At 32.0% G+C, this 120,919-nt stretch overlaps 1 protein-coding gene across 1 annotated transcript; it reads left to right on the top strand.

Moving 5' to 3' along the window:
* Positions 1-17,564: 17,564 nt before the first annotated feature.
* On the top strand, positions 17,565-108,043 carry LOC108911691. Its single transcript, XM_018716682.1, has 16 exons — positions 17,565-17,774; positions 23,795-23,933; positions 24,464-24,517; positions 24,600-24,644; positions 24,722-24,892; positions 25,120-25,173; positions 27,980-28,108; positions 68,234-68,380; positions 71,826-71,954; positions 74,680-74,779; positions 78,692-78,888; positions 79,088-79,324; positions 88,441-88,636; positions 89,973-90,237; positions 103,396-103,632; positions 107,639-108,043. Exons 1-16 carry the CDS (start codon positions 17,565-17,567, stop codon positions 107,807-107,809), a joined length of 2,481 nt encoding a protein of 826 aa, XP_018572198.1. The 3' UTR covers positions 107,810-108,043.
* The last annotated feature ends 12,876 nt before the right edge of the window (positions 108,044-120,919 follow it).

A 120,919-nucleotide genomic window follows, 5' to 3' on the forward strand; every position in this document is an offset into this window, starting at 1 on the left:
AGAACCGAGGAAAAGCGCGTCACACTATGTACCTGTAAGTAGGTATATTTTCAAATTTTGAAGTCAATAAACTGATTAGGAACTTGTCTTAGTCGTATTGGTACGTACCTACTAACTGTGGTAAATTTACTAGCACTGTAAATTGGACAATAAATTTGAGCTAACAGAACTAGTTTCAATCTATTGGCCAATTTTTAGTGTCTTAAGGAGGTATATCAGGTTTACTAAAATGCACAGATGTACTTGAAATTTATATAGCGCATTACCTAGTGCTCCCTCTGTGTGCGTCATATTCTTTTGAAATTTTTTTGAATCTAGATTTTGAGATATTGTTGTTGAAAGTTGTTCATTTTAACATACATATAACGTATATGGCGAAGATGGACGGTGCGGCTCTTTTTTTGACCATAATTGAGAAAAAAATGTAGAAATTGTGAAACAAAACTTTTCCATAGATAGTACACAGTATTATCTTATTTTTGATGTAAACTAATGTAAGTTTTGTACATAGTACAGCTGTATTAATTAGAATTAGAAACCAATAATTGCATTTCTGTCTGACTTGAGGATTACTGTGGCAACGTCGCAATCAGCTGACAGCAAGGAGGGGATACATTTGAAAGATTTGATAAAAACGAAATTGATTTCAAACATACACATTTTTCCTAAATCCCAAGTACATTGTTATCAATAATAAATTATCCACAACAGATTATTTTTTGTAATGTTTTAAAAAAACTAAATTAATTAAAAAAGGCTAGGAAGCTGTGATATATTTATTGGAATAAAAAATACAGTTGATAAATCCTTTTAATATATTTAATGGTTTATAAAAACATCGTAATCCGTACCCAGCAATATTTAGGGTTACATAAAGTTTTTTTCACTTGATTAAATACTTGAGATAAAAGCATTTGTACAGAATAACAAAGGAACATAAATATTTCTCACCAAACTTTATATCTAAAAAATTAGTTATAGTTGCAAAACTTTTGCAACATTACTAAAATAGAGATGAAAAACACGAACAGTGAGTAATAATGTAATTGCTATCATAGAACCTTCAAAATGGCATCCAACATTTTCTTTGACTTGGACGAGAGATGGGCGCGAGTGTCATTAAATTAACATAATTATTTTCTCGTTGTTTTACCAGTTCACATGATTTACAGATTTTAAATAAATGAGACAAATCTTCGCGAGGATAATAGGATATATTTGCTATATATAATAATTATATTTTACATAGTTTACACACAATAGATTTTTCAACGCGTACGCATCTTTACCCGAATTTGACGCGCTATATCTCCGATGTCCGAGGTCTCTAGGTTCGCAGTGTGTACAACTGCACTCGATTATTAGCGCTGTTGCCACATCTACATAGTGTTTATGCGTTCATTAAATATAATTTAAAACTAAATATGATATTTTTATGTTGTTAATTTTCAATATGTATGTTATGTGCATATTGAGTAAATTTCTTTGCTATATAGATAATGTTTATCGCAAATAATTTCTATAGAATTTAATTTTTTCAAGTTGGTAGCGGGTTTTAGTCCCATAAGAAAAGCATAGGACCCCCCCTGCGATCCTCACTTCCCTCGGACCCCGATATACCTCCTTAAAGTATATTATAAGCTTATTTATAAATTTATTATGGAATATGGTTTGTTAATGCTGTCACCATGATCGATTTTTTACTTTAAACTTTACTCTACTTCAAGTTGGTAGCCTTAAATCTTATTCACAAATTGGTCAATTTATTTTAACGTAAAAAGAAAAGCAGATTGTGATACATTTTTTACCGACTTATTGGATAAAAAATTGGCGAATGTGAAATCTATTTATTATTTGTATACAAAGACGAAATCTATGGTTTCAAATTTGTTATTTTTGCTTTAACTATTTCTTTTGAATTTATGAAAAAAACCTTCCTTCCATTAAATCAGCTTTCATGTTGCGGTGATCATCCTGTATGGTTTTCTTTTTGCTGAACGTATCCTTAATACAAACTCTCCTCATACGAACGCTTATCTGGATCCACAAATTCTACGCTGAGGCAACAAGAGCTACTACATCTGAGCCTTTATCTGCATATGAACGTCTCCTATTTCCATTCGGAGCAATAACGGAGTCGTAAACGAGTGTAGTAGTCTTTGTGCTCGGACCTGGCGATGCGAACGAACTCTTAGCGCGAGCACGAAATGAATGCAAATACATCGAAGCAAAATTGTAGCAAAGTGGAAAGTTTGGGCCGGTTTTCTAGTTACCCGCACATGTGGAATTCCCATCAAATTAATTTTATGTAATTCTGTAGTTGCTCAAATATCTACGGCGTTCTGGGTTTCGGGCCTGAACGAGCCATCAAGTGGATTGGATTGAGATAATTGAATTTTTGTACAGTGTGGCATCTTACCAGTAAATGTCCAATAAATATCTAAAATAGCAGTTTTCGTGCCGTGAACGTAGCAAGCTCACAGATTTAATATACGTAGCAATTTTTTTATGGATGTGGAACTGAATTAGGGACATAAATTATAAATAAATAAAAATAAATGTACTGTGTGCGCAACAGTATCAGCCGAGAACATACACATGATTTATTTATTTTTTTATTTACTATCAATTAATTGATATGTTACGAAAAATTTCAATCATTTTTGAATATTTATTTTAATTACAATATCCAACGGGCAATCCCCATTTACAGGATAAGGTTACAAACTAAAAAAAAAGTAATAAAAATAGGTGAAAGAGATAAAAACTATTCTTAACCAAAATAAATAAAATAAATACCACAAAACATAATATCTAAAACAAACAGGGAACAGACATATAATATTAAAATGATATAATACAATACAAACAAATGCAAAAACATATTTATACAAACATAAAATTCAAAGGAACACTTTTTTAATTTGAGTAATACTGGAGCAGGGTATATCTATGCGAGATTCAATATTAGAATAACCAATAATCATTTGGTGAACCGGAGACGCTTTATATAAATTAGTACGATGATGTTTGATCGCGAAGAGGTGTAAATGTCGGGTATAAGTTCTAGGAATATGAAAATTGATCATTTGTAATATATCTTCACATATAATGTTATTATTCAAGATCTTGTATAAGAAAATAACAGAATTTAACTTGCGTCTTTGAGACTCATATTGAAACGCTTGAAAAATGCTTCCTGATGAAATCCTTGAGGAGGATACTGGCCATCAATAAAAAATGTAGCTGATTTAAAGAATCGGCGTTGAATTTTCTCAATAGATATTATGTGTGTAGCGTAGATAGGTGTCCAAACTACAGAGACATACTCAAGTTTAGATCTAACAAATGTATTAAATAACAAGCAAAAAGTATTAATTTTCATAAAATTGCACGTTTCGAACAATAAATCCCAAACTTTTGTAGGCATTCATTACCACAATTTCAATATGCTTGACAAAAGATAATTTAGGGTCAAAATATACGCCCAAATCTTTAACAAGGTCAGGTTGTTGAAGGGCAAACCCATTCAGACTATACTCATACTGAATCTGATCGCATCGTCGACTAAAAGTCATGACATTACATTTGGTAGAATTCAGAGGCAGCCTGTTAGCAATGCACCAAGAGTTAATTAAAGATTACGTTGAAGATTGATGGCATCAAATACATTATCAATTAGAGAAAATATTTTTATATCATCGGCTTATAACAAATAACGCACATTCAGCTGAGAAGTGATATCATTAATAAATAATGTAAACAACAAGGGACCAAGAATAGAACCTTGCGGAACACCTGAAGTCTGGGCAAATTCAGTAGATTTAACACCAGAAATTTGAACAAACTGAGTTCTGCCAGTGAAATATGAATTCATTAGTTCAAGTAAGTCTGACGATAGTCCAAAAGCGCTTAATTTATCTATTAATAGTCCATGGTCGAGACGGTTAAACGCCTTCGAAATATCTGTATAGACTACGTCTATTTGGCTTCCCCGATATATATCCTCGCTGATAAACTGAGTAATGCATACTAAATTCGTGACTGTCGACCGTCCTTCCATAAACCCATGCTGTTCAGGAAGTATAATATTTTTTAATTGAAAAGAGAGGACACGATGTATAGCAGTTTCAAAAACCTTACTGATGTTACACAGTATTGCAATAGGTCGATAATTAGCGATATTATTCTTACTTCCTTTTTTATATACGGGGCATATTCTTGAAATTTTCCATTGATCAGGGAATGTATGTGATGTCAGAATTAAGTTAAATATGGTGGAAAGAGGCTCTGAGAAGACGTTAGCACAGTCTCTAATCAAGAAAGCGGGTATTAAGTCCGGACCCATAGTCATTTTAGGCTTTAATTGTTTGATATAAAATAAAACATCATTGAGAGAAATAGAGTTATATGGAATAGTAAGTGCATTGTTATAGGAATCCTTGTCTTTATTGTAAATATTGTGAATATTGTGAATATTGTGAATATGTAATATGTAGATTCTTAGAGACATCTACGACTACCTGTAGGTGTCAATGACAAAAAAAATCAAATTTGACGAACATAAATTTTATTTATAACAACATAATATATTTTTTTCGATCTCGTAGAGAAAAAGAGTAATTTACCGACACGGAATATAGAAATTGATAAAATCAAAGTAGGCAGATCGTTTCTAAATCTGGTGCAAAAAATTAATTTTAATTATGTTTTTCTCAAATATACAGGGTGTTTCTGAAATAAGTGCGTTCCTTGAAAATACGATAGGGGGATTGTGATGTAACGAATCCCAGTTTTTAAGCATTCGCGAATGCGAATGCGATTGCGAACATCTGTTGTTGACATTCGCGAATGCGAATGCGAATACGAATATTCAGTTTTTAAATCTAGCGCCGTTTATCTATGATTCAAAATATGCCGCGCGCGACGCGCATAATATTTCCGGTGACAGCGGCGCTAGAGGCTAAAGAAATTTGCGTTGTTAAGTTGGTAGAATGGTATTTTTGTATGATTGGAATTTTGTTTTGTTTTCGCTACCGGCTCAGATGAGTTTGTAAATTGTGAGGTTAGACTGTTGTTAGTTATTTCTTAACATGAGTAAATCAACTTCTTGATTATAGAAAGATGTAATTGTTTTAAGTAAGTTTTGTAATTAAAAAGAAAATAAATGAATACTTTTTTGTTTAATTTACCTAATATTGTTTTCACATTCTGTATTTTTCTTTCACGTTTATATTCGCAAAATATTCAAAGATATTTGCGAATGCGAATGCGAATGCGAATATCATAAATCAAACGAATATTCGCGAATGAGAATGCGGATATTCGTTACATCACTAGGGTGTAGTATTGTCTTTTAGGGTAGAGGTATTAGCGATGTTAATTTCCAAGCAATGACAATACATTTTTCCTACTCAAACTAGCAAAACTTACATTATTGTAATGATAGAAAATAAAATTAGTCTTAAGTCGAACTGTCTTTTGATTAACATCGCTAATATCTCTACCCTAAAAGACAATACTACTTTGCGACCCTATTTTGTTTGATTTAAATTTCTAAACTAAATTCACTACAACCTGGAATCTTCTATTTGTCATCTTCTGAGATCCTGGAATCTTCTGATAATCCTGGCAGGGTTACCATGTCGTATTGTATTTTAGGGTAGAGATATTAGCTATGTTAATCAAAAGATAGTTTGACTTAAGACTAATTTTATATTCTATCATTACAATAATGTAAGTTTTGCTGAGTAGGAAAAGTGTATTGTCATTGCTCGGACGACCGGATCTAGGATCTTTGACCCGTCGCCTATTGCATTTATTGAAAAGTTAATGACAGTACAAGGGCACGAAAATGAGCAATTTTTATTCAGTAACTGATGGGCCAAAACATTACGTTTTAAATTGAAAAAAATCACACGAAGGATTAAACAAATTTAAAGCCGTCCCTGGTGCGGCAGCCAGCTGTATCTACCGCGCGCCACAGTGCGAAAGCGCTGATGGCGGTTTTGACGGTTTAAATTTTGTGTTCGAAAATGCTGAAATTTCGTTTAACAGTAACACAAAAATTAAACGAACAAACGAATACGAACTTACCAATAGACGATATGCTCCACAAAAATTGTTCAAAGTTGTTTCCATGTGCTAATAAACATGCTTCCAAACAACGGTCAAAATTGCATCACACCAATAAACATTTTATACGCCTAAGTTGCAGGTGCATAAGATGCACAGGGTCGGCTTAAATTTAGGCTTAATCTTCTTAATTAATTTTCTTGAAAACAGAGTGAGGCAATTAGACCATCAGTTGCTATCACCTTTTTCAAGAAACTCACTTATTTCAGAAACACCCTGTATATATAACATACCGGGCCAGTGAACAAATAAAACAAATTATGAAACGAGAATTAATAACCAGAAAGTTAAAAAGTTAAATCAATCAGAAAATTCAAATGCACATGAAATAAATGACCTAAAATAATATACGCACATGCAATTTTTTTAATTTTCCATCACAGCATGTAGTAACCAAAATGTCTATGTCAGAAAGATTAAATTGGCTTTTCAGTAAGCTAAGACTACATTGGTGTACTTTGCAGTAAATCTAAAAAATAAGGACAATACAAATTCGAAATTTTACTGACGGTGACATATCGTATTTGGATTTCTTCAAAACAGATAACAACCTTTATTAGAAGAAGTTCCAATTGAAACACTCCAGAACATGTGGTTTATGCATGATGGCGCCACAGCTCACTTTAGGCGAGAAGTTAGAGAATACCTCAATGAAACGTTCCCCAATAAATGGATAGGTCGTGGAGGGCCAAGAGCGTGGCCTGCTGGTTCCCCCGAACTTAATCCATTAGATTATTATGTGTTGGGGGGCACTTAAAAAACATAGTTTCCTTTCCCATTCCTGATGTACAGATTCTTCGTCAAAGAGTTGAAATGGACTGTCAGAAAATTCGAGATATGCCTGGTATTTTTGGACGAGTAAGAGAATCCATGAGAAATCGCATTGAAAATATATTGAAGTCGGGGGGCAACATTTCCAGAACCTTTTGTAATCTTGTTTGTTGTTTATTACTTCTTATTACCTACTCAATAAATTTTTTAAATTCCGAAGTCACTAGTGTTTTTTATTATTGTTAAAATAATGTGATATTTTAATATCATTTTCAATACAAAAGTCTTTTTTTTAATGCCTATTTGACCATTTTCGGTGGCTGAGCCAAAGCATACTTCATAAATGGTATTTACACAAAAGTTTTATTTACGGAAAAATGACAAGAGCTAGGGCAATTTTGTTTAAAATAAAAAGTGGATCACAAAAAAATATTAAAAAAATGTTTTTACCAGTGGCGTACCACAATTTTCTTCGAAAAACCTTACGCACGCCACTGAGTAACTTACAAAGTCAATCTTTTTTCTGTTACTAGGGGATTATGAAATTAAGCTACTGCTAAAATTTCGTTCCATTATCTTCTAATGTTAGACAGTTATTGGAGAAAAACTGAATTTTTTGAAATATTTTAGCGTCCTGTAGCTTAGAAAAGAAAACCCGTAGAGCATAACTTCATATGACAAAAATTTATTTTTTAAACTAAAAAATCCACCGTTTAATTTATCCTCAACCTTTACGTTACACCCTGTATAAAACTCTGAAAGTTTTCAATAAAGAAAGGAATTTAGAAAGCTAGTTCTAAGATTTGTAAAAAGTACTTAAAAGTTCATGTAAGACAAATAATTGCAAAAGTGTTAGTTAATATGTCAGTGTTAGTAATTATGTGTAGTGAGAGTAGCATAAACCGAATTCATAAAGAGGCAAAAAAACCTCATCGTAATTAGTAGTGTTGTACATCAACTTAAAGCTTATAAAATTGGGAAACATTGCGAGAAGAGAAATTTATATAAGGTCTTCCAGAAACCTCTAGAGTTAGTAGTGTTTGAGTGGATTTTCAGTTGAGTTGGAGCCGTGTAAAGTAAAACGTTGCTCTAAAACAAAATAAATCAGTAAATTTTCTTGTATTGGAAAATATCCTAAAAAAGCGATAAAATAATAGAAACAAAGTAAATCAAATACAAAAATAAACAAACAAGTTTACCCGAGACATCCAGTAGAACCCATAGAAGTTGGCAAAGATCGGACTGCAATATCAAGCAGTAAACAAAACAAATTGCAAGTAAGTAGGCAACTCATATCGTATAATTGTGAAGAGTGGGTCCTAGCTTTTTCTACATTGCCAGATAAGTGAATAATACAACGTACCTACAGAGTGGCACAAGATGGACCAGTGAATTGAAAATAATACCCAGTGGCTCAAACAACGATCAGGGAAAAGCTATATAATACACAGTGGCACAAACAAGAACCAGGGAAAAGCAATATACCCAGTGGCTCAAGAAACAGGAGGACAAAAATTAAAGATTAATATCAGTGATTTAAAATAAGAATTAATGTTTGTAAATTTAGTATAAGTTTTATCGACTCGTTTTTCGTTCGATGTGTGTCATGAAGTGGTAAATTGAGTTTGGGAAAGAGGAAAAAGTCAACAGGAGCCATAACGGGCGAAAACGGTGGCTGCTCGATGCCATTCGTTGAATTTTTGGTCAAACATTCATTCACAATTACGTACTATAGCTTTGTATAATAGTGCATTATCCTGGTGTAAAAGTCTCATAACGCCCAGATAATAGTGACTGTTTCTCCATCTGGAAGGAATTCCGTGTGGACAACACAAAGATAATCAAAGAAAACAGTCAACATGGCTTTAACGTGTTTTTTTTTTGGTTTCGGCTCATTAGAAAAGCTTCTTTCCAAAGCTTTTTGTCTCGTTTGCATGTCAAAATCGTAAACCCATGTCTCGTCACTCGTTATGATGCGTTGCATGAATGTAATCTGTTCAGACATGTCTCCAACAACATGTGTGCGATGCTCTTTTGGAACCTAAAACATCAACTAAAATGGTGCGAACTGATTCGTAAGGTATATTTAAAGCTATGCCAGCTCCCTCAAACTATAATGACGGTGTGCAAGTACCATTTCCTTTATCTTATCGATGTTTTCTTTAGTTCAAGACGTTGAAAGATGACCAGAACGTGGTAAATCATCAACAACTTCTCGACCATGTTTGACCATTCGTATATTAGAGTTTTCGATAAAACTGAATTACCGTACGTCTTCAACCAACATCTTCAACGATTTAACACAAGAAATCCCGTTAGTAGCATAAAATTTTTGGGAAACAAACTTCGCGTCAGAGTAGAGTACAGTGCTACCAATTTTCTATGAATAAAGAAATTTAAATCGACCACATGGAATTTTTCAATGACAAATTCTTGATACTTTTTTGATAGAATGTATGTTTATCTGCGGAAAATTTACCTTTGAGAGAAGTCTACGAGAATAAGCAAAACAAGTAAGTATTCCGAAGAATTTCCAAAAAGAACTCAATTCGTTTGTTACTACCACTGTGAAGATGATTTGGGGCCATTCTCTGCCAAAAATTAGTCTTAACTTTATTGCAAACTGTTTCTTCCTGAAGTATTTACCATTGTTCTAGCAACATGTCTGCATCTACTTCCATTATTTGAAACATCAACCGCAACAAGATGAAAAAAGAAAAAAGCTGATTGCAATTCTAACCTGACTTTTTTGAAAAAATGAGAATGCGTCTTATCAGAGTACGACAACCGTTAATACAATATTTTAGCAATAACATTTTCTTAAAGATCGCTATAATGAATAACAAAATTATTACAAATCTATAACTAAAAGTTAAAATGTAATAAATAGTCACCATCTACAAAAATTTTAAGCTGATTACTTCATTACAGTATAAACTTTCTGACAGCAAATTTGTATTTGTAATACTTATATTTATAATTTTTTATGACAATAATATAGTACATATCAGTAGTCAGTAGTCAACTAATTATAATAATAATGATATAAAAACCTTAGAGTGAAAGTGTTAATAGTAAATATTCCTAATATTTTTCTTATAATTGTCCCTTTTACATTTCACAGATAGCGTCATTGATTTTCCAACATGCAATCCTGGAAAATGTGTTTAATAGAAAGTAGGTTACAGAAAATACAGATACGTGTAGAGTTTATTCAGAAGATTGTAGAAAAAAGATAATTTTATTCCCCGAGGCATACAATTACTACAATACTTTATTGTTTCTTACTGTAATACATATTCATATTAAAACTTCCAAGCTCCGTTATAAGCAACGCTAACACATTCAGAAATAGATGGATTGTGTTGCCTTGCGGCTTAGCCTTTCAAAGAAGCCTCATTGTGAATAAGCATGCAAGAAATGCATTTTTAAATCCCCTAGCAGCATGAATTTATTTCCTCGGCGTACTTTCAAACGGAATGAGCGATTGTTTGCTAGAAGAAGAGGTTTTGTGAAAATAAAAGGGAAGTGTCTTATTCTGTAGACGGGAACAAAGGGTCGTTTTCGTCTTTTTCTTTGCGTCTTTGCGACGTACTCGCGGGAGGAGGGGGTGATATTAATTATTGGGCAATTTAATGCTGTCTGCAAAAGTTTTACAAATTGTGTAGATGTCTACTCCGCTTTTTTTTGTAGAAGTTATTATTGTCTGCAAGCCATTTTTCAGAACGTAAAGCGAGGACTTCTTTAGATATTTAAACGACTTCAGAATGGCTTATCCCAGGAGATTTTGAAATGATTTAAATTTGAATTAAGGACCTAAGATGTATTACGATAAATATGCCCATATTTATTCTGCATGTAGGAAAGTTTACATTGCTGGTTTCTTAAATAATAAAAAGAGCTGGCTGGCTCATTTCTGGTTGGTAACTTTGTAGCTATGTCACATTATCCTTTTTTTAGCACTTATACGAGTAGTTCCAATGCGGATAATACACGCATGCATGTTTTAGAAATATTGGAAGTAACATTTAATTAATATTAATTTCACGTGCCTTAATGGACAATATAATACATTTTTAAGGCTGTACTAAGAGAAACATTAGTTCACATTCAATCATTTCTGTTTGTCTTACACTAATCCTTGGTTTGAGTACTGCCTAGCGTATGTAATTTTATACTCCAGTAATTATGTGCTGTAAATTTTTAACTTTTAGCTGGAAAATTTTGCGGAAGTTTTGATATTAACGTGCCTAACTTGAACATTTCGCTTTTTACGGAGAGTGAAGTCGAGCTGTCAATTCGTAAGTTAAAAAACAAAATGACTTGTGGTCCTGATGGCTTCCCCATTTTTCTAATAAGAGACTGTGTCGCTAAGTTATCTCGCCCACTTGCTATAATTTTTAATCTTTCTCTTAAGCTTAATATATTTTCCGATCTATGGAAATCTGCCAGTGTCTGTCATATAATAAAGAATGGTGATTCTACTCATATAATTAATTATAGACCTATGACTTTACTTTGCAATTTCAGCAAAGTTTTCGAGATATCTTTGTATAACCGCATCTATCTATTCGTTCATTTGTTTCTATACACCAACATGGTTTTATGAATAAGTGCTCTACTAATGCGAACTTGATTTGTTTATCTCATATTATCGACCAGCAAGGGCAGGTAGATGTGGTGTACACTGATTTTTCGACAGAGTTGACCATAAGCTACTGTTGGTGAAGTTGGAGAGACGTGTTTTTTCTGCGTTGTTGATTATTCGCTTCCTATTTGTTAAATCGCACTCAATAATCACTCAATTCAACTCACTCAATTAAATGTAACATACATTTAATGGTTTCAAACTAACACTTACGTGTCAGGAGTTCCACAAGGCTCCAACCTAGGCCCATTGCTTTTTTCTATTTTTACCACTGATTTCTGCTCACTCATTACATGTGATAAGTTATTTTTCGCTGACGATTTGAAAATATTTTCGGTTATCGAATCAAAAGATGTTTGCAAATGAATTTGGAAAAATTAACTCACTGGTTCGTGCCAAATTACCTCAGTCTAAACATTTCCAAGTGTAAGACTGTTATATTCTCACGTAAATTCAATGTAATTATTTATGACTACCGAATTGACTCTGAAATTGTGACAGGAGTAGATGAAGTTAAAGGTCTGGGAGTGCTTTTCGACAATAAACTTAGTTTTTCCTCACATATTGAGATGACTGTCTCATCATCCATGAGGATGTTGGGTTTTATCTTTAGAATCGGTCAATAGTTCCGTGACAACAATGTTCTGATTAAACTGTTTCAATCATAGGTTCGTTCCAAATTGGAATACTGCTCGTTAGTGTGGAACCCCATCTATGTATGTTACATTAATATGATTGATAGAATACAGAAGAAGTCTTTGAAATTTTCAGCATTCCGCCTTGACAATAGATATCCAGAGAGGCGTTGTGAGTTCCACCTTGTATCTTTGTCGCCGGCGCCGCCATATTGTAATAAATTGGTAAAAAAAGAGATTTTGTAAGATGTCGTTACTCGTTGCTTTTACAGCAAAAATAGTTATGTAACAAATTAAATACCAGATTGCTACAAAATAAGTGTTCTAACCATTTTTCTCATAAAACCGACCCGTTTTGGATAGGAGACTAACAAAGGTCACCATTTAAAGTGCATTGAAAAGTAATACCCATTTCCACACCACCATGAGGTAGAGTATATAGTGCGTGTTTTTCTGTGTTTTCCCCAGTAGGCCTAATGAAAATGAAACTACAATAACTTTTGCTGAGGGACCAGATTTATAGATGTATTTGAGAGTTGAAGGCAACGAAGTTTGTGGGATCAATTCTTTTGGCGCAGTAGCTTTTTCTCTACTTTCTGTATCGATTTCATTATACGTCTTCATCATCATCGCTATCTTCCAATGCTTGAGGCATGTTATCACATCTATTGTCGCAGTTTGAGAAAATTATAGAACAAAGCTCTGCTTTCCTACATCCACATGCTCCCCGACATCCTTTCTTGCATTTACAAGAAGATAGTTTAATAATTTCTGGAGCAGGTGGTTGGATTGTAGTCAGAGAACAAGACCATTTTTGTCTTTCTTCCATCCTAGATTTTTCCTTACCAATCCATTGCTGTACTGATGATACGTTCTAAATCAATGTTGTCTCGCTACAGCTTCTATAGGAGGCAATGAAGGGATGTTAAATTTATTCATGTATGCTGATTTTATGAAGCATTGGTGCCTATAAGTGTTCAGAGGTATAAATTCCTTTTTATTATAGCCGTAAAGTCTGAGAAGAAAGTATTCTCCAGCTTTAGCTACATTTTCTTTGTCAGCATCATTTTCTTTAAATACTTTTATAACTTCGTGAAGATAGGTTTTTTTTTGCAAAGCAAGTCAATGGTCAACTGTTGCATGTGAGCGATAGGCTTAACACATTAAATGCGTATTACTTTACACGTTACGTAGTTGGTTTTCGTACGTGAAAACTGTTAGTTTTATGAAAAAAATGATAGAGAACCATTTTGTAGAGAAAACTGTGTAGTTTAATTTATTATAGGTAGAATAATTTTTGTTGTAAAGTCAATCAAAGGCAAGATGTATACAAAATTGTTTTCAGGTCACTTTTTTCTTTGAATAGAGGCGCCAGCGGCAAAGATACGAGGTGGCAAAATAAAAAATCGAAAAAAAAAGATAGAAAAGAACATATAATCACCAAATATCAAAACATCCGCAAATTTTTACTGGACTATTAGTGATAAATTGTAATCAGTTTAAAATCTTGAAAAGTATATATTTACGCGAATATTTAAATAGATATCATAGTACTTCAATAAGTTAAATATACTATTGCAGCAATTTCTTACAAATTTACAGTGTGTATTTTAAGAATATCTTTTATTACTATTTAAGATAGCGATTTAATAGTCAAATAATTGTGTTTTCTACCAATTTTTACAAATTCACTGTTAATTTATGTTCATTTAATATTAAAGCGCCATAAATTTATATTCAACATATTAAAAAAAATTTTTCATATGAAAAACAATTTTGCTACATTTTGAATTTTACGAATATATTGTATTACTATTTAAGATAGCAATTTAATAGTCAAATAATTGTGTTTTCTACGAAATTATACAAGTTCGCTGTTAATTTATGTTCTTTTAATATTAAAGCGCCATAAATTTATATTTAACATATTTAAAAAAATGTTTTATCAGGAATATATTTTTTTACTAAAGAAAATATTTAAAAATAGTAATAAGAATTTTTTCATACATATTGGGCATTGGCAAAAATATAAAGTTGATGGTAGAAACGAATCAAATCAGTTATATAAGATGGTCTTTTTAGTTTATCAAAATTAAAACATGACCTGTAGTAAAATAGGTGCAAAATAAAATAAATTAAGATATAGAAACTCTACCAAAATTGAAAAACTTCATAAGTTTAAAAATAACTTATGCATATTCCAAACACATACACTCATTCTAGATACAGAGAATAGTTTTGTTATAATGGCTGTAGGTACCTACCAATCTAAGTATAACAAATATGAAGGAAAACACAGTGTATTACTAATTCTTAAGAATTGTGATGTATGGTATACCTACAAACAAAAATATTTTTACTGTAAAATTTCCATTAAGTTGTTTTCTTGTAATATTAATTAAATAATTAATTATTAAATTAATTAATAATAAGATATGTAAGTCGTCATTTTATTAAATTTACAGTTTTTCTGCCTGTTATTTCATCACCGTCACGAAGTAAGTCCATGTACTAGCATAGTATTACAGGGTGCGGCGTGTATAATCTATAAAAATACTGTAATCTACCGCTTCCTAATGATATTTTTAATAGAAAAGTCTTATATGAAAAAGTTCTATTTTTGCGCTTTTTTTTCGTAAATTAAAGTTCAATTATGTATCAAAATATTTTCTCTTGAACGGTCTCCTGTCCGTGTGCTGTACGATGAGTTGCGTTCTGTAGAGAAACCGCGTATACAAATCGTCGTTGAATGATATAAAGATACTTATCAATTTTTGAGGAATTTTTCAATGCAAAAGTACAAACTAAGAAAAATAGATACCTACTAAAAAAATATATATTTTCTTATTATAATAATTAATAGTAATTAAATAATCTTAAATGCATTGTTGTTACTGCAAGAGTTCGCAAACAAAACCACATCCGTAAGCATCTGTAGTTGCCAACTGCGTGCACTAAACAAACTCCATTAAAATATGGAACAAAATGATATAAAATTTACCATTTTTAGAGAAAACGTTGAAATTGATCCCCATTAGCGCGGATACAGGCATGACACCGACGCATCCAATTTCGGGGAATATTTTCCCTAATTACAGGTATTCCATCCCCTAATTGTGTCAGCAGCTTCAACTATACGGTTTTGAAATTCTTCCACCGTAGCAATTGGAGTATTGTAAACCAATGACTACAATTTACTCCAATGATAAAAGTCCATTGGAGTTAGATCGGGTGGCCACGGCACGGGACCAAAGCGTCCAATCCATCGCCGAGGAAACATTTCATTCAAAAGTGTTGTTACTTCTCGAGTACTGTGTGGAGCCCCATCTTGAAGATAAATCATGCGTGCCCGAACTTGTAATGCCACACCGTCCAATAATCCAAACAACCTGTTCTCCAAAAACTCAGCATATGTTGGTAAATTTAGTCGTCCTTCAAAGAAATAGGGACCCACAAGTACATCGCTTATTATGCCAGCCCAAACATTTACCGAGAACCGATGTTGAAAATGAGTTTCCGTAATCGCGTGAGGCTTTTCATTGGCCTTTATGTGTATATTATGGAAATTCACTTCATCATGGGTAAATGTCGCCTCATGTGATACACAAACGTAAGCAGGAAAGTCTACTTTTCTTCGGCTGCACCATACACTACCACCATATCGACATGTTCGGAAATAGTAAATGCATTGTTTTCTCGGTTCATTGCAAAACTAGTTTATTCGAAATCTAAAAAATTAAGCAAAATGAGAAATAAGAATCTCGTTTTTAATGAAATCGGCAGGCTATTCTTATTTTTTACTTCTTTATAAAAATTACACTGTCACTATCGTGGAATTATAGAATAAAAACTTTTGTCTGGACTCTTCTACTTTTTAGCAATAATAATGGACAGTTTTCGAAAACTGATTTTTCCGCGTTCGACCTTTATTTTATACTTAACAAAATGGTCAAATTGACTTTAAGTATCTTAAATTATAGGTAATTTAATTGCCTGACGTAGAATAACAAATTTTCCAATAGGTCGTCTAGATTTTCATGGGCATTAAAAAAAGTGAAAAAATACGGAATTTTGCCACTTATTTTCGATATGTCTATTAATAATATTTTTACGTTCAAATTCTAATTCGACTGGACTAATAAATATTATTTTACTGAACGAGACAAAGTAATTTCTTTGCATTGGCGCATCCGGCAAAATATCGAAATATTTTAAAACCCAGGTGAAGTGACTCGGTGGGTTATGATGGCGCACTTCAATTTCTCTTAAGGACGTTTATTGGGTACGGAGGTACGTCTAAAGTCTGACGAAAGTTTCTGAAGATTCGCTAGTGACTAAAGTAGTAAGCCTTTAGATTTGGCAACGTTGCACGTGGCTGGCTTTGTTTGGATGCCTAAGCTTGAAATATACATCATATGTCACACCTGCGAATTTAAATAATACGCTACTTTGAGAACCGCGATGTTGCCGTTATCACGCATATGAAGGTTAAGTTAGTCAACGACAGCAGTTTGAAGGAGAATTATTATAAATTATGTATCTTACAAGTACCTAATCGATTTCTACGAGCTGTCATACGGTTCTTTAGATATCGGTATCCTATTTATACAAGTTGTTGTGGAAACTGTTCATCAATTGTTGCTCATTCTAAGTGGAAAGACCAAAAAAAATCTGTATTCTCATAAGAGATTTTCTTCATATTAATAAGCTTATATTAATTTTTTTATGAATATTTGTTCGTCAATTCCAAATCAGATAAACCTCCTTAATTTGAGGGGCAATTGGCAACGTTGCGCCACTTGCGATTATCAGCTTCACTTGAACGTATGTACGCACAGTGCATCGAGTCTGTTGGAACAAAAAAATTTAATTATATTTTTATTACATGCTTTCTATTATTCTATTATTCTATTCATCACGCCTTATTTATTTCCGTCATTAAGAGCTTATAATATTTAAAAGCCAAATTTCCTAAATATTTCACTTGCACTACTTTCTCTATGAATTAACTTGTCTCTATTCGTTTCCTAACCTTAGAATAAAGCTTAAATATTCAATTGTAAAGGAATACGTGCCTGAGCCATTTCTCCCAAGGTTTTTGGGAAAGATTTTGTTAGACATTTTGATAATAAATTATGTAAATCTGTTTTTAAATGCCAACCGAATATAAAAGGATAGGAACCTGCTCCAGGGCCATATGGTCTGAAGACACGCTATTTTCGGCGATGGAAGCTGTGAGATCTGGCAATATGGGAGTCAGCTAGATAATTTCAAGTACCTTGTACTACACTTCGACGAAGGTTAGCAACATGTAATACTAAGAAGAAGAGATTAGGTCCATCATCGGTTCTGGGAGATAAAAATATATTAGGAAAATGCCAAAAACGAGGATTTTCTCCAACAAGAAAAATAGTTCGTCGTTGGCATACCAGCTCGCCAAGCAGTTAGAAATCAAGCACACATTCAACAGCAATGTTGAAATGGCCGGAGAAGACTGGCTCAGATCATTCTTACGGCGAAATTCTGATTTGTCCGTTAAGAGGAGGCCCATCTTGAAGATAAAACATGCGTACCCGAACTTGTTTGTAATGCCACATCGTCCAATAATTCAAGCAACAAGTTCTCCAAAAAGTCGGCAGTCAGCGTGAGGATTTTAATCGGCCCATATGTGCATATTATGAAAATTCACTTCATCACGGGTAAATGTCGCCTCATCACACAAACATAAGTAGGAAAGTCTACTAGGTTGGCACATTGCCGTAAAAACCATCTGCAAAAACGCATTTGTTGATCACAATCCGGGGGTAAAATCTGTTGAACTGGTTGCAGACGATAGGGGTGCAACAGCTGGCGCCTTAAGATGCGATGTACGGTACGAGATGAGGTTCCTACTTGCTGTGCGAGTCGTCGAGTATTAATTGTGGGGTCTTTGTCAAGATTTTCCAACACTGCATCTTCAATATTAACGTTCACTTGCTGACCACGTCCTTCTCCTCGAGGAATAACACTTCGCGTATCTCGCAGCCGCTGAACGCACTGTAGGATTGTATTTGCACATGGGGGGTGACGATGGCCACAAGGCCATCGTTCCCGGTACAACCTAGTCGCCGCGAACGCATTTTCTCCGGCTGCACCATACACTAACACCATATAGACACGTTCGGAAATAGTAAATGCATTATTTTCTCGGTTCACTGTAAAACTAGTTTGTGCACAAACTAAAAAATTAAGCAAAGTAAGGTTAGTACGAAATAAGAATCTCATTTTTAATGTAATCGGCACGCTATTCTTATTTTTTACTTCTTTATAAAAATTACACTGTCACTATCGTGGAATTACAAAATAAGAACTTTTGTCTGGACTCTTTCACTCTCACTGATGGACGATTCTTAATATGTAATAATTAAGTGAATAATGAATTCAATACAAAGACAAAATCAGTTGTTTGCACAAATTTTTTGTCAATGTAACCTAACCTTCTTTTAGTATTACTGGTATTAGATTATACCGACTTAAATTATAAGGTTGCATCTCAGGTCGCATAAACACATTTCCAAAGTTTTTAATAAATAACACAGGGTCGGCCTTCATTTTCGTTGAATAAATGAACTTTAATTTACAAAAAAACGCGAAGATAGAACATTTTCGTATAAGACTTTTCTATTACAAATATCATCAGGAAGCTGTAGACTAATTTTTATAGATTATACACGCCACATTCCGTATAATAAAATTACAAATGGTAGTGTCAGGATGACTAAGATTAATATTAAATCTTGATATAAAAAAGAGGAAGTTAAAAAAAATAATTAAAGTAAAAAGGACAAGGGAAAGATAGTTGTTACACAGTTCGAATCTGTACAAGTGTTATTTTTATTTTATTAAATAAATTGATAGGTGTTAGAACAAATTTCCGTTTCCGTCACAATTAAATCGGATGGAAAATCCCACTATATAAAGACGCTGCGTCCGTTTTCCTAATTGTATCGCGTCGCATAACGATCCTTTTTGTAACCTGATGACTGGAAGAAAATCCAAAGAGGAGAGAAAAACAAAAGACCAATAAACTCCTTTGTAGACGTACCCGGTTTATTCGAATCTGCTGCGAGTTTCGCGAATGTTTCCGGATTTCCTGTAACTTATTTTAAACTATTAGGAGACTTTTTCACGCCCCCATGCGAGAAAATCTCCGGGGCACGTGAGAGAAAGCCAAATTGGGATAAGTTTGTTTCGTAAGATCGAAATGCTTTGTTATATCCAAAGTTACGTAAATAGGCTCCTCGAAATTGGGAAATGTCTAAGTGAAAAGTGTTTTTCACGTGGGAAACTTTCTCGTGTGGCTAATCTGCCCAAGGCCGATACAAAAGACTTCTTAAAAAAAGTTGATAGGAAAATAACTTCGAAATACCTACCGGCTATGTGGATGAATGTATCTAAATAATTGAAATAAAAATATAAAATACAAGGAAAAAAAATAAAAAAACAAACAGGAAACCAAAATAAAGAAATCAATTTTATGGACGATTCGTTGCTGCTTTGTACAGGACGTTTCAAATTGCTATCCCGGAAAACAAAACTTTCGGATTTCCATTTTGTCGTTTTCCGCGTTTTGGATTTTCTTCGTGGCATATGCAATTAGATTATTATTGGGATATTTCGTCTTTCAGCAACCATCATCAACTTATGTTTTTTTAAAACGAACCTTTCACAGTTTTACACCATCTAAAATTAATTCGCGTTCATAAAAATTAAGTTGATAAAGATGACGAAATGTCTTGTTAAAGATCTAATTTCCAGAAAATAGACATTAATTTTTCATACGTTGTTGTGTAAATTGTACAGGGTGTCCCAAACTCGACGCCCCAATGATATTACATAGTGTACGAAAAATGTTACTAAAAATTTGAAGTATGTAGTTTAAGCGGCATGGATTGAAGTGCATTTTGCACCAAAAATTAAAGTTTTAGATATTTCGAAAATTATATTAATGACGTCGTGAAATATATTTTTCCAGCAACATACCTGTATTTTTCCATGTTTACAAAGAACATATTTTTCCGATAAACTTTTATCTAAAAAATTTTTCTTTAACTATTTTTATTAAAAAGTAGTAAAAACAATAATATAATTAGATCGTCACTAACATTAGTCATAACTTGATCGGACATTCTCTGGAAAACAATTATTAATCGAGTTACATTATTATGTTTACTTGTCATCAAAGTGTTAAAAGAGTATTGCTTAACGCTTCCAAGTGTTTACAGAGAGGGTAGTTATATCGATTATTTGTAACAACGCTATCACACACAAAAAGAGTTGATATTCTTTTAATTTATGGAGAATCCCATAAAAATTCTAGAAGAGCTGTTCACGTCCTAGACCACAAAGTGTTTGTCAGGCTATAAAGAAACCTACGACAAAATGAAAATGCATTTTCGATTCGAAAGAGAAAATCAATAAGAAAAAGGGTTAAAGATGACTATACTACTGCACAAGTGGTACGATATTTTGAGAACCACCTGCTAAACTTAATAGGGCAAGCTAGTCACGAGTTAAATTTGAAAACATCTTCGATTCACCGGATATTAAAAGTTAATGGTTACCACAATTTTAAAATACATAACTTGGAATATTTATCTGAAATTAATCTAGAAAGAAGATTGAGTTTCCTTACACAAATCACGGTAGCTGCTGAAATTTCTGATCGACGAATTCATCGTATTCTTTGAACAGATGAAAGCCGTTTTGTAAGTAATGGTTTACCAAATAAAAAAGTGAACATTATTGGTCCATTGAGAATCCACACTTTGTTCATCCTGTATAATATCAAGGATATTTTAGTGTATGTAAATGTGTGGTGTGGTGTCATTGGATGTCATCTGATAGGACCACACTTTTATGAAGGTGTGTTGAGTAGTATAGAATACTTGAGTTTCTTACAAGAAAAACTCCCAGCACTTCTCGAAAACATCCCTTTACAGTTGCGAAGGAGTTTGTGGTTCCAGCACGATGCAGCCTCAGCTCAGAAAGCGTTTATTGTGTAGGATTATTTAAATACTGTTTTCGAGGAACAATGGATTAGAATAAATGGACCCATAAAATGGCCCGGAAAATCTCCCGACTTGACTCCTTTGGACTTTTTTTACGGGGTTTCCTTAAGAATCAAATCTGTAAAAGTATGTCACGTACCTGTGAAGAGCTTACTCCTAAAATGCTGAGGAAAGCAATTATAAGTTAGGCGTCGGTTAGATTTATGATTAGCTACAGGGCACATAGAAAATATGTTATAATAATTTTGGTTATACAGTGTGGATACAAATTGTGGAATATTGCTTATATTTCTTAAAATATTCGTCATTCAAAAACATGTTTTAATAAAAGTGTTAGGGGAAATTTTTTGATATCAAGCAATTTTTCGTAGCACAGAAAATGTGGTTGAAAAGGTAACCGACTTAATTTTTTTAAACGGCAACATATACTTTTTTGTGAAAATTAATACATTGGATCTTCCTAAATACGATACAATACAATTTTAATAGGGTCACATAAGAAAAAAATACAGTAAATTCAATTTTTATAATTTTATTTTATGTCCTAAGTAAGGAGTCAAAAAATCAAAAGATCAACGCTTTAAGCTAATCTTAATAGGATAAATGAAAAAATGGAACGGATGTGAACTAATTCATTAAATGTTCAAAATGACGGCCATTATTGTTCAGGCACATTCTTAGTCTCTTTAAAAACGAATCACTCAAGTGAAATCGGGTGACCTTGCTGGCCATTTAATGGCACCTCCGCGACCTATCCACCTTGCAGGAAACATTTCGTTTAGATATTCTCTTACGGCCCTTCCATAATGTGGAGGGGCTCCATCTTGCTGAAACCACATTTGATGAATTGGACCTAGGGCCTCCAAAGCAGGTACAATTTGTTCTCTCAACAAATTAAGATATTTGTCGGCAGTTTGGTTCCCATCAATACCTGTCCAGACATTAATTTTTTCTGGTCACTGGGTTCGAGTTTCTCGAATCCAGTAAGGATTTTCCTGACACCAATATCAGTAATTTTGTTTATTATAAAATCCATGAAGCATAAAAGTGGCTTCATTGGTGAACACAATCTTTTTGCCACATTTTAAAGCCATGTTAAATTTATCTAACATAGTGTTACAAAATTCAACACGTTTTGCAAAATCATTTTACACAAGTTCTTGAACGAGCTGCATCTTGTATGGATTAAACTTTTCCTTGTGGAGCTGTTTCAACACAGAACGGTGTGAAATGGCTTGCACCCTACCAACTACCCGACTGGACAAATGTGGGTTCTCTTATATTGACAGAAGCACATTTAAAGTAGTATCGTCATCAGTAGCTGTTTTTGGCCGCCCTGTATGTAGTTTGTCTTTAACGCTTCCCGTCTCGTTAAAATTTTTTTAACAATTTGGAAACACAAGATTTTGTTATTTGAGGTCTGTTTGGATGAAGTTCGTTAAAGAACTCGCATACTTCCCGCTGTGTCCTTTTCCTGTCACCATATCCCACCATCATTAAAACCTGTATTCTTTCCGTTTCACTTAATTCAAGCGCCATTATAACTTACTAAGTACTTAAGTACACAGAAAATTGAGTAAAAAAGTACGTTTACTGCAACAATGCACACAATTACAAACAACTGACAGCTAGTGACAGTTTCACATTGTTCTGATTTTGTCATGGCTAACTTGATGTTAATAATTATTTTGATAAACTGTCAAAAGCATAATAGAGAACTTAAATTTACTGTATTTTTTTCCTATGTGACCCCATTAAAATTGTATTGTATCGTATTTAGGAAGGTCCAATGTATTAATTTTCTCCAAAAAGGTATATGGTGCCGTTTAAAAAAATTAAGTCGGTTACCTTGGAAACCACATTTTTTGTGCTATGAAAGATTGCTTGATATCACTAAACAGGAAATAATTTCCCCTAACACTTTTATTAAAACATGTTTTTGATATGACGAATATTTTAAGAAATATAACCAATACTCCACAATTTGTATCCACACTGCGTACGTAAAATACTTCTTGTTTTTGTTCTACTTTTATTGTTTTGTTTTCTTCGTGATTAATTAAAGACATGTTTAGTATTTAAATATGTATTAGATATTACTATTTTAAGGCAACTTGCATCATTAACAGTATCATAGCAAGCCCTGTATGAAAGCTTTCAACGGCCTCCTACTATTAACAAAGCAGTAAATTCTAAAATAATTATTATACATCGTTTGTAATAATAATAATAATTATTTTTACTTCTGATCATAACTTTTTAATGAAAATAGATAGAGAAAATTTTTTTAAATAAAGGTTTATCGGAAAAAATATGTTCTTTTTAAATATGGAAAAATACAGGTATGTGGAAAAAAATATATTTCATGACGTCATCAATAGAATTTTCGAAATATCTGAAACTTTAATTTTTGGTGCAAAATGCATTTCAGTAACATTTTTCATTACCCTGTAATATCATTGGGGCGTAGAGTTCGGGACACCCTGTACAGAAATGTAGTTTCTCATTTCTAAGTATATATTTTATAAATATTTTATAGATCTACCTTGTTTCAGGAAAAAGCTCTGGAAGGTTACTGCCAAAAAGTGCAGGAATTCTGTCCGAAGGCACCGGGACCTCAAGGACCTCAAGGACCTAAGGGTGATCCTGGAGTCCCTGGACTTAGAGGATTTCCCGGAATACCTGGAGACATGGGTTTGTTTATATATTAAAACATTTAAATACATAGTTTTTTGGTAATTATTTGTTATGGTTTCGTTTGTCTTAGACTGTATCTTTTGTTACTAAACGTTATGCCCAGATAGTGAACTTTTTTCATACTGTTTAAAACTAGGTATGCAGATCTTTCAGTTATGAATTAATTATGTATTCCAGAAATATTTTTTTAGTCCCCCTTTCTGTTCACTTTGGGTATTTAATTAATTTGAAAAATTTTAAATATGAATTAAACTGATTTGTGCTCTAAAAGAATCAGACAACTTTTGTTTTATGGGATTATTTTTACCTAAATAAATTTTAAAAAGCAGATATGACATGAAATGACATAGTTGCGTCACTATATGACATGAAAAAATGATACAGTGGGTTATTACAACCCCTGATCCAGAGCTAATTTAATAAATTTTTAAAATTTTATAAATTCGTGAAATACCCAAACAAATTACGATTTGTGTTTATATTTTTATTGCTTAATAAACATTTTTTCTTTATTTTTTTCTGAACAGGTAATAGAGGTTTTACTGGTTTGCCTGGTTTACCTGGTTTAAAGGGGGCCAAAGGTCAGTTATTTTTTATTTAATAATTTTTTTAATTTTAATTTAGTTATTTTTTATTTTCTTTAGAGATTATTTATTATTTTAGGAGACAAAGGTGCTCAAGGTCCAAAAGGACACGATGGTGTGGCAGGTTGGTTTTATGACGACTATGTTTGACATTCTATATTTCTAATACCTATATAGTCCTTGATAATGGACTGTTTTTAGGCACTCCTGGATTACCGGGAGAAAAGGGAGAACAAGGACGAGCAGGATTAGATGGGAGAGATGGCATACCAGGCGAACCTGGTCTTTACGGTATGCCAGGAAGGAATGGTCACGATGGTCTACCCGGAAAAGATGGAGTCCCAGGAAGAAATGGCAAAGATGGAATTAATGGTAAGTGTGAAGTAAATCCGAAATTTAACCACATACCCTAATTAATTATGACAAATGAAAGAGAAGTGAAGAGAAGACAGAATGAAAGAATTCATATTAAGGAAATTTGACTATCACCTTATATAAGCAATTTCGAATCAGATGATAATTTTTTTCTTTGTAAAATTTGCATTGTTGTAGGTTAATAATAATGTAGGTGGTTATTATCTTTTTAATTCATTTTGCAGGTATGAAAGGCGACAGAGGTCCTCCTGGACCTCAAGGACCTGTTGGACCAAAAGGTGAGTTTGTATATTGTTTTTATTAGTCTTCGAAATTCTTTCGGACATTCCAGAGGAGTATCTGAAAGTTATTAATGTGTCTTGCGCCGTAAAATATAATTTATTACAGCACACTTAAATTTAACAATATTTAATGGAAAATCTGCAATCAGTGCTGAGAACTTTTCTAATGATCATATATGTCTACATCTCTTATTCCCTATAAAAATATTTCCAATCCCAATCATTATTAAAAGTATCTAAAAGTAAATTATAGGATCAATAAATAATAATTAACAAAGCATATGTAGGGTTTTAATCGCCAAACCTAGGGTTTAGTCACTTGAATATTGTGGCAGTATATTTTAATTATTATTAAAATTAAAAAAACCGAAGTGAGACCATATCTTATTTCAAATTCTCATTTGGTGATGTGTATATCAATCCTCATTGTTAATGTTAGTGCAACATAGTAGGTATTGAATATCTAGTAACGTAAAAATATCTATGCTTTATTAGTGGCTCATTATTTATTACATGTTGAAATATGTATATATTGTCGTGTCTGCCCAGATATTGCAAAACAACTCCTTTGTTTCACATTTAACTTGTTTTATCTTGATTACGTTGTTCTTTGATTTCTTGTGCTCACTTTATGTCATACGCCTGTAAGAGCTTTGTTGAATTTACTAACATTTTCACCCATGATTATTATTATTGTTATTATTGTTGTTGTTCTCCCGAAATCTCAACTTTAGCTGGATAGCCTCCCGTATTATGGGACTCCAGTACCTTACCTATGATTATTATTATTGTTGTTGTTCCCCTGAAATCTCAACTATAGCTGGATTGCCTCCCGTATGGGACTCCAGTACCTTCCCTATTATTATTGCTATTATTATTATTATTGTTGTTGTTGTTGTTATTATTGTTACTAAAACCTCTTCAGTTTTACTTGGAAGTGTGTATGTCTAATTTGAGTGAGATGACATTTAGTGAGAAATTAAATAAGTCCAGTTTTAATTATCATTAGCAAAGGTTCTTAATGTATGCCTTTGGTTAGCGGTTGTTTTGTATTTATATTTGGGTGGTAAGAGCAACGATCGTGGGTTTCTCTGCCATGCTCTTTCCCCGCAGGAGCTCTAGGTGAGCCTGGCACTCTCATTTTATGTTAAATGGTTGTTAATGTTTTTGTTGTTCTTTCTATTTGTCACATGTTTAATTTGAATTGTATGTAAATAAAGGTTAGGTGTATTTACTCTGCTTTTGTTTTATATAATTAAACCATACATCCCCTCTACAAAGTTAGTAGCCAGCGCCTTCCGGTGAAAAAAAATAAATACACACAACGTAGGGATTCCTTATGACGATCACATGTTTTTGGCCACAACGACGTTTACTTATTTTTTGTCGAACCTAGGGTTGTTATACTACAAGACCAACTTTTACGAAATAGAAACGGGCAAATAGAGTATTTTCTTATACAATACTTACTTAGAATATTAATCAACTAAATCTGAACCAGGACTCCAAATACTGGATCTTATTTATTATATTTAGTTATAAAGGGTGTCCCGCATAAGAACCAACACAGGCAGGTGCATGTAGGGATGTCCAAAATATTGTAATTAACCAAACTTACCTATATACAAAGTTGCACCCGTGAGGAGTTATTAGCCCCCAAAGTGGGGCCATAAATTTCGAAAAAAAGTTAATGTCTCTGCAACACTTTGGTACATGATTTAGGTTTATTACTGGTCTTCTTAGACTATGATTTAAAGTTAATTGAAGCACTACAAGGTGTTCATTGTGCATGACTCACCCCTAAAATTATACCTAACTTTTTTTTATAGACCGAACTGAAAAATATTAATATTAATACACAGCAGAACTTAATTCTCATTTTTTTTACTCTTGTTAAATTTTAAAAAACTATGGTTTTCAAGAAAAATCGTATTAACTGACACAAGATTTTAACAGTATTGATTAGAAAATAATCAAAAAGTCAGTAGTAGGCAATGAATTTATCTTTCAAACTTGTCAGTTAGTAATAAAATTATTTTATTTCAACCTCTGATTGCTGTTGGGGTACTACAACTACCTAGGTACTTGTTTTCTTTTTATGGAATTAGGAGAAAAGTGAAGTAAAATTTATTTGGCCAATTGTCAAATTTGAAAGATAAAACCTACTACTATTTTTTAATTCGGTCAATGAAAAAATGTACTACTTCAATTAACTTTAAATTATAGTCAAAGAAGACCAGTAATAAACCTAAATTATGTACCAAATTTGGTTCTTCTACGGTAAAGTGTTGCAGATATTAATTTTTTTCGAAATTTAGGGCCCCACTTTGTGGGCTAATAACTCCTCAGGGGTGAAACTTTGTATATACCTAGGTAAGTTTGGTTAAATTACAATATTTTGGACACCCCTACATGCACCTGCCCTGTGTCGGTGCTTATGCGGGACACCTTGTGTAACATCTTGCAAATTTCAACTTGTCTCCAATACAGGTGACTTCCTATGAAATGTGAATTGGGTGGAAAGGAAAATAATGCAGCACACTGACCAAAAAAGAAAACTAAATAAAGAGTTTGGAAATATTCACTTAGATTTAGGTAGATATATAATAAATATGAATTTTTTAGAGTATCTTAGAGTTATATTGGAGTGAAATTTAACTTATTGGGTTTACTTAGTACTTTTAATGTATTCTTTCATACCTATTAGTTTAGTTATTAACAAAGATCTTTCAGCAAGCCTATGTCACAAATGTCTACAATACCTACACAACTTTCAAGAATCTAGTTTCTGTTTTCTTAATAGGATTGACTGGTCCCAGGGGAAGACCAGGAAAACCTGGAACCCACGGAACACCAGGAATTCCTGGAATTACAGCCTGGAAAACCATGGATAAACACAATGTTACTTACCTCGTGCCACCATCAATTGCTGGTGAGTTTTTCTTTAGCACAATACTGAACATTTTTGTATCAGTGTTACATTATGATTATTTGCATTCATTTTCAAGAATAGTGGACACATGGAAATTGAAAAGCTGGTAAAAGTCGCCTTTTCTTTTAAATTTGTAATTTTGTGAAACCATTTTAACTAAATTTTCCACAACAAGAAAACTTTAAACTTACCATACAATTACCATAATCTCCATACAAGAAGTTAGTAATTCTATCAGGTAATTTATTTGTAATTGGAAGTTAATTAAGAAAAAAGAGAAAAAAGCAAACCTATAAAACAGCAACATTTGTTGTTGAATGTTGAAAAATATTTCTAAAGAATTATGTAAAAGTAATTGTAAGGAACGTATTTGTATAAGAAAAATAGACTGAGAAGTAATAAGTTTGAAGATGAGAGTGAAGCTGCGAATAACCGAAACTCAAATTTTGGTTTTGATCGAAAAAAATCAATCAAGTTGTAGAAATACACTTTTAAATAATTTTCTAAAAATAAGTTTTTATTCTAAACGTCATTCCAGAACATTCTGCAACCTTAATTTTTGTTTTAGTGCTTAAAATTAATAATAATTAAAATTATTAAACCTTATTGAGAACCTTTGAAATCGCCTCTGATTTTTGTAGTAAACAGAAAAACTCCTAGTTTAATTTAATAATCACTAATCAGTTCTACTTTAGTTTTCATTACAGAAACAAATGTTCAAGTGAAAATATTTATTTAGGAATTTAATTTATGTTTTCTTTTTGTGAAAGGACCTGTGATGTACGTATTAATAGATATGAATAAACACATTAAATCATTACTCAATACAGTTCCAATGAACTAATGCACATTGTGGTAACGTATAGAAATACTGATGGAAAACTGAGAGTTAGCAACACATTTTCAAATAAGCTTTCAACATTTGTAAACAGAATCAAAGCTGTCAGTGGAGTCAGCGGTTCCAAAAATATTATTATTGATCAACGTGGCAAGTCAGTTGTTATTAAAAAAATATTCTATTTGTAAAAGATATTGTTACGGTTTTCAAAAATATTAATATATAAACATTTACAAATAATTAAATTATGTCTTTATAATTACTTATTAATTATTTTATCAATTGCAATATACTCAATTCATTTCAAAATTAATTATCAATTACTATTATTAATGTATATATTCATAACTTTTTATATTACTTTGTTTATAACATAATATAATAGTTTCAAATAGATGACCAGGGTATAGTGAAACGGTTCAATTTACTCTGTATCAAAACGAATAAATCTAAGTCACGTGACCATTGTCTTAAAATTCCATATTCCATAGGTCAGTTCTTTCTTTTAAATCTCAACCGTTGAAGGGATCACTTCGTAGCTTCATTAACTCATCGAAAGATATTATTAACAATTGTGTAACTTTTGGAACGTTAATCAACGTGGAAGTTGGATTTCGTTAATAATATTTATATAAGGTTTATCCTGTAAGCAGCTGTGCTGGATTTTATTTCACCAGGAGAAGTGATAGATATTTGTAGTAAATTAGAGAATAATAGAGACTTAATTAGAGCTTCGAGTGCAAGCAGTAGTAAAGTAGTTGAACCAAACCTAGAATATCAAACGGAGGCCAAACGGAAAGTAAAATTAGATAACCTAGAAATGAATTAACCTTCTACTTTGAAACAAAATAAAAATCAGACTAGTACCAGATAGAGCAGACTAGATGCACATAGACAAGACCGTTACAGTAGTAAAGGTACAGTAAATCACCAAACTTTAGTCAAAATCGTAACCACGAAAGAAGTTTTTCTCATAATCGCCACAACAGTTATAATAGATATAGACATGACAGTTTTGACAGGCATAAAAGAGGTGGTTCGGTAAAATTTAATAATTCTGGGACACGATATAACACAAATGAATTTAATAAGGATCAAAATAGGCGTACTAACAGTAATCCGCATAATCGGTATAATAGTCACACACGTCAATTGGAAAGAAGTATTTCAAGGAACAGACAATTAAATAATTTAAATAGTGAATTTAAAAATAATGATATAACATGTTATCGTTGTAAAGGTAAAAATCACTTAGCAAAAAATTGTACACTGAGAAAATGTTATAGTTGTGGATTAATAGGTTTTACAAAAAGTACATGTCCTAAATGTAGTTCGGGAAACGCCAACAGAAATCAATATTAGGTCGGGATTTGATGTCATATTGCCAACCGACATATGATTTAAATGATTTATGTACTGTAGATTAAATTAATTACTTTAATAGTCACAACAAACCAATTTTAAATTACATATTAAGTCAAGTCAATGGAAATGTGTCCATATATTACAGTATCTGTCTATGAATTAAAAATTAAATCTCTTTTAGATTCTGGTGCAAATAAAATGTTTTTGAATTCTGATACATACGAGTATGTATTATTAAATAATTTGGGTCATAAAATAAAATATTTAAATAATGTTAAGTGTTCAGTGGCAAATGGTGAATTTTTGGAATGTTTGGGTTTTGTAACACTTCCAATTAGATTAAGAGTGCTGCCTTTCCAGCTATAATATTTATTGACTTCTGACTAGTAGAGTTGTAGAGGCTGAAATAGCGTAGCAATATTTCTGTCAATCCAGTATTCGTATCTCGATTTATTTAATCTTCAAATATCTATTTCAACTTTGTATAAGCCTATAAATGTACAGGGTGATTCACAACTTATCCAAAAAAAATTGGAAATAGATGCGGCATGAGAAATGGAGTCAATATTGTAAAAAAAAATATTGTAAAATCCTTATAGTTTCTGAGAAAAAATTATTGAAGGTATAGCACATTAAACCCACTACATATACAACTGTAGTCTCTAGCGTCATTCGCAATACGCGTGGAGAGCCATGTGACTCCTAATACTGAAATCCGTCGTTGCGGTAGTTTTTACCTGTTTTCTGTGGTATTTACATCAGTTTTTTAGTAGTTAGTGTCAAAAATGGCTTGCGTGTATAGCAACTCAGAGTTGATGGATATCGTTTTAATTTATGGTGAAGCAACACAACATTTGTATTATGGTGAAGTATTTGTGTTATGGTGAAGCAAGACATCATTTGTGTTAGTTCGTAGAAAGTGAGTAAGACGGACCCAAATGTGTTTACACGTGAGTGGATAAAATTTTGAACAATTGCTGTTGCAGCATCGGGTATGTCAAATGATTTTATTATTTAAAAACACAAATTAATTTTATTAATAATTAATAAAGGCAAAAGCATTTGAATTTGCCGATATAAAATAGGTGCGATAAAATTCTATTTACATATTTCTTTCCTTGCGAAAGTTTTTGTCCGTTTTCATCACGCCGCCATACCGGTCGCATTGTGCGAGGTCAGGTTTTACAGTGGACCAGTTTCCAGTGCCGTGCAGAAGTGTATTTTTAAATCAATTTCGAACTGACCTTACAAAATTGTAAGGGTCCCCTGTACATCCAGAATTTTTTTTTGGATAAGTTCTGAATCACCCTGTATATATAAAAATAAAACTTTTGTCATAGTTATACACATAATTAAACATTATATACATATAAAAAATTGAACCAGTTTATTGTTGTCTTATACGTATAAAATAGTATACCTACCTACAAGTATATAGAAACTATAACTAATTCAAAAGTCCGTAACTTTTGATTAACTGAAGTAAATTTGAATAGATAGCATGGGCATTGTTTTAATTTAATTTATTATTAGAGTTATCCCGAAGAAAAAGGAACATAAATAAGTGGTACATACATTCATGGAATAATCCGTCTGCCATCGTCCACAGGAGATCCTGTCATTATTAATAGGAACATACTAGTTTTAAAAAAATGGATAGCATGACAGTAGGCGGGATATGTACATAATATATGTGAAAATTGCACAATCATGCATTTAAGCCAATTTAAATAAAATAAATAAATATTTTGGTTTCGCAAACATACATAAATATATACATGATATTAAATACGTTTCCAGTAAAAATGAGTATATGGCATATACAAATCAATACATAATTTAAAAATACTGCGGTTGAATAATATTATACAGTTTGTTGTATGAGTTTTATGCACAAAACAATATGCGTAAGTAGAAAATATGTATAACGATTCTTTTCCCTGCAGATATACACAATAAGCTTATAGTTTAATGTAGTGCTGGCACCTGAAATCGGTTTTTTGGATAGTCGGTTAACCGGTTTCGGATTATTCGGATTTTTATGAAATCCGAAAACCGGTTATTCGGTTATTCGATTCTTCAAATATCCGATTATTCAAATAACCGATTCCTACTTCCTTTGGATCTACTTCCTTTTTTTTTAGACATCGATTTGTCCGATTGCAATTGACCTTTTTTTTGGATATCGATTTCTTCGTAAACAAATTTGATTTCCAGATTTTTGTAAACACCTTTTTTTTAGACAATTTCTCCGGGTCTGTCTTTGTAAAGCACCGATTTTCAGTATCCGGTTTTGGCGACTCAAGTAACGGGTTATTCGAATAACCGGTTTTAGCAACTATTCGACTAACCGGTTTTATCTGAAATCGGTTTTTACGGAACCCGGTTAACCGGTTTCACTTTTTTCCGGTGTTTGCCAGCACTAGTTTAATGCACTCAATATGAATACATCAATAGAAAACCGTTTAATAATATTTTTTGGAACCACTGTTCTACGTGTTCGAAACGTTTTGCTCATGATGTTACGAATCAAGTTTCAAGTGAACGAATTCGTACGTTGTCTTTATTTGTTGTGCATTTTAGTGTTTACGTTTTTTCGTTCTTTGACGTTTTTTACAACATAAAAACAAATTTCTTTTTATTTGTTGTACAGAGTGTTTACAAACTAGAAGATTATTTTCCAGGAAAATTCAGTTTTGTTATACTAAGCAAATCATGGCACAAAGATGCATATTGACCTTATTTAATAAAAAAGTGCGAACATGTTATGAACTGTTGTTTGCTCGATGTTGCCACATCCACCATGTTGCCATATCCTCCGTTAACACATAAGTTCGCAGAATTAAATGAAAGTATCCTGCCGTTATCTAATATTCTGCAATGCAGCTGTGTAGTAATTGTTCCTATATCCTTCGCATACAATACTAAATTATACAGGGTGATTCACAACTTATCCAAAAAATTAGGGAATAGATGCGGCATGAGAAATGGAGTCAATATTGTAAAAAAAATTTTTGTAAAATCCTTATAGTTTCCGAGAAAAAAATTATTAAAGTTGTAGTGCTTTCAACCATTACATAGCTGGACAACTGTAGTCTCTAGCGTCATTCGTAATACGCATGGATGTTTACAATAGCTTTTTAGTGAATCAAGAAAACATTTGTATTATGGTGAAGCATTTGTGTTATGGTGAAACAAGACAGCATTTGTGTTAGTTCATAGAAACTGAATAGACGGACCCAAATGTGTTTACACGTCGGTGGACAAAATTTTGAACACTTGTTGTAACATCAGGTATGTCAAATTATTTTATTATTTAAAACCACAAATGAATTTGAACAAAATCAATTGAGTTTGCTGACATAAAATAGGTGCTATAAAATTCTATTTATTCTTTTCCTTGCGAAATTCTTTCAAGTTTTTGCCCGTCTTTATCATTGTCACCGTGACGGTCGTATTGCGCCAGGTCAGGTTTTACAGTGGACCAGTTTCCAGTGCCGTGCAGAAGTGTATTTTTAAATCATTTTCGAACTGCCCTTTTTGATTTTTTACTTTACAAAATTGTATTTGTAAGAGTCCCCTGTACATCTAGAATTGTTTTTGGATAAGTTCTGAATCACCCTGTATACATATCCTTAGCAGTAAAACTCTAAAGGATTTAAATCTGCAAGACGGGAATGCCATTGAACCAGACAACCGCATCCATTAAATATTCTTGTATACTGTGAGAGTAATGAGGTGGAATCCCATCATGTAAATACATAACATTATTCCCTGACGTACATCGAGAGGTACCATCTCGACAAAAATTGGTAAATTATTTTTAAAAATTTCAGGTAATGCTGTTCAGCATCACTGTTTAGCAACAAAAAAGATTTTATTAAAGCATTAGCTTACAATTTTAGCTCAAACGTTAAGGATTCCACACACACAGTTTGTGGAGAAAAAAAACGGTACGGTTTTACCGACGTGCAAAATCTGTTTCGATAGATTTTCTGTCCGTACGGACATGAGTGTACATTCCTAGATTGTAGTGTGTGTGCTGTTCGTTCCATTTACAATTAGAATGTGCCACATACCCACACAGTGATAAATTCTTATCTGATTATTAATTTGTTAAAAAATTTTCCGACCGGCGGCATATGAAAAATAATATAAATCTTACGAAAAATCAGTAAATGAAACAAGTGGACAAAAATTTGTCTAGAGAAATGATTTTAACAATTCCAACTAAATCGCTTAGTCCATCCGCAAATAATGATATCAGTCTCCTGGATCTACCATTATTGGCTTAATTAAATGATATGAGAAAACTATTTTTTCCTCAAAAGCCAATTCTTGTACCATTTTGTACGATTTATTTTCCTTTCCCTTCTCACTGTCAGGAATCACTTTCCAGATCGCATTATTCGTGGGTTTAATTTAAAATGTGCTGATAGTTCGTAGTGTGTGAACAAAAAAAAATCGAATATTCCGGGTTCGAGCTATTTGGTCTGTACTGTCCCGTTTGCACGAATGGAACGAAGTCTGTGGGGCCCTTTAGACGAGATGTTAGACAAAATTTTACAAGATACTGGTCGGTTGTGCATAAATTCTGATTACGGTATCGTTTTGAGCTGGTCAAAATACGTCGGAAATATGTCAAATATTATGTAGAGCAAAGTCAGTTTTGGACTATCATTGAGCAATTTTGGGTCCGTTTTCACCCTAGGTATAGATATGTCGTGATATAGACCAGGAAAATAAGCTGGGAAATGACCATTTCGCGACTTTTTGTTTCGGCAAGCTCAATTTATCACTATAGATGCTAAATATTATGTACAATAACATATTAGTTTCCACAGTCATAAAAATGGGGGGATTGTTTATAGGGTGGTTAATTGTATCATTTTTATGTAAATTCACGTTTTTCGCTTATAACTTTTTTCCGTTTATTTCCACGAGAAAAGTAAAGTATTTTTTTTTTTCGTCTTCAAAAGACCTACAAAACTATGGTAAAAAAAATCGTATTGAGCTGATCAAAATACGTCGGAAATAATATATCAGATATTATGTAGAGCAAAATTAATTTTGGACTATGAATTTCTTGGTCCGTTTTCACCCTAAATATAAATTTTACAAGATTCTGGGCAGTGCTGCATAAATTCTAACTACGGTAACATTTTTAGCCCATCAAAATGCGTCGGACAGACGTTTTGGTTTGGACTTTTTTGTGTGCCTGATATTCTATTAATTAAAATGGACAATCGTAAATATTAGGAGCTACACTTTGACTTAGAGTGTACTTTATAGATTATTGGCATCAAAATGAGTCTACGGAGTCTACATTTTCGGACTCGAGTTTTTTTTTGTGTCGGTGTAATTTTTCGTATTTTTTAGTAGTTATTATTTGTATTATTAAAATATTTGTTTTTACTATAAATTATACTTAGTTTAGCAGCTGTTATAGTTTTCTTGGGTTAACCTGTCGTGCGGTTAGCAGGTTGTTGTGCACTTAGGTTAACCTGTAGCGGGGGTAGCGCTTGCAGGTTATTATGCTTGTAGATTATATGGTCGCGGGTTACAGCATATCATGCCGACAGTTCAGATGTAAATCGAAAATTTTGCACTTTTAGGTTAGAAAATTTCAGAATCCTTGAGTGCTTAACAAATTTTGAGGTTGGATTCGGATTCGGCGACACAAAAAACATAGGAAAGTATATCATTCGCTATCCGAAGAACATTTTTCAAATTTGATACCGCTGTTTTGAAATCGATAAAGTACTAAACTCCATTTAATGATTTCTTCAAGAAAAACAATTGTTTTTCAAATTTGAAAACGTCGATTTGAACGGTAAGAGTTCTACTTTTAGATGACATGATTCGTTTTCAGAAAAAAAAAATTCTCGATATGAGGTCAAATATAGCAAAAAATGGCGTTTTCGCACTTTTAGGTTAGGATATCTCGGAAGAGTGACGTGATGAGCAATTCTGATTTGGATTATACGCAAAAAATTACCGGAAATGACCCTCAGCTGCTCTAGAACAAACACAACCACTTTTTTGCATATCTGTGTTATTTTTATGTTTATATTCTATTTAATTGAAAAATAATGTTTTGCAATAATCTCTATTAATTGGTTTCTATAGAATTCCTATTGCAATCCACACGTAAGTTATTTTATAATTCATTAGGTAATAAAACAACCATACGTTATTTTAGAATATTGTTATAAAGAACACCTATCCAAATTTAAAATATTGATGTCTTATTAAAAAATATCTTATTTTCTGTTCCTATGCATTTTTTTATGAGGTAAATTTTTAACAAATGACTTTAGCAAGGTATATCTCTCATTAAATATTCAAATCTCTAAACACCCTGTATATGTATCTAAAGATAATGATATAATATTTCGATATTTTCTATTATCTATTTTGTACTATTGTTTAATCCTTTCTTCTTGCGATGTTAAAAATTAAGAGAATTATGAATAATTATTAAAAAAGAATTTTTTCATTGTGTAGTGAAAAATAAAATAAATTTTTTTCATTCCAACTGAATGACTGAATCACGAGTAGGTATATGAAGCATTAATTATTTTTTTTATATAGAACTATCCGAAATACAAAAAAGAACAGTCAGTGATGGGCCAATACTTTCTTTATATCATGAAAAGGGACTCATACATACGTACAAATATTTTTATTACAAACCGAAATCTGTGTGTTTAAAAGCCATTAGGTGATGCAAATGTTTTGTCGAATTCGACCGTTCGATTGCTGCGACATTCGCCATTACCTCAAAACGACTAATGACAGTATTTAGTTACTTTGCTGGCGCGTTCGTCCTCGTAAATCGTTCTTTGATCTTTCGCGTCAGCTAATTGTGAAAAACGTAAAAAAGCGGTAGTTAATGTACTCTACTTTGGGATGTTTTATGGTTAACTGGTCTGTAAAGAGAAAAAATTGTATTTACATTTACTACTTAGTCGTCTTTAATGTACGCTTTGAAAAGAGCATCTTCTTGAGTAACGTGACGTGATTAAATTTTGACAAATGAAAGGTTAAAAGTATGAACTGAAGGTGGAAGGCAAAGCATTTACGTTACTCTAAAATTCTTCAAGTAAAAAAGAAAATATAAATATCTAAAGCTGCTTGATTTAGCGAACATTTTTTTGTTGTTTATACTTTATACTTGGTTCTTGTATTAAATAAAATATCCCAATATTTTTGCATATCTTAATTCACCATCAAACTTATTGTTATTTCACATTTAAAAAGAAATCACATTTACATTGCTTTACAAATTTAAATTGTACTTTATATCTAGAATTAAAATTTAATATAGAATATTAGATTACATTATTCAATATTTAACAGTTAATTGTAATCCTATTAATTTTAAGAATTTTAGTCTGTTTCATAAAAAGTTGTACTTTGTAGTAGCAGTAAAAACATGTAACGAGGATTATTAGTTTGGCGTTGAATTTTGAGTGACTAAGGTTTTAACAAAAAAATGACACAAAATTGTTAGAGAAACTAAAATATGTGAGAATTATAAGAAACTGTATAAAAATTATTACAATAATTGTTAATATTATGCATTTCTGTGTACGGGAAACAACTAATTGTGTACAGCATATAACGTGTAGTTTGGAAACACAACTAATGCGTTACTTACAATTAATTTGGGTTAAAAATTAATTTTAGTGCCTATTAGTTTACTGTATTAGTAGATTTTAGTTACCAATATGACACACAGTTTAGCAAACTAGGCACTCAAAAGTTATTCGTTGTTATCAATATTAGATTTATTTAGCTAACAAATAGTTTTATTATTTCAACACAAGTGCTTGTGGACTCGTTTTTACTTAAAATTGTAACAATTTACAATTTTTTTTTTACAATGTAGCCCAAAGAAGTTCTTAAAATGTTTGTACAAACGTCGCATATAATTTATTGAAAAACTAATCAGATCAGTCATTCAGATCGAAAGGAAAGTAGTGCAGGAGAATTACACATTGGCATGGCTGTTGCTTGACGTAGATTAGATATTAGTAACAATCGGTCGAAAATAATATAAACAATGAAAATATAAGGTTGCGCCAAGAAAAAAAGTTGTGCTATTCGCAGAAAAAATTAAAAACTGCAAAAATACTCAAAAATCACGTGTTTTTCCTAACATTTTCCAATATAACTTCTTAAATATGCAGTTTACAGAAAAAACTATTACTGCTGAAATTGTTTGTTATGAAATTTGCTATAAGACACAATTGTTTTGAGACCTGCGTATTCAATATTTTTGTTGCTAGAAAGCCAAAACAGCGTAAGAAAGTGATGAAAATCGAGGTAATTTTGAAGCGTTCAACTGATAGGTAAGAAATTGTCCAATTCTACTATAAATGTACATGTAAGTACTTTAAAGGATTACAAAACGAAATTCCAAAACCCGATCGAAATCGGTCTGATAGTTTTGGTATGAGACAATTTGTTACTAAATTTCAGCGCGAAATGTCGTTATTTTTTTGCGTCAGTGCTGGGGTTAAAGTTAGGCATTTTAATTGGCGCTGATTTTTTTACACATACTTGGACTCTTTAACTATCATATAGAATCGTTATAATATTAATTTTCTTTTTTTTAATAATTTTTGGAGCGATTTTAAAAATTCGAAAAATTTTAACTTTATAAACAAATACTTTCGTGAAGCCGTTTTGCGGGTTGGAATATATACCAAAGTACTAAAAAATAGTTCTCGGAAAGACGCTTAACTTGAAAAAAAGAACGTTCAAATCGGTCACATAAGTTCCGAGATATCAAGTGTCAAAGTCAACAAGCGTTAGCTGCAAAACTATGCATAATGTAACAACAACAAAAATTGAATTTGGTAGGTTTTTTAAGAACTTTTCGTATGTGCTTTTATAAATATTATCGCACGTGTGCTTTTTATATGAAAATTCAATGAATATCGCCAAACCGACCATTTGAGCCGCAAANTTGTTGTTACATTATGCATAGTTTTGCAGCTAACGCTTGTTGACTTTGACACTTGATATCTCGGAACTTATGTGACCGATTTGAACGTTCTTTTTTTCAAGTTAAGCGTCTTTCCGAGAACTATTTTTTAGTACTTTGGTATATATTCCAACCCGCAAAACGGCTTCACGAAAGTATTTGTTTATAAAGTTAAAATTTTTCGAATTTTTAAAATCGCTCCAAAAATTATTAAAAAAAAGAAAATTAATATTATAACGATTCTATATGATAGTTAAAGAGTCCAAGTATGTGTAAAAAAATCAGCGCCAATTAAAATGCCTAACTTTAACCCCAGCACTGACGCAAAAAAATAACGACATTTCGCGCTGAAATTTAGTAACAAATTGTCTCATACCAAAACTATCAGACCGATTTCGATCGGGTTTTGGAATTTCGTTTTGTAATCCTTTAAAGTACTTACATGTACATTTATAGTAGAATTGGACAATTTCTTACCTATCAGTTGAACGCTTCAAAATTACCTCGATTTTCATCACTTTCTTACGCTGTTTTGGCTTTCTAGCAACAAAAATATTGAATACGCAGGTCTCAAAACAATTGTGTCTTATAGCAAATTTCATAACAAACAATTTCAGCAGTAATAGTTTTTTCTGTAAACTGCATATTTAAGAAGTTATATTGGAAAATGTTAGGAAAAACACGTGTTTTTTGAGTATTTTTGCAGTTTTTAATTTTTTCTGCGAATAGCACAACTTTTTTTCTTGGCGCAACCTTATATTTTCATTGTTTATATTATTTTCGACCGATTTTTACTAATATTTAATCTACGTCAAGCAACAGCCATATCTCGAAGGTTTTGAGCTTAATTCTCTTGGACTAAAGGCAATTCTGCACAACTAGATGAAGTACTTTATGCTGTATGGACTTTACTATTCTGTTCCTATATGTAGTTTTTGAGGTACTCCTATTTTCTCTTTCTGAAGTATTCCGAATATCAACATTATTTTGTAGAAAAGGCAGTACGCTAGGCCTTCATTGTTGACCATCTTTCGATATGAAAATAGAAAATTTTTTGCTTTTCGAAATTAAGCGTCCAAATTTCAGAGCACAAGAGATATTTGAAATTGGTTGTAATTAAGCAGAAACTGTTGGTTATAATAATAAAAAAATGCTGTAGTATGTCGAAAACCGTATGGTATAGGTAATTCTGCGTTTTTTGATGAAATTTGTCCATTTTAAAATTTTACGAATCGTTATTTATGTGTAGTTTTAAAAATTTATTCTTGAGCTGTCCTCTATATCTTAAAAATGAAGATTATAATTTAAGTTTATTAATTAAAGATAAATTAAAAGTAAAAATAGTTATTTGGCGAGAATTAAAATAGCAATAATATACAGGGTGATTCAGAACTTATCCAAAAAAAAATTTGGATGTACAGGGGACAAAAAGGGCAGTTCGAAAATGATTTAAAAATACACTTCTGCACGGCACTGGAAACTGGTCCACTGTAAAACCTGACCCCGCACAATGCGACCGGCACGGCGACAAAGTGTGAAAAAAACGGACAAAAACGTGAAAGAATTTCGCAAGGAAAGAAATAAATATAGCACCTATTTTATATCAGCAAATTCAACTGCTTTTGCCGCTATTGTTATTATTAATTAATAAAAATTAATATGTGGTTTTAAATAATAAAATAATTTGACATACCTATGTTACTTACAACTCAAAATTTTGTCCACCGACCACCGACGTGTAAATACATTTGGGCCCATCTTACTCAGTTTCTACGAACTAACACAAATGTTGTCTTGTTTCACCATATATTAAAACGATATCCTTCAACTCCATGTTGCTATACATGCAAGCCATTTTTGACACTAACTACTAAAAAACTATTGCCAAACACTATAGCACCGACGATTATAAAATCGGATTTCAGTATTCGGAGTCGCTGAGGGCACGTGGCATTCCACGCGTATTACGAATGACGCTGAAGACTACAGTTCTGTTGTCCAGCTATGTACTGGTTGAAAGTACTACAAATTGAATAATTTTTTTCTCGGAAACTATAAGGATTTTACAAAATTTCTTTTTTACGACATTCACTTCATTTCTCATGTCGCATCTATTCCCAAATTTTGTTGGATAAGTTGTGAATCCCTGTATAGTGTTTTAAGTACAGTGTTATATTCAACTAAAACATATTTTGGTAAATAAACATACATTGTTTTATGGAGTTAAAGTATCAAAAATATTTTTTCTATTTTGTTGGGTTCCGCAATTAGTTACCGATGCTTTACGCTGTATGTAGAAGGAAAAATAATTAATAATTTGAAATTGAAAAACTTTGTTCTATGTACTTTACTGTTTTTAAACATTACGACGTAATACTGACGTTACGTCACAACCATAAGTTCTCTACAATTCAAATGTAAAATATTCACCCGTCATGGTACGTTTGACAAATGGGTCTAAAAAATCCTTTCTCAATATCATAATTAAAATTCCTATTGTTGTATATTGCGGAACTTGACAAGATATTGGAATTCCTCAATTCACAGATTCAGATACAAATTTGGTATAATGAATGCTATCTACTAGCAAAGATTAGATGACTGAATTCCTCTAAATAATTAGTTTCCAGTGACGTGGCAGAGGGTTCTATTTATCTACATTCTTTAATAATAATTTTCCATGCCGATGTTAATATTCCAGTAAATGTGTTTTCTTAAAATTAACCGTCTGTTGCATTTTGTAGAGTGTAACAGCGATATTGCCACAAAACTTCAGTGTAGATTGTTTCGTTAAAACAATGTATTGTTTCTTTTTTATTTTTCATAAAACTCTTCCTAAGAGTTCTACGATCCATCTAACATGAGTGCGAAAGTTTTTGAATATACAATTGACGTTTAAATTGGAAAGAGTTTCAGAGATTTCATGTCTTGGGAAAATGATATCTGACCTCTAACAGATTTGGATAGACCATATCCAAATAAATTGTTTGTATATGTATGCCCATAAAATGCACTTACAGTAGCATCTACATTTCAATCCATTAGAGATCATTGTATTTTCGCTTCTAAATAGGTGCATTATAAATTATAAAGTACAGTTTCAATTTATTATATAAGGAGATTACTGATTGGTCATATCTATCTCATTTTAAAAATACACATACTGTGCTGAACGAATTTTATGATACACTACATTTTACTGCTTCACAATAATGTACCTATAAAGAATGAATCTTATGGACATTAATCGGTTAGGTTTGACAGCATTATTAAGAAATTCAAATAAAAAGTAAATTGAGGTATTGACATAAATCTACAAATAACGTTGATGATTATAGTTATTTTAAAATAAGAACTGATCTAATCTTGAATTAGTTTGATCTCCAATTGAAAGTGATCTGTTCCCAAATGCTTAAAAAAATTTGGTCTCGTGTTAATTCAAGACATGGTTCTACCTAAATTCCATCCTATATGAGTCACAATATTTTTGATATTGTCAAATATCAGGTACAATAGCACTTTATATTCTCTTAATTATATTATTGAAGATATCATAATAGTGTTCTTAAGGAAATGAAACATGATTTTTAATGATAAAATATATTATTTTTCAATGTCTGTAATTTCGTGACGAATAATTAATATCTTCGTACCAATAAAGATTTATGAGTGGTCATTCAACAACCTCAAATCTTGTTGAAAAAACTACGTTATATACAGATTTTTATAATACATTCGATCGGTTTGATCAATCTTTGTTTAAATCTTATTTCAGCAAGAGATACCAGTTTGTATAGTTCAAGGGTTGCCCATGGGTAAATTCCAGGGCCAGCTTTGTTTGCTGTTTTTATAAATAATCTAACTGAATTCAATTGAATTACTTTCTATTACTGACCACTTTAAGTTGTGTTTGGAAGTTAAATTATCTACTGATTATCTTATAGGTACTAAAAAATAATCTTGACAAATTAAATAGTTGGTGTTCAAACTCGATTAGAAACTTTTTGGACAAATATAATATTTTATCAAAAAAATAGTATTGTTTCAGGGAAACTAAATCTACTGAAGATGCAATAGCAGAAGTCACAAGTATTTAAATATAATAGCCTAGATTAAAGTAAAGTTGCTATTGTCTTTGTGGATTTAGCGAAGGCTTTGGACACAGTATCTCATGACAAATTATTAGAAGTTTTGGAAAATATCGGATTTAGAGAGACTGCTTTAAAGCTCATGAATACATGAATGCATGAATACATAATAGACAGCAATGTATGGCTAACGGTAATATTATAATATGCTAACGGTAATATGACCAGTTCTAATAAAACTGATGAGTGTGGAGTACCTTAGGGTACAGTATTGGGTGCAGTGCTATTTAATATTTATATAAATAATCTCTTTAAACTTAATACGAAAGTTAATATTGTTGCTTTTGCAGAAGATAATATTCTACAGCGTTCAAACTTGGGCTCAAATAAACAACTTGAAAGAGATTTTTCAATAATTATAGAATGGTAATCCATTCTATAATTATTGAAAAATCTCTAGCAGGTAGCAGGTTATTGTCTATAAATTATGACAAATCATTTTACGTACCTTATACCTAATACCAGAATACTCTACGGAAATATAATACAAATACTGTTACAATAAGTCACCAACACGTAACAATTTTATATAAAAATAAAATAAAATACTTGGGTATAATATATAGACAGCCACTTACGATGGAATTATCAAGCTGATTAGGAATAGGACATAGGAAAGTTCAAATTTTACAAAAGTATTTTTAGTTAACCACAGTTTAAAATTATATTTTATGCTTTAGTGCAAACCCATCTGACCAATGGTATATTGACTTGAGGTGGTATAACTGACAGTTACCTATTTAAGAAAAATCAATACTGCGCAAAAAACGGGTCATAAAAAATTACACTTATCCAAATTATACTTTATTTTCAGAATCCAGAAGACATTTTAAAACTAAGATAAATGCAATTCTTGAAGCTAAATTATTTTTAATTAAAAAAAAATGTGAAAATCGAATTAATTATATTTTTTCACTCTATGAATGACATAAAGAAATGTTCCTTCAAGAATTGTTATAAGTAAATATCGTATTATAAGCATTGTTAATAGTGAAGGTGATTAAATTATTAAATTCAACCTTTGCCTAATTACATGCCACAAATTGATAAAGAAATTAGTCAAATAATTGACTTTCATTTACGATTTGCTGCCGACAATGCTCCTAACTTGTCATGGAATTTAAATTTTAACTCTTTAATCAAAAATTCAAGAGGCACTAAAGTTTACGTTGGAAGTCTAAAGAAGATTTTCTTTGACGTCAATTTTTTTGATAACTTAAACCTCTCTAACATTCCCTAATTAAATGGGAAGAATTTATTCAATCTCTACTTGTGAGTATCTCCTATCAGAGAACTGCACTTGGAACTGTATTGAACTTGTAGTATATAACTTCAGTGGTTCTTACGTAATTAGTTTTACGTTCCTCTTTGAAGAATAATTTTAGGATGTTTTCTTTGAATAGAAAAATGACGTCTGAAAGATTATCGTAACGTTGCTGTTACAATTTTACACCCTATAATAATTTTCTACTTTAAATATTTTCCTTTCGCGTGTCCTCTTAGATCCTCAATTTTAAAATAAGGACATTGCTTTCGTCTGTTCCTACTGTCGCGTGTGCCATTAAATTCAAAACGGAAACGAGTTATTGACAATTACAAGACGGCGTAGCTTGGCAGAGACATCCCGATATGGGATTTTTATTGATCATATAATTCTTCATATTTTGTAGAAAATGTTCGCAGATAGTAAAATAAATATGATTAATTTTCACCCTGGTGAACTTATTCAATTGATGTTACAATTTAAAATTATATTTAATTTTTTTCGGCTCAATAAATTAATATTTTCTTTATTAATCCTCACATGTACAGGGTATCTTACTGAAAATGATTACACCGCTAGTTTTGTATTTCTGAGTTGTATATAAGGTCCTTTGAGAGCCTTCAACACTATGTTTCAATAAAAGGAAAACAACTTCTTCACCCAAGTGGATTAGTTCCATCTTTTGAAAAAAATGCATTGAACAAAAATTTAAAGAATTGTAAAGGTGAGTACTCTTTAAGTAGATCAATGTTTTTAATATATTTTAATTTAATGTAAGAAAACAAAGGGTATTTCATTAAAAGAAAAAAACATGACTAATCTAGAAATCGCGTATACATTGTTTCTTTGAAGCTCTTAAAAAACTTTTACTTAATTTCAAATAAATTAAAAAACTCTTCCTAAAAGATCATCAAATGAAATTAAACAATGTCATTTAATATCAAATATCTAGGTACGTAAAATATATCTAATCTCATAGGCAAGTCTTTTCACTGATATTGCGGGAAACAACTACTCTGCGTGCTATAAGTCCCGACCAACATTATCATTATACCAGCAGTATCTAGTAAACCACTAATAATAAATAATTATCTAAAATTGAAGTTAAAAATGATATATCTAAATACACTCCCAAACAAAAATATTGCATATTTAAGTTTGTCATTATTTTTATTTTATTTTATTTTTTCCTTTAACAATTTTTGTGCTTTTTATTGCTAGATAACCTGCACTCACGTGCACGTAAAAGTACGAGTATACGGATTTATTTCAGATAAAAAGGTGTTAAGAATATATCTGGGTTGACATATAGTTAGTTTAAGCTTTATACTTTTATTTTGCAGATAACGTAACACAATTCAATTTGTATATTACATTTTATACAAGTTCAAATGAATATTGTTATTATTGTGTAGCTGTTTTTGTGTTTCTTAATACTTGTGATGTTATTCAGCTGCGGTTAAATGAAGTGTTCGGAGCATATAAGTATAACATGACAAAATATCTCAATGAAAGCAATTTGTATTACACTGGAATCACCGCATTACTTAAAAGGTGTTATAGAAAAATTGAAGATACATTTTTTAATGAAATGTCGAAAATGCAAATTTTAAGCTAGTAGGTATCAGCTGAAATACACGAATCGTTTCAAATCTATTATTCTTTTAATTCAAGCATTAATAGAGTTAAATCAATTAATGTAACGAACAGGGCGCTCTCCTTCTAGAAGCCCTTCCAGAAGTACTTTTGTACTTACTGTAGTTACTTACTCTAGTTCATGTTAGAAGGATGTTGTTGTATTATCAGTCCCGAGACAATTCACCACACTTTCCATTCGGAAATGCAAAGTCGAAAAAAACCGTCTCAAGTCAAATCCATCCCCGCTGAAGTCAATGACGACGTCCCAAAGGACTTACAGCCTCAGCGCGGCGGGAAAATTGTAACTTTCACCTATCTTTCTAAAATTCCCTTGTCGCGTTCAAAACCGCTCCGAGCAGCCATAAAACGTCCTTTCTATGTTAGACGATGTTGATGGCGCGGGAAAGAGGAAAATATCGCTTCACTTTCCAAATTTCCTGCAGTCGCATCCAAGAAGCACTCTATGCAGTCCAAACTACTCTGATGCTGCAGTCCACATCCCCGACAGTTCAATTTGAGGGCCGCGAAGCCAAAATCAGGTCCAAACACAACACCCTATACATCACTTAAATGGACTACTTAGAAGAATGTCACAATTTTAAGATACCAAAAACGTAGGACGCAGGGTCCAGGAAGCTGCACTAAAACGAAACCCACAAGAGAGACGCACGTAGAAGCCGCTTTGGTTGAGATCGAACATCAACCCTGGATATCGGCATTTCAGTAAACAGGGATGGATGCCTGGCCAGTGCTTGCAAAACGATCAAAATTTTTACAACTATTCTATATGCAAATATCTATAATCACTATCGTCAAACATAATTGTAACATGCTCAAAAAGTCAACAATGAAGCATAAAATTGTAAAAATTTTACATCTGAGTTATATTTTCTTATAAAAAATAGTCGCACCAGCTTAAAGCTCACACAGCTCTTCAAGCTGCCCGCCTGGGTCAGTCCTACCTACGGCGTAGACAAAGGGTACCTAGCTCTTAAGCTGCCAAAGACAACAGTTCTAAAGCTGCCATACAGTAGCCCTCCTACGATTGGAAATAGCTCTACAAGCGCTCTACGAAGGCCTCAAATAACTATTAGAAACTAAAGTGCTTATTAAAATCAGTGCAAAAAGCTATACAGTCAGTCGAAAAACAAAAACTTGAAGAAGAACTTGATTAGAGCGTGGACTATTATCTTGAAGCCAACTACGACGGGCCGAAAGATAATAAGATTGGCAAATCTAAGAAATTAATTGAGATTCGCAGATAGCTGGACAGTTTAAACTAGTTATTCCGCGACATGTTGCACAACGTGGGGCCTTGTCGCTCAATAAGTCAATGCCCAATCTTTTAGTTCCACAACAGCTCGAAAACAAATTTTACATAAGAGATTATCATGTTATCCCCATATGTTATACAGTACTAGCAACCCGACCCGGCTTCGCATGGGTAAATATAAATTAGCCTATGTTACTCCGAGGAGATGTAGCTTTCGGTAAAATTGGTTGAGTACCTAGTTTTTGAGTTAAATCGTAACAAACAAAAAATCAGTCATCTTTCATCTAATGCGACCCTAATATTAATTTTAAAATAATTCACGATATATCTATATACCTAAAGACAACAAACGAACTCAAAACTAAAAATGCAAAACCTTTAAATTGAAAACAATATAGGTAACTACCAACAATGTGAAAACAAAACGAATTAAATTAAAGTACTTATGTTCAGGACTATCAATTTTAATTAATAAGTAAGTAGTTAGGTATCTTACTACCTAAAGAAAACAAACACGAAACAAAAATGTGACCTTATCGAACGCAATTATAACTTTCCAACAACACCCAGAAAGAAAACACAGTCGTCATTCGCTCCAAGTCAGTTTATTAAAGGATCACGCGCGCGTTATCGTTCGGCTTATTAGCTAAACAGTAGGCAAGACGGTGCGGGGGGAGGGTCGGCGATCGCATCAAGCGAAGCGAGGCGCTTGGATTTTATTCTCGCGTCCGTAATTTTTTTTGCGATTACTACTAGCTATTCATTTAAATTATATGGTGTAAAAGAGTAAAATAATGTGCATGAAATGCTTAAAGCTTCTAACTTATTTAAAATGATAAGGATTAATACTGTATTTGTGTAAATAGCTTTTACACTACCGCTTTATAATTGCCAATTTTTTAAAGTATTAAAATGGATATAGGTAGTATGTTATCTTTAACATATAGACATATGCCATCGCGGTATTTCTGTAGGCATATATAAGATACACAATTCCACCATACATTGATACACTACATAAACTTTCGGACCCCCCCGGATCATATCTGTCCTGCCGGTAGATTGTTGTACGTTCGATTAATAAAAGTGGCCAATTTGTTTTTTTAGAATGCATAGGTATTTCGAGACAAGTTTTCAAATAAGTTCTATAACAATGATATGACTCTATGCAGCTTCTACCATTCTCCTTCCCGACTTTGATGTAGGTTGAACTATTTTTCCTTTTCCCAGAAATATGAAGTCTAATTTTTATTTTTGTCACTAATACAGTATAAAATAGATTAAAATAAGTAGCTTTCATATAAGCGGTGGATTGCAGATTTAAATAACTTTTATTTGAAAATATTTACATCCACAAATAACACTAATGTGACAGACAGGAAGTAACGAAGTTAAAAGTTTCATTTTATTAAATTCAAAACCCGATTTGCATTAATGTAACTTTAAAAACTATATTAAATTTGATTGGAACTATTGAACTCAATAGTGTTGCATAATTATAAAAAGTTCCAATTTATTTGATTTATTTTAATCATCACGCAGAGAAATATTCTGGGTTGCCAGGGGAAATAAGGATAAATGTAAATCATAAGATCAAATTAAAGTGTCTGATTCAGTTCAAAATTTGACAGTTTGGACAAGGATAAATATAAGCCATAAAAATAATAAAGCAACATAATTGAAAGCAAAGAAAATTAATACAAAATAATACAATTTTCTGATTTGATGACACTTTGGGCGCAATCTCAATCTCTTTTTTGAAGATATTTTGGATTATGTATATTTACAGCATTATTTTAAATTTTTGAGCAGTACCCAGTATAAACTAGAAAAGATTTTTATATTTTTTGTTCGATAAATTTTAAAATTATTTGAACCATTCAGAATTCGAATTCGCTACGCCACTGACAAGAACGATAAACCCTTTGCGGATCCTATTTGGGGATTGCCATTAATTGAAACAGCTATCCAGTTCTTGTGAGCACGTACACTTGATTATCCAGACATCATATGCGGTTTTCTTCAGTTAACCATCACAGGTGCTTGTGACAACCCCGCCGGCGGCGGCTGTTAGGTGTTTGTTCGCACACTTGATTTATGACGCGTGTCTTTATAAAGTAGTTTGCGCGGTGGCTGCGCCTGTTACGTTAGGTCGAACGGGGGTTGCATAAGCTAGTGGGTGTTTATCGGTTTGGATCAGCGGTTCCAAACATCTGTTGTTGGGAGTTGGAGACTTATGAGAGGAGAGATTTTCTATGTGGGTGAGATATATCATACAAATGATGTTACATAAGAGTAACTAAATAAGAGGTTTTTTTTCTGTCTTCTGCCGGCAGCAGTGGCAGAGTACGCCATCTGTAGCTGATGTGTACGACACACACAGACCATAAAATAATTAAGGAAATTGCATGGGAAAACACAATTAGAGTAACCTCTAATTCTACTATCTAATATATGTCGCTGCGTCATAATGGTGGTAAATTTAAATGTAATAAAATACACAGAATAAAAAGTATTTCATAAGTATATAGTAGATCACAAAACAGCTACTAATAGTTGAAGTTAACAATTAAAATTAACGTGAACCATTAACAGCTATTCCATGACCCATTACTTCTGAAACTCTTTAATTATGTTTTAACACTTTACGGGATGTACATTTTTTACTTTGTTGTCTTTAAGAGACTGAAATTGCCAAGACTGAATTTCTTCCAACATATCATTCCAAAATGTAATATGTGCTGATTTCTTAGTAATAGATGACTTTAAAAAACTGCAATTATTTAGCTGAATGATACGAGAATTTAAACTATCAAAAAGATCATTAATATCATTCGCAAACTGCTGTATGAATAGCCTCAGCAGGTTTGCCACTAGTGGGATTACTCACCATTGTCTCAACTTCATGAGCTACAGGTGCACTTAATGTTTGTGCTGGAATTTTTACTTTCACTTTAACATTACTACGATTTAATTCGAAATAATGGTCATGTATCTTTCGTAAACCTTGGAAGCGTCTAGATTTATCAATTTCATAACATTTTACTATGTGGCTGAATTTTGCTGTTTTATTATGCGAAAATTTAATACTATTGTTATATAAAGCATTTCTGGTCTTTTTAAGCAAATGAGGAACGTCAAAAATGGGAATAATTTCCTCGCCATTAACAAAGTGGATTTGTTTGATGACTCAGAAACTAACTGTCAGATAGCTGATCAGTTAGTGAAACCTTGATCACAAACTGTACAAATTATTTTTAATCCACAACACTGCAATGCTGAAATTATTTCAGTTAACAAAATTTGTAGGTCCTTTGTTTTTATAACATCTTTTGTGAAATAATTCACGATAGGTTGCTTCCAATGTTTACTAATATCTTGTACCAAAAACACTAGAGCATGATTTGCTACATCATTTAGTCTACCCAGGGACCCAAGATCGACATATCCCGTTACTTGATCTCTACAAGTGTCGTAATTTAGACCAACAGACAGAGCTATTTAATCAAATACTAAACAACAAATTTTATCTCTTGTAATCATTTTACTAACATGTTCTGATAATTTACGTAACAATTTTTCATTTATCCCAACATTTAAAGGTATTTGGCCTAAATATTTCCTTAGGAAGATTTAGAGGGCAGCACAAAACATTTTTGTAAAAACCTGTAGCACCTTGACCCACGTTTGTAAATCGCTAAACCAAGTGCTTTATTTTCTGAATTATAGATAGGTAATTTTTTTCACAATTTTTAATTTGACTCAATAAATTTTACTCCTACTGGATCAAGATGTCGACTTAATTTTGCAAATAAATTAGAATAGGTGATACTACAAACATGAGCCAAATTACTTTTACATTTTAATAGTTTCCTTTTTAATTTCAAAATCTGAATTTTCTGTTGACAATCTAAATACATTTTTTTATGTTTATCTGAATGTTGAGATATTCTCTTAACATTCAGTTTTAAAAAATGTTCTTTGTTTAATATTTGACTGAAACGATTGACAAAATGAGGTATCAAGCTTCATTCAACTTGCTATCAGTAATCTCAGTAATGGCCCTGGTGCTCGCAGTAGCGCTTGTAGGAAATAACAATTTTAAATATATGTATTTCGGTTTTTTAAAAGGTGAAGGTGAAAAATCATCCGAAATTGAAGTTTGGCAGCTCGTACTCTGAAAATTCTGTAATGATACGTTAACAAATTGTTTTGCTAAATATTGTATACTATCCGAGGATTCCAAGGTGATATTATTACAATTAATACGTATATGAACTTGTAATTGATCTTAAAAATAATGTCGGCACGGCATTTCTGATGAGACTATTCCTATCACTGCTTTTAAAACATTTTAACTCAAAATGGTATTCACAAAAATAATGATCTGTGTTTGTCGGAGCAAAGTCTGATTTACATAATTTTCTAACTGATTCTATCCACAGTAATTGTCTGTCTTTTGTAATTTTGAAAAAACTTTTATTTCTATAGGACGCATTACAGACATTCATATAGTAAGTGCTTTTGCAATTTGGAGCACAACATTTACGTGTAGTTCTACCAGTAGGTAAACTCATTTTGAATAAAAAAAAAAGAATAAAAATACAGTAAGGCAGTTCAGATGACTAATTCAAAAAATCCCTTATTACATTAATCTAAAACAAAACAAATTTATTAATGCACAAAACGCGGCAACCTACCTGAACTGAAGATAAACTATTACCTCAAACCTCCAACATTCTACGTTGATTGAAATATTTCAGTCAACGTATTCTATTTCTGTTGATTGAAAGCTTGGAAATACAGATTCGATCTGTGATTTCTGTTTAACAATTTCCATAAAGGACAATGTTTTGCTACAACAACGTGAGATGGCCTCAGTGAATGCATGTTCGATCCGCCCTATCCAATAAAAGCCTCTTACTTAGTTACTCTTATGTGATGTTATACTTTAAATGTCATTGTTACTCAATACCTACTGGCACAAATCATTACTATGAACCTTCTGGCAGAGAGCAACCTACTAATCTAACTACTGATGTAGGTACTATGTACTAAATATTGCGAATGTATATAATGCTAGTGGGGCTTTAGTCCACACAGATGTTTGCTGTTCTTTTTTGTAGTTCTTCTTTGAAACCATTGATCGAAGGAAAAACTGAATCGAATCAAAACATTTGCCATTTAATTTTCCGTTTTCTAAATTAAATTCATTCAATTTTCAACAACGTTTCCATGGGGGTTATGAAAAATGTGTCCAATGTTAGTATGTTTTATATTAATCAAGTATGAGCTTATCAAGTGGTTTTTGATACAAAAATTTGTTATATTATTAAAATGCTGGAAAATAGCAAGAGTAAAAATTTTGATAGCAACTACGTCTAATGATAGAGTATATTCATAAAAAAAGAGAATGATTATCAGCAAGTTGGTCCTGATTGAATTATATTTCAAGAATATGTTTTTATTTATCTATGTATTGAGAGGAGGTTTTGATAATACAGGATACGTAGATGTGTCGCGTCTATAATTAAAAATGTTATTAGTTGAAAAAATGTTTTCATCTCTTTGTGGACCCATAACTTATTAAGGAATTTTCATCCAAGCTACCCTTGAAGTATCGCCCATTCGTTTGCAGACAGTATATATGTACATTAAACTTTTAACAATAGGATTCTTCTGTAACTATGTAACTGTAAAGTTTATAAAAAAATGGTTTTAATAAAAGTTGTCTGGAATCATGTGGGATATGTAAAAAAATATTTTTGGCAGGGTGTTCCATTTCACGTGGGTGCTACATAACTTTGTTATTTTAAATGGAACATCCTGTATATTATTGCATCTTTGAATTCCTTGGTTAATATTAGGTAGAGTTTATTAAATGTTCATGGTGTTTAAAACTTACCGTTTTCGAGATGTTCAGTTGTTTTTGAAAAAAATCACGATTTCAGCTCTCTAAATGAGGCTAGATAGCCTCTTAATCGTAAGAGTTAGAAACCTGTAATTTTCACAGTTCGTTTTGGCATAAATTACTCTGTCTTGTCATCTGTAAGGAAAACGTTTACGTTATTCAGACTCGGAAATACAGACACCTACATTTAATAATTTTACGAGTTGAAAAACTTTTCAAATGGAATGACCCATATTAATTGTCATAGGTGAATGCAAAATCGAATGCCCTTTCGACTGATATAAGATTGTCCATACTTATATCTAACAGTTTTCCAGAAAAATCAGGTTATTTTCTAAAGTTCGAAGAAGTAGCTATATAATATCTGTTTTACATTGACAATTTATTGATGAATTAATTCATGAAGTCGCTTCATCAAGAAATTGGACAAGTGTAATGCACCAAATCAGCTGTCAAATAACTTCATCAAGTTCTTGACGAATTAGAGCATGTTCTAATTTTCGTCAATTTCTTCGTGAAGTTCGGAAGTACCAACCCAACAGATTTCCAGCCTCAGATCAGTAATGAGGTTATGTTATTGGAATATGTAAATAATTGTGCTAGTTTTGCATTGTTTTTACTGATTTGTTATTTACAAAAACTAATATTTATATATGTGTCAGAACGGTACCGCTGTTGTATCACTACAATTATGAGTGGAAAGGTGACATTTTTGAAATTTATTTGCTTCTTTGATTCATTGGTAGAACTGATTCATGCGTCAAAAAACTTGATAAAGTCTGTAGCAGTGTAAAACGACACTGTTTACCAATAAATTCGTGAATTAATTCATGAAGAACTTCGTCAATTTATTCATGAATAAATTGTCATTGTAAAAGGGCTATAACAGAGTTTGCATTCTAATACAAGAATTATAAAAAATCTAACCTCAAAGAAGTTTTTCTAAAATAATATAGTGAGATAGCAGCTGGCGCATCTAGCTGATAGTCATACTTGTGCCAGAGCTTTTTAAAATTGATACTGATAAAATATGGCTAAAATTTAATTCATTTAAAAAAATCACATTTGTTGCCTTGTTATAACAAAAGACAATGGTCTGTCTATCTATAGGAGAAAATCGTCTTATTTTTTTTATGATACTCTGAATTTTTTCTGTAACATGCTTTATGAAAATGAATTGAATGGTGAAAATTTTAGTTCTGCGTGTCCTTTATTTTAAGTAAAACTGTACTCTTTACTAATGTTCAAAATTTGAACACATTAAGTAACTGTGCCATTTTCGTATCTTCTGGAAAGGTATATTTATTTGTCCACTGTGGTATAATTGTCTATCATAATCACACTGCTTCGAATACTGGAAATATACAACGTGGTAAAAAAGTTCTGCATAAAATTCATATTTTCGTTAAACAATTTTTTTTTCGAAAAACGGTGAGACCCATCGATTTTTATTTGATCCACCTTGTTATGTGGAAAATTTTTTTTTCGATAATCCACTTACGGCAGCGATGACATAATTTTTTTTTTTAAATGACAACGCATATTTTTTTCGTTCGAAATTGATGACAGTGATAATTATCTAAACAACGGTGTGAAAATTTCGATGTCTTACATAACAATTTTTTTTAGAAAAATGCACCTTAAGTTCTTATAAGTGATAATTGTCTACTTACACTATTAATGGCTCCGAAAAGGACAAAGTTGACAAAATTACATTTCAAACGAGTAAAATTACACTAATGTTTGTGTAAGTCTAGCGAAATTGTTCGAATTGCCCACCCTGTACCATTTGGCATTGTCCTAAGCGTGTGTAAACGCCGTCTACACTTCGTTCAAGCATTCCCGGGTCGATTTGATTTATTTCAAAACGAATACGGTTTTTAAGTTCTTCCAAATCACCTGGTCTGTTTGTGTACACACGCGATTTCAAATAGCCCCACAAAAAAAGTCTAGAGGTGTTAAATCTGGCGAACGCGGAGGCCACTCGATTGTTCCGCGTCGCCCGATCCACCGGCCAGTAAACGTGTTAATCAAGTACTTGTACTCCATAATGGGGCGGTGCACCATCCTGCTGAAACCAAATTCTCTCCTCAGGAATATCAGGATCCTCGTTGTTCAGGAATAACTCTGCTAAGCTTGGGACCAAATCGAACCGCAGGAAATCCAAATAGCGAACAGCAGTTAAATTTTCCTCAAAAAAAATACGGGCCTAAAGTACGACGCCCTATTATTCCCGCCCAAACGTTCACCTTTCGGGGGTGCTGATGATCTACTTCTTGCACGCAGTGCGGGTTTTCCTGATACCAATACCGGCAGTTTTGTCGATGCACCGATCCATTAAGATAAAAAGTAGCCTCGTCAGAAAAAATTATGTTCTTGAGGAAGTCGGGGTCTCCGTTACATCGATGCATTAAATCTTCACAAAAGTGGAGACGGCGGTCTGGGTCGTCCTCAGTCAATGCATGTATCAAGTGACCCTTATAGGGGTGAAATTTCTCTTTTTTGAGAAAGTTCACCACAGTTACATGTGAAATATCATTGTTCAATGCAATCGACCTTGTACTAGAATGAGGGTTGTCCTGGAGCTCCACCAGGATATTCAATCTAGTTTCATCATCTACTCTAGGACGACCCGCACGAGGAGCATCTTTCACACTACCAGTTTCCTCAAACCTTGCCAGTACCCTACTAACCGTAGATTGCGTAATTGGTGGTCTGTCAGGGTACGTTGCATTAAATAATTGGCAAGCTTCTTGATGGGTTCGTAACTTATCGCCGAAACCAATCATCCTCAAAATATCAATTCTTTCGCGTTCACTAAGTTTTGCCATTTCGAATTAAACGATTTCACCAAAGAATGTTAAATCGGTACTGATTTTTAGTCTTCAATATTTCAGGTAATCTACTCCTTTCAAGTAAACATTTCTTTGGATCTTTTTTTTTTGGGAAATTTATCGGCAAACTCGAAGACAAAAAGTCGACCTTAATTTGCTACATACTATTTGGATTTTGTGCGGTTGAACTTGGTTCTAAATTTTGCAGTTTAATCAGGATCCTGACAATATCTGATGAATAATTCCGCAAATATTACATAACACCAGTTGCAACTTAAGTTATCTGAAATGCTTTCTGCCGAATAAATTTTTTTCTAAGGCATTTGATCCGTAAACAGCAAATTATTGCATTCAAGAACTTAAGGTGCATTTTTCTAAAAAAAATTGTTATGTAAGACATCGAAATTTTCACACCGTTGTTTAGATAATTATCACTGTCATCAATTTCGAACGAAAAAAATATGCGTTGTCATTTAAAAAAAAATTATGTCATCGCTGCCGTAAGTGGATTATCGAAAAAAAAATTTTTCCACATAACAAGGTGCCCTGGATCAAATAAAAATCGACGGGTCTCACCGTTTTTCGAAAAAAAAATTGTTTAACGAAAATATGAATTTTATACAGAACTTTTTTATAACGATGTATTTGCAAATAGCTCTACTATGATTTTTCATGGTTTTCCAAAGAGGAGTCCGTTATATTTTATTTCTCGATAAAAATGCATTAGGCACTTTACCATCTTCATATTTAGCATGTATTATTATTATCGTTGTTCATTCATTTATGTATTAGTAGGCACCACTTGCCACATTGTTTGTAAGAGTTTTTTCAATATAAATAAACAAGTACAGTCCACTCAACCTAGCATCATTGCTACACATATTCACAACAATTGTATTTCATAGAGTATTATGGTTATCAAACCATGTTTTGTCTATATGTCCGGTTTACATTGACCGATTTTCCTCAAATGGTCACTCTTTAAATCATGACAAGATGCTTTTTTATTCATTTAAATTTGACAGACATAACTGAAGTCCCCTCCACAACATACCACAGCTAACTTCTGTATCATCTGTTTGAACTTTTCTGAGAAAATTATCCAAAGTTTATATGCTCTTAATACGTCTTATAAATTAATTAAGAGATTGTTCCAAGTAAGGTAAGGTCCCCACCTGAGCATTAAACCCATTAGCTATTTTTTTTATGATAAACCTAATCCAGGTCGATGCAATTAGTCGTTGTCTATGTGAATTTACTTTTAATTATTGGTATATGTCACAAAAATAAAGCACCATTTTTCATTTTGCGAAATGTCTAAATTGTAAGACGATGACAGTTAAATATATTGGAATAAGCGGGAATATTTACCAACAGACAGCGTGACAGCTGACACTTCAGGGCTATTACAAACCGCAGCGCTACATGAAAGTAGTACGCAATTTTCGTACAAAAGAACTAGTCATTTCGAGAAGCTCTATACAGCGTATTCTCACGAAAGATTTGCATCTTCATGCTTACAAAGTTCAATTGACTCAAGAACTGAAGGCTGTTGACCACGTAAGTATAGCGAAAATATTTCGTTGAATGGATTATCTTCGGTGATATGGCTCATTTTCATATTGATTTTTTTTTTTCATTAATTATAGCATTAGGGTCCAGAAAATCCTCGACTGATTGTTCCATTCAATTCTTCTTCAAAAATGGGGGCAGTCAGACAATAACGGTTAATGGCGTTCGCTATCGCGACATCTAGTTTTTTATACCTAAATTGCAAGATATGTATGTAAATGGTATTTGGTTTCAACAAGACGATGCCACACGTTACAGAGTCTGAGAAACAATTCAATTCCTGGTCGTGTAATTTCCCGTATTGATGATCAGAATTGATCAACATACCAAGGTTTTTTGAATGTTTATGCTAACAGCCCACGACCACTCACGCCTTGAATGAGGAAACTGAGCACTGTATCAAGTAAATTCAGCCACATTTATGCAAAACGGTCATGGAAAATTTCGACAAAAGAGTGCGTTTGTGGCAGCAAAACCTTGGATGCCATTTATCCGATATGCTATTCCATACATAACCCTATAACCTATCTTATCCTTATCATCCTTACACAAAAATTACAATTTTTAATTAAAAACCAGTTTTTTTATAAATATTACTTTTTGCGTGAATTTTGGGACATACTTTGTATGTTATATTGTCACGTCTGGGGGTTTGTTGTACACTCAGCTCCAAGAGTGAGAGGTTGCGAGAGTAAGAGTCTACAAAATTACTAGAAAGAAGAAGGTCTTACTCTAATGGGCCATCTTATAAGGGCGAGTCATGCCCAGAGTCCACTAACGACCCTGAGTATCGAGTATCCACTTCCGATATTAAAGAACGACTGCATGCTTCACTTGCACTCGCTTCCCCCGATCCTTCCTGTTTTTTCCGTACTCTACTGAAATGTCAAAATGGCAAGGAAAGTGGTGCAAGTTGCTTTTACCTTAGTCATCAAAAGCCGAGAAAGAAGCAGTCCCAGTTTAACTGTTCAATTTGTTAATAATGCAAAATTGCTACTTTATATGGCGAAATTGTTTCGTATTCATAGTTAGGGAATATTAGACAATAACCTGCTTCTTTCTCTAAGACAGATTTTATAATCTTGACAACATTATTACACGATCGTGAAAAATAAACAAAAATTTTCCATTTTCCAAAATACTTCGTCTCTTTACAAGTTCCTGGTTGGGAAAATTAAAATAATTGAACGTAGACAATAAAATAGCAATATATGTGAAAGTGCCTCATGAATGCGACCAGTGGATGACTTATCTAAGATCTTAATATGGTAGTGAACGCTACGGAAAAATTTTAGAGTATACTAGTATAGATATACGCGATTCTTTTTCTGTACACCATCGTATAAGATTAGATAATAATTTTACAATACTCTTGACTCTTAAAAACCTTTACATACTTTTCTGAATTAATATGTAGTTAATACGTTTGTTGGCATTTCGTGATGAATGAAAATTTCAAGGACACACACTAAGTTAGTGATTAAGATAAAAGAAAATATAATAATTAAAAAGTTTGAACTGGTTCGTCTTGAATAATAGACTAGCCTACATTTTCAATATTGCTTGGTGACGTTTTATTAATCATTCTCAATTCTTTCTCTTAAATTGTAAAGTAATCAAATCCCTTATCAAATTCCAATTCATGTGATATATGCAAAGTCCACAGGATCAGGAGTCTTTTGTTGGCGGAATAAATCAGAATTTACGGTTCCGAATCTTTGCCTACTTCGATGCATGAAATCTGTGTTTGGCACCGATGAATTATCACCTCGCGCATGTTTTATTTATTAGACTGAGTACAGGGTTTGGTGCTTCGCGGAAAATTTTACGCTGCATGCGCTAAAAACAAATAGTGTGATGCATCCATCTCTGCCAATTAGCTGATAATGTTGACGAATTCGGTGTCTGGATGTCATTTGTTTAAAATGTTATGATTTGGTATTTATGACAGAGACTGGAAAGATGGAAGTATTGAATAATTCGGAAATAATTTTATTGAATAGTGTAATTATACAGGGTGTAAGGGAATTGACTGCAAGATAGAGACTCGTGTCAGGTTGTTAATTTTAACCTTAATCTACCAATATGACTACTTCGCTACGTCATTTAATAGATTAAATCAAAAAATAAAGTGAACGCAAACGCAGTATTATAGATAAAAAACTTATCGCATTTTGTGCCATCAGAAATCCATTTCTTCTTAACCCGAAGAACAACCAGACAAGTTGAGTGGCACCATACGTAGATACTACGTTATTGGCTGGCACATATTTAGGTATTTCTTTCAACCAGTAGCACTTCCTCCAAAAAGTTATAATGAATGTCACCTGTAAGTTTTTGTGGTAACACACCTGTAGGTATATAGGTCTATCGAAATTTCAAACCAAACATTAATAGAACACTTATGTCTGCTGTACAAAATGTGGGGTTTCTTCTGCCCAAGTGTATGTGTTATGGATGTTTAAGAACACGTTAGGATATTTTCATAAATGTCCTTTTATTTGGTAGAAATGTTTGAGGAAAACTATCTTACATATACGACGATCCTTTCCATGAATTAATAACATATCAAGGTATTCACTGTTACTGAAATGATGAGTTCATTATTTTTATAGACCAAATATAAAACGAAAAAGTAACAGTTAAACGGGATAATTAGAATTTCAACCTACTTTCTCAATTAGGACTATCAACTGTCAGATTCACCTGTTATCTAACTGATTGTAGGCGGTTATGTCAAAACTCTGTGACTAGAGCACTTCATATGAATGTACTTTATGAATCAGCTAATTCATGAGCGGAAAGAAACTCAATGTTTTCCTCATTGAAACTGTTTAAAATATCGCTTAATTTTTAAGAATTGTTCAATCTGTTACTTGTTAGGATAAATCAATCCCCTCATACCTTAGTGTAGGTATCTAATTCACTTTTCTGGAACTACCTTTAGGTATAAGATCTCGGTTATTTTAAACTGAAACAATTTGCCATTCTAGTACGAACTAATCATCTGCAGGGAGATTATTCTGATACAACCAAATTTGATTTAGTCACAGGCGTATGATTCTAAAATTAAAAAAGAGTAGTTGTTAAGAATAATTTGTGATTATTTTGATTAACATAGAGGTATCCAAACATTTAGTTTTTTTTTTACTTTAGGGTACCTAACTATTGATTTAAGAACTAACAAAGTTAGACAAGTTTTCCATTTTACTTTTTATTTTATGTTCAAATTCTCGACAATTTTTTTAATCGACAAGAAAAACAATGTAGGAACCTATGCGATTCTAATATTTGCACATTTATTGAAAATAGTCTCAATAAGTACTTAATAAACTATAATATTACTGAGTCGTCTCAGTGGCGGTGAAGCAATTGCAGAGATACTGGAGATACCAGCAGACCACTACGGAACGTCTCGGAGGATCATTATTGTTTGAGGAGTGGTTCAGTTCGTAGCGGTTTTAGAACCAACGAGAACCGAAATGAACATCAGGGCGGACCAGGGGTTTTAATAGCGGATCCGCCCTCACACAGGCTAACCCGAAAACAACAAGGATAAGGAAATGAAAGGCAATTCTGTAACCAGCTGCGATCAGGTTTTTGGGACGGCATAACTACACGAAAAACCATCCTATTTTAAATATCAGCACGGATTGTGAAAGCCTTAAAACAATTGAAATTTTATATATTTTTGTATGTGTAACTATACCAAGAATCATTGAAGTAAATAGCTGTTTTGCTACATACATTTGTTTTTCTTTCCTTATCAGCTGGGTGCACATCTAAGTCCCCAGAGATGCAATGTCATATGACATATTATTATGTCGTATCAGTAATCTAGTAACTTCAATATTTAGATCAGGGCTGAATAACTAAATTTCCCGAATTTTTACTACTTGTAGCTTAATTACCATGAATTACTAACAGTCGATTGCGGCAAGGCCGACCGGGATATTTGATGCGACTCTTCCGCGACATTAGAAAGCGGCTCCAACCGAACTTCGGCTTATTCCGTCTCTCAAGCCTCAAGCGAGGATTTGAGCTGCCAACATTTTAGCAGCGTCATTGTGATCCGACGCTGATGATTTGCTCCTGTTTTAGTATTATTTGGATTTGAATGCGACACTACAATATAATAAAACTAAACTGTTAAATAATATTTTATATTCATCACATCGGCTTTTCATAAAAAAATGAATTTAGTTGTCTTTCGGTGACTCTTTCTACAACTCTGCAGTATTTAAGGCGGATCCTCCGCTGCATTCAATTCCGCAGTAAAAAACTCAGTATAGACAGTATATATAGATCAGGGCCGATCTGTCGAAATATCCCACTTCTTGGATGTAAGAGGGGGCAACCTAATTTATGCTGGAATACCTTCAGTACAACTCACATAATAAAAGTGTAGATTCCTAGACCTGGGTGAGGTCCGGAACATTTTCAAAATTGCAAAAATGTTTAAAAAGTTAAAAAAATACTTATATCTTGGAACCTATGCATTTTGGAAGAATATTGAAAAGGAAAAAAAAGTTTTAGAATTGAATTTTGCACAATATACCGCAAGTTAAAAATGTTTAAACTTATTACCGATGTTGCAAAATAGCTTATAATTAGTGATTACATTTATCAATTTGTAATTTAGTGTTTTTCAAAAATTATAATTTTAAAGGACTCGGAAAGACGATTCTTTAAAAAAAAGTTAAATTCCGTTTATTAGTTCTCGAGATATACCTAAGCGGTCGAAGTTTATCGACATTTACCGTTAATTTATAAACAATTTAGCAATAATCTTTGATCCAGTGGCTTCGTTTTTCCGAGTTTTAAGCTGGAAAAAATTGTCATATACATAAGTTAGCGGAACATAGATAAATCAGCGGAAAAGCTATCGCTCGCACGCACGAAAAGTGACTCAAAATGGGAAAATTGCGGGAGAGGACTTTCTCTCCGAGACTGAATTCGGAGGCTCAAAATGCGGAGGTACGAAAAAATTGCATTATCTCGGCTTCTAGTGGACCAATTTCAATCTTTTTTTTTAATCCGATGTATCGCGAGCCAAGGAATTCGAATATTTCAATGCCAACTGTCTAATTTGCACATATTTTTATTATTTATGCATTAAATATACTGTATATTTTACTCTATGCTATTGCATTTTTTCAATAAAAAAAATTGTTTACGTATATATTTCAACACTCTGAATATGAATATATTTAGTTATAATTATTACAATTATTTAAATAATTTTTGGTTAGTTTACCAAAATTAGAATGCTCTCGGAGAAATTAAAATATTTTAAAAAAATTATTAAAAAAACTTGATTATTTTGCCTGGTGTGGGTACGGGGGGGCCCTTGGTACTTTGCGTGTGTAACTTTTTCATCTTTGACTTTTTAACAAATTGAACAGCAAATTCCGTTTTCCCGAACTGTTTTACGTTAAAAAGGTACTCTTGTTTCAAATCGTTATCTTTAACGGTTTCTGAGAAAATCGCTCTTGAATTAATCCCACTTTGGTCAATTTCATAGTAATTTAAACAAAAAATTTTTTTGTTTAAATTTAATCTAACTTTACTAAAAAAATAATAATAAAAAATTAAATTAAATAAAAATTAATCCTTTAAATGGAAAAGAGAGGAAATGAGCGATTTTCTCAGAAACCGTTAAAGATAACGATTTGAAACAAGAGTACCTTTTTAACGTAAAACAGTTCGGGAAAACGGAAATTGCTGTCCAATTTGTTAAAAAGTCAAAGATGAAAAAGTTACACACGCAAAGTACCAAGGGCCCCCCGTACCCACCCCAATGGACCTTGTGGAAATAAATGGATTAGTCCATCAAATTGTTCATCAAAATTTAGCTGTGTATACCAAATTTCATTCATTTATCACAACGCGATTGAGAGATATTGCAAAAAAAATGATTTCCATTCCTCCCTCTTCAATGGGTCCCTGTGCCCTTAGGAAACATTTCCGGACCCATGTTCATATGAACTTTTTTACTTAGTTTTGATCATAGAATCACCCTGTTCAGGGTTGGCAGCTAATTATGAGACACTCTGTATTGTCATATTTGATTTTATCAGATTTTGATAGTCATTTGGTTTTTTTCTAATATTTCGATTGCATTAATGCAATATAGTTATTTTAAATGTCATTTTCCAGAAAATAGACGCTACCAAAAGTTCTAGGTAAAACGTGTGAATAAAATTGGAAAATGAGTGAAAATTTTAGTGACAGTGATATAGAGATGGAAGTATGGGGTCCACAGTGAACTTAATGTTAGAAGTGCAGCAATAGGTGTAAGTAGTGATTTGTTGCTAGAAAAATCGAAGAGAATGTACTCAATTTATGGTGTGAATAAATAAAGCTGTTAAAATAATAGAAAATGTTTTATTGGTATATTTCAAAGAAAAAGCTGACTGCAAAAAAGTATCACATTGTGGGCAAATTATTCCATGTTAAAGGCTATTCTTACAATAAAGGAAAACATTGACATTTCAAACTTTTTTAAACTAACAGCATTCTTAAAACAGAAAAATAATGGTTGTAAACACAAAAAATGAATGAACTGTGCAATAAGGTTATTGATGATTTAGACATCCGAGATATTATTGTAATAAATATTCCTAATTCAAAGAATTGAACATCTAGGAAGTTTGTTATTGTTGAGCCACACCGGATTAATGTTGTTAAGAAATACCTAGCTAACAGGCCGACTGAAATTAGAAAACTTTTTATTTTATACCGAAGAGGTAACCATATTAAACAAAATATTGGACACAATACTATTATTAAAGTACCATGGAACAATATTTGAAATAAAGTCCTAAGTGTTGTACTGGCCATTCTTTAAGGCGCAGTTCTGCAACACTTCTGACAGAAAATGGAGGAGGCTTACTAAGCTTAAAAAGGCACGGTGGGTGGAAGTCGGCTACAGTGGCTGAAGGATATATTAAGGAATCAATAAATGACAAGAAGAGAATTGCTAAATTAGTACAAAAACCTACCTTATCCAATGAAAATTTAAGTATATCTTCCACTTTCTTTGCACGTCAAGATGCTGTCCTAAAAAACTTCCAGGCTACTGGTTGATTTATTGATGTGTCAATGAATGTTCACAAAATACGAAAAATATTCAGAATACAGAAGTAAATACAGTACGTCCCAGAAGTAACGCAAAAAATTCGTATTTTATTTTGTGTTGAGTTTTCACAAAAACGCTAAAACACGTCAATTAGTAAATCGGAATTGTCGTTTTGTCACGTTGGTTAAACCTTTTTTGAGCTATGTTTCATAAACCTATGACGTCATCGACATTTTTTTTAAATAGCACTACCTAATTTTTTAAGCGTAAATGGATAGCCCTTTTGAAGGGCAATGCCTCGATATAGGGTTTGGTCTACTTTACTTTGACAGGTGCGAAAAAAAGCTAACGATTGGAATGAACATGGTTTGAATTAATAACAAAAGTAGGTATCACAAACTTATTCGCGAACAGTGCTATAGCAAAAAATGTGTTTTGGTTGATTGTAGGCACATGTTTTTATGTAGATTGGGTAGGTACACCCGATCACAGGGGCTATGTAGGCATTGTTCTGAAGACGACAGTTAGCGAATGCAATAGTGCCTCATATCATTGTGACAGTTACAAATACCATAACTTTACATTACGATGGTGTTGTGTTTAAATGAGAAACAAAGAACTGAAATCCTAATTATGGTTGGATACGGAGATAGGATCCGTAGTTATGATGAAGTATGTCAATTATTCAATGCCAAGTATCCAGAACAACCAATACCTCCGTCTACAGTATGCAGATTAGTACCCAAATTTGAAGACGCTGGCCATGTTAGAAATCTGTCTAGATCTAGAAGGCCAACGACAGTGATAGAAAATGATAGGCAAAATGTTATGTTTAGCTGTCACTGAAAATCCACACACTGCCATTCGTCGTATCGCCGAAAACGCCAACATATCAATACATAAAAACGTACCTACAATCAACCAAAACACAAAACATCCCCAAATTTCCATTTTTTACTGTGGCACTGTTCTCGCATCAGTTTATGATACCTACTTTTGTTGTTATTTTAAACCATGTCCATTCCAGTCATTGGCTTTTTTTTCGCTCCTGTCAAAGTAAAGTAGGCCAAACCCTATATCGACGTATTTCCCTTCAAAAGGACTATCCATTTATGCTTAAAAAATTAGGTAGTGCTATTTAAAAAAAATGTCGATGACGTCATAGGTTTATGAAACATAGCGCAAAAAAGGTTTAAGCAACGTGACAAAATGACAATTCCTATTTACTAATTGACGTGTTTTAGCGTTTTTGTGAAAATGCAACACAAAATAAAATAATTTTTTGCGTTACTTCTGGGACACACTGTATACCTGTTACAAATGTTAGTTCTACAGGAAATGCAGTAATACACACGATTTGTCATAACTGTACAATTAACTATAATTATTTCAAATAATTTTTTATAATTTCTATCATCCCACTTACCAGTGTAGAATTTTCGAGTTTATTTTTTTACCTAGAATTAAGGTAATAAGAGTTTCTGTTCGGTTCATTAAAAATACGGAAAATTTTTCATTATTTACCTAGGCGTTTTTTCAATTTCATTATTTACTTGGGGAGAGAAACATTACTTCTCATAAACGGAATGAAGTAAATACGCGCCTCAGGATATAAAAATGCTCGGTAAATAATAGCTCACTTCTCAATCTAATTGTAAGTATATAACGTACTATTTATTGTTGTAGCATGAGGTTATAAACATTATTAAGATATTTGAAATTTTTTTTCACGTAGCGTTTACAAAAAATGATTAATAAGTTTAAAAGTTGTATGTAACGCTCAACGCTGCACAGTTGATCTTTTGTTTGTAAATGCCACAATGAGATAGACGTTCTCAACAAGATTTTTATTAAAAGATCGTATACAGGGTGTTTCAGAAAGACCTTCCGTAAATACAGGGGGTGAAGTACGACAAAAAATACGAATTTTTTGTATTATGAACTATATGTCTATCTCCTCTTGTTTTCGAGATACAGAGCAACAAAATAAAAATTTTTAAATTTAATTTTTACGAAAATTTCCAAACGGTGCGAAATATTTTTATGAAATTTGGTATTCCGGGGTTTTTACGGATGCCAAATACGCTGGTCTATTTATTTTTTGTATATTTCATAGAGGGCGCTAGTTATGCTACATTCCTATTACATTTTAGGTTCAAATTTTTTTAGGGTTAGGTATTTTACCATTCGGGCTCCAATTTCTAATGTACAATTATATTTTATAAAATGTACTCTTGTTAAAACTAGTGACTTTTCTCAAAGTAGGCTTATGTCAAAACTTATTGATAGATCTCATAAACAACGCATACATTCTTGGTAATATTTTAAACTCTAATTAACTTTATATCAAAATTTTAGTGACTGTAATTAGTTATTACTAACTACAGTCACTAACAATCACAAAAATTTTGAAATAAGGTTAATTGGAGTTTAAAATATTACTAAGAATGTATGCGTTGTTTATGAGACATCCATCAATAAGTTTTGACATAAGCCTACTTTGAGGAAAGTCACTTATTTTATACACTGTAATATTGTAAGAGTTTAATTAAAAGTATTTTTTCTCGAAAACCGTCCACATTAGGAAGTTCTAACTAGAGTACATTATTTTTAGAAAACAAAATTGTACATTAGAAATTGGAGCCCGAATGGTGAAAAACCTAACCTTAAAAAAATTAGAACTTAAAATGTAATAGAAATGTAGCATAACTAGCGCCCTCTATGAAATATCCAAAAAAGTAATTAGACCAGCGTATTTGGCATCCTTAAAAACCCCGGAATACCAAATTTCATAAAAATATTTTCCACCTTTTGGAAACTTTCGTAAAAATTCTATTTAAAAAAAAATTATTTTGTCGCTCTGTATCTCGAAAATAAGAGAAGTTCATAAGACAAAAAATTCTTGTTTTTTGTGTTCTATCACCCCTGTATTTACAGGAGGTCTTTCTGAAACACCCTGTATATTTTCACCAAATTTATTTTCCAACATTTCATTTTATTTTCTTTATGCAACAAAAAATCTAAAAATTACATGTTCTACATGGTAAACTATATCGTTGATTAAAATACACGCGCGCATTTAATATTGATATGTTAAATAATAACTAGAAGCTTTGTGAAGTCGCTGGTTCATTATTTCTAGTACATAATTACTTCAATGGCCATCAATTTTAGCAGCTAACTAACAACGGAGCTTTTCCTTCTAGGTGCCCACACAGGTCCTATGGGACCGATAGTAGTGAATGAAGAGGACAATGTGCGGTTGCACTGCTCAGCCACGGGTAAACCAACTCCGCAGATCACCTGGCAGAGGGTCGACAACAAACCCATTCATAGAGGTGGAGCTTGGCACGGTAAAAATATTGATCGTTTCCATAAATTTTCATAAATTGACGCAAAAAAGTTCGAATATTTGGGAGGATTTTAAATATTTTACTAGTGCCTACTATTGAGTGATCACCACGCACCAAATCAGTGGGAAATAGGTCTCCGTCGAACTGACTGAAATTGTTGGACGTTGTAGCTTTTGACCTCCTGAACAAAAGTTCCCATGATGATAAAGTCCACAAATGGCTAGTTTGCAAGATAAACAAGTCCTTTGATTGGTAAGAGACGCTTGTTTGTAAAAGAAGCTCTAAGTGAAAGTTGTTGGGTTTGGGGTGAGGTATCTTAACGTGACCTTCACTTTGACCCGTGGTCAAGGTTAAAGGTCATATGTAGGTTAACTCAGAATTATCCATATGGGATATTTTTCTTTTTTATTGATGCAGCTTTTGACCTTCTGAATAAAAGTTCTCCAAGTCATGAAATCTAGAAACGGTGAAAACTTTACCACACGAATAACGCGACCTCGAGTGAAGGTGTGAAGGGAGAAGAATGACAGTGCATCAGTGATCCTGCTCGAAGCAACTTTTCGAAGTAGGCGCAATCAACAGTTGGGGGAAAACAGTCTTGCTACCTAAACTATTTTTTGCATGGCGTTATTATTTGCTCTTTGAATTTAATCAATTTTGCTGTGTATTTCTTTTATAATTTTTTAATATTGTTAAACGAGATGACCTTCGATGTAACTTAAATTGTGCATAATTTGATTGCACGCCAATTTTATGTAATCTGGTTAATTGAGCACTGAGTTAAGCTTTTCACTTAATGGTTTAAAGTAAATAATTAAATATTTATAGCACTAAACATTTGTGCGTTCATTGTTCATTACGTTAATCGCATATCAATGTTTTATTGATCCAAACAATTGAAAATCTATTGCTTATGACGTATTTTATTATATTTTGATTACATTCCTGAATAACACAGTTAAAATAAGAAATCAATATTTCTTTCTCTAAGGGTGTCTATTGCTTATGACTGTTTGTATAAAACGGAGCTTTGTGAAAGATTTCTTTCGCAAATACACTTTTCCTACTCATCAACTAACTTACTGTCAGTCTCAAAAGTAACTTAGCATGACATTTCCTTCTTTTGAAAACTAGCAATTCCTGGATTTCATGACCTCGAGAACTTTTTTGCGGAGACAAAAAGCTGCAGCAGCTTCAGAAAAAGAACAATGAATAATTCTAAGTTGATCGTCAAATGATATTGATCAAGGATCAAAGTCAAGGTCAAGGAATCTTATTCCAAACCCAGCAACTTTCATATAGGACTTATTTTACAAAGAGGCGTCGTCTATCAATCATCAAGTCTCAAACATGAATTCGCAAGATCTTTGATCATCTGTATCTCGAAAACTAGCCATTTTTGGACTTTATGACCTAAAGAACATTTGTTGAGGCCAAAAGCTACAATATACTACAACTTCAGCGAGTTGACGAGATCCATTTTCCATTGATTTGGTGCATGGTTCTTTGAAATTATTATTTTTTTTAACCAGTAATCAGTTTTACTTTTGTATAGTAATTAATTTCCCTTTTGTTTGAAGACGCATTTAGTATTCACAATTAAGTAAATTTGATAAAGAAAAATTAATGCTCATCATATTCATTTGATAGTACTCGCTAGTAAACTACTAATTTGTAAGAAAAATAAGAAATAGTTACTGCATTTAGGTGTACGTAACTCATTTGCCCTTAGTAGAGTAAACTAGGGAGTGATGGCCGATTCGGAGAGATGGTTAGTAAAAAATATTCACTGGATGTTTAATTACATGGATAAAAATTCATGTAACTCAAATCAACTGTAATTCAACGCTTTTGTGAATAAATATTAGTCAGAGGTTGCTCTAAAGTCGACAGTAAATACCGTCAAAAATGAAAATTATTCAGTTAATAAAACTAAAACAAAATTGTAACAAGAAATATCTATGGTCGCGAAGAATCATATTTACTTTTCGCACCACAAAACGAAACAAAACTTGTTTTCAATATTAGAACTACGCAAACCTAAGGAGTTTCTCTAGCAGTTAAAAACGTGCGTAGTCGTATTTTTGCAGAGTAATTGGAAATAAACCAGACGCAGTTTTGAGAAGATTCGAGGGACTATCGCGAGCTTAATACATACTTCCAACTTTCAAAAAAGATTTTGGAAGACAATAATTTGTTAAATAAACCCAGTTCTGTTTCCAAAACGAATGAAAAGCAGGGTTTGAAGGTGGATTGTTTCCAGGTCTATATTGTTTATATTACAAGAATCGGCATATATAATGTTCTTAGAATGGATGAAAATTAATTTTTTGCTAATAAAATTGACTGGAAAAGTTTTCTTCCTTTAAGATGGACATCCTACTCACTGTAAATCTAGAGAAATATTGAAATTTGCTGCTAAAAATGAAATAATTCGCATATCTTTGCTCAATCCCATCTCGAATTATTTGCGAGTAACGTTTAAATCACTAAAAAAAACAGTTTTACGAAAGTTACAGAGTTTGGTTCAAACAACACTGTAACCATTGTGCTACATTTTTGAGAATTACTTAATCAAACTTAGGTAAAAATTGTTTCATTTGATAATGCAATAATTGGGTTTCAAGCTACCAATGTCATTCCATCAACGAGGAGAGCTATACCAGGTTATGCATTTCTGCGAAAATCTAACGGAATACTTCCACTTTCACTGTTTCCTAACATATCATCGTCTGTTCAAATATTTCCTATGAACATTCGCCAATACCCTATCATACATGTACACCTAAAGAGCATCTTCCTTCGAAACTATTGCAAGACATTTCTCCACTTTATAAAAAAACAATTGAAGTTCGCAAGCGTAAAATGAAGGAAGAAGAGCAACACGTGTCGTTAAATCCAGTAATGAAAACGAATATCTCATACAACAATACAGATACAGTTAAGACTGAGACCCGTTTGGATAACTGCAGTGGATGTGGAGAAAATTATTATGACAAAGAGTACTATATTTGTGCCTACTAAGTACACAAAACTTGTAATGACGACGAAAACGACGACATTTTTGCGGACAAAAGAAGAAATAAAACAAAAGAGGTTTCAAAATTAACTGTAGTCATCTGAATTCTCTTTATATGGGCGAGACTGCCAGACATACTAGGGAATTGGCCAGTGACATATAACAGAATAATAATATTTACATTATATTTTTGTTGTCAAAGACCTAATTTATTTTGTTAATAATAAAGAGAATTTATTAAAGTTATTGTTGAAGTTTAAATTAAGCTTTTTAGTTGGAAGCATTAGAAAAAAGTTAAGGCCATCACCCCTGGGTTTACTCTATATATAAGGAGATCCGGTTTATAATTGGCAAAATTAAATAAACAGTGCAATCAGTCAAGTTCAAATCTGCAAATATTTCAGCAACTTTTGTTTGATTTTTCAGATGTCCAAATCCCTGGTAATAGTCTGAATATTACTTTGGTCCATAGGGACTATATGGGTGAATATATGTGCATAGCTGATAATGGAGTACCTCCACAGGCCAATCAGACATTTATTTTGGAGGTATACTGTAAGTAATACGTAGTCATTTCAAGTTATTTAATTCAGTCAATAAATAAGAACAATGAGAGCACTTTAAATAAAGATTCAGACTGTCATTTGAATGTCAAATTATTCTTAATTGTATAAGCGCATACGCAAAAGTAATGCGTAATGGATAGGTAATATTTTTTTCGGAAAAAGGAACCAATTGGGCACATCTGTTTTTAATTATAATTATATTGTCTGTCTATATAAACTATTTTTCGTTTTTTTATATTATTTTCATTTATTTGTTTTATTAAAACTGTCTATTTTTGTAATGATTTCATAAATGAATACGACTTTACGCGCAACTTTTTAAATGGAAAATGGTTATTTTAATATATAATATATATTTAAATAAATATAGTAGAGAGTCTCTGTATTGTGACTAACACAACTAATAGTTTGAAGACAAAACTGTGGTTGGTGAATGATATTTATTGTCAAAGCATTAATTTTGTTAGTTTTTGTGTTTGTCTATGAAAAATACAATGCTATTTATTAATTTATTCTAGGAGTAACTTAGAAATAGATTTTAAAGAACAACATAATTTTTCTAAAGCTGACATGATATTAAAAAAAATGGCTATTCTTTTGAAGCAAAAATGGTGGGTGTGCCGTATTCTTTCGAGTACCTTGCCGGTAAACGAAATAACTATTTATTAAATTACTGAAAATCCGTATAAACGTTCTACCTTCTAAACTCGAACAATTAAAAAAAAATCTGAACAAAAAGGTACAATATATAGTTGAAAATTTGTTTGAGCATGTCTTTCCAGAACAAAATTAAAACAAATCAGTTTTCATTTAAAGTCTGTTAGAGTAACATTTTATTGAATTTCTAGTTTTCGATTACGCATTATATATTTTTGTTTTGTTTAGTTGAAATACTTACCTACCTTCGTTATTTGATAAAATATATAGTTGGTAAGAAGAAAATTCTTATAGAAAATCAACATATATTAGCCATTTAAGAGTTACTTGTTTTTTGTCACTAAAAATGTACAGAAAAAAATGCTAAAAAACGTATAACAGACTACAAACAAGTAATGTGACATAAAGTTCTTTAACTCCTTACTGAAAATAAGCTACATATACATATTTCACTATTCAATGTTGTTGTGGTCACAGCAAAGTTATGTAGTGGCACACCGTTTAATCTTCATGTAAGTTTTGAAACAGATACTGTGGAATGGTCTACAGAACTTGTGTCATACAATTCTTGATATCATAAGGATCATTAAAATACCATTCATTAGACATTTCCTTCGCTATCGTTACCAGAAGAAAGTCTTGAGGAATTAAGCTGAACAAATAGCTTATTTTGTTTTAAATCTGGTAATTATTTACTCCTACTAAAATCTTATAAATTATTATTATGTCATATAATTATTATATGATCAGGAAACGAATGCAATTTGATGGCATAAGCATAAGCCTACTCCTTACGATAGAAAATTTTAAGCATATTTAAAAAGAAACCTCCTTCATTTTGTTATATTTTTTATAGAGCCATTCTGATATCTCGGTTATTTTAAATCGAAATACTTTGGCATTTTAAATTTTTTGGCATTTTAATATGAAATTGTTACTTGCAAAGTGATTATTTTGGTACAACCAAATTTGATTTTGGTCATAGGCGTCTGGTTCTAAAAAAAATAATAGTGAACTCTTAAAAAATTTGTAATAGCGATTTTTTTATCTAAAAGTTTTTATATTCTAATTTTGCTCATCCCTAGAAGCCCCTCTGTATTTCAAAGAACTCAAGATATGAGCAACCACATATTTTGTTTCAAAGATAAGCTTTTTCTTTTACTTTTGTTTTATATGAAGTTACCAAATTCTCGAGAAATCTTTTTTAATCTTAAAAAAAAAGAAAATGAATAGAAAGGTTTAAAAATGCATAGAAAAAAGAAGTTGCTTAATTGAAATAGAGAAAATTATTTAGTTATTTAATGTTATATTTATTTGTTAGTTCCTTTGCCATGTACTTTTTGTTTTAAATATTTTCAATAAATGTGAAAGTCTTCGAGAATATTTCTTATCAAATAAATATAAAAATTGCTCCAGAATTGAATACCCTTATAAAAAAGTAGGTGAAGGTGAAGCTTATCCAACTTTAATAGTTTTTAAGTTAAAACCCTATTACGAACTCTTTTAAATACATTTCATTCAAGTTTGGTGGATACGGAATTCCATATAAAAAAAGTCGCTAATATATTTTTTAGGAAAACCCAGCTCATGTTTAATTTTACGACCGGATGCTTATGATAAAATCAAATTTAGTTATATGAGAACAATGGCTTTGCAGGTAAATATTTCGCATTAATATTTCAAAACGTTTCAATTTCAAATAAGGTAATATAAGTGTGGCTTCATGAAAAGTAAAACACAATGAATACAAAGAGAGTACTTAGAACGTTATTACAGCAAGATTCGTCAATGACGCAATTACGTTCAGAATGTTGAGATGTTAGATTCCTGTTTGACAAAAATACTTTGTATCGTTTTTAATGAAAAGCCTAGTGCTAATTTAACTTAAACCAGCCTCGTATGCGATTGTGTCGAGCAAACTGAAAAACAATTCTGATAATGGACAACACTGTCGCGGTTTAAAGAAACAGTATTTGCTATCTTTTCCTGGGGAGCGACAAGCAAAGTAAAACGTCGTTTTTTCAACAAAACTAATCGATCATTCTGCCTGGTTGCAGTCCCCCCGACCATCCGGATCGCAAATCAGATGGTCGGCGTCGTCAACGGATCAACGACGGTGCTGGAGTGCGACACGGAGGCGTTCCCCGATCCAGTTAGGTGAGTCGATTCGATAAGTTTTCCTGAGCAATTTTTTTAAGGAGAAACTGAAACGAACGTAAAATAAGTTATTATAGTATAATATCCAATGCTAATGTTTCATTGTATATAGGGTGTAACTTTGAAAGGGGGAAAGGCTACCTTTGACGTTTAGAAACACGTATCAATAGTTTCTTTTTTCAAATTACGTCGTGAAAACAAAAATTTTTATTTAATTTAAATATTTTTAAACCTTATTTTAATAATTTTCCTACCCCGCCACTAAGCAAACTAGTGTAATCTCAAACAACGGCGCTTGTTAGTCGCAGCGTATGTACTATTGACAATTGGGCTAAACATTGTTCTCAAATCTTATAATTTAAAGAAAATATTATTAAAAAGCAAATTTCACGTGACCCACGTGAGGTTCTGCTCTTTGGGATAATCCATCTGATATCCTCTTGTAGCTGAATCAAAAAAGAGAGGAACCTTTTTTTAAACAATTCCTAAACGCATCCTTCAAATACTGGCAGTGAAACACAGTTTTTGATCAACTACTCAATTAAAATTGATATTGGTATAATGTAATTCCCTCATAGTAACTACGTACCTATATACAAAAATTGATTTTTTTACAGATCTAGAATTTCTAATAAAAATATTGGATCATCTTAACTTTTCTCATAGAATGTGCTGTTCGCATTGCGTCCGTATAGTCCAGGAAATATAGAGCTGGACGCGACTTTTTGTTTCGGCAAGCTGAATTTATCACTATAAATGATAAATAATATTATGTTCAATAACATATTAGTTAGTTTCCACAGTCATAAAAATGGGGGGGGGGAAGATTGTTTACAGTGTACAGTTAATTATACTGGGTGTAACGTAAAGGTTGGGAATAAATTAATCGGTGGATTTTTTGGTTTCAAAAATAAATTTTTCTCATATGAAGTTATGCTCTACGGGTTTTATTTTCCAAGCTACAGGGCGCTAACAAGTTTCAAAAAATTTAGTTTTTCTCCAATAATTTTCGAACATTATAAGATAATGGAACGAAATTTTAACCTTGGCTTAATTTGATAATCCCCTAGTGACAGGAAAAAGATTGACATTGTAAGTTACTCAGTGGCGTGCGTACGGATTGTTCCGTAAGGTTTTTTGAAGAAAATTGTGGTACGCTGCTGGTAAAAACATTTTTTTAATATTTTTTATTTTAAACAAAATTATCCTCTTGCGTTTTATTCCTTATTTTTCTGTAAATAAAACTTGTGTAAATACCATTTTTTCTTCCAATGTTAGCAACATTGGAAAAGAAAATAACAAAAACATTATGAAGTATGCTTTGACTCAGCTACCGAACATGGACAAATAGGCATTGAAAAAAGACTTTTGCATTGAAAATGATATTAAAAAAAACTAAATTTTTTGAAAATTTTTAGCGCCCTGTAGCTTGGAAAAGAAAACCCGTAGAGCATAATATATGACAAATATTTATTTTTTTTTTTAAATAAAAAATCAACCGTTTAATTTATTCCCAACCTTTACGTTACACCCTGTATAATTTTTACTTAATTCACGTTTTTCGGTTATAACTTTTTTCCGTTCATTTCCACGAGAAAATAGTAAAGTACTTTTTTTTTGTCTTCAAAAGATCTACAAAACTAGCAGGAACAGAAGTAGTTTATTTATGACTTTTGAATTAAACATTTATAAACTGCGTTATTATTACCAGAACGTTTTGGTATCGCATCCTCTCATTCCTCATCACTGTCTAATAACTCACACGAAATCTGGAATCGTTACGTTGAATAGTTTACAAGTTATGGCCTTATAAACAACTTAACTAATTATTAGTCTGAACGATAACGAGAATCTTCCACAATCGCACTGATTTTTTTCAAGGTAGTTTTCATAATAATACGTTGAAATTTATATACATTTTTTTTAATTTCAAATTTGCAACCTGGAATTGACTATGAATATTATCGTCATTTTCTTCGGACTCGCTGTCAATCGCTTCCCCCACCCTTCTGCCGCGCCACGGCTCGCCGAAAATCAAGCGACCCACTGACTTTTGACAATATTTCTTATGCACTTAACATACTTCCACAAATAAAATATTTTTACCTGGGAAAGTACTCGGGTTGCCAGTTGTGACAGTATTCTTTTTTGCCGCTACCAACCTAATTTGTTTAACAATAGGCCGTTAAGTTTGACAGTCTGTAACTCCGTTGTTTTTCAACAAATCTTGACTATTTTCTTTTTAACTTAAAGCTCTTTTCATAAGCTTTCCGAATATGTAATAATATATAGGTAACTATATCACGCTCGTGCGTCGTATATTTCATTTTGCAACTAAGGCTAAAAAATAAAAAAAATCCAGGTTGCAAATTTGAAATTTAAAAAAATGATAGATTTCAACGTATTATTATGAAATCTATCATGATACAAATCAGTGCGATTGTGGAAGATCCTAGGGATCGTTAAGACTAATAATTAGTTAATTTATTTATAAGGCCATAACTTGTAAACTATTCAACTTACCGATTCCAGATTTCGTGTGAGTTATTAGACAGTGATAAGGAATGAGAGGATGCAATGCCAAAACGTTCTGGTAATAATAACGCAGTTTATAGTCATAAATAAACTTCTTCTGTTTATAACTTTTGATGTAATCAATAGTTTTTGTAGTTCGAGGGCTAGTTTTGTAGATTTTTTTAAGACGAAAAAAAGTCATTACTGTTTTCTCGTGGAAATGAACGGAAAAAAGTTATAAGCGAGAAAAGTGAATTTAAATATTATACAATTAACCACCCTGTAAACAATATTTCCCCCATTTTTATGATAATATTTAGCAACTATAAATTCAGCTTGCCGAAACAAAAAGTCGTGAAATGGTCATTTCCCAGCTTATTTTCCTGGTCTACGAAAATCATGACAATACAGCGTTATGAAAGGAACAACGGTGAAAATTACCATACTTAAAAGATTCACTCTATACCTTTATTGCTTTCACTCAAACCGATTTTTTTATTACAGTGTACAAAACGTGAAAAGTGAAATTTTGATATCTGTAATGGATTGCAAGTATAAACTTATTTTAGTTTTTTTCTGAAATACATTTAATACTTTCCAGAATTCAGATCTAAAATACAATTTGCATTTCTTATTGTTCTAAAATATAATTGTTACTTTCCAAAATACATATAACTAATATGAAATTTAAATTACGCTTTCTGAAATACCATTAACTAATCTGAAATACAATTGACGCATTCTGAAATATATTTGGAGAGAGTATAGTTAGTTTTTGTTCAAATGTTTAATTTTACATGTTCAACTGGTCCAAAATGCTCAGTCTTAAAAATATTAATCTTGTTTTTTTAAATCAGTTCTGAAAGTTTGCCATAACATCGCTGTTATGCTCTATATTTCTTCCTCGATTTAAAACATTATTATGGGCAATTTGAATGAAACGAGAATAACAAAGTGTTATCTAAATACTTACTCTAGTAAATCTTATATTTCTATACCCATAATTTTAATTTTTGGAATTTATTGAAGATATTTCGAAACTCTAAAAGAGTCTACTTTTCGAATAAAATTAATAAAACTTTATGCTTAAAAATACAATTGTAAATTAAATGTTTTACAGAATTTAAAAACATAGAAACCCTTTATTTAATTTTCAGTCTACATTAAAATAGTCGGTACTACTTGAAATTTTTCATTTCATCATTTTACAAGTTTCCTTCCTACCAAGCATTTCTATATTCGTCTGACTCTATTTTAATTGTTGACCATCAACATAATTATCATCACCATCACCACCATCATAATAGTTATTATTATCATCATGATCTTAATCAATATTTTCTTCGTCATCATCCCTTTTGATGTCATCATCAATCACAAACATGGTTATTTTCTCAGATATTGGGAGCGATCGGACGGTCGTCTTTTAGAAAACGGCGATAAATATCGAATAGACAATTTGCTGGAGAAGGATGGTTACAAGGCTCGGATGCAATTGAACATCACCAGAGTGAATGCGATGGACATGCGGTATTTATACTATTGCATTGCCAAAAACGAACTGCAGAAGACCAGAGGAGAATTCACTCTTTTCGGTAAGTTTTTAACTACTAGCAACAGATTATTCATGCTTTTTATAATATCTGCTTGTAGCCTACTTCAAATAATAAACAAGTGCACATTTAGTGAGAGTTAAATTGAAATGTATTTTATCTGAATTTCTATATATTCACAACCACGCTAGAAACAAGTTACGCCACTGGCTGTGATAGTTTACACCATTTTTGTTTTCAGAAATTGATCCTCGGATGCCCCCACCCCGTGGTGGCGGCGAGCAGGTGAAGGAGAAAATCTTCGGTGCTTTGCCGCCCATCAAGAAGTCTCCAGACGATCTGTGCCCACCCATCCGATGCCCCGACTGCGACAACAAATGCACCACCGGGGTATCACTGATCGATCTCATCAGTAAGTGGGACGTTCGGCAGTATAATGAGGATCAGACATATAGAGGCATTGGCGACAGGAATAAGGGTGAGTTACTCATTATATGTCATAAAAGTAATCATGGATGTACAAGGATAATGAGCATTCACCAAGGTAATTAGGAATAAAATAGAATACTTACCGTTTTAAGTATTGAAATATAAATATGAGCTGAACAAAATCAAAATGATTAAGATGAATATAAAAAATAAAATAATACAATTAAACTTGCATGATTTTTAGTAAAAAGTCTTATAATGTTTAAAAAATTCGACTATTCGATTGAGTCAAATATTTATTGTATAGGTTTTTTATTGCTTAGTAAAATCATATTTGTAACTTCAATTGTTTATGAGATATATGCAGTCAAAGACTGAATAATACCAAGAAAAGCTTCATTTTTCATAAACAAATTCATGTAACATACTATCTACAATAGCTACAAACTTGGTCGAAAGCTCAAAGATGAATTAATATTCTACAATGTTGTCTACAATATTCCACAACTGTATATTTAATAGTTTAAAAGTTATAGCCGTTTATAAATAGACAAATCGCATGGCCGCTCTAAAAAATTCTATAAAAAATAGAAAAAACATTTTTTGACAAAAAATTAGGTATGTATGATTGGTTTTGTTATTTTTTTTCTATCTAAAACAATAATAGCACTTTTGACGATTGACTAGATATAACAAATTGTATAGTAAATAAACAAATAAATTTTCAACAAAAAAAAAGACTAATCTTCTGGAAAATTGCAAATTATAAATTTAGACAAAGAAAAGAATTTTAATATTGTTTTTGTATTATTTAAATAACCATAAAATAAAAAAAAACGATTACAAACATTTAAAAATAAAAAAAAAATCATAAAGAATCAAATGCAAAAAACTGTTCTTTTGAAAAAATATGTGATTATAGCATTTGTTTATAAAAATTATTTAAGCAAATGTAATTACTAAAAAATTTTTAGTCAATTTTTTTTTTGTCACTTTCTAACATAAAAACAGTGCCAACAGTATTTCCCCTTAAAACATATTTTGACAACTTTTTATTAATGTTTAATTTTTTGTTAACTAAGAAAATTAATAACACTAATGAGTTATAACTATTAAAGATATCGCAATGTGATCTCATTAAGTATAGTTGTCAAAAGGTCTCCACGAAGCTGAATAATAATAGCAGCTTTTTTTTTAAACAATTATCCGAATTTGATTGCTAACGTGAACTCTAAAATTTTTGAATGAAAAATGTTTTTCTCAACGGAATATTTTTTATTCAAGTCTAAATAATACGATAATTTTTTAAAAATTTTTATTAATATTTAATATCATTCATTTTTTATGTCTTATATCGCTATTGCGGTGCAGTACGTGCATTGCTTTCGACGCTAAAAGCCCTATTTTCAGCAATAAATTGAAGTTATAAACAATGAAATAGAGATTCGGTAGGTGGGACATTTTTATAGGATCCTTTTTCAGATCGACGCTAACTAACACATATATTTTGAGTTATTTTCAAAAAACCGAACCCAGTTTTTTTAAATCTTTATTTGTTTATAACCTTTGTAATTGTTTATGTGCGAATACGATTTTTAAACACATTTTTGTACAAGTCATCCCGAATCGAATGAATCCTCAATTATCCTGTAACTCGAGTTATCAGTATTTTTTACGATTTTGAAGATGTTAAGTAGACTAGTTAGAACGAAACAGCTGTCGCATGTTGTGCGTGTTGAATTTTGCAATTAATTTCAAAATCAAAGTGCACCGGATTCTAACTTTATTAAGTTTTAAATATGTAGATACCACTATTCTTTGAAAAGCAATAAGTCACTTTTAAAATAATTGAATACGAGTTTTTAATATTATATTCAATTAATTATTCAGTTCGTAGTACGTTTGTAGTACCACATATCTAACCCATATGCGACACTCCTTTGATAAGGCACAGATGCCGTCGTTGACCTTGTCCATTTAAACTGGATGCTAAACGTTGCCAGATTGGACAATAAAAATTGATATCTGAAAAAAGTGTTACCAATTCGAAATATTGAATGAACATGAACATAAAATGCTTACACCTACATTTATCACAATTTTCACTTAATTGATAAAGTGTCTGTCTAACCGGGATGATAAATTAGATAACTAATATATTAAAATAAAATTGCTAAGTGTTCGCATCATTAATTTTTTGTTGAAATAAAATACCTAATAACAAATTATACACATGTTTAATTTTACATTTTTTATATTAGGAGTTTTACTAACATTTTTATTAATAGATTTTATGTGGTAGTAAATTCGCAGAATTACAAGTTACTTTATTAAATAGTCCAAAGAAAAATTTGGACAGGGATGTTGAACTGGAGGTACATCTTTACAAAAATTACAAATGGTGTTTTCTGGGTAGTTACAAATACAATTAGCAATCAAATTTGTTATCTAACTGAATAATGAATATAGAAAATATGTCAATTTAACTTCCAAAAGGTATTACACTAGTTATGTAAATTTGAAATCGTTTTATCCATGCATTATTAATTCTGGGTGTCCACATTTTTCTATCGACATCTAAAAGAACAATTTATATTATAAAAATTTAATATTTAAACAATTTTTATAAGCAATTTAAGATTACCTATATAAAAAGTAATAATCATACAATTGTTCTTCTTTAGGAAACCGAAAAAATGTATATTTTTATTTTCTTTCTTGCATTTCCGATACTGATTTAGACATTATTTGTAACTGCAAAAAATTGTTAATAAAAACGCCAAAGTTTTAAAAATAAATAACTATAAATCCACTGTAAACCACTTTTTAAAACACTTCAATACAGCTAACGGCAACAATGTTTACAAAATGCCCAAAATGGCTATTATATGATTTATACATAACGTCACTAACATAAACCACACGGAGATAAAACATGTAGGTATGGAAGTATTCGGGCTTCATCGGTAATGTATTTAATTCGCACATAAAAACCGTTCATACGTAGCATCATTTTATGGGCAAAATAATCAAACACTCTATTTTACTCTACAAAATTTATATATCCTTAAAGTTTTGTATTTCATATTTATTCTGTTTAATGCCGAAATAATAGTAAATCTGAAAATATCATCTTACGTTGTCATACAGCTGTTCTGTTGGGAAATACGCATGCGTTCAGTCCCTTTAACTTGGATGTATCTCCATTCGTGTTGCACAAAGTAGCTCTATCTCTCTAAGTGTTGCATATGGGTTAGATATGTGGTAGTACTACAAACCAAATAATTAATACTAAAAACTCATATTATTCAATTATAAAATAGTGAAAATGTTAACAATATTAAAGTTAAGTTAGCGACCGAACAGTACCTACGGTAAGTCAAGATTCACTCTCGATGTACGTCAGCGGTCAGGAGCGGTCCGAAAAGGGGTTGAAATAATGATTTGAAAATGCTTTTTTTTTAATCGGGTATTCGTATTTTACTAATTTTTTCCTATCTTCCCTTAAAATTAATGACATTATGACTAAATCACCCTGTATAGTAAATATAATCAAATGAATCAAAAATACACAAAATATACAAAATTTTCAATACCAAAAATCTAGGTGTACATTGAATTACACTACACTAATACCTAGTAAACGACCAGTAATAAATAAATTATCCAAAATAAAAACTGAAAATTATATGTATAACATAATTAATATTAAAACACATCCCGATAGATTGTAATTGTTAAATAATACATTTAAAGAAACATTCTGTATTTTTGTTTTCCTGTTATCATCCTTGAAAAAGACTAATCGCAAAAATAATAGCTGCTGTGAAGATCTTTTTATTTCCACATTTTACTTGGAATTGTCTCATCAGTCAGCTTCTATTCTGATATACATAAAAAATATTAACAGAAAAAAACTTAAAACTTTTAGAAAAATGAGAATGAAAAGTAAACTCTTACAAAGTGTTCGATAGTGAAGAAAGGGAAATTTCCCACTGAAAATAAATCGTCAGATTAAAGAAACCAACTGGAATGCAATGAAGTAACTTACATTAACAATGACGTTTTCCTCTTTTGTGGTAACATTTACCTACTGTTATTACAAGATCCTATAACTTAATTATTGATTCCTAAAGAATATTTAATTACCAATTTCGTCGCTTGAGAATTAATACTTTCCGTTCGTCGATAAATTACAATTTGATTTTCTTGTATAAAGAATAACTATTAATTTTTCGGAATAAGTAGGTTTCTGAATGAGATACATTTTCTAATTAAATTTTAATTAAATTCTGTAATTAATTTCCAAATTCAATTAGCATTAAAATAATTATTGCGAAATAAATTTGTAATATAGCAGCGCATAAATTCTTAAAAGTAAAGAAGTTAGAAAAATATATCATTCCTCGACTGAATATTCAGAACCTGACGCTACCAAAAGAGCTGAAATTCCCCATAATTTCTTTATTCGTCAACTGTGAGGTGTTTTAATTCGCCGAGGATTTCCTTCTACCCATTTCAATAAGCAATTCCGAGATCGTGACCGGACTACTAACCAGTTACAAACGACCATTCTAGGTAACTAAAGAAGGGATTTTTTGTCGTTTTAATTACTTTTTAGTGTGCTGGAGCCGTTGAATTATTATTATTAGTTTAGCAGGCAGTCGTTTAGACGAAGGGAAAACTTCTGCTTTGTTTTTCTCAAGGAACGCTCTTCCATATTATTTTCAGTGATTTTTCGGATACTAAATGTGAATGAATATCGACCGTGCCATAATATGATAATATGTTATCATACTCCAGTCGAATTAGATCATAAAACCTGAAAACTTGAAAAAATTATTAATAGACATTCTATTGCACTTTGTGACGGGAAAGGGTATGTAGAATGATGATAACATCAAAAAAGTAACTAGAAAGAAGTGACGCTAAGTTGGCAAATTGCAAATAAATATCAAATTTATGTTTTTTCGCTTTTTTTACTGCCCACGAAAATCTAGACAACCTATCGGAATATTTTTTATTTTATGTTGTAGCCAATTAAATTACCTACAATTTAAGGTATTTAGAGTCATTTTTCATTAACTTGTTAACTGTAAAATAATGCTTGAATACGGATATATCAGTTTCCGAAAATTGCGATATTCTTGAACCAAATTTGAGCCGTTCAAGTAAAAAATCTCGCGTACGACGAGAGCGACGTTCACGCTTATACGCGGGCCTGGCGCTCCTGTGTGTAGGCGTGTGCAGGCCGTTCATTAACTTTTACTGCTGCTAGTGCGTTTATTACATGAACAATCAATGTAAAACTTTCTGAAAATAAAAGTTTAACTCTTTCTTTAATTGTTTCTAAAATGCCGGTTCGGTACATCCAATAGTTAATTAACAATTAATGTTACATAAAAAAGCTGTCTTGGACACAAAGAGGCGTACATGATTTCCCTTTTTTTAATTGCTGTAAAAATAAGTTCTATTTAATGCAAAAAGAGCGAATTCCCCAGCGACTTTTGCTTGATCCTGGGACAATTTGTTTATAACGCCGTTTTGAAATCAATCCCAAAATTAATCGTTAGGTACATGTAGATGTGTTGTCTAAAGAAACCCGAATCATTTTGGATAATTCTGACCTTTTGTGCTTTCCAGTATCTATCTATTTGTCTAGTAGATTTGTTATTGTACAAAATTAAAAAATCTGCTAGCCGATGTGTCTTTGATTTCCTCGTATTAAGAAGTGTTTACCAAAGAGAGAATTTCAGATGTGCAAAATCCTTACGTTTGTTCAGAATGTTAAAGATGTACCTGCTAATCCTGATATCTCCCTAAATCTTATCTTCTCTACAACAGCATTTCATTTGCCTTCTTCCGCAAGACAACAGCGTCCAAGTTTCGTTCACTTGAATTTTCTTTAGTCTTGAGTTCCAGTATGTTCGTTATGAACCTCAAAGTCTGTTTTACGGTACCGCAAGGAATACCAAATGCTGATAGTCTCACTGCTTTGTTGTTTTCCAGTTCAATTAGCAATTCCAAACAAATTTATATCACACATTTTTTTTTTAATCTAAGGCCTTTATTCTAGTATCTATTCTACTATACGTTGATATACTTACATGTGTAGTCCCAATAATAATTTTTCTATCAAACGCGAGCTTATAACATAACGAAAATTTAAGCTTGAATGATTCAGAAAAGACTCTAAGGTTATAACTTGTTTACCACCTGGGCCTCAATCTCATCACTTTAGCACCTGTTATGCTGTCTATTTTGGAGACATCCGTAAACCATTCTAGGTTTCATGTTTCCTGTGTATATCGATACCCATTCTGCCTGATTTGTTATTCGATTGTTGAAAGGTTTAGAGAAGTTTATAATCATTCTATCTGATCTTTACTATACGTTACTATAAAAAACTTATCGACGTGTATGTACATTTAGTCACCAGGTTTTATCTAGGTACTGACTCACGCTTAAAGCTCACTTCGTTTGGTCTACTATTTTTTTTTCGGATACACATTCCAGTTAAACCCAGTCGTCTTGCTGGGTTTTCCATCTATTGGGAGTTGTTGGTGATACTATTATTGTCTTTTCCGGATTGACCAACAGTATTTTCTTACTACACCATTCATTTGCTACATCTAGCTCTCTTTAAATGAGTTCTTACACAACGTTGTTCTGGTTTTCCCCTACTAGAAGAAGTAAATAGTCTAACCCTGGTAATAAAACCGTTGCGGACAGCTACGACTTTCCATGCACTGTGTTGATTTACCAACTTAACCCTAACTATGCCTATACCAGGTGAAAATAAATTAATTTATTCAGCAGGAAACAAACACAAATACAATAATATGATCTTCTGACTGTTTTCGCGGTTTGGGATTGACAAATAACGTAATTGTAAAAGTGGAACTTTTGGTACATGTTCTTAATCTCAGAATCTGCGACACATCTAACGCTGTTAAATGAAGTTCCTCGCAAATATTGTAAACAGCTAATTATTTTTATCAACTCATGAATATCTGTCTCAAAAACAGCGGAAACATTATGAAAAATCTCCATATAATTTTACAAGAAATTTTATGTAGATTTCTGTTAGGGGCCATCCATTAATTACGTCACACGAATTTTAGGACTTTTGAACCCCTCCCCCCGTCCTTGTCACAGGTTGTCATATTTTTATAATCCCCCCCCATCCTGATGTGACGTCACACATTTTTTAAATTTAGGCATGTATTTAAACATAATCGAGAGAAAACAGCTATTTTCATTTTTTACATTTTTTATTACTTAAATAATCTAATAAAATCAACATAAAGTCCAATATTTCAGATAGCGAGAATGCTAAATTCTTAATAAATATAGATCAAGTTCGTAGATTTTTATAGTTTTTTATTCACATCTAAATTTCGCGTTTTAGTATTTTAAATTTTAACATGTGACGTCACAAAACTTTTGACCCCCTGCCCCTTGTCACACATTGTCACATTTCGGTGATACCCTCCTTCCTCATTTACGTGTGACGTAATTTATGGATGACCCCTTATGTAAAAGACATAAATGATGTATTTTCAAGTAAAAACTTCTATATACAGGGTGTTAAAAAGAGGTAATAGTATGAACCAAAATAAGCAGAAATGTCTTAATAAACATGGGTCCGCAAAGTAACGGTTGCGGAGATATGGACCACTATTTGTTTTTCAAACATTTTATTTTATTAGGAATAAACCGACAAAGGAAGCTTTTAACAAACAGAAAACAAAGTTACAGAAGATGTTCAAAGTGACCTCCGTCCATTTCCAAGCAGGCACGACATCTTCGTCTCAACGATATTCGAATTCTTTCGAAAACACCCTCCTTGGTTTGGATTTCTTGACACTTTTGATTAATCCGTAGCTGCAGCTCTTCCAGGCTATTTACAGGAGTACCATACACTAATGTCTTCAAATATCCCCAAACAAAGAAATCTACAGGGTTCAGATCAGGCGATCTTGGAGGCCATAAAACAGGTCCGGCCCTTCCTACCCATCTATGTGGAAAAGTTTGGTGTAAATGCTCTCTAACGGCCATGGAAAAATGAGCTGGAGCACCATCATGCTGGAACCACATTTGTTGCCTCTGATTCAAAGGAATGTCTTCCAAAAACTCATACAGTGTGTTCTGCAGAAAGTTGAGGTAAGCAGCGCCTGTTAATCGGTTTGGTAATACAACAGGACCTAGAAACCTGTCACCTACAATACCCATCCAAATGTTTAATGAAAAACGTGCCTGATGTCCAGATTCTATTAGAGTATGAGGATTTTCGTCGGCCCAAATATGCGTATTGTGAAAATTAAACACTCCATTTCTTGTGAACCCGGCCTCATCAGTAAAAAGAATGTTTGCAAGAAAACGAGGGTCTTCAGCATCATGACGTAGAAACCAGCGGCAAAAAACCAAACGTGCTTGATGATCATTTATTGGATTTAAGGCCTGTACTCGTTGCACATGGTATGGATAAAGCAGTTGCTCGTGAAGGATTCTCCAAACAAGAGGACCACTAATTCCTACCTCGGCTGATATTTTCCGCACACTCGTACCTGGATTCTGCTCTACCAGTGCTAGAATTTCTTCTTCTGCTCTAGGACCTTGGTCTTCCGGATAAATGGCATTGTTTGCTTAAGGAACCGGTATCACGCAATCTTTGGTGAATTCTTCCAAACATGCGTTGTGAAGGAATCTGGCGATTTGGATAAGCGTCAACATAAAGACGTCGCTTCGGTGGCGTTCCCATTAGCACGACCATATATGAAATGCATGTCTGTTAATTCTGCGTTAGAGTAACCAGCCATAGCGAAAGAAAACTTGTGCACTGAGAACAACTGTCAAATACGTACTGTTTATTTCACTAAACATCAACCAACTATTATAAGAAAATACACAACGTTTTTGCAAAATAAAAAAAGTGGCTAAAAAACATAAAACATTCAATATCTCTGCAACCGTTACTTTGCGGACCCATGTTTATTGAGACTTCTGCTTATTTTGGTTCATACTATTACCTCCTTAAATATTTTACAGTCTTTTTTTAACACCCTGTATGTTGTCTGTTTGTATATTGATATTTCCTCACTTTAATTAAAAGATAATCTTCAAGAAAGACAGTATAGACTGTTAATGTTAATTATCTTTAAGAATGTGTCCTCTACGCCGTTGGAAAACCGGTGTACCTCCGGTACACAGACTACACTTATGGTTCTTGGATGCGGGACCCTGCTAGCGCGCCTAATGAGAAGGAACACGAGAAGTTTTGGGTTACCTATGAGAACCAATCCAACGTACTCTTCGAATACGACAATAAGACAATGTTTAGGAGTGACACGTCTAACAAGTAAGTAGAAATGTTTTATTTGGCAATAGCTAATATTCGAAATTGGATGTCGAACGTCGAAATTCAACATAAAATCTCTGGAAATTAGTTCAGTTTCATAGTCGTTTAGTCCGTTACTGTCTGATTGAGAAAAACATATATATATATACCGTGTGTAATAGCGCACTGCTATACTGAAGCTGATTCCTTCATCAGACAAAAAAATATATAAGAGTAACATTTTTCCCAAAATAATTCCGAAATATTTTATAATCTTTCAAAGACTGAATGAGGACAGTTTTTGATGAATTACTCAAGAACCTTTGAAAATTTACACTTCAAATTTGATACAGTGTTAAAATAAGAACAAAATTTCCTTGGTGTCAGAATTAGGAGGGTTCTGAGGTTCTGAACTCTAAAAAGACAAATTATTTGGTTAAAGAAAATATATTTTCAGATATGGATGGAAGTTTTAAATATATTTTGCTATAATAATGATTTTACTTATATTTTTCAAGAGTCAGGGGAACTATCTACAGAAATTTGGAATCTGTTCGTCTAACTAGTTTCCACCAAATAAATGTAAACTTACATTTTCGTCCATGTTTTGCTACTCCAGAACATTTCTTGCTAAAAACGCTTCTAAAATTGCAATAGCTTTTGGATTTTTAACTATAAAAACCGCATTCTGCAAACGAAATTCAAGAGATGCAACAGTTTTACTTGAAAATCATCTTTAAATTTCTGAAAATATATTTCTATCTTCAGATAACTTTTGGGAGCCCTTTTCAATTTCCACGCCGAATAAAACTGGAGGTCTATGTCCTCTACTCTTTCAAGAGTTGAAAGACTTTTGTTCTTTTAGCAATTATTTTAGGTAAAACTGCTACACTTACTCCTTTGTTTGCTTTGACGAAAGGAATATAATATATAAGTCCTTAAAGTTTGTCGCAACGTCGCTACTACACCCTGTACATGATGTACGTCATGAATAAACTATGTTTCTGTAAAAGATCTGTTGATCCAACTGTCGTTTTATTCGGTCTAGTTTCTTCAGGTTTTTCTGAAGTATTTAATTTTATCTTTTTGCACATGATACTACTTAATATTCACTAAATACTAATTGAAATTTTATCTCTTCAAATAAACTTTTTTGATTTCATTGGTTTATAAAATATACTTCGAAATGTTTAATACCCATTCGCATAAACAAAATATTTTCTTTATAACAATATTTCGCAGATCACTCTGAAATTTTTAATCTATCTCATAATAAAATAAAATTTGTTTCTGAGAAATAAATGTATATTTCCATTTACTTCAAATTTAAATGTTTTATTTCTATTTATACCTTTAGAAATTATCATTTGGATCATCCTTTCGGGGGCAACAGTCACGTGATATACAAGGGAGCCTTTTTCTATAATGTCAAGGATACCAGCAGAATAATAAAGTTTCACTTGAAAAATTTGAGCATGGTGTCGCTGGACTTACCCACCAACAACACTAAATTGTCTAGACTATACTCTGGGCAGTATAATTATATGGACTTCAGTGTGGATGACAATGGATTATGGGTTATTTTTGCTGTTCCTAATTCAAACAATACAGCTGTGATGAAGGTACGTATGTAATGTTTAGCATTCGCCTGAAGGTTTCAAACATAGCACTGTTATTATAGCTGCATAGAATACTGAAATGTGAGAACTATAAGAGTATAGTATTTTTCAGTAATAAAACAATCGAAAATGTGAAAAGTGAAATCCAAAATTTTTGTGCAAAATTATATTGGCATGTCACACAAGCAGTACATTTACTTCGATCGTACATTCTCTCTTCTCTCCGTGACCTATTGATGTGACGTAAATAAAATAATAGGTACATTCGTCATCATGACAATGAACTGATAAGAAAAATTGAAAAAGGCCGAGGGGCAGAAAAATATTCTAAAAACTTTTGTTAAAACAATTTTTAAAGATAAACAAGTATGTAGTTTAGAAAACAGCGATACTCCAGATTTTTTATTCACTATATGTACACAGCATTCAAAATTTACATGTGTAGATATCAAAAAGATAGTCCCGCATGCCAAATTTAACGTTTAAGTTTAACGCTACCATTCTCTGAATTCTTAAATAGTCAGAAACGGGTTGGATGTTATTTGTTTTGATTTAAAAATGTCATTTGACTAAATTGATCACTTATTTTTCTTCTTCCTCTTCTTCATATGGTTAAGTTTAAACCTACTCAGCAAGTAGCTTTATCCTTTTAACAAAGTCCAAAAGTTTCTTTGCCCACATTTCTCTCAGCTCCTTAGGTTCCAAAAAGGGTTTACCCAGAAGTGTCATTCTACAACTGTCTACAAGCTTTATCTTATATAGATGCTATAGATGCTTCCTAAAGAGGCAGTGTCCAGTTCTAAGTCGTCACTTTCCTGAGCCAAGTTTTATTTAAGCTCAGCAACTCATTTGTTTTTTCCTGCAAAGGATATTTCATAAGTTCCTTCGCATGGTCTCGAGGCCCAGTATTTTCTATATTCTAACTCAGTTAATTTGCCCAGAGCCCGCTGACCACACTAGGAAATAGTTCAATCAGTACTCGTAAACACTCCCACACAAGTTTTAACTTATCTTGTGTGTGTGTGTCTGAATTGCTGCTTGACTTTCACAGAATATGTATGATGCAGTTGTTTATAACCTTTATGTACCTACATTCTGTATTATACATGCCATTATCGATAAAATTTCTGCTTAAAATTCAGTACGAAACCTACTCAGACTATAGCTTATAGTCCTTATATCCCTTCACCCGCCCTCCTTGTCATTTTGGAGCCATCTTTAAACCATACCAGGCTCCATCTTTGCAGGGTTTAACATTTTTCTTCCCATTTGCTCTGATCCTGTATTTGAGTTTCGAATGGCTTATGGAAGTGAATATTTGGAACTACCTTGTCGGATATCTTCCCCAGAATTGGTTCTGACGTAGATATTTCCATATTTTTGGAATAAGGACTCCAGTTCTTATTATTCCTGAGTCGGTATGGTGCTAACCACGCTTCTCCTTTCACCGCTCTATGAATCGGTGGCAGATTTAGCATGACTTCTAACGCAGCTGTCGGGGTCGATGACATAGCCTCCGTCATACCCAAGCAGGCCAATCTCTGGATTTTATTCAGTTTTCCCTCGCTGAGTTTTTTTGTGTTTTTTGTCACCATACAAAATCCTAGGTCTTGCTATCGAAGTATAGATCCAGTGTGACATCTTCAGCTTCAGTCCGCAGGTTCTACCGATTAGGCGACGATATATATACAATCAGGCCGAGTATGTATCACATTTTACGCTAAAACGTTATGTTAGAAATAACGTTTGTAAATGTTATTTGCGCTCTACGTTGATTTGTTTCATGTTTCATAACCTAAAAGAATTCTTTTAGTTGTATGTGTTTTTGTATATTGAGTCGGGTATTTATAATAATTCTGCATTATTATTATTAAATAATATGTCGGTGAAGTACATTCTCAAAGTTTGCCCCTAAAAACAGTTTTTTGTAAATATCTGGGGTTCTAATCAATATTTTGGAATAAAACAACATGCAAAATTAATTCTTATAAAAAAACAGATGTTTCATTAGTGATTTCGTGTTTGGAGGTTGCTACCCTTATTTTTTATTTCAATAAACTATATTTTTCAAACATTTTTTGTATATAAAAAATTCATATTTGTTAAAAAAAATTAAAAATATAACTTATGTAAACAAATTGGCAAAATTAAGTTCTCGAACAACCCCCTAATGAGCGAAAAATGTCTATACGATTAGAATTTACATTACAAAATAAAAAGTTTTTACTTTTTCTCTAATCATACGAATAATTTGTTCTATTAGCCTCAAACGGATTTAAACGGATGCAAACTATTCCTCATGTTCACCCCAAAAACAGTATTTCTGTGACATCTCAGGCTCTAATCAATATTTTGGAATGAAACGAAATGGAAATTATTTCTTATAAAAAAACAGATAGTTCACAAATAATTTTTTCTATCGGTCTAAAACGGATTTAAACTGATGCAAATTACCCCTGCTGTTCATCAACTACCCCTGCTCTTCATCCCCCAAAAAACGGGTTCGGTAATTTCCACTTTGTTTCATTCCAAAATATTTATTAGAACCCGAGATATCACGGATATACTGTTTTTGGGGGTGAACATCAGGGGTAGTTTGCATCTGTTTAAATCCGTTTTAGACCAAGAGAAAAAAATATTCGTATGATTAGAGAAAAAGTTAAGAAATTTTTGGCACACTAGGGAAGTACTAGGGTGTTGTTCGCGCCCTAAAATGAGAAATTATTTTTGTCAATTTGTTTACATAAAGCATATTTTTAATATTTTGAATCAATATGAATTTTTTATATATAAAAAATGTTTGAAAATATACTTAGTTTTCCTGAAATAAAAAATAAGGGTTGCAACCCCCAAACACGAAATCACTTGTGAAACATTTTATTTTTTTAAAAGAAGTAATTTCCATTTTGTTTCATTCCAAAAAAATTTATTAGAACCCGAGATATTACGGATATACTGTTTTTGGATGTGAACATCAGGGGTAGTTTGCATCTTTTTAAATCCGTTTTAGACCAAGGGAAAAAATTATTCGTATGATTAGAGAAAAAGCTAAGACATTTTTCGCACACTAGGGGATTACTAGGGGGTTGTTCACCCCCTAAAATGAGAAATTATTTTTGTCAATTTGTTTACATAAATCATATTTTTAATATTTTGAATCAATATTAATTTTTTATATACTTATAAAAAATGTTTGAAAATATACTTAGTTTTTCTGAAATAAAAAATAAGGGTTGCAACCCCCAAACACGAAATTTCTTGTGAAACATTTTGTTTTTTAAAAGAAGTAATTTCTATTTTATTTCATTTCAAAATATTGAGATGTCACAGAAATATTTTGGGGGTGAACATGAGGGGTAGTTTGTATCCGTTTAAATCTGTTTGCGACTAATAGAACAAATTATTCGTATGATTAGAGAAAAAGTAAAAACTTTTTATTTTGCAATGTTAATTCTAATCGTACAGACATTTTTAGCACACTAGAGGGTTGTTCACCCCCCTAAAAAGAGAACTTTATTTTGTCAATTTGTTTACATAAATCATATTTTTAATTTTTTTTAATGATTTTTTTTATATATAAAACATGTTTGAAAAATATAGTTTTTCTGAAATAAAAAATAAGGGTAGCAGCCTCCAAACACGGAATCTAATGTAAAACATTTGTTTTTTATAAGAAGCAATTTACATTTTATTTTCATTCCAAAGTATTGATTAGAACCCCAGATAATTAGAAAAAACTGTTTTGGGGGTGAACTTTGAGGATGTATTTCACCCCCTAAATATGTTTTTCCGCCGATAAAAAAATATGTCATTTTTTTATGTTCTACAACATATATAAAAATATGGGAAATCGGAGAGTTCGGGTTAGGGTAGTTTCCTTGTTAGATCCTTCTTCGTTTGATTTAACCTAACAATAATTTTAGGGTAAATACTTACATATACGTACGTACATGTAAGTACTATATAGTAGTATATATGTACGTATATGTACGTATATACTACCTAAGTTACTTAAATTTTACAACTTACCTTCAATGTGCGTTTATAAAACCGGCAAGTAAATGGAAATTTAACATTTCAGTTCATTTTCATTAGACAAATAACACCTACGTTAAACTATAGCAACACCAAATTCCTTGCCTTTAAAAACCTCTGTTATAATTTAAAATAACTTGTTACAAACTATTTTATGTTGTACTTACCCGTTATTTACGACTTTGCATTTGTTTCATGTGTCATAACCTAAAAGACATCTGTCAGTTATATGTGTTTTTATCTAATACTGACTTTTGTTTATAATAATTTTGCATAATTATTATTAAAAATGTCGACAAAAGCGTCTTCAAAAAACAACGAAATTGCAATACGAGTATTTGCTAAAAATGGTTTTAATTCCTCAATAACATGCACGTTATATCTTAATAGTTAACGTTAACAACTCTGAAATAACATAACTGTTATTATGATAAAATGAGATACATACTCGGCCTGATGTCTGCCTCGTCTTACTTATCACTTTTTCCAAGTGTGCATTCCAGGTAAGCTTTATTTATTATCCAGTATCAATCCTACATGTTTCTGGATCCTGGAAAACTGAAAACACCTCTACCTCTACCTCTACTATTGGCTTAGAGAATACATTGATTACTTAGTTTTAAAATTTAAATTAAGCAGCATGAGCATTTCTAAAAATTCCTTAATTTTTCAAATCTTAATTATCTGTCCCACAGTCAGTGGTCTAATTTGGAACCATTATTATTTGTTAATATTTATTAATGACTTAGTGAATTTAAATGTTCCAAATACTTTTTGCTGATCATACCGCCTCTTTTGTTCGTAAATGGGTGCTAAATTCTGGATAACTCCCGTATACCTATTATTTGGAAACGTAATTTGTATTTATAATCTTAACCCAACTCACCCCTCGTGTGACTCAATATGTACACTCTATACTGCTAGCAAAGTTACTCATTTAATTAATAACGTGTATTATAAGGCACGGATAATTTAATATGGCTTGTCAGACGCAATGCCGACAAAATATGTGCTCATATTTCACAAATTACGCACCGCCAGGCTGGAATATCATATTAATATAAACTTTTCAGCCGAAACGAACGGTTAATAATACTTACGAAATATCTGGGTGCCGCCGTAATAAAAGTACAAAGCAAGTGTGAACTTTGGCAAATGAAGCCGTGGGTGCATCGGGCCGCAAAAAACTTGAGCGATTTATCACAACTGATGACGGTACATTAATATCTTGAAAGGGATGAAAGTAGCTTTATAAATCCCCTGGGCGCTTGTTGTTTCAGTTTCGTTCTGCGGTAATGTCGTACAGGATGTTGCGGGTCTAACGTGGCAAAGTTCAGTGAGAAATAGATCACACAAACCAACCTCCGAACATTCCATTTTACCATTTACCTTTTTACGGAACTGTTTTTTCAACTTTGACTGAAATTGTAATTCGCTACTTTGGAACTATTATACAGGGTGTCCCGTTCATGTTTCAAGAAAACTTATGTGCAAGTTCCTCATGGGAAAATAATGGGGGGTAGTTTATGTAATATTTTTTCTTAGACGCCCTATTTTCGATATACAGTGTGTTGAAGTTGTTACTTTCCAAATGGTTTTCCTTAATTATCTTTAAATTGGCTAAAGATAAAAATGTCAAAATTTGTACATGAGTAAACATCAACTGTGCGTTAAGAATAATGTTCAAACGGTTTCTTTCTGAAAAGCAGTGTCGTCGATACAGGTAATGGGAAGGGTATAATCGAAAAAAAATGTTAGAAATCAAAATTTGTTGCATTTCTAAACGGTTTTGTAAACTCTAAAGCATACTACAAAAAAGGGATACTTTTTGAAATTCGTTAGCATGTACCATTTTCGAGAAAAATGAAGTTGCATTTTTATGCTTACATAAAGCAACACAAAAACATTGCATTAGCAGAATATTAAATTGAAAGAGGATATGTAGCGATTGTCTCATTAGATGTAGTGAGTTAGTAGTAGTTAGCTAAGTAGTTTAGATTCTCACAATACAATTGATTTAGAACTACTAAGACAAGATCAACAGGATGATGCAGATCTTATATTTTTTAATAAAAAATCAGAGTAACAAAAATTGTAAGTATTTGTTGAAACAAGACAATATACCTTTCTCTGAAGAAAGAGTTTGGTGCGAAGTTTATTCTTCACCCAGAATTTATGTTCCCAAAAACTTTCGATTTAAAATATTTAACGAACTTCATAGAATTTCTCATCCGCGAATACGTACAACAAAAACATTAATAAATTCAAAATATTTTTGGCCATAAATGAATGCAAAGATTACTCTATGGACAAAAGCTTGCATAGATTGTCAAAAAGCTAAAATTACAAGACATACTAAATCTCCAATTAACTCTATTATTATACCAAAGGGTCGTTTTGAACACATTCATATTGACATTAACATCACAAAATTATCGTTATATTTTGACAGTGGTTGAAAGATTCACTAGATGGCCTGAAGCTTATCCCCTGTTTAATGTTAATACATAAACTATAGTAAAAAAACTGTTTAATGAATATTTTTGTCGTTTTGGTATACCCAATACTATAACAACAGATCAAGGATAAGTTTTTGAGTCAAAACTTTTTGAAGGAATTTACAAGATATTTAGGTTCCCATCGGATTCATACTACTACTTACCATCCGCAAAGTAATGGACTAATAGAAAGATTTCATAGAACACTTAAAGCTGCTCTGATAGCAAAATGCGAAACCAATAATTAGGTCAAAGAACTACCTACAGTTCTTTTAGGAATAAGACCATCTATTAAAAGTGATCTAGACTGCTCTTCAGCAGAACTAGTTTATGGTCAACCTTTAAGGGCCCCATATTCTTTAAATAGTGTTTTCCGCAAAGACAAATAATTTCAAAAATTTAATAACTGAATAATCTAAAGCTTATCAAATAATAGGAATGTTATGTCAGGCCACCTGAGTATTTTCAAAGACGCCGCAGTAAAACGAATAAACAGGTGCAAAAAACGATCAAACCATCAAGGTTTTAGGTACTGAAATCTACGAAAATACTAACTTTTTTATATATAATTCCACATGTAAATATTCTTATAACATTTACTTGCTTAGTCCTACATATAAAATTGTTTACTTTTATTTATAAGTACGTGAAAATAATTCTTAAATGTGGGGTTAGAATAACAGCAAACGCATGTTTTACAAACGCTTTTTTAGTTATTATTTTATTTGAGTAAATTTAAATGGTAACAATGAATAAACAAAACATCAAGGATTTTATTTTTGTGCTTACTTTTGTTCTACACGTCTTACTTTTAAAGATTTCAGTACCTAAAAAAGACAGAAATTTCACTATTTCTCGGCCAGGAATATGGCCACCTTAAGACTACCAGGTGAATTCTTTATCAATTCACAGCAGAGCATTGACACTTATCCTGTACTCACTGGTTTACGAGAGACTTTCGCTAATATTAAACCTACTACGACTAGTAATCATTCAAATAATAAACCTTTTATTTCTACAAACTTGTTAACCTGTAAATACATATTTTTAAGGTCCGAAAAACTTAAATCTTGTTTATTACCTAAGTATGAAGGTCCTTACAGGATTATTAAGAGATTCGACAAAACATTTAGTTATTTTCAAAGATAATAAAGAAATGGTGGTCAGCTTAGATAGAGTCAAACCTGCATTTATGTTGGCAGAAAATTTAGAAAACACGTCATGTAGCAATTATCAAAAGAAAAAGGTTACATTCGTTTTAAATTGATATATTTTGAGTAGCTGTAGTGATTGTCTTATTATTTATCTTTGTATATAAGATTTATTTATTTTTTATCAGATCATCTAGTGTCTGTGTAGCTAAGGAAAATTATTGACAAAAAAAAACAAGATTTTGTATTAACAGAAAAATAAAACATAACAATATTTTGAGGCCTCATCCTTTGCAAATTCATTTACATCAGCAAGAATTTAAAACATATTATTTATGTTGCGATAAAAGTACATCGTCAACATAAAATTGCCTGACGTGATATTTCCAACCTGCCAGACGTGATCCTTCCAGCCTACCCGACGTGATACTTCCAGCCTGCCCGACGTGATACTTCCAGCCTGCCCGACGGCGACGTGATACTTCCAGCCTGCCCGACGGGATCCATTCAGCCTGCCCGACGTGTTCCGTTCGACCTACCTCATATAATACATCCGACGTGTACATTCCATGTGGCCGAAGAGGAAAGCCAAGAGGAACCTCACCAGAAGCAAAACGCCCGACAAAAAGGAACACGAAATTATCACCAGTTTTTAGAACAAACAAAAGCAGTTTGAAAATAGGGAAGAAGAAATTCAAGATTTAGCAATTTAAAAAATATATATAGTTTGAATGAAATTTTATATTTAGATATCAGACGTTACTATTGAATGAGCTGAATACGTATAGCTACCACTAGTATTTGCATTTAAGATTACAATTTTAATTTTTTACGTATCACACAAAACAATTAAATTGTAAAACATTTTATTAAGTTAAAGAAATAAAAAAATTTAAATTTAGGTTTAAGCTTGTTGTGAAATAACATTTAAAAAAGTAAATCAAAATTAACTAATTATGGTATTTAATTTTAGATTTTGTAAATTACTACACTGCCACTACTAGAAAAAACAATTGTTAAATGGACTGAATTGTTGATGGACATGAATGCTTAAAAAAAGTGATAAGAATAGAAAAATATTAGGAAACAGACTCGGAGACAAACAGAACAAAATAGCTGCACAATTAAATAAATGAGCAAAACTGAAATACTACAGTAGATACTGAAATTATCCCCCATTTGCTTCTATGCAACTTCATTTTTCTCGAAAATGGTACAATGTACCGAATTTCGACAAGTATACCTCTTTTTGAAGTATGCTTTAGAGTTTACAAAACCGTTTAGAAATGTAACAAATTTTGACTTTTAACATATTTTTTTTCGATTGTACCGCTCCAATTACCTGTATCGATGACACTGCTTTTCAGAAAGAAACCGTTTGTACATTATTCTTAACACACAGTTGATGATTCGTGTATAAATTTTGACATTTTTATCTTTAGTTGATTTAAAGATAATAAAAGAAAACCATTGGAAAGAAACAACTTCAACACACTGTATTTCGAAAACAGAGCGTGTAAGAAAAAAACGTCACATGGACTATTCCAATTTTTTTGCATTAAGGAACTTGTACACAAGATTTTTTGAATCATGAACGGGATAGGGTACAAACTTTAAAGGGTGAATCTTTGACTAATTTTAAGATAAAAAGTTCATTATGAACATGGATCTGCAACGACTTGGTTCTTGAGATTGATTTATTGTAAATGTTATTAACTTATTTGTAGAAAGAGTTTAGTCTTCGTCTTGTAAAGGATCTAAGTTTGTCACATCGCAATACAGTCAATAAAAGATGCATTTTTCACTTGTTTTTCAAAAAATCTTAATGATTCAACTTACAAAATTCAAACGCAGGTTTAACTTTAAACCATTTTTTTTTTTACAAAACGGCTGCTTTCAGCGACAAATACTAAGAATACCTTTTGTACGTAGAATTGAATGGAGAATAGGTATGTTAAAAATGACATACAGTGCGACACAAAAAAGTTATGGTTGTTTAAATCCAGATACAACACTGTATGTGTCGCCCTCTAACATTAAACAAAAACTAAGTAAATATTTGAGTTCCTCATCATGAATACTCTCAGTTTTACGAATTTCGACAAATTGCCATGTTATTGAACAAAAATATAATCAAAATACCAAATAAAATTTTTTTTTCAAATACCAAGCCGTTAAAGTTTGTACAAGTACTTAATAAACATCTTGTGTATATTTAGCCAAAAATTCGTATGAATCTCCTGTGATACATTCACAATCCTATTAAACTAATAAGAAATCTCAGGGATAAATTGATACTATAACGTTTGATAGCACGCGTTTGATATACCATGTGTCCGATTTTAATCGATGCACTTGAATATCTGGTCTGTTCAGTTCATTTGGGGAAAGCGGCTGCTGATCTTGAATTTGACCTTAACAATGACCTTGAAGATCAATTGAAGAGCAATTTAATAATTTTAAATGGAATCCCCTATTTTTTTACCCTGGAAATGGATCCGCCAGAAAATTTTACTTCTAGATGTGATCTCAACTTTGATCTTGCTGTCAGAGTCACAACGAGTTCAAATGATTCATCTCTGAAGCAACCTCGGAATAAGATATTTGCCCCCAAAGTCGATAGAATGTTTATCAAGTTACTCAATCACGACTCTTTTTGCAACATACTCGGGTGTCGAATTGATCGCTTTTCCAGCATCAGAAATACGAGTACCGATATAAAAAGAAAGAAAGTCAACCTTCAAATGACCTTCAAGATCACCGGTACATGGTCCCTAACATCCTTAAAAACATTTCTGTAGGTCATCAAGGTCGATTTCTGTAGTCTTCCATCAAATGACCTTGAAGGCCAAGGTCAATAAATCTAAGGCCATGATTAAGAACCTTGATGAAAATCTTATGGACATTTATCTTATTCCGAGGAAGATAGTTTCAGGGATGTCGAATCATTTGAACTCGCTGTGACTTTAAGCGCAAGGTCAAAGTTGAGATTATATTCGAATGTAAAATTGTATGCCGAATTCATTCCCAGGGTAAAAAATAGATGCTTCCTTTTAAAATTATGAAGTTGACCTTCAATTGACGGTTAAGGAAGCAACCGGTTTCCCCTAATGAACTGAACAACTTTCATTTAGGTAATTTTTGGAACGAAGGCTTCATTGACGAGATATTCACGTGTATCGATTAAAATGGGACTCTTGGTATATTATTTCAGAAAATATACAATACTGTCTGACAACAACAACTACAACAACAGAAGTGGCAGCACCAGCAAGATCAATAAGAGCAAGATAGTATCAATATTTTGTTGACAGCAAAGCGTTACGAGCGGTAAAATAGCACAGTGTGTTTTTAGCAACAATTCAAAACTGGAATAATTGTAACAAAAGATTTGTAGATACTTCTGCAATTTATCTACAACTAAAATTAATAAAATATTGCTTTGTATTGCTTGCTTATTTAAAATAATGTACGTGCTAAAGACGTGCCATATTAAGACATTACTGTAAATAGTCTCCACGGATATGGCACTCTTTTGTCGAAATTTTCCATGACCGTCTTTCATAAATTCGATTGAATTTCGTTGATACAACGGTCAATTTCCTATTTCAAGGTGGTTGTGGGCTTATTGGCCCCAAAGGAAAAATCCAACTGTGTTAAAACACATGATCTAGGCGGTCAATTCTGATCACCAAAATGGAAAATTACAGAACCAGGAAATAACTAATGCAGTGAATTGTTCCTTGGCATGTCACTGTTTTGTTGAAACATGTTTTGTACATGTCGCGATAGCGAGTACCATTAATTTTATTGGCTGATCAGCTGCATTTTCGATCCAGCCCAAAATCCGCACCAAACAATGACACGTCGTAGATACATTTGTTTCTCAACAATCACTCGTGGATTTTCTGAACACAAAATGAGACAATTTTGTCGAACAACGAAGCCATCAAGATGAAAATAAGCCTCATCGCTGAAGATGATTTTGTTCGAAAAATTGGTATCCACTTGTCCCATAATCCATTCAACGCACATTCTTCGATCTACGCGGTCAATAGGCTTCAGTTCTTGAGTCAATTGAACTTTAAAAGCATGAAGATGCTAATTTTTCATTAGAATACGCTGTAGAGAGCTTCTTGAAATGTCCAGTTCTTGACCACGGTACCGAATTAATGTTCTTGGACTTTCAACAACACTTGAACGACTTGTTGAAGGACGTCCAGTGTTTAAGATCACTAATTGATTCAGTCTCCCTGAATTTTCCAATTAATCTCTTCACAGTTGATGAAGTTAAATAAAAATTCCGACTATGTTTTGTACGAAATTTGCGAACTGTAGCTGCTAAACCTTCATTATTTTTAAAATGTTGCTCAACCATGAAAACGCGTTGTTCTTTCGTGTAACGCTTCAATTTTAATAACCCTGAACTGCTAGCTGACACGTAGTCTTTTTTTCATTTGCAAAATCTTCATTGACAATCTGGGATAACTACTTTTTGCAATCAATTTTTTTATAGTAGGTAAAATAGACTATATATATATATCTAATAATGTCTATTGCATCTTCGGGATCGTAAGAGATTAACAGTTGATTAAATTAATGTAAGTTGTATACTCTGTTAAATACGATTATTGTCCAAAGAGAACAGCAATCTAGAAAAACTTTCATGAAATACATTTTTTTTAATGTTAAATTTCCGGATTAAGATTTTATCTTTTTTCGTTTTTAAGATTATTTCCACTCTTTTCATCGAATTTAAAATGAAACTTGATTTTTTTCTGGTTAATAAACACTAAACATGTATCAACGGATTCGAGAGGAAATAAGAAATCGAACTGAATAATAATATTTACATTGAAAAAACAAGAAACAAAATAAAATAATAAATATTAATAATGGTCGTCGAAAGGCTTTAGTCACTTTAAAAAAAGGCTTTACTGAAGGTCCGATAATAGTTTTTATGAATTAATGTGTTTTAACACTTGGCAAAGGTTTCCTAAACTAACAAATAGTATCGATGAGACTAAAGACCTCATGAAAGATATTTTGATTTCTTTTCTGTAAATTATTGTTCTCCAACATTTATAATTTTGCCCAAATTTAAATCTGTAACAATTAAGAAATAGTAATACCTATCGCATCTAATTTGAAATACTCTCTATTCGTATTTAACACCCATAGTAAATTTTCCATACCACTTTTCAGAAATTTCTTTTTGTTAACTCGAAGTAGACACATTGTAAAATAAATCTAACTCCAACTAAATATAAATAAATATTTACAAATAATTACTTACGTCATCGAAGATAGAACGTCAATTCTATAGACAATTAAAAAAATATTGTTATAATTATGAATATATGAAATGCTTATGATTATTTAATTACGCTTTATATTCTTCCAGTAGTTATAATGATTGTAGACTTAGTGGTTGCTAGCAAATTAATATGTTTTATGCTATTATGCTATATTTTTAGGTCGATGTTAATACAATGAAGCCAGAATATATATGGAATATTAGTCTAAATCACCATAAAGTCGGAGAAATGTTTATTGTATGTGGGGTTCTTTACGCCGTGGACAGCGTTACTGATAGAAACAGCAAAATAAGATTCGCGATGGATCTCTACAAAAATACTTTACTAGATGTCAATTTGGCCTTTTCTAATCCTTTTAGGAAGACCACCATGTTGGGGTACAATCCTAAAAATACGGTAAGTCCGCTTTATAATTTGAATATAAATTTACAATATGCTTGTTATTACTTTAATTAAATACAGTTAACACCACTATTGGGATTTCGTTTTTCAAAAGATTTTCGATTAAAAAAATAAAAACGAAAATCGAAATTTAAAATTTTTCGTCGGTAACTTTAAAACGAGAAAAGCTAGCTCAAATTTCTCTATTCGTCATCAAATTCAGTAACTTTCTCCTATTTTGACCGACCTTGTACCTCTTAAGATAACGAGATGATCTCCCAAGGGTGTGTCTCGAAAAACAAACAGCCCATATAGAACATTATGAATTTGGATTTCTTATGTTATATTTCTGTTCCTATAAGATATATAAAACGCGTAAATGTTCTTAACACTTTTATTTTTTCGTAAAACAGTGGCTTTTTATATTTTTTAATGTTATATTTTTTAAGGAATATGCCATTGAAATGTGTTACATTAGTTTTATAAGCTGAGCTGTCGGATAAGTCAAAGTAAGATTGATACTTACAAATCTTGACGCCCTCTTATCTGATAAATAAAAAAATTGTCTTTATTTTCATTTTTATTATTATACTTTTTACTTTTTTGTCATTGTTATTTATTAGATTTATTACTTTTAATACCCCATTAAAACAATTATTTCGCCAATTGGCGGTATCGACCGGGTTGTCTCTTGGTCGCGAAAGGTCTAACATCTCCTCAAACTGTGGGCAATGGCAACAATTAAATGCTCATTATATCTAATGGTAGATTGTATGTTTTTACATCACTTTCATTTTTACCTTTTCAACAGTTTAATATAGTTTGTATAGAAATTTGTTTCCTCCCGTTTTACAGTAGGAGTCATAAATTATTGATATACAGTGTTTTCTGTTATGTGGTAAAGGTCATGTCAGGACGTCAACTAGAAGCGATACATTTTAAAACAAATATATATTTTTTCTCTTTCCTGAGGTTTTTCAATTTAGTGCTGATTCGCTGACCGTCTATAAGTTAAAAATATACCGTAGGTAAATATAATTTCTACATTTGGACAAGGTGGGGCAAAAGTAATTACCCAATTTAAATTAAGTTCAAACTAAGTAATATAAATAAAAAAAATAATAAGTATTATTATTTTTTATTTTTACACAGACTTGACAATATTTTTCTGAAAATGATATCGACCAAATAATTCCATCATTCAAAGTTATGGTCCTGGCAGTGATTTCAAATCTTGCACCGGGACACTACGGATTACTACACATACCAATTATAAATATCGGTCAGAGGATTCAATTACCACTTCCAGATTTTCTTCTGGAGACCAATATGTTTCTCGAAATGTCAAGAAGTCAAAACTAATGACGTAGCAACCAACTCGGAACATTGTTCAACCATGCATATACGTTGTTTTTTCAAGTGAAAAGATTAAAAAAAATATGGATAGTTATGTCAAGGACTCTCGATGACCATACTAAATCCACGAAATGAGGAACTAATCACCTTAAAAAGAACACAATTTTGTTTTGTTTACGCTAGATGATGTTGTTTGACTGATATCTTTTTCAAATTATTAAACTAATGAAAGTTAGAAGTTTGAGTAAAAATGAAACAACGTCAACTTTTATTTTATAGGCAGCTTAAGTTGAGTAATTTTGAAACACCCTGAACTAACTGACAGTACTGTAATATACAGGGTGACATGGAAAAAAGAGCAATGCATAGCATCACATGATAGAGAACGTCGTTTGTTTTCGAGATACAGTGTTAAAGAAATGTTGGAAAATATTTATTTATTTTTACTACTTACAATTAAGTACGGACAATTGGTACATAATATCCTCTACAGGTTGCCAATCATTGGCGGAGGATATGACACAAAAATTAAGAGGAACTTTTAATAGGTATTGCAAAATGTTAAAATAGTAATTTTATAGAGCCGTATTAATTTATTAATTTGATTTAAGCATAGAACCAACCATAGAACTGGTTGGCAACCAGTAGAGGATATTATGTACCAATTTTCAGTACATTCCCTCCACTTAATCGGAAGTAATAAAAAAAAATATTTTCCAAAATTCCTTTAAATTATTTTCAATGTTTTTTTTTTAAGAAAATTAATTTATGGAATAATCGGAAAAAGTAATAGTAATGTACTTCCTTAATTTGCTAATTATTGAATTTTCGGATACTTTATTCAAGTAGGGTAAACTGCATAGTTATTGGACGTATTTGTTAGTTACTGAACGGTTTAATATTAGTTATTGGACACATTAGATAACTGAAATTCTATAAAAAAACACTTTAATAGATGTCTGATCACTTAATAAAAATGTTCCTTGCGTATTTGTTTAAACAACTCATAAAGCCTATCTATTTCTTCTTTCTCTTCTACCTCATTTTCAATTTTTTCTTCGTCAGATTAACCTTGTTCATTTTCAACGTCGCTATCTTCATTCTCTAAAATTTCATCATTTTCTGTTTTGTAGCATGTGACATAGATATAAGTCGTCATGTTCTTCTGGAATGTGAATATGGTGGTTATTATCCGGACAGAATTTCCTCCTCCTTTTCTGATAAAACTGTAGGAGGTCCAAATGAGTCTCAATGACCAGGATTTTTTAAACTGAATTCTATTGTTGATTTTGGTATTCCGTATTTTTCTGATACACATCTGTAAGATCCTTAACTTGATTTAACTTCACCTACAGCCTTTTCCACTAAATCAAGATTGTAGTTCCTTTTCTGAGGCATGATGGAAAATACCCCTCTAGGTTATACAGTAATTGGACAGGAGAAGATAATTGTTGGACACCCCTGTCCAATAACTGTATAAATAGGTCAAATGAATGAGATAAAAATAGAGCTTTATTAGAGTAACATAGGTATGTGTTAAAGTAGGATAAATAAATCACACCAAGCCAAAATTACAGTTATTGTACACTTGTCCAATAACTAAAATTCAGAACACCATTGATATAGTTATTGGACATAAACTAATTATTATAAATAATTGACTGTTCCTTATAAAAAATACACGTTTCAGTAAAATAAACCTGCCTTTAAACATTTAATAACTCAAATTTCTATTAAATCGCTACAGCTTCGAAAAATATTGCACAATGTAAAATTTGTGTCTTAACGAATTCTTAAGAAATCTGCCATGACAGATCATCACTGCAGATTTCTGTAATTTACAGAGACATCTCGAGAAATGTTCACCGCGACTACAATTATTTTCAAAGAATAATAATAGATGGTGCTACAGTCAATGTTTATTTAAAATAAAACTAAGTGAAACACTAAATAGGCACCTTCGAAGTGTTCATGTCCAATAACTATCACTGTCCAACAATTGTACGGTTTACCCTATTAATTTTTTTTAAATTACTTCTGAAAAATTTTCATATAACAAACGACATACTTTTCGTTAATTTTAGACATATCTTGAATGAAGAAGGATATAAACATTCAGTTTTTTCAATTTATTTTATGCTCTTTGATTGCTGCAGCTAAGATATTTTTATTACACAAGACCTACAGTAAACTTTGAAATGTTTTGAAACCGCCAATATTTTCGATATAGGAATTTAATTTTTTATATCCACATTTACTTCTTTCATATTTACCATTTGGCATTTTGTTAATTTTCTGACAAACAAAGGACAGGGACAGGGGGGCCATGCCTGAAATATCATGTGTGCTGTTTCAACTGACTTTGAGTGGAGGCCACACATATCACCATCCTACATTGACATTTATCGTGCCTTTTACAGAAATAAATTCAAACTTTTTCATACTATAAATTTTCCTTACCTAATTGATAAGGTTTATTCACCCTGTCAAAGTTTCTTCTGGTTTATCAATAAAATACCTCGTCCTTATTGACTGCTAAAGGGTGATTCTAGAAAACTGAAATCGTTTGGTACAAATAATGTAGATGTAGAAAATTATTTTGTAATTGTTAATAATATGTCATTTTTAAGATGAAGTAATTAAGTAATACCGTTGTCACTTTTAGGAACTTTATTCATGGGACAAAGGTAACCAGTTAACGTATCCTGTGCGATATCATGATATAGGGTACAACATCACGGGCAAAGACGATAAGACGGATTCGTTAGAAAATCCTAAAGCATTGGGATCGACTGGGTTCACGGTGAACCACAGAGATGAGCATGGTTTCACTTGAGGAGTTAGACACTAAATAAAGCAGTTCATGCAAAAGAAGGCAATTATTTAGCATTTATTTCGAATAACAGATGTAGAACGAATGAGCTATGGTTGTGAATAAAATGCTAAATTCTTGTTTTAAATGAATAAGTTAAAAAACTGTAAATATTTTAATATTATTTTTTATTCAAATACAATTTTGCATTATATGTACGTTTGTATACTTATTTAGAATAAATTTGATGTTTTTTTTTGTCTGAGTTTCATTAGTTTTATTATATTTTATTCGTAATATGTTTCATTAAGATTCAAAATACTAATATACATTTCTTTTAGGACGCAGGATTCAGTTCAATTTTTTTATGTATTAATAGTAACATTGTGAATGTACTTACTTAACCCATTACGATAGTCCAGTTCGTAATCGAAGGTCTGATTTTTTTGGATAATCACTTATGAATTTTTTTTTTCATAAAAAAAATTGGCTATGTAGTTTTACTCAGCATCACTTCATACTTCAGTACTTCAAATTGCATCTATTTAAAATACAAAATAAATTTGCTATACATACTTGTGAAGTTTCGTTTCCGTGTAATCTTTGGAAATGCCCGAGGATTAAAAAATGCCCAATTCTTAACACTAGCGATTGGCCAATAGGCAGACTTTATTTAGCAGTTATACGGGTCTATTCTGTAACGCATTTGGTTAAATTTTAACGTTAAGGACACAGTTAAAATTTTAACCTCCCATTGTTTAACCCGACGCTGTATCCTACAAAATTTAATGGGTTTATTTTAAGCAAATATGTTAAAATTTAGAGGGACCAAAATAGATGCTGTTAAAATTTAATCTGGCTTGACAAATGGTATAACTGATCTCTATTATTTATAAACGTTGTAATGGCCCTTCAAATTAAATAATTCCAAGCTTTATTTGCAATCACAATTTCATCTGGCTGCAATTTGTTTAGCAAAATATTGTTGACTTCCAAAAAGTCAATAATTAATTGGATCTGTTTTTTTGTCGTGCGTGGGGCATGTTTCATTTTTTCATCCCCTATAACTCGGTTAAATCATAAGAATCTTATAAATTGTTTTTTAAAAGATAAACAAATTTGTACTAATCCTGGATTAGTAAATCCAGCAATAGAGGTTATGTTATCATAAATCGACGTGTCTTACTCATACAAAAATATAAATATAGTCTATGTTTTTGTTAAAATTAAAATTTTAACGGTATGGTTAATTTTAACCTATAAGTACACTGAGATAATTTCTTTGCTACAGTTAGTGAAAATTCATTAACCGTAGCAAAATAACTGCATTAAATAGGCGTCAAGTGAGTTGCCTTCTTACCACAAGAAAAACTGCTTTGCTGGTAGGAACTCACTTGCACTTAGTAGACAGTTTTGCTATAATCTCTTTGCTATGTCAAGCAAGTCAACTCATTAACCCCAAGCGACTCAACTCATTAACCCCAAACGAGCCAACTCATTAACCCCAAGGAAGCCCTCATTAATCCCAAGCAAGTCAACCCTAATAGGGTCAACTCATTAACTCCAAGTGAGACAACTCTGTATTTACTATATTTCCGTATTGTTGGCTCTCTTCGCTCTTCGTGCAACTAAAAATGTTGTGCATAACCTTCAAACAAGCATAAATAATCTTGAAATCCCCATTCGAGAAGTAAGAGTTTGTATTCAGCCTGCATTGTGTGCTACATACGCAATTACGCATACATATACTCGTAAGAACTATTGCATACCTAGGCAAATACCCAAATTAAAAACTTTCAGGCGGTTGTTAAACAACTGAAAACTGACTCAACTCTCTATCATAAGACATCTATTTTATAAAGGAGCCAACGACTAACGAATCCCGTGTTACGTGTTTACAGCAAAATGGCGAAACTTGTAACTTCTCTATAGGCGAAACCATGGTCAGAATAAGGCACGCGTAATCGCGCATGCTCACTGTGCCGAATTCCGGATTATTCTGGAAATTATTTAGTGAGGGCTCAGTTACAGTAAATGAGCTCTAATTTGCTACAAATAAGGACTGACTAACCTCAATTGGATCAATTCTAAAAAAGTACAATTACTTACCCGAGCAAAGCAACTCACTTGGGACAGATAGATAGTCGACTAAAATAAAATTCCAAATGAACTATCATATAGCCACAAAATTTTTTTTGTTGTGGTAGCAAACACGTTTCAGTAAAACGTACTTACTTGACAGCATGAATTTTTTTCTGTGACAGCAAAAATTTTCGTACTGTAGCTAAAGCTATCTTAGCAAAGCCCATCACTTGGTGGATTTATTTCAGTGTAAGATACATACAATTAACTAATTTTACATCTTCAAACATTACCATGACATGTAGATTTTGATATTGAAACAGGAACTTCACAACCGTAAAAAAATGTTAATTTTCACTTAAAATAAACACAATTTTTTGTTAAAACGAGTCCACGCTAATTGTATTGAAATAATAACACTATACATCAATCTTATACATATTGATATCATTGAATATTTTTTTAACTAGCTTGCTAAACTATGTATATTACACTACACGTAATATTAACTAAAATCAATTTCAGTGGCGGCTCTTGCCTTCCATACCACGGAGGGCGAGGTACAAAGTATTAAAAAAAATTAATATAAAGTGCAATAAAAAATATGGTAAAATTCCTCGAACTTCCCATAGCAACCTGTTGCCATGGAATATTAGAGTACCTTAAATTCATGTAACATTTATGTAATATTAAATAAAACCTTTAAAATATACAGGGTGTTACAAATTAGTAGGTCAAGTAGCTAACCACATATTCTTTGGACTAAAATAATGGAACTTTTCTTAGGCCCCTCTTCACTTCGGAGCCGCATTTTCAAAATACAGGGTCAAAATTAAAATTTAAGAAATTATTTTTATTGATAACTCCGGTGATTGTAGATATTTATTTGAAATTTAGCACATATTTTGATCTTAAGTCGGTAAATTTTTTGTGTAATTTTGGTTTAAAATATCAAAGCGCGAGCGGAGGGGAAGGGGTGCAGTACCCATAGGCCTCCTATTTTTTTTTTTGAGAACACCTATGCTTTCCAAATGTTTTTTTTTTAGATAAAGCAGCGTTTTATTCTATTTTTTTTTACTCTTGTAAGATTTTTATTTGGGGCCTCGTTTACGAGGCCTGTAATTTTTTTGAATACGCAACATCGATTTAGTCGACGTTACTGTATAAAACAATGTAAACTTAAATTTAAAAATATTTTTTTTTACTATGAAAATTTATCAACCGCCAGTGATCAATTCTTAATTACGTCTAAGTTAAACGTATTTCCTGCCTGAAGGTCCAAACTGCGCGTCGGTATGTGTTTGTAAACAACTTTGTGTTCCCCCTTTAGGTACTCAAATTACAATATTATGTTATTTTTTATTATGCATAAATTTAAAATTTCAAGTCCTATAAATTAATTTAAATGATGATTATGGCTGTGTAGGGGAATTTTTAATAAAACACTGAATAAATCCCTGCAGCGATTTTTCGAAAAGTCGCTTCCAAAGTAAATTACATCATGTTATGGTCTATTGATGTAATTTGACAAAAATAAAACGCCACGTTTGGTGAGATCGGATATATCGATATTTCATACCTGACATTTTTCTGATATACCAATATACGGCACGGAACATTTGCTTCATTTAACGATTATTGAATTATTGATATAAGCAATGAATTAGTAATTTCAAAGTCAAACATATTTTGAATTATAAAATATCTAGCAGAAATGGTTCCACAAAATAAATTCAGTTTATTTTCTATTTATAAACATTCCATTCCTTGTTGCATAATAATGGACATCTTCGAAAGTGCATTTTCCATATTATTAATAAGCAAGCTCTCAGTTTCGCTTGTAGAGTTATTAGCTCTTGAAGTTGAGAGCTGAAAATCAATTTTTTGCCGTTACCTTTTTGTTTACTCATTAAATTTGGTTAATTTAAGTTATTTGAAGCTGTTTGTACTATTGTATTTAATGTATCGGCAGCTAATTTGGGAGCCCGAGAGCAAAGCACCCTCAGCGGTTCTGTACATTTTTTGTGGACAAGAATGCCGAGGATCACCAAAGTAAGTTGAATATTAGTAGAAATATTTGGAAATAATAGTTTATACCCAGAAATTGTGATAATTTAACGAGAAGCAAAAACGAAAAATCTATTTTCAATTTTTAATTTCAACAGCACAGAGTGAGTTCAAATAAGAGAAAATATACAAATTTCTGACGTTCTACCCAAATACAATAGACTTTATATCATTTCGAGGACACCTTATATGCATATTATTTAAATACCAAAATTTTTTTTTTAATATTGAATTATAATCTAAATCCCAATAAAAGATGTTCACGTCAAAAATATATGAGTTATTAAACCTAATCACGTTATGTCATCCCTTAAATGAGTTTTCAGGAAAAAAATAGTCCTCATATTAACTTATCAACAATTCATAGCAGGTTTTGGATATGATGTTTGGAAGAGTTCGGTAAATATTATCGGATATTGAAAGGAATAAAATCGTGATGAAGAGCGATCAGGACTTCCATCCGTCATGACATAAATCTTGAAATAACATGTACATCAAGTGATCAAAGAAGACCGTTTTACAATTGAAGAGTGGATATTAAAAAAGGTCTAAGTGCCAAAAACAAACTGTTAAGATAATAATGAAAAACTGAATAAAAGTGAAAAATTTATATAGTAAACGTTTAGTAAAGTAGGTACAGGGTGATTCACTATATTTTGATCCCCCTTTAACTTTTTTGTTTTAAGAGTTATAATAAAATGTGAAATACAAAAGTTACACGATTTTTTATGAAGTTTTCGAAAATGATGGTAGAAAAACAAATGAAGTTCAAACAAAATGGTCGCGGATGTTAACTTTGTTAATTTAAATGGAACATCCTGTATATTTTTACATATTTGGATAGAACATTCCTTGTCGATCATATCCATATAGGGTTTGTTGGGTCCATCTCTAACAATAAGCTAGGTAATATTAAAAAACGAAAAGAAGGTTTTTTATTAAGAAAATAAGATATTTTGTAATTGTTGGACGTCTTTGATGCATTTCCGCCTTTTTCCAATTACATAAGGATTTAGATTTATTTGTAATATATTTTGACATATCGAACATTGATACAGTCCAAAACGAATATTTTAAGGGTGAGAGGCCTATTTACTCATGGACAATGTTATTATGGTAGGCCGTGACAGTGATAGGTAATATTATAACAACATTGTTATTGTTTGACAGTTTGTATTATTATTTAATTAAAATGGGTTACACAGAAGAAGAAAATTTGAATATTATAGGAATTAAGATAGAGTAGTTAAGATATTCTCCATACTTTGTTTTAATTCCTAATAATATTTCAATTTTCTACTTCTGTGTAACCCATTTTAATTAAATAATAATAAAAACTGTCAAACAATAACAATGTTATTATGACATTACTACCTGTCACTGTCACGACCTACCATATAACATTGTCCATGAGTAATTGGCCGCACATGGTCTAATTAGTGAGATTTAGTTAAAATACCTATACGCATTTTGGACTATATCAATGTCCGATATGTCAAAATATATTACAACTAAATCTAAATTCTTACGTAATTGGAAAAAAGGCAGAAATGCCTGAAAGATGTCTAACAATTACAAGATGTCTTATTTTCTTAATAAAAATAAACATTTTTTTGTTTTTTAATATTATCTCGCTTATTGTTAGAGATGGACCCAACAAACCCTATATGGCTATAATCGACAAGGAACGTTTTATCCAAATGTAAAAATATACAGGGTGTTCCATTTAAATTAACTAAGTTAATATCTGCGGCCATTTTGTTTGAACTTTATTTGTTTTTCTAATGTCATTTTCGAAAACTTCATAAAAAATCGTGCAACTTCTGTATTTCACATTTTTTTATAATTCTTAAAATAAAAAGTTAAAGGGGGGTCAAAATATAGTGAATCACCCTGTACATGTGTTTAGTGCAATACGGAAAACATGCTTTTCCACAAAAAATATTAGCAAAGTAACTTCTTATAACAAAAATTTCACTTTGATGAGACACGTGCAAACTTCTAATACACACGGGTATACTGTTGGATATAGGACCTTTCTTAGGAAAAATTTTGGGAAAAATGGAACTTAGGCCCTTTCTAATTTCCACTCTTCAATTGACATCCTCATTAAATAATTATCTATCGCAATCGATACGAAGTTTACGAGTTTTTTACCATTTATCTCAGGCTTGTGGGAAGAGCCTAGTTTCGTAGATATTTTCTGTTGATTCTGGAAAACGGAGAAGTGTTTTAGTTTCGAGCCACAAATCAAACATTCTAACGTGATTGCTTTAGTCCGTTGATTATTTCCTTCAACATTTTGCGCTGAGGTGCTGCAGATTTATATAAATTAGTTGCGGTTATAAATTGGAAAAACTAGGAATAAGTAAACCCTGAAACTGTCTTTACCATCTGATATATAGCTTGTTATTGCAAGTGTAACTCCAATCCAGTCTTAAGAAGAGAAGAAATCAGTTTGTTTACATTTGATTAACTGCGAATTAGTTAGTACCTACTTAACGGCCAAGAATTTTCCGTCTACTAGAAACAAAGATAAGTTCTATTTAAAGTACAGAAACGAAAGATTTGTACCAAATAATGCCCTCCTTCTTTAAAGATAAATCCAATTTTAAATGGCCATTTTCAATAATAGGTTGGAAGTATTTACGAGATAAGATCACCCTCTTTGTCTTTAACTGAAATAATAATTAGTAAGATTAATATAAAGAAACCTGTAGGTTAAAATATAAGCAAAGACAAAATTGCTATCGCCCCAGGCCGCTATTGGAATAGGCTAGCAGTTTTAAATTTCCGAATTTCCGATAGAGTACACCACCAGCAGAATTTTATGAAAAATCAAATGCAGCGGCCCTCATTCCTACGTGTATTCCAGCAACATATAAACAACGGTTTGGCAATGTTGTCACATAACTACATATTCATTTTGTACACTTTTTTATCAATGCCTGTTTTTTGTGTTACTGTATTTACTTAAATGTAGATATTGATAAAAATGTTTTAAAGAATTAACGAATAGGTACCTATGTAGTCAACTTACACGATCGGATGTTCTGCAGCGGTTAGTTAATCATAATTTCGTTAGTTAGCTACTATTTTCATTTTTGGGTATTGAAATACTGCAGAAAATATATTTCCAAATAAACAAAATTCGTAATGATATTTTAAACAGCTTGTAATATAATTTTTTTAATATTTGATGATGATAAACTTATTTAATATACAAGAGAGGGGGGGGGGGCTATTAGTACGTTGCGGAATGTAGGTACAGGATTTTTGTTTGTATTTTGACATCCACTTATAGGTTTAATAATTAAAGATAGAAAAAACTTTAAATACAAATGTACGATTTTTCCTTTATTCCTTTTGAATGATAAATCATTAAAAAAATTAAAATTCATACTGAAATAACAAACAACGATTTTTATAACTAACCTTTACAACAACATAAGGAGAATACCTAAAAACGAAATAAAGTTAAAATGCCTAAAATTTTAAAAAATTTTCAACAAGTAATTGTGATGACAGTTGAAAATATGCTTTAATTGATTATTTATTGCTTTAAAAACAAATTCAGAATTATCAAACATTTCGTCCGGTATTTTTTCTTTCAATACTTTATATATATATATATATATATATATATATAATATATAATATATTTTGTTGAGGTGTCCCCACAAAAATATGTCTAGAGGACTGAGATCGGGGCTGTTTTCTGGGCACCTAAGGTTTATAATAATATTTTTTACAGTGTTCTTCGACGGGATTTGTCCTCCAAAATAAATTTGCTGATATTCTTGAGGAACTTTTAGGAACTTTTGCACATTATTGTTATTTCAATAATACAGTTTAATTATGATTTATTTTTCGTCAACAGAATAACCCATTTTAATTTTTTAAATTTTTAAAAATAAAATGGGTTATTCTGATAATGGATAAATCCCATGTATTTTTAAAGGAAGGTTCGTTTCTGTCGTTTTTGTCTGATTGTGTGCGAGAGAGATAGAGTTATATGGTGCGATAGAGATAGAGCGACTTTGCTCTGATAGAGGGCTTTTCTCTCTCTGTTTCTCTCTTTGCTGGTTTCAGGAATCTCTGGGGCTTCCCCAGCATCTTCAGGACACCTAGGTAGGGAGCGTGGGGTAGAGTGCCCTTTTAGCCTTCATCATCGAGCTACGACGTCACAACATATGAGAAAAAAAAAACGGTTTTTGCTCGTAACTCGGAAATGGCTGGAAATATAAACAAATCTCACCTCGGTTCTGAGTAGAGCACTCGGTGGGCGAGGCAGAGTGGGGGTCACAATATATGAAAGAAAAAAAAAACAGTATTTGCTTGTACCTCGAAAATACTCGAAATATCAAAAAATCTCCCATGGTTTTGATTGGTGATCGAATGAAAAACGTCCGAAGTCCGCATGTCTAAAAAAAAACGGGACCAACGGTATGTGACATCATAAAATAAAAAAAGTGTTTATAACTCGGAAACTTGAATCGAAAAAATAATTGAAAAAATCCCCCCTACACCCTTGGTTCTGATTGTCCGTTCTACGTTGAATGGAAAAGGTCTGAAGTCCGTATGTCGAAAATAAATTTTAGAAACAAGAGGTGTGTGACGTCATGTAGTAAAAAAGCCGTATAACTCGGAAACGCTGCGTTGAATTGAAGGAATAATTTAAAAAATCCTCCCCTACACCCTTGGTTCTGATAGTCCCTTGCGTTGAATGCAAAAGGTCCGCAGTCAGCATGTGGAAAATAAATTTCGGAAACAAGAGGTGTGTGAGGTGATACAGTAAAAAAGGTCTTATAACTCGGAAACGGTGCGTTGAATCGAAAAAAATTATTAAAAAAATTTCCAAAACTCCTGGTTCTGATTGGACGTTCTGCGTTCAATGGAAAAGGTCCGAAATCCGTATTTTGAAAAAAGTTAGTCAAAAATTGCAACAGCAGTAGCGAACGCATTATCTTATCTCTGTAAGGGATCATTGATTGATGATTTGTTGCTTTTTTTTAATAAATTGTGAATACCTTGTGTCACAAATATGAGCACTACCAATGGCATGCAACACTTGTGTCAATAATTATTTTACCTATCTAAAGAAATCAACAATAAGAGAGCAGTACCCATCTAAGGATACACAACCTGTATAATGCAATTTTTTTAAACATAGGTGTTAATATCGCACCATATTGGAAGTCGACGCACAGATCTAAAAACATTAATTTCAAGTTTTTGAATTTTTAATTCTAACTTGATTTATTTTATTTACCATTTAAGGCAAATGTGATTTCCAAACAGAAGATAAGTTCCATATCTCTTTAATTACATAACTGAAAGCATTAAATTTATTTAGCAGTTATTATTTGGCAACAAAGCCACCGCTGGAACTGCCGCCTATTACCAAGTAGAAGACTTACCAAGCTAAATTTCATTGATGGATGCCGGCTTGCAAAAGCCTGCATTCTTTTCGGGTTGCCAATTTCCAGCATTTAACATGCAGTCTGTGGCGATAAGATATATTGTCTGTAATGCAAGGCTGAGGTTTTGAGGTCAAACCGTAACTTTTTTTTACTCTTTTTTAAGGTATTAAGCTGATTCAAACAAATCCTATCACATGAAGTCAAACAACATTCTTTCGATATCAGAAATCTAGGTATGCAAAAGACATCTAACCTCACAAACAAGATTGCTAACTGCTGTACTGCGGGAAACAACTACTTTGAATTAGCTTAATACGTAATCCCGTAACTTCAGAAGTGTTAGTAGCTTTTTGGTCCTCCAGGTATTTCGGTTAACTTTAGACTATTGAATGTAATGTGTAAGAATTGTTAGTTAACTGGTAGCCTTTTATTAAAAATTTCACTCACCTGTATCTTGGAAATAACATTGCCGCGTGTAAATTAAAAATTGGTATTGATTATTTTAAACTCTTGTCTTACTTTTAAATTTCAGAAATTCTTCAGTTTTTCTTTGTTTTAATTATTGTTATTAAAAACTATTCATTAGGTGACTTGATGAATGAAATTAAAACAACTTGTGGATTACAGGCTGCTTTAGATAAGGAATCGTAATTGATCAGATTCATTCTTTCTCTTTGTTTTTAGCATCCACGTGTGCGAACTAATGTTTAGATTTGAATTGGCACGCTCAATTATAAAAGTTAAGGTCGTTATGGTAGGTAGGTAGTATTTAACTAAGAACTCCCAGATTACAGAAGATAAAACGTGGTTATTCATTTCTCAATTAATAAAAACAATATTGTGTCATACTTATTCGCCATTCAAACGAACAAATTCAAGTAAACATCTATCTACCTAGTCGAAAACTTATGACTATCGTTTTTGGAGAAATATGATGTTATTCTTTTGGTTCGTTTCTCAGATAGAGATTATGTTTCAATTGGAACCACAGACCACCTAGACTGGCTTATAGAGCGACTTTGGTGAAAGCACTTTGGAGCCTGATTTGGAGCCCAGCGCTCAGTCGTGTCCTAGCATTTGACGTGTACGCATCGCTGTGATTTCGATAATTAGACGTTTTATCATGGGCAAATATACTGTAAAATATTGTATATATAGAAGTGATCGAGTTGGTGAAGAGAGGCGAAGTTTCCTTCTTTAGGTAAGTAAAAAAAAGGAATATATAAAAGGTAAATATGTACGCCATTTTTCGGTTGACGTCACAAGTTTCCAGGGTTAGCTTTATAATTTTGTTCGCCCACATAGTGTAGTGATTAACGTGATATTGTAATCATAAAATAATGAATAAATTACTGTAAAATATTTTTAGTAATTATTTACTTTGTGAGTCTCAAATTTTTATGAAAATTTACCAATTCCCGTCATTTCGAGATAGCTGAAAATTAATTAAATATTTTTTTTCAATTGAAAAAATCGCAAACAAAACTAATTTCAGATTCATGTTCAGCACCCTGGAAAAGGAGAGTTGGCAAAATGTGATTAGAAAAATTAGAGAATTTTGTGACAAAAAGAAATAATTAAGTACGCTTCGATTTGTCAAACCTAATATTTAAATTTGTACAGATTTCCAACGAATGCTGACATAAAACGAAGATGGGTGAAGGCTATTAAAAACAGGACTGGACACTAGTAAGTACATTATAGTATATATTGGCGGTTTCGTAATAACAAGTTCTCTAATAAAGCCAATAAAATGAGAAGACTGTAAATAGTTTAATGTCAAATAGGCTATTAAAAACAGGACTGGACACTAGTAAGTACATTATAGTATATATTGGCGGTTTCGTAATAACAAGTTCTCTAATAAAGCCAATAAAATGAGAAGACTGTAAATAGTTTAATGTCAAATATATAGTATTCGTACAGTCAATTAATTTTTATTAAAGATCTTGGTTGTTTGACATTCCATCTCGAGATGTCGTAGTAATATGCCAAAAAACAGAAAAATTAATAATTTTTTTTAATAATGATGAAAGCAGAACACCTAGGCTACAGAAAAATAAAATTGTTTATCATGTATTAAAAAACTTTCTAAATGTGAACATATATGAAAATTTGCATATTAAATAAATTAATATTATTTAGAGGACAATAAATATATTTAAATTATTTTGTAGTTTTAATTAATATGACACTAAAATTTTCTGAATTACAAACTTAAAATTGAATATTTGTCATAAGATGCAATATAATGTTTAATATGTAATAAAAATATTACTTAATCCGGATCTGCTTAAAGATGCGCGCGATCAGATTGCCTTCCACACTCCACTTCCCCGGATTAACCATTCACTGGTACCCGTGCATTGGAATTAGATACGGCTAGTCTAGGTGGTCTGTGATTGGAACACAATCCGAATTTTTTGTTTGTCCCGTATAAACCTAATAAAACCACGTGGAAAATGGCATTAGGACGAAAAAGCGTCATCTGTTAAATATTTGAACAACTTCCAGAATCTTCTGGAAGTATTTAGACGCCATCTGTTGAACGTTAAACTGAAACTGTAAACAGTATCCTTGAGTAGACGAGTTAAAAAATCAATGAACGTAAATTACAATTTATTAATTAGCTGTACTTGGTGTTTCTTTGATCTGCACTGTCAAATATTTTTATTGCTGATGCTGTAAATAAACTCACTCATAAAACAGATTTGTTTTTAGTATTGTTACATTTCCCTGTACCTGCCTTACAAAAAACCATATAGGAAACTGTTATGTGTCGCGCATCTACTGAATGGAAGAAAAACTAAAACATTACGATCCATTTATTTTGCAAGTTGCTACTTTACAGGTATTATAAAATCATTTGTCAAATTTAATGTAAAGTCAATTCAGACTTAAACTTGTTTTCTTTTCATAAGGAGGTTTATAATAACAATCGGTATTAAAAAAGCATCTTTTATTATTATAAATAACGTATAAAATACAACAGCTAACCATTTATTTGAATCACACTTAGAAAGTACCTATGCCATTAATGCAATAAGTTGTTTATATTAAGAAAGAAAAGGGGCATCAAAAATCAAATCTTAAATATGTTTTCAATATCAATAAAAATCTTTTTATACTCGTTTTCATTTTAATTATTTTTCTGTTCTTTCAGTTATTTATGTGAAAGCTTGGGCATATAATATTAGAAAAATTAAGACTTCTTTACAATTAATTATTGTTATAAAAAATATTTTAATATATCTACAACACGATTACTGAGGGCATCAGGAAAATTGTATTTAAATGGTTTGAATTAATAGGACTTACTTACTAATTTTATTTATTTTTTAACTTCCACAGCACTTTTCGATTAATTGCTAATTAATATTGTGAATAAATATTTATCTAGGTATCATATTTTCAATCACAATAGGTTAAACAACGCTTAAGTTTTACTAACATCCTATATCTCTACAATACAAAAATAGTTACAATTTTGTTGTAATAGTTTGTAATATATGCAAAACAAAAGTTGTAATTGGTTAAACGAAGAACAAAAATTGTCACCGTG

Source organism: Anoplophora glabripennis, unplaced genomic scaffold (assembly GCF_000390285.2).
Source record: "Anoplophora glabripennis isolate ALB-LARVAE unplaced genomic scaffold, Agla_2.0 scaffold530, whole genome shotgun sequence".
Lineage (NCBI taxonomy): Eukaryota > Metazoa > Arthropoda > Insecta > Coleoptera > Cerambycidae > Anoplophora > Anoplophora glabripennis.

Excerpts from the sequence above, each read along its gene's own strand:
- LOC108911691 (XM_018716682.1), top strand. The coding sequence starts at position 17,565 with ATGCCAAAAACGAGGATTTTCTCCAACAAGAAAAATAGTTCGTCGTTG. Across the intron at positions 17,775-23,794 it reads ATGCGTACCCGAACTTGTTT|GAAAAAGCTCTGGAAGGTTA; the intron begins GTAATGCCACAT and ends ACCTTGTTTCAG. Across the intron at positions 25,174-27,979 it reads AGGACCTGTTGGACCAAAAG|GATTGACTGGTCCCAGGGGA; the intron begins GTGAGTTTGTAT and ends TTTTCTTAATAG.